The sequence below is a fragment of the Nelusetta ayraudi genome, unplaced genomic scaffold (assembly GCF_046127955.1).
Source record: "Nelusetta ayraudi isolate G7.1 ecotype Tasmania unplaced genomic scaffold, CSIRO-AGI_Nayr_v1 ptg000011l, whole genome shotgun sequence".
Lineage (NCBI taxonomy): Eukaryota > Metazoa > Chordata > Actinopteri > Tetraodontiformes > Monacanthidae > Nelusetta > Nelusetta ayraudi.
This window is the reverse complement of record NW_027466061.1, coordinates 22,975,303-23,119,481: the sequence shown is the minus strand read 5'-3', so window position 1 is coordinate 23,119,481 and position 144,179 is coordinate 22,975,303. Positions and strand designations below refer to the sequence as shown.

At 44.2% G+C, this 144,179-nt stretch overlaps 3 protein-coding genes and 2 long non-coding RNA genes across 10 annotated transcripts in view; 2 read left to right on the top strand and 3 right to left on the bottom strand.

Moving 5' to 3' along the window:
- The window catches only part of cadm3 (cell adhesion molecule 3), a 106,189-nt gene extending 82,868 nt beyond the window's left edge, over positions 1 to 23,321 (top strand). For both annotated transcript variants that reach the window (XM_076019671.1, XM_076019672.1), the window contains exons 6-10: positions 6,474 to 6,647; positions 7,472 to 7,562; positions 16,603 to 16,775; positions 21,315 to 21,440; positions 23,180 to 23,321. In XM_076019671.1, the coding sequence (XP_075875786.1) occupies positions 6,474 to 6,647; positions 7,472 to 7,562; positions 16,603 to 16,775; positions 21,315 to 21,440; positions 23,180 to 23,298 (683 nt within the window). In that variant the 3' untranslated portion in view covers positions 23,299 to 23,321. The remainder of the gene's footprint in view (positions 1 to 6,473; positions 6,648 to 7,471; positions 7,563 to 16,602; positions 16,776 to 21,314; positions 21,441 to 23,179) is intronic.
- Positions 23,322 to 34,346: 11,025 nt separating this feature from the next.
- On the top strand, positions 34,347 to 113,904 carry kirrel1b (kirre like nephrin family adhesion molecule 1b). 2 transcript variants are annotated; one of them, XM_076019643.1, is made up of 15 exons: positions 34,347 to 34,597; positions 82,377 to 82,526; positions 89,359 to 89,508; positions 91,374 to 91,531; positions 94,036 to 94,186; positions 95,005 to 95,110; positions 96,467 to 96,615; positions 98,123 to 98,250; positions 98,732 to 98,858; positions 100,217 to 100,317; positions 103,878 to 104,094; positions 105,322 to 105,429; positions 108,947 to 109,074; positions 109,806 to 109,880; positions 111,477 to 113,904. In XM_076019643.1, the coding sequence occupies exons 1-15, from the start codon at positions 34,552 to 34,554 to the stop codon at positions 112,077 to 112,079; spliced, it is 2,397 nt and encodes a 798-aa protein (XP_075875758.1). In that variant the 5' UTR covers positions 34,347 to 34,551; the 3' UTR covers positions 112,080 to 113,904. The 2 variants fall into 2 exon arrangements, with proteins under 2 accessions (XP_075875758.1, XP_075875757.1); XM_076019642.1 differs by having other exon boundaries at positions 109,770 to 109,880.
- LOC142884178 (uncharacterized) lies at positions 109,081 to 131,484 on the bottom strand. 4 transcript variants are annotated; one of them, XR_012926124.1, is made up of 7 exons: positions 131,280 to 131,484; positions 128,700 to 130,112; positions 126,580 to 126,640; positions 125,426 to 125,716; positions 124,541 to 125,336; positions 124,369 to 124,412; positions 109,081 to 109,099 (listed from the first exon to the last, which is right to left on the bottom strand). It is a non-coding gene; the product is annotated as an uncharacterized LOC142884178 (long non-coding RNA). The 4 variants fall into 4 exon arrangements; XR_012926122.1 differs by lacking the exon at positions 109,081 to 109,099 and adding an exon at positions 123,919 to 124,126; XR_012926123.1 differs by lacking the exon at positions 109,081 to 109,099 and adding an exon at positions 123,919 to 124,126 and having other exon boundaries at positions 128,700 to 130,107.
- Positions 131,485 to 132,584: 1,100 nt separating this feature from the next.
- On the bottom strand, positions 132,585 to 133,612 carry LOC142884184 (uncharacterized). Its single transcript, XR_012926130.1, has 2 exons — positions 133,581 to 133,612; positions 132,585 to 133,229 (listed from the first exon to the last, which is right to left on the bottom strand). It is a non-coding gene; the product is annotated as an uncharacterized LOC142884184 (long non-coding RNA).
- A 4,624-nt stretch (positions 133,613 to 138,236) lies between these two features.
- LOC142885489 (uncharacterized) lies at positions 138,237 to 143,566 on the bottom strand. The gene is made up of 6 exons (XM_076022004.1): positions 143,428 to 143,566; positions 141,132 to 141,422; positions 140,761 to 141,042; positions 140,231 to 140,335; positions 140,070 to 140,113; positions 138,237 to 138,570 (listed from the first exon to the last, which is right to left on the bottom strand). Exons 1-6 carry the CDS (start codon positions 143,486 to 143,488, stop codon positions 138,409 to 138,411), a joined length of 945 nt encoding a protein of 314 aa, XP_075878119.1. The 5' UTR covers positions 143,489 to 143,566; the 3' UTR covers positions 138,237 to 138,408.
- Between the last annotated feature and the right edge of the window lie 613 nt (positions 143,567 to 144,179).

Here is a 144,179-nt window from a genome sequence, read left to right as displayed (position 1 = left end):
AAATGACAACTGCATGGCGCGAGCCGCGCGCCTGTTCGCGTCTAGTGTGAACCACCACATTGATTAACGTGGGCGCCGAATGGAAGCGCTCGTTACAGTAAATGCATATCACTTTTGTCCTCTCAAGACTGCCATCTGGCAGGGTTTTGAAGTGGAACTTTCCATTTACAATTGACGCCTTATCCATGTTAGTCTACGCTCAGTGTCTTTTTTCTTTTTTTGTTGTGTTTACAAGCCGGCTGCAAGCGTGTGACTGTGACGTTCGTCAATTAATTTCCCGTTTCCACAATCTACGGAGCGTTGATAACGCGTTAACTTTGACACCCTTAGTAGAAATATACTTGTACGTGTGCACATCTAAAATATGGAAAAACCGAATGAATAGTATAACTAGCATTTATTTCTAAATATAAATTCTAATTTTGACATGTATTATGTATTTAGACTACAATTATATAATTTATGTGTGTATTCTTCTTATGAAGGACACATTTCTGCTAATCTTATTTAGCAGAAATAACTTAGTCATTAAGAATTATTAGCAGTGTTACATAATAAGCAGTGGCTTCTTATGATGATTTTTAAACCAGCTCAAAACATGTTCAAAACAAAGGAAATATTCATTATTATGCATTGTATGTTTCATTTCTGCCACGTCGTGCAGGAGGTTGAACGACAGGTCAGTGTCTCAGCATCCTGGTTCACCTGCTAATCCAGTAACAGGACTAATTAAAACCCCTTTCCACAATTAGATGACCTCACACGGTTGCTTAAGTCAGACTTTCTCAGGCCGTAATCCGACTTATGCGTTAGAGTGATGACTGTTATTGATGTGATTATTTTAACTCCACCCCAGTCATCCAAGCAGCTGGGGCTTTATCTGAGCGTGCACGGTAGCATCGCGTGACGTGCAGCAACGTCTATCCGCAGTGGATCGTTTTTGAGTCTCTTCATTGTGCTCCTGGCGCCTGAACACCTTCGCTGAAGTAGCTTGGGGTTCCACTGGCGCAGAACAATCATAAAGTGCGACTGAATCATTCATGTTCTTCCTTCTGTCCTGTGGGAGGTCCGTCTTCCCTCTTGTTTAGTGATATTTGATCCAAAAAAAATAACACCCTGACTGATTACTTTTATGACTTTGTAAAATTACGCTGTTTACGGTGTCAAAATGTTGTGAAAAATTGCCCGGTACTTCTTTGCCGAGCGCACAGCAACGACTCTAAATGACTTGTTTTGTCTGGAACGACAGACTTTGGAGACGAGAAGTAAATGCCACACTTTTAAAAGGTCCCCGGTGTGAAACAAAGAGACGCAGAACACAGGTATTGATTTGATGAATGTCTCCAAATGATCAATTAAATTAATGGCTGTGGCAAGTGGTGTGCACTCATTAAAGAGTGCAAAAGGTTTGTGTGACATACTTCTTTTTTCTAACTGCATCAATACTCTGTCCAGGAAGGAACGTTTGAATACTTAACATGCAAATCCATAAAGTTTTTTAAAGCCTATCCTGGACTCCCTGGCCTGGGGAGACTTATCAATTAAAGCCTGAACCTCCATTATCGCGTCTCACGTGACATCTTAAAGGTTAAGTGTGTCATATTTGGAGATTTTTAAGAAGGAACAGTGATATCAAGTGGTCACATTTTAGATTGCAGCACTTTTCCACTTAAGTCCCCTTCGGGACTCCGTACCCTCCCTTTCCCGAGCTTGTTAGTGAAATACGGTGGCCTGCGAGCACAAACCTGGATACCTTGTCCGCTTTCTTCTTCGTTGATTTATTTGAGGACACGAGTGTTTACTCTAAATACAAAATGCACTGTCAGGCAGCTGGATTGTCCACACCAGGCTTCCTTGGAAATATGGTAGAGCAAGATGGTAGCTAACTAGGCTTTATGTTAAGCTTTTACCAATATACAAATCATAAATTAAGCTAAATTTGACACACTAGACTTTTAAACGCCAGTTGCAGAATTTCCGCCAGTTCTTCACATCTCATCGCAGAGCTAAATGACTGGTTGCGGCCTCTTACGAAATCACTGACTGACTGTTTCAGCCAGAATTTAAGATCACAACAAACAACCTCCTGCCACAAAGTCCTGAACATGGAGAAGGTTGTAATTTGGGCTGCATCTAGTTGTCTGAGACATGATTATTTTATCACACATTGTGAGGCACAGGGGTCGGAGCGGCAACCGCCAACTCGTCTGCATCACATCACCACCTGGGGGGAAGTTAGCCACCTTTTCATTTAAGAAATAGGAGGTTTTTAATGAGAACATGCTGAAGTCCTATTAAAGTTTTAGCAGGTGCTGGAGTATACTTGAGCTTAAATATTAAAGAGGCAGACAAACCACGCGTACTTCAGCTAATAGAATATTGATATTTGTGCTGAATGATTTATTTGTCATTAAAAGCCCAACTTGAATGATATGATTTTATTATGACGCAGTATTTTAGGGAACTTCCATAACCTTTCGAACCGCGTTTGACAACAGTGAACCGGTTATGACCGGAATAGATATTTTACCGTATTGTTGATCTTGACCTGATCTGCAATTGTCTTTTCTCTCTGAGGCTAAAGACGAGGGCGTGTCTCTTCCACCTTGTCCTTCTTTCATTCAAAGTGGCCTGTAAACTGATTTAATATCCTTTTGTTAGACTGCTGCCTGCACAACAATTGTATATCATATTTGCACATAAATATGATATAAAATTTCAGAAGGTTCCAGAATACCATTATTCTGTCAGCCAGTTAGTTAGTCTCATTTTAAAGTTCCTCTACACCCATCCTCACATCTTAAAGCCTTTTCTATCCCGAATCTCAGTAGATCTCCAGAAAACAACATTTAGCTCTAACTTTGACTTTCATAAAGCAGCCTTTGGCAGTCAGTCATTGACTGCCAACACCTGCTGCCAGTATTGCTACTAACCTAGGAAGGAGGTATACTCAGGTGCCAGTGCCCTTTGTGATGATCCTAAAGGTGTGAAGCATGCCAAGGATATTACGGACTGAGGTTTTTATTGATTTACAGTTGATGTAAACACTGGCAAAGTGAATTTCACATAACACAGAGATATATTCAGCTAGATGATGTCATTTTCTATCTTAAAATGTATGCCTTACCTGCTTTTTTGTAAGGACGTTGTTGCTGCTGCCTGCTCTCAGCTACTGGAGCTTCTCATATGCCTGGATGAATTCTGCACATCCTTCCTCACTGACTAGCTGGTGAACCAGAATGACAACTCCACTGCACTTATTCACAAGACAGACGTTACGTTGTTCTCCTCACTTGCTTTTTAATCAGAAAGCCCAGTGTGAGTCCCGCCCGTTCTGAGGATTATGGTGCGATCGTAACTATTATTGTTATTGTTGTTGTTGCTATTATAGACTCTTGCAGTTGTGCTGTATCACCACAAGTGAAATTCCATTGTACTTTATCAAAGGAACAAAAGTGACAATGGGGAATTGTTGTTTTTTTTTCATGTCTATTTTTGCTAAAATGGAGTCCATTCAAGAGATAGTATCACTTAGATCATATGCAACACACTTGCTTATTGCTCTCAGCTCCCATTTGGCTTTTTTCCACACTTGGCAGTAGTGGATTTTTTAAATCAAACCTGATTATCTAATCTAATAATAAACAGAGTGAATATGAGTTATGAGGAAATGCACATCACAGTCATCCAGGGATTTGGGGGGGACAAACTCGCATCTTAGTTTTTCCTTAACAAATGTGCTGAGTGACCCCCTGAGCCTGAAAACCCATTAAAACTCTAATGTGCATTCTACCCAGAGGAAAAAAGGGAGGGGGAAACAACACCGTTCGGTGGAGTCCACAAGTAAACAAACTGGAATCCTTTTTTTCCCCTCCCCAGGTCTGCTCATTGAGAGCAGTGGTCTTTAATAAAGTCAGCATATTGTCTGTATTGATGTGTGCTGATGCGGGCGGAGGGAGGCGGGCGACAAAGAAGACTCCTGTGCGCGGCGCCGCGTTATTGAAATGCACCTGGAAAGTAAACTAATTTTCTGGGCAGGTCAGAGGGCTGCTTATGGTAATAAAAGGAGCGATGCCATTAGATTCACTGGTATTTGAAGAGTTCTCGGGGGAGGGAGGCGGTGACAGGTGTGTGTGTGTGGGAGGGGTTGCATTGTCTGTGTGTTTGAGAGAGTGAGAGAGTGAAATGGAGGAAATTGTGAGCGCGCGAGTGTGTGTTACCCAATCTGCTCCCCTGCCGCTATCTGTGTCTGGTCTGTGTATATGTTATTCATGAGCTTGACCTACATGTGCCCACACTTTGGTGCGCGTGCGTGTGTGTGTGCGTGTGTGTGTGTGTGTGTGAGTGTGTGTTGTCAGTACAAGCAGGAGATTGTGATAAGGTTCCGGTCCACTTTCCAAGATTCACCAACCACTTTCACGGTCTGACCGGCCACTTTGATTTCTCTCTCTGTCTCTCTCCCTCCCTCTGTGTGTGTGTCTCTCACTCGTACTCTTTCAATGGGGCGCGAGCTGCAGTCTTACGCACTCTCTCCCGTGTTTATGATTTCATCCTCTGTTTTACCCTTGCTAGCCGCTGCTCTCTCTCTCTCTCTCTCACTCACTGACGTCACCTCGCACATCTTTTCGGGCGCTGCGCACACGTGCGTGCGCGCAGCGCCCTTGCGCACACGTGCGTGCGCGCAGCGCCCTTGCGCACATGCAAAAATACGGTTAAGTGGAGAGAAAGGGGGAAGAAATTGAAAAAGTGTTGTGAAGATAAACTGAGCGCTGCCTCGCAGACTGGGGAAACCTCAAATGATGAAAACAGTTTTGTCACTCGTGAAAGTAGTGGGAGAAACACGGCAGCTTCGGCTCGACTGTTATGACGCCGTCGATCCTCTTTATTTGCCCAAAAATAAAGCAAATTCTCTCCGGTAGATTTGCTTCTCGCTCCTCGCGGCCGGATTACATCATTCGAACTGCGAGCTGTCGTCTCCTAAGCAACGGGCGAGCGAGCGAGTCCAAAGAAAGCAAGACTGAGCGACATTAGATCTTGAGGTTGTCTCTTCTCTTTGGTGTCCTTCAGCCGGGAACATCACAGACAGGCCTGGTTAGTAAACATCGGGGACGCCGGCTGCTGTTCGCTGTGCATTCCGGGGGTTGTATCAAAGTGGGAGTCTGACTCCCAGACACAGTGTCCTAATGAGCAGAGATGCTCTCAGGGGACTCAGAGTAGAATGCAGAGAAGAATCTAGCTGCACTCACTGCTGCTGTAGGGTGGGGTTTAGGACAAAGGGATGCAACTAATGGCATTTAGCTCTTTGATTAATGGTTCAAATCGAGCACAACTACTGTATTTTCTTTAGCGAGATCTTTTGTTATTTGTAATTTATCCCTTCACCTCCAAAAACATTAAATTACATTAAAATTAGAATGAACAAATGTTTGGTAGTTTATGATAAATTACTCATTACTAATAGAAATAATAATAAACCAATTTAATCAATTAATACATATATGTGGTTTATTTTCCTCCTTATCTACACATTTATTGAACATTTCCTTATTTTAAACACTTCTACTTTAAAGGTTCAATTCTCTATTGTTTTAACCCTCTGTTTTGCAGCCCACTGCTACTGGCTCCCTGCTTAAGAAGATGCTTTGTTGAACCCGCTATACGTTTTCAAGGGGAATGAAAAAAAAGGCAGTAATGTGGTCCTAGAGGGAAGAGGGTGGGGAGTGGAGTGTGTGTGTGTGTGTGTGTGTGTGTGTGTGTGTGTGTGTGTGTGGGGGGGGGGGGGGGGGGGGGGGGGGGGTCAGGGGGTCACTCCCGATTCTCTTAATTTTCAGAACTTTTAGAAGAAAAAGGAAAAGGTGGTCTCATTACGGTGCAGTTGGCAGGCAGGAGACACGGAGCCTGACTTGTTGTTAGACTGTTGTCTAACAATAAGTTGTTGAATTGTAAATATGAGTCTGTGAAAGCAAGTGGAAATTCACACCCGTTTACGCTGCTACCTCTTCTTCTCCTCCCTGGACCTTGGAGACGGCCCCCGCAGGATTCACCTCATCCTATTTAACTGGCTGGGGCGTTGAAATATACATCCCCAAATGACTCAGCAAGAAAATTGATGGTCTCGGTGAGAAAATATGTGAAATCACTTAAGAAATGTGTGGAAATGCATTGTTGGGCCCCGCGGTGTATGGTGATAGATAGCAGAACAAAACACCCGGGGACACAAGGTAACTGCACAGGAGAGGCATTTATCATTTAATGGGAACAAATGGGGGTCATTGCTGCGTGGTGCAGTTCAGCAACATGAGACCAGCACATCCTAATTACACCAAGGGAGGGTTAGGGTTTTTTTTTTTTTTAACTCCATTCTGGGTTTTTACATTTTGCCATTTGCTATGTCCCTGAAATACTCCCTGCGACTCACTGTCCCTCCTTCCACTTTCTTCCCTCTTCCTCCTCCCTTTTTCTCCTCCCCCAAGGGAGCTCAAATGTGGTGGAGGCCGTTCCGAACATGCCTTCCACCTCCATGGTGAGGAGCGAGCTCACCTTGGAGGTGAGCCGGAGCGACGACGACGCCTACATCACCTGCGTGGTGGACCACGCCTCCCTGGCCCCGGGAGACAAGAGGACCGAGCAGGCTCTGCGGGTGTTGTGTGAGTGATTTGGGAACAGTCGGGGGAGGGGGTCAGGGGTGGGGGAGTGTTCCATCAATATTGGGAAGGGGGAGCGGGAGTTCCTGAATATTAGCGAATTTTAGAATATATGAATATTGACAAAAGAAAATTGTGAATAATATTTGTCATGATTTAATATTAGAAAAGGGGACATTTTAGTGACCATACGTATAGCTAGCACTCTAGCACTCATGATTGTTCAGGGTTGGGAATGCAAATCGAAACCTTAGAAAGTGATTTGTTTATTTGTTAATCTGTTTTCTGGTCGGGCTTTGCTTTTCTCTCGCATCTCATCCTGCAGAGAACCCCCCCACCCCACCCCACCCCCTCCATTTCCTCTGCAGTCATCTAACATCATTTTTGCACGAGCAAAATATAATGACGACGACGCGGGAATTTAACCTTAATCTGCTGGTGCGCTCGCCCAGAGTCAGTCAGTGGGGATGAAGAAGAAGACAACGGGAAGCGTGGAAAAGGGGGAGGCGGTGTAGCGGCGATAGTCTGTGTCGGTGCTGCCACCCAGTGGTGGGTGAGGCCTCATGAATAAAGCGAGCGGCGAGAGCAGGCGCCCGTTGTGTAAGGGCGTTATGTCACTCCAGGAGGCGGAGACACGGTGACGCCTACAGGATGCAGATGGGAGTAGATAGATGGAGACGAGGTTGAATGAGATTATTGCCGCTGTACTTGTGTCTGCGCTAAGCCTTTTGTTATGTAACCAGAATCCCCCTCTCTCTCGCTCTGTTTGTGTGTGTGTGTGTGTGTGTGTGTGTGTGTGTGTGTGTGTGTGTGTGTGTGACTTACAGACTCCCCAAATGTGCAGATTTCACCCGAGAGCGACCTGCCGAGAGAGGGGGAGAAATTTCATCTTCAGTGCGAGGGAAACGGCAACCCTGAGTAAGACACACACACACGTGCGCACGCACGCACGCACGCACGCACACACACACACACACACACACACACACACACAAACACCAATGTTTAGCAACACTGCACACACAGGTGGCATCCTCACACATTACTGTGCAAAGTTGTTTCCCCTCAATTACAAAAGAATCAAAGTCAAAGAATATTGGTATCATCCATCCATTCATCTCCCATACCCAAGTCCTTCTGCACTCAGGGTTGAGGGTCTCTGCTGGAGCCTCTCCCAACTGACATAGGGCAAAATTTTCACGTTTGCGTCCCCTCTGTGGATCGGAATCACCGTTTTTGGCGCTATTTACACGGATTTTCTGGCGCAAAAGCCGCGCAATCGCTTTGTGGATCTACCCCAATGTTCCTGTTGCGTTTTGTCATTTACTCATCACTGGGTGAGGTGGGCATCCCGAGAAATAGTCTGTTAGTTTGTCATTCAGGCTGCGACATTTCCAAAACTGACCTTGAACTGTAATTGCCACTATTCACTGCTGGAATCCTGCTTGATTAAATACCTGAGCTGCAGCAGCCTGATCAGACACGTCAGTCAGTGTCTCCCAAACTCCTCGACACGATGCTTCTCTATTAAATGGCTTCACCTTTGACTCGATTCAGTGGCAGAGTCATGCTCTGATTTCTTTGTAAAGCCTGCTCTATAATCTCTTCACACATTGAATCTCATGGTGAACATGAAACCATATGTGTGTCCCTCTGTGTATTTAAAAAAAAAATCATTATTATCTTTATCATCATCTCCAACAAATCGGTCTCTGTACTGCAGAGAAAACGGTCCTTTGTCGCAGGCCAATGCTGTATCCTAGGCTGCGACTTTGCTTGTTTTGTGCCTCACTAAGGCTTGAAGGCCAGACTGCCAGGAGGAGGTCTGGGTCCAATCAGCAATGTCTTTCAGGTGATGCCGTCCTTGCTCCAGACGAGGACACCTCCCGCCACAGTCGTGTTATGGCAGGTTTCAAAAGACGCCACAGGCGTTGAAGATCACACTCTAAAAAGCACCCAGACACAAAGACTCACCCACGTGTGTTTGCTCAAAAAGGTTCATTTCAAATGACGCAGATTGAAGCGTTTCAGCTGAGGCTGAGACCCGGAGATGGGGGTGCGTGGGCCTGTAGCTCCAGCAGTCATTGGCGACCCCAGAGGAAACCGTTATAGGTGATTGGCAATTACAAGGTACTACCTATTGAAAATGTACTGGTAGTATAGCTATTCCAATTACTTGTACATTACAAACTCAAAACACAGAGAGACAATTCAACTGGCTGCCCAGTGTTGGGGGCACTGCACTGGGAACCTGGCAGGCGAACCGGTCAGAAGCGTCAGAACAGTATCAAACTTTTGTGTGTGCAGGGAAACAGTCTGCCGACGCAGAGAGTCCATGAGGCAGTTAGCGTCACTCGATCCGAACACGGGCGTGTGATGAGCAGTGTAGCGAGACACCTGCTGGTTGGCGCCGCAGCAGCTCGTAGCAACACAACCATGCTAACGGCGGAACACACAAATGTACCCCCCCCCAACACACACACACAACCCCCACTACCACCAGGCCTTTCTGCATTATAGATGAACCTCCAGCCAAGCAGCCCAATCGATCCCTTCTCCCCCCTCCTTCCCTGCCTCCCTCCTCCCTCCCTCTCTCCTTCCTCCTTCCCTCCCTCCATCATTAAGGCGGCTCTCCATCCGCTGTGTCACTCCTGCCGTTCCGACTCGTCATACGTCCGTCTATAACTCTGCTCTATCTCCCCTCACACCTTTCCTTTCCAGTCCCCCTCACCTCCCCTCCTCTTCCTCCTCCTATTCTCCTCCTCCTCCTTTCCCTCTTCCCCCCCTCACCTACATCTCCACCTCTCCCTCCTCCCCTTCCTCCTCCTCCCCTTCCTCAACCTTCTCCTTCTTCATATATTCCTTCTCTTCTTCTTCCTCTTCATCTTCCTCCTCCTCTTCCACCTCTCTTCTTCTTTTTCTTCTTCTTCTTCTACCTCCTCCTCCTCCTCTTTCACCTCCTTCTCCTCGCCTCTGTTATCAATGCCCATCGCCTCCTCCCATCATCCCTCCCTCTTCCTCCATCAGCCCATTACAAGGGCGTTGAGACGCGGCCGTTTGCTTTGACTGACAAGCGGGAGGTGGACGGAGGCGGTGACTGTCACACCAAGCGGCAATAAGCGGCTGAGCTGAGCTGGTTTCTCCTGGAAACGACGCTCCGGGGGGGTAGGAGAGGCGTGGACTCGGGGCTTCTCCATTCACTCCACTGCGGATGGAAAATTATTTATTTCAGCCACAATTAGAAGACAGTGCAAAAAAAAAAAAGAGGCTCCTCACTGAATGATGAATGTTGTAGCCAAAGTAGGAGCTCTGTTGTTCCTCCGTAATAAATGGGGGTGTGTGTCGTTCAGGATGTGCCTGGCAGTGTGAGGCCTCAGAGTTCAACTCCCACCGGGGTCTAAAAATGTACTCAACTCTTAACACACACACACACACACACACACACGAGGAGGCTTAAGATAAAAGTGTCTGCTGAGTGGTTGATGGTGCGCGGAAGTACTTCAGGCTTTACACTGGAAGAAGAGAGGGAGAGAGATTCTGAAGAAAAATGTCAACAGAGAGAAAAGAGGGAAGGCGGGAGAGAAAACAGGAAGTAAGGAGGGGAAGAAGGTGAGGGGAGTCGGCCGGCGAGAGGAGATGGGAATATTGGGTGGGCGGGGCCGTAAATGAGTAAGACGGAGCAAAATCCTGAATGTGTGTAAGTGCGCTTTCTTCTTCTTCTTCTTCTTGATTTTGAAAAATAACATTTAATTGCCGCTCTTATTCACATTCGTCAATCAAAACAAATGAATAAATGAATGAAACTTTTACATGAGCATGTCACTAAAAGATAATGCCCCCTCAGTCACCGCACACAGCGCCCTGTTAAATGTCCACATTTCACTGAAACAGTCCAAGCCCCCTGCTCTCTTGTTAGAGTCCAGACTGAATCAATTTCTTGCAGATTACAGTGGGATCGACCTCGGCCCCATCATTTACTTTTTTCTTACGGCTCAACCACACCGCCATCTTAGCCTGGCTTAAAACAAAGGGCCGCTGTAGCCGCTCAAGTCTGGGAGCAGGCCGTCATGGGGGAAGCTGTCCTCTAGGTTGGGAGTCAGGGAACCTCTGCCATGCAAACTGAGGAGGAGGTGCCAGACAGTCTTCTCCGCCAGTGGTGCAGAAATTGTTTGACGACCCTCTCGGAATGAATCCCCAACATGGAGGCCAACAGGGCGGGGCCTTCTAGGCCAGGACCTGTCAGCTCCACCACCTTGCCAAGCGTTGTGATCCCTGCAGCTTGTAGGGCCTTGGACAGAGGCACTCCCCCCCAGCTAGAGTAGTCCAATAGGTTTCCCTGAAGGACAGGCTCCCGCAGGAGCCAGGACAATGAGTCGGCCTGCTCCGCCCTCTGCTTCTTCAGGAGGTTCCAAACTTTAAAAACACTCTGATAAAAACAAGGCAGAGAAGCTGTGCCCATGCGAGTCAAGTCCATCAAAAACAAACTAAAATCCAGGCCAAAAATATTAAAACGCTGCAGGATGCACCGGGCTAATGGTCTTCACAGAACATCCCTGGGACCAGTCAGGAGCTTCTGTATAAACTGGAGTCTGAAGGCAGAGCCCCTGCTGGCCAGATGTACCAATACCTCCTTGTACGTTCTCATCACACTGCTGGCTCAAGATGAAGCCTGGCGTCCAATCAAAAGTTGATCCCCCGCCCGGCCACTGACTCACCACCCCACCAGTCAAGCTCGACGGACGTCACACTCCATCACTCCATTCCACGCCACTGTCTTTTCTCTACACGGTCACATCCTGTCAAGTTTAAAAGAACAACTCAGCCTATCAAATTCTACATTAGGTTTCCTTGGTGCCCGGCAGTGGAGGCTCTCTAATAGAAGAGAGGAGGAGAGGAATTTTTTTTGCTCAACATTCCGTTCTGTTTCCCATCTATTCAATCAGAGCGGCCCTGGAGTGCCGGCAATTGCATCGCATTTCCCCGCTTGAAGTCATTTAACCGAGTTAAACTCCCTGAGACCGTTCACTTAACACGGTTTAAAAAGCCTTGCGTCACCTTGACCCATTAAGCTTCCTCTTATGCGTTCAAAGTCACATCAGCAGGTGACGGCTAACGGGATTACAGTAATCTGGGACCTGGTGAAGGTGAAGGCCAGGCTGCGTTGGACAGTATGGATCTCCCGTTGTGGGCAAGTCCAAGTTTTAGCAGCGGTGAGAGTGGTCTGGTCTGATCTGCTGATCTGGAGGCTGGAGGCAAAACCAACTAAAGCTCTTTACAGAGGCACATCATTGCACTCGGTGACCCAGTCCTTTCTGGTTACACGGCTGCCATAAATCCTCCAGCAGTCCACTAAGTGTGCATTAATCTGAGGCTAGAAATAGACCATAACAAACTCCTATTATAGATCAGTGGTTCTAAGGCTTTATGTTCCGGTAAGGTATATCAGATTGCAAGACAAGGTTAAAGGTCGAGAAAAAAAATGGAAATACACCCCCCACACACTTTTTTTTATTAAATGAAAAAGTGCTCACAACTGACAGCTCACAGCAATGACAAAGGTCGTCATGAACTGTGCACTTCATTAGCATAACTAGTTTGAATCAACACAAGAATAGTCATATTTAAGGGGGTAATACACAATTTTCATCATTGTCAGATATAAGGTAATAGAAAATTCTTATCATTATTTTTATTTATTTTTGTTTTTTATTAGTTATTTCTTCTTGGGGAAGAAAATCAAATCCTCTCTGTTGCTATTTGGCCCTTTCTATACTTTTTTTTTATATATATAAAAACGGAATGGCCGTGCACTTATGCACTAACAATGCATACTAGTGCACATATCTAAATCTCTGTCTGATCTGTCCGCCCATCGAACAGTTGCTCTTGTGCCATCATAATCAGAGAAAAGCAACTTCAAAGACATCTGCAAATAGCGTGATGCAATGCTCCAAAATAATCGCTAACGACAGCTAAAACTATGCTGGATAAAATTCAAATCAGATAACTTCAAATCAGTATAGTCGTCATTTGTTCCAACTCTCAGTGACGGACCTGCATCCGACACAGAACTCTGCTAAAATGAGTAATGAGTGGTTTAGTTGTATTTTAATTGGCTTTGGACGACCCCGCGATCATGAGTAGTGCAGGAGTAAGCGGGAATAGAAGATGGATGGATGAATGGATGGATGGATGGATGGATGGATGGATGGATGGATGGATGGATGGATGGATGGATGGATGGATGGATGGATGGCTTTCAATGAAGTAGGTGGCAGAGTTCTGTGTCAGGCAGGTCCGTCAGTGATGGTGGAGGACACCTTGGAAAACAAGAACAAGTCCAGCTCCTTCGCTCGCCATGCTTTCTGTGTTATCTATATTTTAATAATCAATCTCAGCGTTTTCCTCGCTCCAGCCGTTGGTGTTCGCTGCTTCCCATGTGAGGGGGTGTGAGGGGCGGTGGAGGGGGTGAGGCAAGCGAGCGCAAAGTAAACGTTATCCAGGTGCCCTCAGGCACTTAGAATGTGTAGCAGCCCAGAGTTTGAAGTGAGATGCTGCCAGTGAACTGCCTAAACCCGAAAGGTGCTCTCAGGGTGCTCTAACGCTGCTCTCCCCGGGCCAGAGCAACTGTATCCAGAGGAAATTCCATCTGACATCCCAGATTAACATTTCACCCAAGCCCGACTCAAACAGCATCTTTTAGGCCTTAATACCTCAGAGGTCAGACAGTTTGGAGCATCGGAATGACGCGTTAATTTGGGCATGAACTGCACCACATGGCCGATGCAATAATTTGGAGAGTTGGATGTTCGTAGCTCGCCGAATAACATTGCAATGCTATGTTTAAAAGATCGCATGATAAACTGACAGCGGTAAATTTCGGCATTTTTTGCAGTGACTCTGCGGTCGTAATCTCCGCCACCTTCATGTCGTATCCACAAAGGTTTTTGTGCTATTAATAAGTAGGCGCCCAGAAATGCAGCACCCGAGGAATCAGAAGCGCAAATTGGCGTCTAGTAACCTGACCACGCGATAAATTGTCAGATACACAGTACACACACCTTTCTGGGGTCTCTGTCGTCCTCTTAAAGGGGAAGTATAACATGTTCGCCCCTTACTAACAGCAACACGAACATTAATTAACAATGGAAGACATACAAAACTGAACACGTCAGAAATGTTACAATATGAATACGAGTGTGGTTGATTGTACGGCAAGAATGAACCTGAACCTTTGAATAATTTTAATTAGTTTGATTTCACAAAGAGACACTCTGGCGCTCCTGTCCGTTCCTGTGCTCTCTGGGAATTACGTATGATGAGAAGGCAGTCAAGGCTGTCTGTATCTGTAGCTATCTGTATATTTATATGTATTCTTTTATTGTGTGATATATTTTATAGTTACTGCCACCTGAGTGCGATTTGTCGCTGTTTAGTGGCTGATCTGATCGAGTACAGTGCAGGTTTCAAGTGTAAGTGAACTTGTAACTTATCAATGTTTTGCATTTGTGTTGTGTGTGTGTGTGTTTATCTGATGTTCTATACACACCCCTCATCATCAGCTCAGTAAATATGCAGATACGGGCAATCGGGCATTTCTGACAGAACATACAATATATTGTATGGAGAGGGTGCAAATTGATTGTTTAACACTTGTTTTGTAAGGCCTGTTTGAGATTTGTTTGCCCAGACAAACCTTTGTGTATTGATGGTAGCAGACCACCAAGATCGATTTACTAAATCTGCATGTGGCTTTATAGGGACCTTTTTAAAGGGTTTCTTTGTTTGACTCCATGTAGCACCATGTAGTGATTATTGATTGCAGCCACTGAAAACCAGTGTCAGGAGACAACCCCACCCCAATACTGCACCCAATTATTTCTGAACCAAAAGCAGTTGTTGTAGTTTTTAAATATTTTATTATATCGAGACGCAGTTCCTCCCCTCTCCTCCGGAGCTCTTCTTCCCTTCCACTCACCCTCTTTTCCTCCCGGATTATTTCGGACATGCAGTGTGTATGCGATGTGTGTGTGCCCTTTGGGATAAACCACAGAAATATGTATGAAACCCAGTGGCTCAGTCCTGTGTGGTAATTTTGGGGAAACAAACAAACAAACAAACAAGAAAACAAACAGAAATAAACAACAGGAGCTGGAAGATCATTGAGCAGAGCTGAAGATCGATGTCGATATTGGCACAACCAGGCACAACAAGCGGACTGTGTATTATCACTATTGTTATTATTGTTTAACTTAATGATGATTCTAGAGTTAAGGGGGTTCTGTGCCCTTAATTGCCATAGAGAGCGTTGTCTCTGCACCGAAGCTAATTGAGAAGTTGCCACTTGGGGGCAACAGTCCAATGCAGGTTTTTACAAATGTGTAGTGGGAATTCTTAGAGCTCAGCTCTCTGTGCTCAGGCTGGCCACGCTGGAATAGAGATCGACTCTAGAGCTCAGTGTTTAATAGCAACAGCAACGGCTTCCAGCCCTCAAAATTGCAGGTAAATTGTTCAGCGAATTGCAAATCACCTGCATTGGGCAGCAGCGTAATTCCAAGTCTGAATGCATTGTATTGCGAGGGAACCAGACCAGTTTAGTCACCACGATCTGTGGGCACTTTCTTCTTCTTCTTCTTAATACGCCCCGAGGTCAGTTGACTGAAAGCGGCTCTATTTTAGCATTTTTATTCCCCTTAAAAGCCGCTCATGCTAAACTTGGAAACTTCCCAGCAGGTCCCCCATGTGTCGGCGCCGCAGTGGGCGTCCAGGGAGCGAGCAGCAGACAATGTTTCTCATTAGCTTTCACTCCGTTTGAGAAATTTGTGCCCGGCGGCAACAGAAGATAGAGTTGTCGTGGGTTCAGACTCTCACAATCCTGCTGCTTGCATTGTTTTGTTGTATTTTTTGTTTTTGTTTTTTGTTTTTTTCAAATATTAATCTTCAAGGTTTGGTCTAGCGCAGGGGTGGGCAAACTTTATAGCTGGTGGGCCACAATGGGTTCTAAAATTTGACAGAGGGAGCTGGAGCAGGAGCAGATGTATGGAGGGTTTTAGTGACCCACCTCAGGAGAAAAACTGATATCATGGGATATATAGAAAACATGTGACATATGACTCCTGAAACAATGAAAAAAAGGATGAACTTCAGTTATTTTATGACTTACTCACTATTTACCAGACTGAAAAGCTTAACAGGCCGCATTTGGCTCCCCGGGACGCCTGGTCTACGGTAGATGGTCTGTTATTGTTGTTGCCGGTAGCATTCGGCTCACAGGTCAGCACTCAGAACTATCATGTATTTAATGTATCACCCACCCCCCAACCCCCACCCCGTGTCTCTGTGAGAGTGATTAATCAGAGCTGCTCGTTCACTGGTGTCCCTGATTCACGCTGCCCCGTCAGTGTAATTACTGCACAGCGCTCAGGGAATCTTCATCTACATAATTGACTCTTTTTTTCTATCCAGGAACATCTCACTATCTGGTAGACCATCCTGAATGCAGGAGGGATGTTTTTCTTTTTTCCGTTCCTCCCTGCCCCCAAAAATGTCAATGCTGACTGATTGGAAGCCTTTTCCTTGCCTTTGATTTTCTTTCTTCTCTCAGGCCACTCTGTCATCATAACTGTTTGTATATAAAAAAAATATATATATATATATCTCCCCTCACTCCCTTCTTTTTCTCACCCCCCCTCTTTCTTTTCATTACCTTTTCCACTTTTTCCATCCTGCCCCCCACCACCGAAGCCTGACCTCTCCACTATCCACCATGTCTCTTGTTTCATCTCTTTTTCTCCCTCCATCACTTCTTCTTTTCACCTCCCTCTCACCCCCCCCCCATCACCCTCTCTTTGTTTTCTTCTTTCTTGCTCTTATTTGGCCAACCTCCGTTGGCTCAAAGTGTTGCTGTGCGTGTGATCACTCACTCTGACCCCCCCCCCGCCCCCCCTCTCTCGTTCAGGCCCACCATCTACAACTGGAGGAAGAAGGACGGAGAGCTCCCCCCGCTGGCCAAAGTGGACGGCGCCTACCTGCGCTTCGAGATGCTCAACAAGTCAGACAACGGCGTCTACTTCTGCCAGGTGGACAATGGCATCGGACAGAGTGAGGGGGAGTACAAACTGCTGGTGCAAGGTAGGACCCCCGGGGGGCGCTAGTGGGGAGTGGGTAGGGACCAAAGTTGTAGAGCAAAAGTTGTCTTCTTCTTCTCCTTTTTTACGTTTCTTCATCACATTTTCTTTATTTCTCTCGTTTGTTGCTTGTGCTTCCATCTTTTTTCTCTTCTGATTTTTTTCTTTTGCTTCTTTTCTTCCTCCCGTTTTTGTCTCCCGTTGTTGTCGTCGTCGTCGTGCTTGTTTTAATTTTTTGCTCATCCCACCGCGCTTCTTGTCATGCAAAAACCGCTTTGTGCCCCACGTTGGCGTTCCTCCTTCTTCTTCTTCTTCCGCTTCTTCTCTCCCTCCTTCAATTTTCACATGAACCTGTTCATTCACTCCGCTGCCATTTTGTTGGTTTTTCTTTGACGCGCTATGCTTCGTTTCGCTTCGCTTCGCTCATGTCCTCACCCCCCACCCCCTCCCCACCACCACCACCACCACCACCACCACCACCTCATCTTCCCAAGACCCCGCAGACCCCGACTGGGTCGACCCCTCCTCCCCGTCTCCCTCCTACTCCCCCTCCCCCTCTCCCTCCACATCCCCCACTGTCAGCCTGTCAACCTCAGCATCTCCGCCCTCCTCCTCCTCCTCCTCCTCCTCCTCCTCCTCCTCCTCCTCCTACTCCTCCACCTTCTCCTCCTCCTCCACCACTTCCTCCTCCACCCCCCTGCCTGACATCTTCTCCGGCTTCGGCCCCGACCTCACCCCTTCCTCCCCCGACTCCACCCCGCCCCCACCCTCCGAGGCACCGACCGCGCTCCCCACCACCGCCGCTACGGCACCCCCCTCCCTCTCCAACGAGCTCTTCCCCCACCTGCCGCTCTCTCCCGACTCCTCCCCGACTCCCCCCCCGCCCCCTGCGAGCACCGCCACCTCCGCCTCCCCCGACTCCTCCCCCAACGCCAACCTTACTCCCTCAGTTTCCGTCCAGCTGAACGGAGTGTACACGTTCACAGGTAACAAAAAAAGAAAAAAATCATCCGTGCATGTACACATACACGTACACAAACACACACACACACACGCACCTGCCAGCAGACGAGATGCGGGGCCTTAGCCATGAAGCTGAAAAACAAACAGCTCTTGCTACTGTTCCTCTTCTTCTGTACACAAAGTTTGCTTTGCATTGTGGGGCAGCGATGCTCACGGCTCGCGATCAGGACAAACACATCATGGAGAGGAGGGCGGGGGAGGACGAGGAGACGGAGGAGGGGGGGAAATTATGTGGTGTTCTACTGGACTTGAGGCACCTTTTTGATTTTTTTTTGTCTCATCTTTTTTGTTCCCTTCTTTTCTTTCTGTTTAAAATTCCAACAACCCTGAATCCCCCCCAAAAATCCCCAACAACACACACTCCACAACTCACCAAATCAACCCTCCTCTCGTCCATCCATCCATCCATCCATCCATCCATCCATCTATCCATCCATCCATCCATCCGTCATCCACACTGAGAAGATGGTGCAGACAACATTGCAGGTACAACTTTTCCACCAGTCATCTGTCTTTGAATCTGGCTGTTCTGACCTGTCTGTCTGTCTGTCAGTCTGTCAGTCAGTCAGTCTGTCTGTCCGTCTGTCTGTCAGTCTGTCTCTCCTCCCGCCTGTAGGTTTTGCTGTCTGTGGCTCTGTCTGTTCCTGTGCTGTCTGTCACTCCGCTGTAAACTCGTCCGCTTTGGAAGATGATGGATGAATATTTCATTCTCCTACCCCACACGCTGCTTTGTTGTCAATGACACGAGTGGCGCTGGCTGGATCAGAAACACACACATGCACACACGCAGACATACACACACTTTTGCTATTCTTCCATTCTCACCGGACACATATTTATTCCACGGACACACACACAGCCATGACCTCTTAAGTGTTTACAAGTCATTTACACAGTCGTCCGCTTCCGGTATATGTTTCTCTCTCTTCCTCTGTGTGTGTGTGTGTGTGTGTGTGTGTGTGTGTGTGCGCGTGCATGCAGTGGGCTGGTTGATCAGGCCTGGAGGTGTTCTCGGGTCTGGTCTGCTTTGCTTTGATGCTGACAGCAGGATTTATGGGCTCATTCTCAGTCTCGCCTCGTCAGCACAGCCCCTCTGACCTCCACGCCAGCCAGGCCCACTGCGTGTGTGTGTGTGTGTGTACGTGTGTGTGCGTGTGTGTGTGTTCTCTGGCTGGCCCTCCTCTTCTCTCTACCTGTCTACCCCCCCCACCTCTCCCAGTTGCCTGCTGTCATGGTCCTTCACTCCTCGAACTTGCCGAGATGCAATTTCTCCTCTGAAAATCGGACCTTTCACTCATCACTTGGTGCCACGGCTGTTTTCTTGTTGTCGTTGTTATTTATTTTATGGGTTTTTTCCCTCCTCCTCATCCTTCAGTTGCAGTTTTGAGTGTTCTCCCTGTTGGTTGACTGTTGCTGTGCTACTCTGAGTGATCATACTGACCCTTCCTCTCCCTGAACCCACCCCCTGTCGTCTCTCTTTTTTCCCCCCTGCTTTTTCTTTCCATTCCTGTCATCTGTTGCTCTGTGGTGTTTTGGGAGCGTTCTGTCTGTCTGACATGAGCTTTGATCAAGCTCCTGGAGTCCTTCCTATTTTGAGGGAGTTTCAACCCAAGCGTTTCACCTGAATGGGGCAGGAAAAAAAGTCAGGCAAAATAAATGATGTATCGTATTACTTCCACATAGATCGCTCTCCTCTCAGAGGATGGGGCAAAGGAGAAATATCAAGATCACTGCTGTTGGGTGAAAGCCTGGAAACTAAAAAATGAAAAAAAACAAAAACAAAAACAAACATGGCATCTTTTCACGGAAGTGAAACAGATCTTGTTTTCTGCTCGGCTGCTCTTGGTTTAAAATGACACAGAAAGTTGCCGCCTTCCTCAAGTGACTCACTTATGCTACAAAGCACACAAGTTTATTTCCATCCACCCATTCAAAATGCATTCTGGGTTCTTCTCAGAGCTCCTTTAGCTGAGCCCAGGTCACCAATGATTTATTTTTTAAAGTTATGTAAAATCAGTGTTAGTTTACGTAGAGCTCACTTTTAGAAATGAGCAACAATCTACAACATATTTTTGTCACCTGTAAAGGGATAATGGTGTTTTTTGTTTTAGAATGCATTGATCTCTCTCTTTTTTTTTATCATTTATAATGTGCCAGTGAGAAGCAGTAATGATGCAGTGCAAAACAAATTTACCTGAGTGCAGGGATGCCTATGCAAATCTGTCTTAAAAATACCATGACTGATGATTGTGTAGGAGTAAACTGACTTACTTTATAAATTGTTGACACAAGGGGGTGGATTTTTTTTTTTTCTTTTTTTCATCTGCATTTCAGTCTAACAGACAAAAGTCGACATTCAGTCTGGATATTTGGCAAAGGTTCCGTTTATAAAATGTTCTCTCTATACATGTATGTATATGGAATATAAATCTTTATTAATCCCACGATAATCACACTTTGGGGAAGTTTGCATAATTTCAGCAACAATACAGTGCTAAAGAAGGAAAATTATATTAATAAAAAAGACAATAAAGAAATGATTTTTTTTTTTTGAAATATTTATTGACTAAGATTTTTAGTAATTATCATAGAATAGTGGTGAAATAAAAAAATAAAGAAACTTCCTCCAAGAACCTGATGGACTTGCGATGCTGCTCTGCTGCGGCCCTATTAAACTGGAGGCTTCACTTACTATTTGATTTGTTGTTTGGCTTGAATGTGAGTTTTTCTTACTTTCCCTCCTGGCCTCCACAGTCAGGGCTTTAAAATTCAGCCCTGGATTTCTACCAGTCTGAATCTTGTCTAAGTTTCCTGATCCATAATGGAGCATAAAAGCCTTCAGTTCAATGGAAAAAGAGGCAGCCAGGATTTTAGCTGACACCCAACAGCAGGTTGCTCCCTCAGGGGTCGCACAAGTGACTGGGGCCTGCATGGTAAACAGCCATGGTAGGGAAAAAAGAAAAAACTCCCATTGCATCACAAGCAGTTTTTCAGTGGAGGGCTGATGTTTCTGCCCCTCTTTTTTGGATTTCGCCTGGCTTTTATTTCATCTCCTTGTCTTTGTCCTCTGAAGGTTTGCGTTGCTGTGCCAGGGTATTATGTACTGACAAGTCTTCTCTGCTCCCCTCTTCTCTTTCTTTTATTCTTCTCTCTCCTGCTCATCCCATTATTCCCCACCCCTCCCTCTCTGTTTCTGCTGGCTTTCATCATCCGTCTCCCGTTTCCACCAATATTCATCTCCCACCACCACCTCCTCCTCCTCCCCCTTCTTCCACTCTTCTTTTTCCTCCTACTCCTCCTCTTCCCTCCTTCTCCTCATCTTCCTCTTCTTCTTCCTCCTCCTCCTCTTCCTTCTACTCCTCCTATTCCCCCGCCCCCTCATCAATCTGTCTTTCCACGCTGTTTTCCCCTTTTCTTTATTTTCATACCGACTTTCATTTCCATTTATTCATGGTACGGAACGTCCGTCCCCTTCTCCCTCTCTCTATATTCACCCACCCTCACTGCCTCTTTCCCCAAGACCCCACGGCCATGACGACCACCTCGGGTATGGACCACGCCGTGATCGGAGGGGTGGTGGCCGTTATCGTCTTCATCCTCCTCTGCCTGCTCATCGTCCTGGGCAGATACCTCATCAGACACAAAGGTCAGCTGCTCTCCCACCCAGACGCCCGGACACCCCGACGCAGGGATGCTGCGCTCATGCATGCATGCAGGAATCCCCGCTGGAATACATGCCCATAAATATGGATGCGCGAGTTCTGAGACAGGCAAAGCAAGAAAACATCAGAGTTGTGTGCGCACGGACGCAAGGGCACACGGAGATGAACTCACTCCTGGATCCTCCAATGGAGAGGAGCCCTTTCAGAGAAAAAAAAAAACAAAAAATCGGGAGCCGCCTAAAGAGAGCGCGACATTCTATGCACAACAATAAGTGATTTATTTTTATTCATTGCTTTCTAATAAGTTTTGGTCCCCACTAGATCCTCTGAGATGAGATTTCCTGAAGATGAGATTTCATCAGCGCACTTTCGATTTTAATTTACAGAAGTATTAGCTCCAGAGCCCTGGCAGTAACAGGCACCGGGAAGGGTTGGTCGTGATGTTGTGAAAAATAAGGGACATTTGAATCATCTGATTGTTAGTATTTTTCTTCTATAACCGCTGTACAGAGATATGTTAGATGTTATGTGACAGAAGTTGACATCGAAACAAGGAAAGGTACGAAGACAACATCTGAAATATTTGTGTCTGATATAGAAGAGACATACAAACCATCATATATATTTAATGAAGACACAACCTATTCAGTTATGAATCATCTGATGTTTTAGCCTCACGATGGCTACAAAACTATTCAAAAAAACTCTTCATAAATAGCCCCTTGAAGAATAAAGTCTGATGGAGTCTTTTTTTCTTTCATCAGCTCAGGAACTAAACCTGGAGAAACTTTCACTGCGTGCTGCTTCCGCATTTAGAGGGAACGGCACCAAAAGCACCCAAAGCTATAATTTAGAAAAAGGTTCTTCGACATCTTGCCGTTCTGACCCGCTAGCCTCAGGTTCCATTTTACTGTTCCGATGTTCAACTTTTATTGCGTCTGCAATCTTACACCCACACACACCCACACACACACACACACACACACACACACACACACACACACACCATTATTTCCGTTCCTCTTTTTCTTTTCTTTCCTCTAGCAATGCATTGATACTGAGACCACTTGTAGCGAGGTTGAGTACTCGTAAAATATGTGCCGATACCATGACACTGATAGCAGTTGTGTATGTATGCATATGACAATTTTGTTCAATTTGTGTTTGTACTGCAGTGAAATGTGTCGCCCCATGTTCTAGATCAGTGGTTCTCAACTGGTGGAGTCTCCTCTTATTTTTTTCCTTATCATGAAGTTGCGACCCAAATTCAATCCAGAAAAATAAAATCGCTAGCGCACTTTCCATCATGTCTAGTCAATACATTATTATTATTATTGAATTGAATTCCTGCAAAATAAATGGCCAACATTTTCTAGATAATTATGTCTATATTTTTAAATCCTTTTTTTTTGAAAAAAGAAAAAGAAAAAACGGAAAAGTACCCACGAGGCAGGAACCCAATCAAACCAGTCGAGAAACGCTGTTCTGGAAAGACATGCCGAGTAATGTTGTTCAAATAACAAAACATCTGTGGAAAAAAAGTAAAAAAAAAAAAAAAATGGAAGTAATTCTGTCATGGTGGCCTAATCAAGTACTCAGTATCAGTATCGGTAAAAGTGGCATCGCTGCATCCCTGCTTTCCACCTCACCTGACCTGACACTCATTGCCTCTTTGTTTGGGGGGCTCTGCTCCTTCTCCACCCCCCCCACCCCTCCAATACAGGAACGTATCTGACCCACGAGGCCAAGGGCTCGGACGACGCCCCCGACGCCGACACGGCCATCATCAACGCGGAGGGAGGTCACTCCGGAGCAGAGGACAAGAAGGAGTACTTCATCTAGACCAAGGACCATGGAGGACGTGGAGCAGGAGGGAGGGGGGAGGGGCCAGGAGGGAGTGGTGCGGGGGGCTGGGCGGGGGTAAGGGTGCGAGGGAGGTGGCCGGCGGGAGGGTGGGCACGGCCCCACGACGAGGCTCCATTTGTTTTTGTCAGCGCTTCAGTTCTTCAGCCCGTTGGCGAGATGGTGGGGGGGGGGGGAGGGGGAGGGGGAGGACTGTGGGCGGAGCCTCCACTGGGCACCGCCCTCTCAGCAGCCGTGATACAGGGACGTGAGATTTTTTTTTCTTTTTCTAATTTGCACTGACGCACGGACGAACAGAAGTCACACGCGCGCACACACACACACACACACACACACACACACACACACACACACACACACACACACACACACACACACAAGCACACGCAAGTATTGGTCAGTTATGAAATCTCTCCACACTCAGACTTTTAACCCCCACCCGTCCACCTCCCCCCTTCCGAAGGCTCACATTACCCAACTACGGGCCTGCTACTAACAGTAATGACGTCCTACTAATGCAACTTTTAACTCCAGCATCTTCTTCTAACTGTCGGCGCTGCGGATGAACAGCTATAATAACTCTTTTTCCGGCACTCTGCGCTTCACCCGTCTCCTCCTCGGTGATTAAACCAAAACAACACACACACACGCACACGCACTGGCCGCATTCACACCGGTCGCCCCCGCTCACCCTCTAACAAGTAGACTCTCCCTCTGTAAGAACCCCGGTGGCAGAGAAATCCATCCAAAGCAAATTCTGACTGACAAACCCGACCTGCTTCTCTGGCAGTTTGATCTTTTCACTCCATCAGAACCTCCTCCTCCTCCCCTTGCAGCACCGCACCAACACCCCCAGCAGCAAGACAGCGTTCCTGACTTGTGCTACCAAGCTGAGGGTCGCCAGTATATGCATATAGATATGTTCGGGATGCACCGATAGCACTTTTTGACAGTGCGAGTTCTTGCATTTCAGGACTCACCGATACCAACACTGAGTACTTCACAGGGCCATTCAACATCATAGAATTACTTTGATTTTTGTTCTTGATTTAATTTTTCCACAGATGTGTTGTTTGAACAACATTCCTCAGCATGTTTTTCTCGAACATGTGACTGTCTCAAGTTTCACACACACACATATTTAACTAAATTGTCATATACATGCACATACAACTGGTATTGGTGTTGTGGTATCGGTATTGGTATTGGTACTGATACCCGGTACTGATATTGGTGCATCCCTAATATATGTGTATATATATACATATATATATATATACATATCTATATCTATATATATAGATATAGATATGTATATAGATATGTATGAAATGTACATATATATACATTTCATACATATATATATATATATACAGTAGACTGATATAGCTTTCTTTTTACTTTTTACTTACAATTGTTGTTGGAGTGCTGTAAATACACACTGTCTCTTCTTCTACCACTCTCTTCTCTGTCTTCTCTCTCTCTACACCCTCCTCCCTCTCCTCTATCCCATACAGTCTGTTGCTGCGTCACAGTAACTTATCTAGTCGTGAAAAAAAAAGAAGAGAAAAGCCTGCCTGTTTTTATTACATGTGTGGAAATGCAGAGTCTAAATCTATCAGTGTCCGAGGTGGGAGGCGGATTGTGAAAATAACTGACGTCGCAATGAAAACTAACCTTACCTGCAAATATTTGTATGATAATTTCCTTGTTTTTTTCATTTTTTTAATTGAATTTTTTTCAGTTTCTGGTGATTTTTTTTTCTCTCGTCCCCTCAGCGTCTCCGTGTGCTCTCGTCAGTGTTAATAGTTTACAGTATCCATTGGTTTGTCGACGCGTCCTCATTCCGAACACACCCCACTTGAGTTCATTGTTCCAGGTTCGAGGTTTTGATACAGTTCCCTAGTTTTGTTTTGTTTTTTACCGGCACCCCCACCCTCCTTCACCGCCTCGCTGCTCTCACACACCAAACCGTAGCAGAAACCTCGGCCTAACGCAGCTGTCTGTCAGTGTTTGAGTGTCTGACTTTTTCCCGGAATGATGCAGGCTCACGGTTAGCGCCAGTGCCCCCTGCGTGCCCGTGAGGCCTCCCTGCCACTGAATTCATTTTGAGCAGCTGCATCGTGACTTTGCCTGAGAACCTGGCACAGCTGCCCGCCAGGCCGCTTCGGGGACGTGGAAACGCTCACTTTTCTTTCCGCTACAGGGTGGTGTGGGGCTGCCAGAAGGCATTAGGACTGAACCTCTTGGCGAGAAAGAAAAAAAAACAAAAAGACAAGCGGTTATGTCATTGATTCTTTTTCATTGAGAATACAATAAGGGTTTTTTTTTTTATGATTTTATTTCCCCCAGCGGAGGAGAAGAGGCTTCCCGTAACTAAGTGGTGTTTTATTGTGGTTGGGCGCTCGCCCTGACATTTGGCGAGGGCCACTTGGCTCCAATGGCAGGGAATTGATTGTGATCTCACTAAGAGGCTCCAGGTTCCAGACTGCGCCCTCGCCAAGGTTCTGGCTCCGAGAGCCAGTCTCCCCTGCAGCACCGCCGCCGCCACTGAAGAAACCCGCTTAAGACCAAGAAGTGTCCTCCTCCTCCTCCTCCTCCTCCTCTTCCTCTTCCCCGAACCCTCATCCACTCTCCCCATCTCGGGCCATTTCTCTTCATTCTTTAATCAATCTTCCCGTCGGCGTCCTGATCCACCTTCACCCGGTCTCCACTCTCCTCATTACTGCCCCCCACCACCACCACCCCACCCTCCCTCCATCTCCTCCGTCCGTCTCTGATCGATGTCCGAGTCTCCTTGCTCTTCTTATTCAGCAGTCCACACATAGACGTACAGTAGAAGTAGCGCCTCTTGGGTTTGCTGACGTCCACCGATGGCTCCCCTGCAGCACTTTTAATATTGGGAAGTGCTTTTTGCAGAAGAATCCATTTCGCTGTTGTCAGTCCAGCCGTTAGACAGTAATGTCTGTGATAGTTTTTTGTTTTGTTTTGTTTTTTGTAAACCCTCATCGGGAACGTTCAGGGATTGTGATTTCCGTACCTTTTTCCTCCATGCTGTTGTTAACATGTTAACTAGCGAGCTGCTTTAAAAAGCAAGTGGCCCGGCTAGTGTGTCTATAAGCTAGCAACACTTTAAAAGGGTATAACAGGACCTAAAGCAGGGTCAGTTGTTTTATTTTTGTTTTACCGCCCCCCCAATTTTAAGGGAGCACTGTTTTTCTCAGAAGCGGGGTGGCAAAGCTAATGCTAATGCTATGCTAACAGCAAAGCACAGAGTGTTTGATTTGTATTGGAGGCTGTTTGCACCACCCACCATTCAACAAGGACAAAAAAAAAAATCTTCACTTGGCCACATCCCTATTTGATCCCAGCTCTTTAAGAAACGCTCATGTGTGCAGACCAGAGGGGGTGGAGAGCTTGTCCTCTGTCCACCTGGTGGAAGTAACCTTAGATTTGTATTTAGCCCCTGGTCCGATTCTGCTCGACGAACGGACAAGTAAATACCTGCCTCATATTCAACAAAGTGTAGTGTCTTCGCAGAACTAATGGACCTTGTATTTGCCTGTAACTTATTGTCCTGTCCTTCGTCTATAGTCAATGTGCTAGCATGCAGCTTGCATGAGAAATCAGTTTGGAATATGTAGATAGTTCTGGAGCTGACGAGTCCTGACAAGCTTGCTCTCCTGAGGCAGGCGGGGGTGGGGGGGGCGTCGGGGTCAGAGTTCCCGACTCACCCACCCACCCCCCCCAACTCCTCTCTGATCTGCAAACATATTGAAGACGCCTGGGAGACAAAAGGATGAGCACGATGTTCTCCTCACCTGTTTGAATGGGAAGCAGGGGAGCAGCAGCAGTGACAGGGTGGGTGGGAGGGAACGAGCTGATGGTCTAACAGCTGCTTTTCACGTGAGGTCACACGGCTCAGATGGAGGGCAGGTTGCTGAGGATCTGTTAGAGAGAGAAAAAAACGGTTTTAGGTTGCTCCAGTCGCACTAACCGAGAAAAAGAAAAGTGTTTTTTTTTTTCCAAAGGTTGTTGTTGACGAAGGTGAGAAGTATAAAAAGCTCACAGAACAACGCTGTAAAAAGAATCAAAAGGTTTCAACCCTACGTCTGCGGATTCTGCACAATACAGAGTGACCTCAGCGGTTTCCTCCAATAGACTTACTCTCCAGTTCTACTTGCTGCCCTCCATCTGAATTTGCACCGCCTTTGCACTTCAGCATAAACACGTGACTGAAATCCTGGAAGTAACCCTGTTTTATTGCGTCAGTGCAGTAATGACTAACTGTCACCAGATGCCAGCAAACTGGAGCCTTTTCTTCCCCCTCCACAATCAGCCGAGCTGCTGCTGCTGCTGCTGCTGCTCTTGACTCTCAACACCTCCTCTCCAGGCGCTCACTCACACTCGCTGCCAGTCAGTCATCCTCCTCCTTTTCATTTTTGTAGTGTTAAACAAGTTAGTTTTTTAAATTATGGTTTGTAAAAGGTGTGCATATTCTTAAAATCATTCATTGTTTCTCTTAAATTAGATTTTTCCAAAACTTGAAGGTTAGAAGTTCAATTTTGTTTCGGGTTGGGTTTTTTTCCCCCCCGTATTAATTTTTCCTGTCTCGACATCCATGTTTATGTCATTTCATGTATATAATGTTGCCTTTTCTGGAAACTCTTAACACCCATACACACTTTGCACGCGAGGCACACACACATATGCACACATATCTGGATATGCACGGCAGGCATGACGTTTGTGTCTCTGATGTATTTGTACATATGTGTGTTTGTGTATGCGTGTGAGGTGTGTATCAATTGACCCAAACAGACTCCGGAGACACTCTAGTGTTGCATTCACTGAATTTTTTATTTTTCCAGTGATGACAAAAAAAGAAAAACAACAAACAAACAAAAAAAAAATGCGTCCTTGCTTTTAAGAATTATTGTTTGGGATGAAGTCTTCCTTTTTTGAATGAGAGTCCATATCACACGAGAGTAGTGCTGTCATCTATGTTATTCTGTTACTTGGCTGATGATGTCATGGAGGCGGAGCCTTGACCGCATGCTGTGGTGGGTTTCCGTCCGTTGGCTGTTGTGTTCATACAGTATTTGTTTAATTTGTCTTTTTGTTAAAATACCAATTGAGTGGTTGACTTCAATAAACATACATTTGGGTTAATTTCATCTGTCTTTCGTGACTGGTTCTTCCTCTCCTGAAGACTGTGCGCTGTGTCATCTGAGACTAAGAGAAATTGTGGGTTGTTTCCCCCCCCCCCCCCCTAAATTGTTTGTATGTTTGTTTGTTTGTTTGTTTTCTGGGACTGGTCCTCAGAATTAGTTTTCTGTGAAAACACCATTTAAATTTAAAAAGGAAAGTAGATAGAATGAAAAGCACAGCTTAACAAAAATAGACAAGAAGGGACACGATACCCAAATGTAGGTTGCATGGCAGTAAATCAATTGAGATGTGGTGAAATGGGTTAGTTTTAGTTCACATGTGGCCAGTGCACTGATAACCCTTCTATGGAGTTATGAGCTCACACAGTTGATTGTGCATTCTCAATGACTGTGACTGATTTTCACTTAAAAAAAAAAAAAAAAAAGCTTGTCAATCTCTCACATTGTGTTTTTTATTTTATTTTTTTGTCAAAATGTTCATATTCGCATCGCTGACCACCTGTAGGAAATCCAGAGGGTAGCATCATATCAACAGACTATCCAGATTTACATTTAGGCTGTCAAAGTCTGGTAAAGACCTGGGAACCTCCTGGTTGGTCAACATCAGCCGCTTTTTCAAATATACACCTGGATTTTAGTTTACATCCCTTTGCTCACCGTCTCCTTTTAAGGTGCGTGGTAATATCTAGCTGTTGGGATTTTTTTCTGTTACCCAAAGGTTCTTGCTTTTTCAGCTCAACGTCACAAATAAACAATGGCTATGACTCCGAGTAATTGATGTGCAAATCCGCCCCTCACTGAATGCTGTGCTTTTTAATCACCTTTTGTGTTGGGCAGTTCAAGGGAGAGGCCAGCAGAGGGCAGTGCAATGCCATGATTTAAAGTCACTTCTTTCAAAGAACGAAACACTGCTGTTGCAGAACCAGGAGAGGGGGAGGGGGCGGAGGAGATTTTAGGTGTATTTTTTTCTAAATTCAGTAAAATGATTGATTATGGAACGGCTAAAAGATTCCATTAAGTAAGACGTTGTGTTTCCAAAACAAAAAAGAATGACTTTGACTTTGTTCGTGATTTTCTTTATTCCAGCTATGTTTCCTTCAGCGGAAGCTGGTGGTTGAGGGGAATATTGTTACCACATGTGAGTGCTGGCACAGAGGTCAATAATCAACCATTGTATGCCTGATAACTACACAGGATGTGGTCATAGCGCTGACGGTGATCTCGCTCCAGCTGTTCTCAGGCTGAAAGAGAGGATTGTACCTTGATTGTAAAATACATTGCAGATATTATAGAAACCAGTGGCACGAGACATTTTTACTAACAATTCTGCAGCACTCATACTTGGCCCAGCTGATTAGGGACCACAATGACATAGTATTAAATAAATAACTTAGATAAACGTATATCCGTGTATGTAATCCACCAGTTTTGCAATAATGTCGCTAATTGTATTGTGTAGATATAGAATATCTCAATTTTGTTCCTGTGTACGGAAACTGTTTTTACTTCTAAATTAAAGTAGAGTAGTAGATGAAACTCACTGCCACTTTCTCAGTGCACCCTCCTTTCTCTTTGGCCTATAATAAACTTTGACTTGTACTAAACATGTTTCACAGTGTTGGATGTACCACATTCCAAGTTGCAACCATGTGATTGGCTGATTACCTATTTGTGTTGACTAGAGTTGCAGATGGGTGTATGTATGTACATAAGAAGATTCATAATCCTTGTTGAAGCTCCACATTAAAAAAAAAAAAAAAAGTATTAGGTTTGAATTGAGACAAGTAGAGGGTAGCACTTAAAAAAATATGAAATTATGAAAGACTAAACACACAGTTGTCAGTCAACCAATCCACATTTTTAAATTCAAGAACAGGATGCAAAATAAACTCCAAGCAGAAAAACCAGAAAAGTTTCCCTCCAGGACCTGAACCCAGAGCCTTCTCACTGTGACGCAGCAGAGCCAGAAAGTCAGTGAGAAAAGACTGGGCCAAATAGCATCATTATCATTGCCAACGTCGTCATCATCATCATCATCATCATCATCATCATCATCAAACTGTGGCCAAGAATACAGAGCAGTTCCAGTGTTTGCTTGTTGTTGTGTTGTTAAAGGACACCATGATTGTCCTCATGGATCACTGGCCTTCATGTACAGTTCATGCATTCTGTTACATCTGTGTATACAGTATATTCATTGTCAGTTCTGTCCGCAATGTGTCCTCTCGGGCACTAAGTGGCGCAGTCCGCCCTGTGTGCCTCTTCTTCGCTTGTTCCAGGTGCTGAGGAGTGATTGGCCGGTGCCACTATTTAAGGAGGAGGTCCGCAGCGCAACCTTCTCTTTGTTCTTCTCCTCACCCTCAACTGGAGGCCATGTGCAGCAGCGGCAGAACTAGTGTTTGGCACAGTGCACCGTGTGAAGTTCGTTGTTGTTGTCAGTAGCCTGTAGGGGAGGGAAGCCATTTTTGTTGAAACCCTATCCTCCTGTTTTCAGCTGAGGAGGCTGCTTTTGTTGTCATCTACTTCGTTATTTTTCCTTTAATAGGTAAAATCTTTTGTTTCTTATTTTGGCCATGCCCTCCCGTTTATGCTCTGCTATGCATCTTGGGGACTTGCATGGTCTTCCTTGAGAGCTGGGAGAAAGGGAGTCTTTTTGTTTTGCTCGAGTCCCCCCTAGGCTGAGGCATAACAATTCCACCACTCCTTCTCAGGCTAAACTATGATAGGACGGTCATATTGATGAGTTTCGGACTGATTAAAGTTGTGTTTGGGGTTGGGGCTAGGATTATTGTTAGGGCTGGGAATAAGGTTAGATTTTGGCTTGGGGTCTGGAGTAGGGTAACTACAGACTATCCATGAAGAAAGGGCCGTAGTTCTGGCCAATGACATTCCCGTATCCCTCCCATATCCAATATTCTGAGTACGAGCTCCTACCTTCTAGGAAACGGTTCAGAATCAGCAAATGTAAGAGTAATCGTTACAAACTCTCCTTGCTCCCCACTTCCTTAACCATACTAAATAAATGACCTGTCCTCCCTCTAGAGGGCAGTGTCCTAAATAGGACCGGTAAGGGTCATGAGCATATCTGTACTACGATGCTATTGATGAATTGTTTTTGCTGTTGGACTTTGGGTAAATGATGAAATGTGGCTCCGGGATAGAGGCAGTTTGCCTACAATGATGTTTGGTGCTGGCTTAGGAATGTGTAATGTTGTTCACTGCTGCTTGGTTTTTACTAATCCTTACTTACTTTAGTCTTGTGTCTGATGTCTTGCTGTTTGTATGTGTTTTTATACCCTATGCATGTATTTGATGCCCAAATCAAATTCCCCTCGTGGACATGAAAGTGAAACTCAACTTCACTATTTGTGCGGATAAAGAGGCACGCTCTTCTGCACCCTGACTATAGCCAGCATAAACGGGCAACAGGGTCTGTGATCATGAGCCACAAGATGATGACAAACGCATGATGATAAACACAACATAATGTGTTTACAGGGTGAGCGGCTCACCAGGCACGTCCAGCCATTGTATTGGAGAAGCTAAAGGATGCGAGAAAGTTCATCCACTAGATGCATCCGGTTGGCAGTTCTACAACCATCAACAAACAGATATTCTTGGATTGACTGTCTGCATGTTGTTTTGTTACAAGACAATTTATGTGATTTAAATTTTTTTTTTTTTAAGAATTTCCAGAACTACCTTTTGATGTAAGGAGAAAAAAGTTTTGCCTATCGTCCACCAGTATATTACACATGGATCCTGCACGCACGACTGATACCATCGACGCCTCCGACACTCAACAGGGATGGTCACAAGATGTAAGTTTGCAGTACAGTTGTACACTTTAGTATGGAAATCACACTGTTGTTGATCAACAGCAACATTAACAAAGGCTTGGCTCTTTTTCTTTTCTAGGTACAGACAATACAATACAAAACTCAAAATGCTGAAGTGTCTACATGCAGAAGAAGAAGAAGAATTCCCACATCGTAGAGCTTCAGAGAGCCATTGTTGCCAAAATGTTTGGAAGTTGAGCTGGTCTTTCAAGTGGGACGTCCTTCAGATCCCAGGCGCTTAACCACCACCGTCCACTGCAGAGCTGGTCAGGACCCATGTACAGCGGGGGGGGAGGTTCCCCAATGTGATCTGTCAATAGTTATTGAGGTGTATAAATAAAAGCTGGTTCCCTTTTTGAAAATTACTACTTATTTTTGAGCATTCATATATATATGTATATATATATATATATGTACTGTATATATAAAAATCAGTAGTGGGTAAAAAATAAATCAAGTCATATGATTAAACAAACTATGTGCAATAAATAATGAACTATACATAATGTTTATGGGAACTATTCAGCTACAGCAGCTGGTGCTGGTCCTGAATCCTCAACACACAGCAGCTGGGTTTGACCTCTGTGTTGTCCACTCAAAGCACAAGCCGCCAATAAACTGTGTTCCAACACTGTCACAGTTCTGTTCTCAGCTCCATGGTCATCGTCCACAGCCAATATCTGCACGCTCCACCGTCAAATCTCCTTCATCCAGTGCATTATGCAGCATGTGAACTGCGCTGCAAATGCAGTTCTGCGGGGCCTGGTGACAGCCTTCCTATGTCCAGTGTGCATGTCCCTGCATTTTGAGCAGACCATCAGCATCAGGGGCTCTCAACCTGTCAGGGCCAACGCATCAAAAGTAAGTCCAGGCATCGTGACCATGAGACAACACAAAGATGTGGATTCCTCAAATTAATAAAACTGTTTTGGTAGAAGTCCAAATATCATACTGTCTTACTAATACACTGTGTTTTGTGACCTATCACAGAGTAAGATTATTGTGGCTGTAATGGAAAGTAATGAGTAACCTCAATCATCTCAGAAACAATGAAAGTTTTGAGTGATGGATATGTTATGGGCTATGTCTGCTTTGTATTTCATATTTGTTTTTACCCTGATGCAAAACTTTGTTTACATTTCCTCAGATCAATCAAGAAATCTGATAATGATTAAAGTGATCATTATCAAATCTATAAAATAATACATTTCAACACTGCAACATTGTCTGAATGGTCGTTATGGCCATTGTGGCTTATGAACACATTAAGTTTATTTTTTATTTTATATACCTCAAAAATGCTGCTGTCCACACTACCATTCTTTGTGACATTGCCGTTTTCTGTCATACTAAACAGAATAATGTAATTATAATTTGTAAATATTGTGCAACACACTCAACTTTGCCTCGTACGTGGAAGTGTTTTCAAAAGAGGCTTCAGGATTCACCGTCTTGTCGAGTTTCCCCCTTGACAACACTGGAAACAGATACTTTCGCTTCTCCACCAGCTGGGGGTAGTGATGAGTACAAACATTTAACGGAGCAGAAAGCAACTTTATTTTCAGTGAGATATATTTTCCAGTTGTTCAGATAACCGGGCTTTATAATCCTGGCAACATCTTTACTGTTGGGAGGTGGGAGATTGCCTTTTCCAAGGCGCTATTCCGGTTGCAGCCGCTAGAGCGCCCTTGACTCCCTCTCTACAGACTCTGGAACACAGATTTGGAAGGGGGATAATGATTGGAGGAGGTGGGAGGGAGCCGCTGCTGATTGTGTGAAAGGAGGGAGGGGGAGAGAGGGAGAGGGAGAAAGAGAGAGAGGAATTCAGCGTTGTTTAAATAAGAATCCAGAACGCATGAAGGGAAAGAGACTCAGACAAGGCAGGAGAGAGAGCGAGAGCGAGCGCGAGCGAAGGGGCAAAAACACACACGCACGAAAACAATTACAAAAAGTGGAGATTTTTTTTCTTCCTCCTCTGTCTTTTACGCGCACGGCAACCACGGGAAAAGGAGGAAGAAGAGGGAGAAAAGAGTCATCTGGGTTGTTTGTTTGTGTTTTTTTTCCCTTTCTCTCGCCCCACATCAACGCTCAATGTGTCCTCTCACACTCCCATGACTGGACGAGGAGGATTCCGGTTAGTTCCAGCCGCTCAGGAGGATTTGATGGTGTCCCGTCGGGGAGCCGCAGACGAGGGGAGGAATCTGAAGGCGCTCGGCTGAACCATGGCCGTCCTGTGGATCCTAACTTTGGCTGCCACTTTCAACCAAGGTGAGACCTCTGACACAGCTGGAGTGACTGATCTGCTGCCACCGGTGGAAACTTTCTGTCTTCATTTTCAAACACTCGAATCGTTTTCTGCCCTCTTCCCCCTGCTGTGCGCTGTGCGGGGTGTCTCGGTTCTGCGCTTCCAGCGTCTGCGCGCGTCTGCGTTGACCAGTCTACGGAGCTTGTGCGTGTTTGTGTGTGTGTGTGTGTGTGTGTGTGTGTGTGTGTGTGCGCGCGCGCGCGCGCGCGTGCATGCCATGTCGCCGTCTTAAACAGACGGGAAAGGGAAATGGCGTTGCGGCCCCCCCACGTTGGGATTTGTCTTTATTTGTCACAGTGCGCGCGAGGTGGCGCGCCGCATCTGCACGCGGCGCCGCTTTGACGTGACCTTTGAAACGCATGAGCGGATAGAGATGCGAGGGGCGCGACCAAACAAACGCAGCACGGGTCAGCTGGGAAACGGTTTACGGCCGCGTACACACACGTGCTTGTTTCTCTCGAGGGGTGCGCGAGAAACGCGTGCGCGCGGGCGCGCGCGCGCACTGCGCACTGGCTGCCAGCCGGGGATGATTGATGAGGCGAGGATGCAATGTACAGTCTGGTCACCGGGCTTTTTAACATGAGTCACACTCGATCCATTTCGAACACGCACGCACGCACGCGAAAGCCACCGGGCATTCCTTCAGTTTTGTGTTTGTTCTTTGTGTTGGAAGGCCCGTGTGCCTGAGACAAAGTGGCGTCTGTGTGTTTTCCTGTGTGTTACAAGTGCGCCTTGTGGGAAAGGCGCATCCTCCATCCTCCTCCAGCGTGTGTCAGGTGGAGTGTGGCGTGCTCGTGGCGTGCATGCGGACACTGTAAACGTGAGGCTACCAAGAAAGGGGGGAGGAGAGAAAAAAAGCACCCTTTACCTGAAGAGAGAGAGAAAGACGTATTCAGTGGACTGGAGGAGAACCCCATTACTAATATTAATGTCCCCCATTTATCGATCATCTTGATAGATTGCCTTCTCTTTGTCGCTCCCTACACACACACACACACACACACACGCACACACACGCACACACACACGCACAAGCTCACACACGCTGTCAGTGTGAAAGAGGATGTGTGCGCTTGTGTTTGAGGGCAGTCGCAGCTCCGAAGACTAAGGTGATTAATTAAAGTGGCCTGATGTGAGCAGTTCAGCTGTGTGTGTGTGTGTGTGTGTGTGTGTGTCACTTGTTTCCCTCTGTGTGTATGGCAGTGTGTACCTGCCATGGCACCTGGGTCTTCAGTGCTGCAGGCTGCCGGTGTGATGAGGCACAGACAGTGATCTGTCGAGACAGACAGTCAGAGGAGCTCCCTGGACAGAGCAGAAGTGACCGCACAGATTAGACAGGAATAGACTGCTCAGTGCAATCATAGAATAGAATAGAATAGAATAGAATAGAATAGAATAGAATAGAATCGAAAGATAGCCATATGTCCTGCCTCTCAGGACTAAGCAATGCATTCATTGTCTTTTGAAGGAGAATCGTGCATCCTCTGATATTGATAAATGACAAACCAGTTTCTGATCAATCAGGCCTGAGGCTGCCAAGCGTGTCGGCTGTGGACAGGCTGAACCGAAGAGTGGCAAGGGTGGCAAAAAAAAAAAAGATTACTCAAGCATATGAGAGAGAAAGCGGGATAAAAAGAAAAAAGCAACGCAGGAAGGGGGGGGCAGGGACCGAGGGGCAAAGAAAATGGCAAAAACTAAACAAGGATATGAGAAGATAGATCGATACTTTAGATAGACAGACAGACAGACATGCAGATATGAGAGGGGTGTCTGGGATGTGCACTGGAGGGACAGTGGAGACAGCAGACAATCACCAGTGGGAGATCGGGGGGTCTGAGGCTGAGAGGGTGTAAGCCGCAAATGTGATCAGAGTGGATGTGTCTCCTACATGCGGCAGCTGCAGCCTAATGTGTGTTCAGCCTGTTTGCTGTCTTCCAGGTGTCTTCTCACCGCCGACACCTCTGGCTCTGGCCAGTGCCAGTGCAGTGCAGTGCAGTGCAGTGCACAGTGTAGCTCAGTGCAGCTGACCGAAGCCACGGGCCCCTATAATTACCGTCCGGCTCTGGATATATATATGTGTATTTTTTGCTTTTTGTGCTCTCTGACACCAGTAGCGGTGCCGCTCTGGCCTCTTTCAGCACTATTTCATTTTTTTTCTTTTTTTCTTCTTCAAGCAGAACATTTTTGCAGCCCGATCGTGCAAGCAAAGCAAGTGGGGGTAATTCTTGCACTGCAAGCACCTGCCCTGTCTTTCTCCCAACTCTCTTTCACACACACACACACACACACACACAGAGGCTTTATGTTTGTTCCCCCTTTTTCCAGGCCCCTCCCCCTTGTCCTTTTCTACTCATCCTACAATTCCCAGTCTTCCCCCCCCCCTCCAATCTCCAGGAAAGAGCAGAGGGGCAGATGTAAAGAGACAAGGCCAAAAGATGGAGGGATGGAGGCAGGGGGAGACGGAGAAAGGATGAGACAGCGGGGTTCAGCCCTAATCTGGTGACAAGAGGGGATGTTTGAGGATAAACAGGGGCTGGAGCGAGCGTTCAGGAAGCAGGCAGAGGGAGGAGGAGAGCGCGGCGCGGCGCCTCTTCGACGGCAAACCCAGCAGGACCATCAATCTTTGATGGTTTTATATCAGCACAGGTTTACACCAAAGTGGGCTCCAGGGGCACGGAAGCATTCTCGGCAGGTCTCTTAAGATGAACATCAGAGGGAGACTTGAATTTGCTTTTGAATGTCGTCCGGAAATGTTTTTTTAGCGTGTCGGACTTTGGGCTCCGCGGTGGCTTGGAACCTTCTCTCCCTGTTTATGGCTATTGTTTTTTGTTCAAAGAGGATGTCAGATTTTTTATTTTTTTTATCATTAGTTTCAAGTGCTCAACTAGTTGTCCGCCTTCTATAGTTGCGTAAGTCCTTTCTGAATCATATACCAGATGAAAAAAACAAAATACTCAAAAAAGTCAGAGTTGTGTTGGCATGTAAACATTTGCAAAATGCACAACCACACACTAACATTTTTTTTATTCATCCCAATAATGAATCACCGGCTGTTGTTTTTTTTTTCTTTTTAAATTGAGGTCCAGCTCACATAAAGAGGGCTGTTTTGGACTATTGCACATATTAGAGTTTATATAAGCAACGGCTAGAGAATAGTTTGGTTATATAATTTCAACAAATTCAGCTTCACTTCTGCCATTTTTGCAGTGGGCTCACGTCACCGTAGATGGATAAACGTGGCTTATGTGTCCAAGGGAGAAAAAAAAATTAACCCATCATTGAAACCCAATCTCCCCTTGAACCCTGCGCACCCTTCTTAGGACAAGAAAGGGAATGCAAATGCTTTCATGTGTTGCCTTCAGGGGCGGCCACTGTGAATTGATTGCTTGTTTTAAAGACTGAAACAAGCACAACGCTGGTTAGTTCTTCCTTGAAGCTGCGTTTCTCAGAGAGACCTGGTCAGAGATCAAACCCAGGACCCCCTAGTCTCAAGGTCCTATAGTCTCTAACACTGTCACCTCACACCCACCTCTAGGACCAGAAACATGGTCAATCCAGAGCTTTTGATTTGATTCTACAGTTGCTCACTCGGGCTGTGCCTGGTCGTCCGCCTGGCTGAATTCCTCCTGTGATGAGAAGCGCAGTGTCTGTGAGTTGATGGTTTCAACACCAAGTGCCTCTCCCACCTTTGCCATTAATACCACAACCGTGACCATGCCACTTTACTGAATACAAAGGGTTGACTGTGTTTGAAGCTGTAATTGGGTCTAAAAGCAGAAGCATGAAAAGGGGGAAAGCACGCGGTACTCCTTAATAAACATAATTAGAAGTGGCATGACAAACCATGTTTTTTTTTCAAGTGCAGCGTGAAAGTTCAGAGAACACAACAGTGGCTGACTTAAGTGTGGGCGTGAGTGAGTAGGCCCTTCATCTCAAAGCCCTGCAGTACCTGACAGCCCTCATACTCTGATGGCGCGAGAAGCTTTATCTGAGGTGACAAGATGCAGCAATTAAACCAAGTAGAACAAACTACAAAACAACTGAGTCAATTAGCTGATGCCTAATTCGCAGTGATGCCCCAATAATCTGCTGATCTGCTTAGGCGTCTCTGGCAGATTCCCCCCTCTTGCCATGTCTCGCTGGATGGAGCTCCGACTGGTATTAGGACTGACACCCGTCAGTCTGGCTGATATGTCAGCCAGACTGTGGGAGGAGGGCGCTTTGAGGGAAAGGAGGAGGAGGGAGAGACACGCAGAGGTGGTAAAGAATGAACCGGAGTAAGCGAGGGTAAGGAAGGATGGAGGATGGATGGACGCAGGAGGGAAGAATGTTGTCAAGGAAAATGGGCTTAAAAGAAGCAAGGAAAGACATATGGTGGGCGGCGGTGGACAGGGTCAGAAAAAAAGGATGATTGATGAGACGGCATAATGAGAAAAGGGCTGAGATGTTAGGGGTGGACGAGGGGAAAGTTTGTTCGGGAGACAGAGCCAGCAAGGTGTGACAGCAGGGGTTCAAGAGGTGGAGGCAACACAGGATAGAGTAGAAGATAATTGCGGAGAAGTGACGGAGAAGGTGATGGAACAAGAGAGATATGAAATGGAGCCACACGGAGGGGAAGGTCAGAGAGGGACTGAAGACACTGACGAAGGGGGCAGTAGGAGAAGTAAGAGGAGCAGTAGCAGCATTGAGGAGCTTGACAAATTGAGAATATAATGTTTATTGGACAGTGCGATGGTTCTTAGTCAAACAGACAGAGGGTCCTCGCCCAAGAGGTTGGGTGTGTTGGTTGAATGGGTGCAGAGGCCAACAGAGGACGTCTCAGAGTGAAGGACCAAAGGAGCTTAGACCAAACAGGAAACAAGAAAAACTTATGAAAAACAAGCAGAAGATGGACCTCAGGGTAGCGAGAGGAGAGCCGAGGTGACAGAAGCACTGAGAGGAGTGGAGGTGAAGAAAGAGAGAGGGAAGAGAGGTGCTGTGGAGTGAAAGGTGGAGTAGGGGAGGTAGTGGTGAAGGGAAGGAGGGAGAAAAGGAAGAGGGGAATGGAGACTTGGAGTGAAGGAGGAGGACCAGGGCGACTTGGTGCTGCAACAGTTCGCACATCGGCCTGATAGCAAGAAGGTTGTGGGTTCGATCCCGGGCCTGGAGCTTTTCTTCTGAGTGGAGTCTGCAGGTTCTCCGTGTGCGGGGGCTCTCCAAGCTCTCCGTCTTCCTCCCACAGGAGACAAAGTGTGAACTGTTGATTGGTTGTTGGTGTGAGCTTGAGATCAACGGTTGCTTGTCTTTCTAGGTTGCCACCTGTTCCACCTGCCTTTTCTCAAAGACAGCTGGAATAGTCTCCAGAACCCCATGACCCCTTAGTTCAGGAGAAGTGGTTTTAGAAAATGAATGAATGGATGGATGGATGGAATAATAGTTCAGGACTGTGAGGAATACTGATAATGTGTGGAGGAGTAACTGAGGGAAGAAAACCGGAAGACAAAATTATAATCAGAGAGTTTTCTTTTTTTCTCAGTGAGAGGAGGTCTGGAGGTCCAATGGAAGAAACTCTGGAGAGAGAAGTGCAGGAGCGTCAATGGAAAGAACGAGAAAATGAAAATAGTCTGGAAGGTGATGGTTCAAGAGAAATAGATCATAATGAGCAGAGCCAAGGAGAAAGGAGCAATCATGTCTGTAGTGCAGGTGGAAAAAGAGAATTTTGAGCTGTGGAGATGTTGAGGAACATGAGGAGAGAGAAGAGCAGAAATGGGGAATGAAATTACAATTTTCATCATCATTTACACACTTGGCTTCATTTTGGTGCTTTTATAATGTCAAATTATCTCTTTTTTTATCATTTTAATTTGATTGTTGTTGTTCTATTGACTGGAACTTTATTTCATTGGTGTTTGACCTGTTGTCCAGGTCGACCCTTGTGAGAGAGATCCTGACCTCAATTGGATTTTACCTTGTTAAAGAAAGGTTAAATAAAAGTGAGATTTATGGTGGAGGAGAGGTCAGTATTAGACCTTCAGCAGCGACGGAAGTGTGGAGTTGGACTGGGGGAAGAGGAGCGGGGGAGCACAAACGGAGCCACGAGAGGAAGCGAGCAGTCGCGTTAGCAGGAGATCAGACTGCGTTTGGGGGGGAGAGACGAAGAGGACGGAGCTGCTAGAGGAGGGAGTGTCCAGGTGGAGGAGGGCGGAGGGACGGTGCAGTGGAGGAGGAAGAGGAGGATGGGGGGGGGGCAGAGATTTATGTGTGTGTGTGTGTGTGTGTGGCGGGGGATAGGGGGTTGCAGAGGGAAACAGCCGGGCCTATTATAGACGGCGCTCTCCCGAGACAGCGCCATCCGCAGAGCCTCGCCGGCCCTTCGGCCCGGTCCCCCCCTCGCACTCATAAAGTGGCTCCGCTTTGCTTCCCTTTTCTCGGCACGTGCGCGTTTAATTCATTCGCCCAAGGCAACGACAGGCGGGAAGGAACCCTCAGTGGTTGATTTTGGAGTGGGGGTTGGTGGGGTGGTGGTGGGGTGGTGGTGGTGGTGGTGACCAAAGCTGCCGCTCTCTCCGAGGAGACACTTTTCAAAGAGGCGCCGACATCAAGCAGAAAAGCAGCCAGAGACTCTTTCCCTTTTCTTTTCTTTTTTTCAACAGGGAGAGAAAAATGTCAACAAAAAGGACTGCGAGATCAAATAATCTCAGCGTGTGCAGCCACAGCCAGCTCCTACCTCTCTCGCCCACCCCTCCCCTCTCTCTCTTTGTCTGCCGTGTGTTTTCTCTCTCGCTCTCTCTCTCTCTCTCTCTCTCTCTCTCTCTCTCTCTCTCTCGCCTGCTCACTCGCCGTCTGACAGTCTCATGCGTGGAGGTGAGAGAGAACAATTGAATGGGCCTCCCACGTCAAATCCATTCAGAGATGTCTTGAGGATTAAGAATGAGAAATTGTCCGGCGCACTGAATTAAATCAATCTGATCCGTTACACGATCGCTATCACAAGGTCCCCACTCCCTCTCCCCCCATCGTCCCCCATCGCCCCCCATCTCCCCCCATCGCCCCCCATCGCCCCCCGCTTTGTCTCAACCCTGGATTATGCATTGCTCTGGGATAACTGTGTGTGTGTGTGTGGGTTTTTTTGTGCGTGTTCCAAAACAATTGTGCCCTCAGCCGCTATTATTCTCAGTGCTCCAAATCACTGTCCGATGTCATAAAATGAAACAATTACAGGATTACATCTTGTTCTCATGCCCCCCCCGCCGCCTACCCCTCCCATCTCCCACCCCTCCCCCCACCACTTGTCAGATATTGACAATTCATCGCGGAACCTCTTGCATTGTGTTATGACTCACAAAGGTCCAGTAACACACCTGTGGCGTCAGACAGATGATGCTGTGCCACATCAGGGACGGAGGGTCGCACAGCTGGTGGTGGTGTGTGTGTGTGTGTGTGTGTGTATTGGGGGTGTGGGGGTGTTGGGGGGCAGGGAGGGGGGGGGATTCTTCCTTTTCTGCTCAGTCTTTCAAGTTTAATTTCTTTTCATCACTTTACATCAACACATTTTTTTTTCTTCATATTTTACAAATAATCTATGAGAGGTATTTAATAAGAAAACAAGTTGCGTATTCTCATGTGTATCTGACCACCTGCTTCATCGTGCTTGGCATGCAATGGAACTACATACAGCCCAGATTATCTGAATATGGAGTTGAAGAAAAATGCGCATTGAATCTGTGCTGCTGTGATTCCATGAATCCACAACGACGGCGACTGAAGTGCCATCATGCTGCTGAGAGGTTTCAGTGCAGCGACAGGTGCAGTCTCTGAGGAGCTGAGGTGAGACAGGAGGAGAAGTGTCTTAAAGAGTCTCTATGCTGCAAATGCAGACAGATACTGGTAGGTTGTGTCGAAACAAACAAAAGCAACACATCCTCAGCCTCCAGCTCACGCTACAGTTGGCTTATTAATGACCTTTATTGCAGCGCAGGGGGCCAGAGACGACTTTCATTAGAAAGTCAATATCATCATCTTTTCTGTCAACGCCTTCTCCAGTCAATATTTGCGCTCGCCTAATCTTTGATTTAGAACATTTTGACTAACGATCTTCATAAATAACCGTTGATGTTGAAAGTTTCGGATGTTTGTGGCTGTGCCAGTATCAAGCTGAGCCTGTATCATAAAACATTCCTGCCGTCACATTAAATTGTGGGCTTCACAAGACCAACAGAATATTCATGCTGTTACATCAAGTTAAAGTTCTTTCATCCTTATCTGACCCAGCAGCTTCTAATTCGATTATTAAACCAGATCTTATCCAAACTAAAGATTTTTTTTTTTTTGCCAAAGAAAAAGTTTGCAGCGTTTAATACTTGAGATGATCATAATCCCAATTTTCTAACCGCTTACATTATCAACCGTCCCCACTTCAACACTCGCTGCCTTCCAGTCCACAGAGGATTTTTTTCAGCCCCAACTTATTTTCCCTTATCAGAAACTGAACCCGTGTAACCAAATGATTTTATTGCATGGGCACGACCAAGCTTTTATACATCAGCACCCCACCACCCCCACCTCCCACCTCCTTCATTTCTTTTCTTCTTTGGTGGATTTTAAACGGTAATAAGGCAGAAGCAGCGATGTGAAGATGGACAACATGATTACAGATGATGAAAGCCAGCATCCATCACCACCCACTCTGTTTGTGTTTCCATCCCCACCCCACCCCCCAACTCCCACCCAACCCTCCCTTCTGTCTGCCTCTGCGCCTCTTCCTCTCCTCAACCCTCTTATGTTTTAATGTAAGTTGATAACTATCAGGAACTGATAACACCCCGGGGGCTCTGCTCGACAAGGCGAGGAGGAGGAGGAGGAGGAGGAGGAGAAGGAGGAGAGGAGAGGAGAGGCAGGAGCAGGGCTGGCGGTGGCGGTGGCGGTGGCGGTGGCAGCGGTGGCGGAGGGGTGACACTATCTCCCCCGCTGGAGCCTGATATGCCAGGGTGCTGGGAGATAAGCTCTCAGCGCTCAGCGGCGGCGGTGGCGGTGCACGGGGTCGGTGACGTCACGCCGCTTGTCTCCCAGCAGGCTGGCTGGCAAATGAAGCTCGGCGTCGCAGGTGAAGATAATGCCGGCCTGAGATTTGTCTTTGTCCTGGAAAGGAGATTAGGCAGCGGCAGCGCTGCTCGTCAAACTCTAGATTTTTAAGGATTGTTGGACTCGGCTGCTCCTCCTCCCGGTGGTGACCGATTCTGTAGCGTTGAACGAAGGGAAAGGGTCGCGCGAACAGCGGCAGCCGGTGGTCATTCATTAGATGTGACATGTTTTTTTAGCCGTCAAGTTTGAAGGGTCAAGTAAAATCACACAACATCAAGCAGGTAACTCATTACTAGTGGGTCTCAAACAAATGCTTGATATTAGCCAGCAGAAAGTAACTTTGTCTAAACAAAAAGAGGCAAATTATCATTTTATGCCACCGGATACATACAAATGCTACACATTGGAACATAATAAAAAAGGTTTTGATTTAAAAGCAGGTAAACCCCAACAGTGAGCCGACATCCAATGCAATTGACTCGTGTTTGTTTTGTTGTCATCCTAAATGCTTTTTTTTTTCCACACTCAATGTGATGGAAAAGAAAAATTACTGATAATATAAGTCAAGGGCCGTCAGATCAGGCTGCCTTTCGTTTCATCTCGTTCCCATGTCGAGGGACGATGGGACGACAAAGGTCTTTTTGAGCCCAAAGGTGCTAAAAAAAAAAAAAGAAAAACATTTTCAGTTCAGACGGCGAGGAGTGTTGGAAAGTGCAGGTCTTTGTGCAGTCCTCAGTTAAAAGTGGAATAAAAGCGAAAGCATCCTGGTTCTGTTTTTTGCGTTTCAGCGTGCGTATATGCAAATTCATAATATGGTGGCAGAGCCAAAAGGAAAAATAGAGGAACGCGCCTGCGTGCTGGTGATTGAGGCAGAGCGAGACGGGGCGAGCGGGAGAGGGAGCGAGAGAGGGAGCCTGTCGGTGGAGCTGCCGGGAGAGAAGACCATCATTTCTTAGCTCTTCTTTTAAATAAGTCTGTTTCTATAGCAACCATCCAACAGGCCGCTGGAGAGGGAGAGAGAGGGGAGGGCAAGTGGGGGTGAGAGACAGATAGAGAGAGAGAGGGAGAGAGAGCGAGAGAGAGAGAGCGAGAGAGATCGTTACCATAGCAGCAGTGGAAGAGGGAGGAGAAGGGACTGAGAAACATTAACAAAAAAACAGCACAGGGAAAACACGTTGACGACTGGGCGGGAAAAAGAAGAGTTAGCGCTGCTGCCATGAACAACAGGAAAATTATTATTAGCATTTTTTTACAGCACTCCTCACAACTGAAGATTCAGAAAAAAATAGCAACAGCAAAAAAACAGAAAGTAACAGTGAATCTAATGCTAACACAAAAGAGTCGCAGGTTCAGTTTAAAGTGGTCGCAGGCTCCCGTCTCCCTTCTATGGTTCATGTGGTTTAACTAGCCAACCATTGATGCAAACGGCCCAGCATTGGGTCATTCAACACTGTTGAGCCTTGGCATTGAAGGAGTACCGACATGTTGGCCATTGTACCGTATATGATGTGCTGTTTCTTCATGTCAATTATAGTTGGCTGAAGCCGTTGACAAACAATGTCTTGCTCTAAGACCTCAAAAATTGTATTAAATTATACTCACACACGACTTGCGTGCACAACCCAAAATAGAAGTATGTCTGAAAACCTGAACAATGCAAGTAAACAACAGTGTTGTGTGTGCGAATGGAAACGAAGCCATATTAATTGAAGCTACACAGTTTTGCGGAGCACTTCTGGGCGGCGTGAGGATGTTCTTTGCGTCCTAAGGCAGCGGAGGCAGAAGTGAACCCATTACCTCATCGGCAAGCAGAATTATGTCATATAAACACACCATGACTGTGTTTTCTATGGCTGGCAGTGCCAGAGAATGGCCAGTCTGTGTCTGCTGCTTAGACTGCTGGCAGATATTCATATCGTATGTTTTCCACATAAGACGAAGGACTGAATTTGATCTGACAGTGGCCAATGTCAAATGGCATTTATTTCTGAGAGTTTATGTTACAGATCAGGCCTGCAATGTGTCATCTAAGAGGGAAAAACTGGATTCGGTCACTTCAAACAGGTCATTGGTTTGGGAGAAGGTCGGTCGAGTGTTGGTCCATTGATCTGAGGGGTTTCTGAGCCAGAGAAAACCAGTCTGTACGAGATGGTTGTTTATGAGGTGAAATAAACAGCTGAGTGAAATATTCAAACAGCAGATATCAGTTAACAAGCGACAAGACGAGTTCACTTTCAAAGGCTCTTTCTCACCTCTTAGAGTATTTACGGTGATGCAACAATCACTTTTCAGCTATAATCCCTTTAGTTTGGTGGTGGTGGTGGTGGTGGTGGGGGGGGGTTGTTCTGTTGTAGTGTAATGTATACGGGAGACGCGATTTCAGAATGCTATGGTCCTATGACTCTACAGTACATATAGGTGGAGATAAGCTGCAGCGATGATAGCGGACATGGCTGCTGCCTGATTGTCCATTCTCAGCTCTTGACCACACATGACCTCCATCAGTGCGTTGAGAGGGCGGGGGAGTCGGGGGAAGCAGGAGGGGGGAGGAGGAGTAGGAGGAGGATTGATTGGGAGTCTCAGGGTTCAGACAGCTCCGACCACAGAGGCCTCCATCCGTTTCCCCCTGAAAGCACCGATGTTACACACGCTGATCCAAAATCAGAGTCGACACGGGGTCACGTGACATGTCCAAATACTTAATTCCACACGGCTCACAGCGCCACACACACACACACACACACACACACACAGCTTGTGCGTTCCAACCATTTGAGACGCGCGCTGGCGGCACAAAATCACAATCAAGGAAGAGGGTTTGGCGGCCACACGTTCACGTTTTCTGAAGCAAGTGTTTGTCCTCACACTAGAATATGTTTTCAGCGAAGCAGATGATGCCTCGGATGAATCACAGACAGGTCTGTTGCCAAGTGGGATTTCATCACACACACACACACACACACACACACACACACACACACACACAAGTATTGGTCAGTTATGAAATCTCTCCACACTGAGAATTAAAAAAACCCCACCTGTCCAGCTCCCCCCTGCCGAAGGCTCACATTACCCAACTACGGGCCTGCTACTAACAGTTCGTAGCATCTTAATAAATTACGTGAAGTACGTTATACAGAAAACAGTTGCAAAGACAAATGTGAATTTGAAGTGCGAATGCTTTGTGTGGTGCTCACTGCTGTTTGCGCTCAGATACTTTGTGGAAGGGTTTCTGTCCTGCCAGTATGTTGGTGATCTACAGCTGACAGACACTGATATTTTTATTCAAGAGACAGTGTTGAGTGTCGAGGGCTTTTTTTTGGAAACGATGTGAGGCCCCGAAGTTGCCGCTTTTTGTCAGTTTCTCTCTTCGCCACTTGATGTCTTAATAAATAATTGATTTTTGCTTTTTGTGCCAGTTTGGTGGACGAGGAATACATATATTCCAGCTCCTTACATTTCAGCATGTTCATTTTATATAATTGAAGGTGTTTGTTATGCTATATATCAGTTAATCCTCTTGCTATGATACCATTGAGGTCAGCAAACTGGAGTAGGGGTGTCAGTTATTTATGTCAGGTCAGTTATTGGGATTGGCCACCCACATGTGAATCTTCACTGTCAGTTTTAAGTGGACGTGTAAGACGTGTAGTTCAATGCCCAATCTGAGAGTTAGTTCGACAGAGTACTGCGAAGCCTCCCAAAAAGAAGAGGAAATGTGGACAGATCCTCCACAGTAGAAGAATCCGATGACACTCTGCCAACACAAACTCAGCAGGGACGCTAACTTGGTGCATCTGAAGGTGTGAGTAGACTTTGAAACTTTTGCCGTGCCAGTGTTTTAAATTGAGGCAAGAACCTTCATCATTTGTTAAGTGCTTATGGCAACGCAGTGCACTTCTGTCATCATCTCAGCTTGCAATTCGTCGCTATTGGTTGTTGATCAGTAGTAAATCTTTGTCTTCAGGATCTTCTTATTTAGCATACAGCATTCATCCCTTCCTTCCTTCCTTCCTCCCTTCCTTCCTTCCTCCCTCCCTCCCTTCCCCCCTCCCTCCCTGCCTGCCTCCCTCCCTCCCTCCCTCCCTTCCTTCATTCCTCCCTCCCTCCCTCCCTCCCTTCCTTCCTCCCTCCCTTCCTCTCTCCCTCCCTCCCTTCCTTCCTTCCTCCCTCCCTTCCTCCCTCCCTGCCTTCCTCCCTCCCTTCCTTCCTCCCTCCCTTCCTTCCTCCTTCCTTCCTCCCTTCCTTCCTTCCTTCCTTCCTTCCTTCCTTCCTTCAGTCAGGCAGAAAATCAATGTTGATTGAATTCAGTATTGAAGAATGAGCTAAACTAGTGCAGTATCAAGATGAAAAGAGAGAAATAGGACATTTGGCTATTATGCACAGTATTTTGTACAAGAGAAACCTAAATTTAAGTTGTTTTTTGATACATACTGAAAAAATATCAATTTTAGTCATTTGAGTTGAGTAACAATTGTCTCAGTCTATTCAGAAATAAGGCGATTATTATAACTCTGGACCAGGAGGCCTTTTAGTTGAATCGCTTATTTTTTGTCATTTTATTTTCAGATGTCCTTTTTTTCTCTTTATTTTTAGTCTTTCTTTCAGAGGTGGGATTTCTCAAAAGAATAACAGAGGGGAGACTTAGATACCTCTCTATCACACTGTGCTTTATTGGTCCATTTGCCTTTCAAACCAAATGAACATTGTAACGATCATAGTCCAGCCAGAACCAAGAGAATGGTAAAATGATGCGACGCTGCTTGTGTCCATATCCTCCATGCAATTTTACAGGATGAGGCCACTGTGCGTGGCATATTGACACGTCGTTAAGAGTTTGCCTCCCCTGACCTGCATCATTCAGCGCTCCACTTGGGCCACCCAGGCAAAAAATAAGTCTGGACCTGTTACAATTCGAGGGGAAACGATTCATTGCACTTTCATCTGACTTCCCTTGTGATTTTCTTACCCTGCTAATTTGTCAGTCAGCGTGAGACCTTTGGGCCTAATTGGTTGTCAGCGATCATAAATGCAGACGTTCTCAGTTGTCAGAGAGACGCTCCCACGTGCGTCCCTGCGCCGCGTTACACCCACCGATCCCATCCATCCGTGGTGACGCAGGCCATAATGCAAGAAGAGCGCGGAGGGCTTTTATCAAGAGCAATTACACAGGTGCTGCCTTGTAAACGCACACATGAACGCTCGCCTTGGTTGGAAAATGCGAGACAAAGGGGTTTGTTCTCTTTGTCCCCCATTAGTCGTATCTTCTTGTTAATGTGACGCTTTGCCACCTCCATTTGTCAGCATCAAAGCAATGCTGTGTTGTTGTTTTTTCCTTGTACGTCCCAGTTCCACCTGAGCTCTCACTGGGTTCTTAGCACTGGTGCATTTGTTCCTTGCTATTAACACATGAACGTGTCAAGGGACTTTCCTTTTAATAGCCATAGATGCAACAAGTATATTTCTTACGTAAGTCTATGTTGAACACAACAATTATTTTAACCAACAATTGTAGCGTCTGATTCTCAGTAGTCCCTTCGCTCTTCCCCCCTCCGCACACACACACACACACACACACATACACAACCCCCCATGTGCCCCTTGATTGCATATTAACCCTTGAAATGAAGAGCTGCACTTCTGCTGAGCTGAGCCTAAAGAGTTTCTCCACTTTTATTTTCGCCAACTCTGTCCTCCGCCTTCGGTTCTGTGCGATTTGCTTTGAAACACAATTGTTTTTGAAAAAAGGAATCACGTGTTGTTGTTGTTGTTGTTTGTCTTTTTCTTCATTCTTAGTCACATTAGAAAATTGATGCTCTTTACAAGTACAAGCAGCCCCTTGTCGTGAAATCACTGTGCATTCCATGATCTGATCAGACTTCAAAGGAAACTAAGAGGCCGTCCCATAAACCATTAATACCATCTTGTACTTTCGTCGGCTCCCTTTGTCACTTTTACACGTCCTCTTTTAAAGGAGTTTATCCAAAGCACGCCAGCCACCTAAGAATAATTTTGTTTTCAATTATTTAGACGGAAATGTACCTCGAACAATAAGTGCTTCCTCCACAGTTGAAGTGTGGCGTCGTGGCTCCACAACCGCACTGAAGCCTTCCGCGCTTCTGCCTTCATCAAGTTCTCTTTTTTTCTTTCCTTAACTGCAAACAAAAATCCTGCAGTTTTGTCCTTTGAAACAGCTTACACAAAGTCAACCCGTGGACTTGGAGCAGGGTAAAAAAAAATTAATGGGGTTTGGAACAAAAGGTTTCGACAAAGATTCCCTGACTATTCCCCAAGCAATTACTTAATCCCTTGTAATTAGTCTCCTTGTTTGAAAAGGAATATACGTTCTCCGTCTCTCCCTCTTCTCCCTCCTGAGTCTGAAGATAAAAACTGTAGACAAAAACGGCACGAGTGCCTTTTTGTGGAGCAGCGCGCCCATAAACATCTACACCGCTGGCTTTGAACAGCAGTTTTGCTATATAATGATTCACATTTGTTATACTCAACTTCACCGGGGTAATTATTTTTCAGGAGGAATGGCTCTTTATAATTAGAAATAAACAGTGGCCACTTTTTCTGCATAAATGAACATTTTTGAAAGTGAATGCAGCGCACTCAGACATCAAACGGGAAGGAAACGCTCTTTGCTGCCTTCCCTCGCTACAGACTATAATTGTGCGGTGGATTCACCGCATCCTATAATGAGGAGCACAAAGTCATTCCAATCCTGGCTGAGCCCACACAGGACAGCTGTCTATTTTAAGCTATTGCTGCTGGCCAGTGAACCATTAGCCTGTTTTACACCGATAGCAAATAGCCATTAGGCGCATAACTGCGAGCCAGTTAGCCAACAGCCATCTGCCGCACCCTGCAATTATGCTGCTTTAAAGTGCTGTCGGAAATATTGTAATTATGAGTTGAGCATGCATTAATGACCCAACACGGCGGTAAATACGGTGGGGAATGGAGGAATTTTCAATGATACCTGCGGCAGCAATCTGTGTTCTGGAGAGCTTTGAATACTGATGGGCTCACTTGAGATGGATCGCTTTGTAAATAAAGTGAAGTGCGAAAACTCCTCCAAGCTACAAAATAACATCCAACGGCCAATGAGGATTCAAATCCTCAGAGTTCATGTTCCCCTCTGAGTTTAGCTACAGGTCCTGATTAACTTCATCAGACGCAGGGCGCCAACCGGGCCGAGTCTTGCCTGTCGGCTGTTAGCTTCTTACCCCTATTTCACACCAGAGGCGTCTGCAGAGCGTCAGCAGAGCGTCCGCGTTTCAGAAGCGTCCCAGAAGCAGTAAAACCCGACCCGCTGGAAAAGAACGCCACAGTTTATTCTTTTGACGCTTGCCACGTCTCTCCTGCGCCAATCGCAGCAGGTAGGATCGTTCAGACAGGAAGTCCATGGTGTAAAAACACGGTGCATCCGGTTGATTTTCATCATAACACACAACGCTGGATTTTGTATTTATATGTGCTGTACTTTACTGTGAAACATCAACGTGACGCATCGGCTTCAACGCTGTTCAGGTCGGCCGTCAAACAAAAACAGATTTCACTTTGAATCTCAAACTATGATGAACAAAATGCATCTATACTTTAAATACCTGCATTTTGTATGATGCCAGCCGTTCGCTTTATTATTATTTCTTATTTTTTTACACACATCGATACTTGGAGACACTGTTGGGACAGTGTCTCCAAGTATCAATGTTTTGTTTCATTGTTGTTTTCTTTAAATACCTGGGTTGTCGCACGATCTTGCGATCCTCGCGTGAACCGATCGAGCCGCTGCGCGAGACGCTCTGCTCGTAAAACGTGTCCTGTGTGGTTGGGTGCTGGAGCGTGAGCAGAGCGACCGCTCTGCTGACGCTTCTGGTGTGAAATAGGGGTTAGCCTTGCATTTGTCTCTTATGGTGCGCACCATTCTTTTTTATGACAAGCGAGCTCAGTAAAAAAGCCCGCCGCCACTGCTAGCTGTCAGCGCTAGCCCGCTGCCTGGGTTTGGTTCTCCTTTCACAGGCCGAGTCTAGCCTGTTAGCCGTTAGCTTCTTAGCCTTGCATTCGTCTCATATGGTGCGCACCATTCTTTTTTATGACAAGCGAGCTCAGTAAAAACCCCGCCGCCACTGCTAGCTGTCAGCGCTAGCCTGCTGCCTGGGTTTGGTTCTCCTTTCACAGGCCGAGTCTTGCCTGTTAGCCGTTAGCTTCTTAGCCTTGCATTCGTCTCATATGGTGTGCACCATTCTTTTTTATGACAAGCGAGCTCAGTAAAAACCCCGCCGCCACTGCTAGCTGTCAGCGCTAGCCTGCTGCCTGGGTTTGGTTCTCCTTTCACACGCAACAACAATCGCTGTTGTCAGCGGCACACTCGGGGTCAAGCAGCTCGACTCATTTCGTCACATTGTGCCACGAGCGCTTCCTCCCCCAAGACCCACCCACCCACACAATGCTCTGATTAAATGGTACAATAGTTGCAAATCTGCTGGCGTGTTTGCTGAAGAGTAATTACCAGCGTCTGATAAGCGTTCTGGGGAAGTTTCCCAGCTCCACGATTTCCACCGAGGTTTTATCTCAATTGAATGTGATTGTCTTTGGCGAAATTGGCTCAGCCGCGATCCTGGAAACTGGCCTCCTTCGTCTCGCGCACACGCGATAAGACAACAGATTGCCTTGTCCACCGTCCAACCAAGGATAACGCCGCGAGCTGTAAGAATAATTTGCGCCGTCCGTCAGCGTTGCATTTCCAAAAACGCTGTGCCTTTCCTTTCCTTCCCTTGTCACAGACGCACCAAAAAAAAAAAAGTGCTTCTGGCTGGTAAAAAAAAACAACAAAAAAACAAAGTGTGAGGAGCGAGGAAATGGCGAGCGGCAGGATGGAGGGAGGAGGTTTGGGCTCCCCAGGAGCAACACCAGACACGGTGATGATGCGAGTCACGTCGCAGCAGCGAGGTGGGAGATGGATGCTGGAGGTTTCCCACTTCCTTAATGTGCCTTTGTGTTGGGTTTGGTGTGTGTGTGTGTGTGTGTGTATGTGTGTGTCGGCCTCCGTCTGGATCCCTCCGTTTGTGTTACCATGGGGACGGCATGTACCTATATCTCTCTCTTAACCCCTCCAAAAAAAAAAAGAAAAATACCTCAACCATCACAGCCACATATTCTTATTTTTTATTTCATTTTATAATATATATATATATATATATATATATATATATATATATATATATATATATATATGCATATTTACTTTTCCTTGTTCTCTTTACGGTTTGACTCTTTGTGTGTATTTTTGTTTGTTTTACCAGATGTGGATCACGGTCAGTTTTCTTTGCTCACATCGCCGTGTCCGTGTTTGCTCGCCGTCTTACCTCCCCTCCTTTTTTTTCTTTTTTCCCCTCTCTTTCACTGGCTGCTGTCTGGCCACCAGGCGTTTGCACCTTTAATCCCTTCTCTCTCCTCTTTCTGCTCTGCTGCTCCACTCTGTTGTTCCCCTATAACATCACCGCCTCACACTCCTCCTTTTTTTTTTTCCCAGCAAACCCCCCCCCTCGCTCACCTCCAATACCCCCCTCCCCACCACCTCCGCTTGATTGTGTGTTCCCACCACATCAAAACAGTCGCCACTGAATGTCACTGGGAACACATGGTGGAGGAGGAGGAGGAGGAGTGGGGGGGGCGGGGGGATTTAGGTAATTTTCGCAGACGGCAGCTGTTGCTATGGTGACACAACTTTTGGATTTGCCGGGGAGAGCGAGGGATGAATAGAGAGAGAGAAAGAGGGAGAGAAAATGTGTGGGGGGACAGAGAAGAGGAGGGGCGGGTTGGGGGGGGGGGGGGGGGTCTTTGGCTGTGGTGGTGCTCGCCGGCTCTGGTTCGTCCTGGCAGTGAAAATATTCCCACTTTTAAGAGCATCCTTCAAAAACACAGGGGCACAAATGATTTTTTTGTTTTCGAATAATGTTGTTAATATCAACATAACCTCTACCCCCCCCCCCAAAAATAAAAAATAAAAAAAATAAAAATAAATAATATCATCATTTTATGCTATCACTCTATTTTGTTGTTGTTTTTAATCAGACTCATCCCTGTGTCTGCATTTTAATGCAGAGAGGAAACACGTCATTCAGTCCGCAGAGGATTCTCTGTGTGTTTGTGCTCCCCTCTCTTGTATCTTCACAATGAAAATAATGAAAATGAGCAATCTAAAAACAGATCGCTGGGCTGGGCTTTATTTTTTATTTTTTTTTAATAATAAAAATCCAATAAGGCTGGAATGAGGCTGTCATGGCTCATGGAGCGTCCTCTATTAATCCAAACAGTGAAGGTTTGGCTTGAACCCAGCCTACCTTCCTAGGTGCTAATCTGTTTAGGGGGATGAAAAAAGAAACACTTTATTATAAGTTCAATTTGAATATTCATAGTCCATGGCGGGGTTAGGGAGGGTGGGGGGGGGCGGTAGGAGCGTGTCGACGGAGGAGACTGGAGCCTTTGGGTATTGACGTAGAGCAGTGGAATTAGCTGTGAAACTGCTATTGATTCAAGCTGCGAGAGACTGGAATATGAAATACGAGGGGAGGGGGGGGGGGGGGGGCGCTGAGGAAAAGGGCAAAAGACCTTATCAATGAACTTGGGGAGTGAGCGCACGGAATGAGAGAGGAACGAGGGCGCTAGGAAGGGAAAGAAAGAGGAAAAACAGATTATCCGCCAGCGGAGAATTGAATTAAAGGGGGTGCGGGGGGGGGGGGGGGGGGGCAGGAGGAGAGAGTGGTTGAAGAAGGAAAAGGAGATTATCAAGCAACACAGAAGGGAAGCGAAAGAGACAAAGTAGAACAAGAGTAAAGCCAAGAAAAGGGAGAGCACAAAGAGCTGCGTGAATGAGAGGAGGGCAGAAAAAGATGATTAAGAGGCCAAAGGAAATGGAGAGAGGGACGAGGGGCAGGAGCAGGAGGAGGAGAAAAAGAGGCGAAAGTTGAAAAATACAAAGAGTGCGAGAAGAAGACAAGAGGTCAGGGCTCGCCGCGAGTGGCGCTCGGGCCCGCTGAGGCCACGCTACAGTAAACCCACCGCCCCCGGGAGCTGCAAAATTGTTGATGGGAGGACAAATGTCAGAGTTTACATTTCATTAGAGAGAAGGTGGGGGGTGGAGAGAGAGAGAGAGAGACAGAGGGATGGGAGGAGGAGGAGGAGGACGGTGGGAGAAGAAGAAGAGGGGAGGGAGGAAGGGAGCAAGAGAAGAAATGCCATGCATTCCATTAAGTGGTCAGAGAGAAGCACAGAGAGGAGAGAGTGAGGCAGCGGAGGAGAAGAGGGAGGTCTAGAGGTGGTGGTGGGGGGGTAGGGGGTGGGGTGTTGCAATCAGGATGAGATTGGTGGTTCATAAACAAAGGAATCCAGTCAGTCATTCATAAAGGTGGAATAAAACACTTCATATGTCAGCATTATGTAGATAACTGTAAATAATAAAAGGAAAAAAAATCCTGTTTTTCCTTTTTTACTCTATAAATATTATATATCTAGAATTGATGTCTTAATTTATGTCCTATGTCTAGGATTATAATTTTCCTTTTCTTTGCACTATATCGTGACTGTAATTATGTAAACTTCCCCAATGTGGGATTAATAAATGCATTCTATGCTATTCTATTCTATATTCTATTCGATGCTATTCTATTCCATTCTAGTCTATTCTATTCTATTCATCAGGGCTGCTGCTGCCGTTGCGCTGCTGACCTTTGAGAACAGAGTTAATGCTGGACAAGGCTGTGCTTAACATTCCGATGGCCTCCGTGTTTGTTCTTAACTTGTCAAGGCAGAGCCTCACATCGCATCACGGCCCTCGCCGCGCTGATCAGCCAACGGCGCGACTCCACAAGTCTCCTTCAGCGGGACGACAAGAGCGACGCCTTCGTCGTTTGCGTCCCCCACCTTAATCCTCGGGGATTGTTCTCCGTTGTTGTTCCTTTTGGAGCCGCAGTTTGATATACATCCGGCCTGCGTGCTCTTGCACCTCCGCCGTGGCCCAAAATCTATTAAAAGCACATCAGCGAGCGTCACTGTTAAAGTGTGCGATGAACCCGATACACCGTCACGCCGCTGGAAACACCCATTAGAGCTCCAAATGTGTATTGATCCGCTCCTGAAAATAGTCCCCAACAAATTCATTATTTTCCCCCTGATTGAGGTTGGAGGCCTGCTGAAAATGGCTGCGCTCAGCAATTTAGCAATTTGGTGTTTGCTACCTTTCTCTGTATGTTTGCTTCTCTCTTTGTGGCCACACGGGGTGGCGCTATTGCCAACTTTGGAAGGCTAGAGGTCTTTTTTTTAAATTTTTTATTCCATATATTCATTTTCTTTCTTAACTGCTCTGCCTCAGTGGTTTAAATGCAACAAAAAAAAAAAAATCTTGCTGAATAATCGATTTCTTGCATTAAAAATGAGGACATTGCCGTGGAACTTTTGTGGGCAGAGGAAATTACACAGGCTTTTGAGTTTACAACATCTTTCAAGAATGTGACTTCGGAAAAGCCTGCTCAGTAGATTGGAAAACAAGTGTTATTAGCACCAGACAGAGTTCAGCAGATCAAGGCAGCGCGATGTAATGATGCGGAGAGAAGGAACACGTGTGTTTGTGTCTTGGCCTTCTGTGGAATCCCGGGTTTAAAAAAAGACATGTATTTCTTGCAGTCGTGCAGAAACTGAAATAATGGGGCAGTCTGACATTTGACGCATCGTTGTAACAGTGCGGAGGCACTGCCAGTTCAAACACGCTTTGCATTTGTTTGGTAGAGAAGCTTATCTTTAACGTTTAGCGGTAACGTTGTCTTTAACAAAAACTACAAAAGAACAAGTGGTATTTCACTGTCACTAAATCGCAGTTGCAATCTTGTTCACATGCTGGCTATAAATACTAAACTGGCTGTCCCGCCCCCGGTGGTAACTGTTGCTCTGCAGGAAAGCTTTGACTTCCGCTTCATTCATGTTGCAATGTCAACGTGGATTTTACATTCATTTCGGTGAACGGTTTGGAAATATCAGAGGGAACAAAGGAGCGCGATATGCGTTTGAGCAGTTTGGTAATGTGAATGAAGATAAATAAAAGAATAAAAGCCTGTTGGGCGACACGGTGGCGCAGTGGTTAGCGCTGCCGCCTCACAGCAAGAAGGTCGTGGGTTCGATTCCGGGGCCTGGGACCTTTCTGTGTGGAGTTTGCATGTTCTCCCTGTGTCTGCGTGGGTTCTCTCCGGGTTCTCCGGCTTCCTCCCACACCCCAAAAACATGCATGTGAGGTCAATTGAACACTCTAAATTGTCCGTAGGTGTGCATGTGAGTGTGAATGGTTGTTTGTCTCTATGTGGCCCTGCGATGAACTGGCCACTTGTCCAGGGTGTCACCCTGCCTTCGCCCTAAGACAGCTGGGAGAGGCTCCAGCAGACCCCCGTGACCCTGAGCTCGGGACTAAGCGGGGATGAATGAATGAATGATAAAAGAATGTTAAAAGAAGAAGCTGGCGGTAAAATGTAGAAAAGTGAATGTGTGTGGACTGAACGCGGCACAACCGCTCCAAACTGGAACTGTCGAAGTGAACAGGTTTGGATTTATTCCACGAATCGTTTCATCCCAACAGCTAACCTTTACTATGTGCAGATAATGGTTGCAGATTGATAGTAGTCGGTAGTTCAAAGGGATTACTCACTCAACTCTGTGGATTCAGAAACAGCATATTTCCTTTCTTATCTTGTGATACATTTTTTGTAACTGTTGGCAATAAAGTGAGCATTCCTTCTTTGTTCCGTTGGAGGATTTTCAGCCATAAGCAGCCATTGGGTGAAAGCTGACCAGCAGTAACGTGGTTTGAGAAGCAATAGGAGAATATTTTCCAGTTCAGCTTCCTGTCTAACATATGCGACGCACATTGTGTTTAGGAATGCAAGTATCACTTGCTGCCAAGTCTTTTCATGAGGGCCGAGTCAGAAAATGACACGAGAAGCATTAACTGATTTTTTTTTTTTTTTTTTTTTTTTTTACATCTGCCATTATATTGATGGCTCTCTGCGTCTTGATAGATGAAAAGAACTTCTTAAACAACAAAGCAGTAGAATGACATTTCCAGTTGTAGGTGTACACCTGCCTTAAATCAAATGACTTGACTTTGAAAAAAAAAAAAAATAGGATGGACTTCATTACCTTGAAGATTGCCTGGTGCTATTGCTGCTCCTGCCTGGCAGGAAGGGAGAGAGGATGTTTCTCATTGCTGTAGCCCAGTAATGACTTCCTCCTCGTGGGATTCAGACCAAGATGAGTCAGAATGAGACTTGGGCCAGTTTGAACAAATGCCACGGCGAACACGCAGCGATCTTGGTTGTAACTCATACTTCAGGGATATCTGATCCAAGCTGAGCTGGAGCGGAGACAGCCAGGAAAATGTTAACGAGCAAAAACAAAATATCACGTTTCATTTCATTTTCGAAGCTGCAGTCATTTTGTGACTTGGCTCCCCTCCGTCCCGCTGCTTACAGCACTGCTTTATTGGACGCTCTGTTACATAGATATAAACATTCACTATGTTGTTTACTTAGTTTCTTTTTGCCTTTTTTAATTTAGGATTTGAGCTTCCTTTTGGATTTTCGGGTGGATCCGTGTTTACAGACAGAAAACTCATAATTATTTCAGATTCACTTCAAGACGCTAGTGTTTCAGAGGATGCCAAACATGTCAGATTAAATTCTGTAGAAGTGTGCATAAATGATGCAAAAGACAGCTGGGATGATTTGCATATGATGTAACCCTGCAACCATTAAAAAAAAAAACCCTCCAATGGTTTGATTTCCTTCAAGAACTTCAGCTACAGCTAATGCAATGTAACCTTTAATGGTCTTACATCTAGCAGTCCAAAAAAAAAAAAAGAAGAAAAATTCAGATAGAAGCTGGTGTCGCAAGCAAGAAGCAGCCACTGTTGCGGGAGCAATTCACCCTCTAAAGTGCATGCAAGCACTTGACTGTGCAGTCTCGTTTGAAAGAGAAAAGGAACAAATGTTGCTTTTATTCTGTTTTCAGACTGAAGCGTGACGTTCATTCAGGCCAGGAGACACAGACTGAGCCGTTTGTGAATCATCGCAGTGTTTGAAACCACACGTGTGTGTGTGTGTGTGTGTGTGTGTGTGTGTGTGTTTACTGCAGTAGACACTGATAGAGGTTTGTACTGTGATGTCAGATGGCATTTCTTTCCTCTGTATTTTATCATGTTTAAATATTAAGTCAGAAACCTAAATAAATACAGGTCACAGCTGAACAAAAACATGGCGACAGCGATTGTGTGTTTTTTATCTTCGGTGAAGGAAACAAGGAAAAACGCTAGCAAGCCACTGGTTTGGTCAAGCAACGAGATGCAGGTGATTCTGTGCATGGTGGTGGATGAAAACAATCCAGATGGTGCTAGAAAGAGTGACCTTCAAGGGGTAGGTCCTGAAAGGTCCAAGCTGATGCTGCAATCACAATCACTTTCCAGTGAATTTTCTTTTCCAAATGATGATGATGAAGAGGAGGAGGAGGAGGAGGCTAATGATGACAATGATGATAAATTGCTCCCTGGATGGTTTTGAGGAATATATCAAAACGTACCATTTGGCTTGTCAGATTTTAGATTGGTTGGTGGAAAATATACAACAGTTAAGTAGATGGAAATAAACAACTGAATAATGTGAAGCATGTTGAACTTTCATCCAACTGCACAGCCTCTGTTCTGAGAGCATTATTCATTTGTTCCACGGCTGGATTTTTTGTTGAAACAGTATATTGTGATTTTCACTCTCACCAGCTGCTCGTTTTTCATATCGTGCCCGATCACATGAACATTTGCTGTTGGCTCGGTTCTTGTCTGCTCGCTCTCTGCGTTTGTGAAGCTGCTCCAGCAAAACTTCTGCTTTATGAATGTCTCCAAAATTTAAAACAGGTGAAAAAAATGTGATGAATTTGACCGAACTTGTCTGTTTGTTTCTTTGCTGCATCTTCTTTAAAAAACAAAACAAGAAAACAAAACTGTTCCATATGTCCTATGTACTCATCAAGTTTGGTAAGAAAACTGGTGTTACTGCTTTTATTGGTCCAGTCAACCAATCTATTGTATATTACAGTGCATGTCAAGTCAAGCTGGAGCTTGAACTGAGAGAAAAGAACGCCAGAACGCCAGAAAGAACGGCAAAAAACCAAAAGGAAGGAACATTGCACCATCGGTAGCTACCCGGACTTCTAAAAGCAGCTCACATATCACAGCTGGAGATCATGGATGTACTATAAGAACTGGATATCAGACTGGCAGTATGGCGGCGTGGCAATTCTTTTCCAGTGGCCACAAGAGGTACTGCAGCAAAAAAAAAAAAACAACAACTTACGGACCAATAGGCATTTTCCCATTCGACCACAACACAAAAAGAATGGCCTTTAAAACGTTTGACAGGATGACTGCAACCTGAAGCGTGGTTTTACACGGCAAATAATAGATGAGATTGAAGGTTGGACAAACAAAAAAAAACAAACAAATAAAACTTGCAAGGCAGTGGGAACCATTTGTGTGGCGCCATAAAGGTTGTAAAAGGCCAGTTTTTGATTAACACAGGAATGAAAATCCAGTGGGGAGTAAAACATTCTTCTCTCATGAAGAAAGAGAGTGTGTTAATACATAAAAGCCAATGTAAACATTTTAAATTCACTCTTCAGCCGGCAAACATCTCAAACTTTAAACGGCAACAGAAAGCTCACTCTCTACACAGCCAATCCATTTACTTCCATACCCTATAAAACTCCATCTTAACCACATGAAAGTAGGCTGGAAACATTTTAATACATAAGGAGAAAGACAGACTTCTCATTTTGATGTGTCTTTTTATGCCTAGTTTCTGTCACTTACTGCAGCTGTCTGGTCATACTGTTGCCTATGATGATCCATCACCCAAAATTGATTGTGCCCAATTGGCAGTTTGAATAAAAAGAATGGAGGGACTAACTCTTTCACACAGACCAAGTATTATTTGTTCTTTTGACTGTGTCTTAATTAGAGAGATGATTTTGCACTAATCACTTGAATTTACCACCTACCAGTATTTTTTTTAACAGCCCAATGAATCCACTGCCCCTCAGGTTGCTTGACTGTCATTTTTGTGATATGTGTGTTCATTTTTTTTGCAGCAGAGTGTGTTATGTCTTGTGTGTGTGTGTGTGTGTGTGTGTGTGTGTGCGCACGTGTTGAGATGTTGCCCTGCTGATAGTCCTGTGACTGGAATCTCTCCTCCCTCCAGCCTGAGCTGTGTCTTCATCCTGCTTTCCATTTCATACTTGCTCTAAAATAAAATCTTTATCCTCGAACACACACACACACACACACACACACACACACACACACACACCCTGTATTTCACACACAGTCACATTTGCACATGAAGAACAGCGGTCATACACGGACACGCGCGTGGAGACACATTCACTCATAAGGAGGCGCGGTGGAGGAACGAGTGGCTAAAAGCGAGACGGCAAAGCTCGCAAATGCACACAAAGAGGAGAGTTAGCGCACTGCGAGCGCCGGTGTGCATGTGTGAAGTGCACATACACCCACCACTCGTCCCATGGCGCCACGTCTGAGAGCAAAGAGCTGCCTTTAAAAAAATAAAAAAAATAAAAAGTGAGTCCTGCGGTTCAACTCCACAGAGATCGCTTTCATTCCCCTCCTCCCTGCAGCAGTCAGTCACAAAAAACACCATTTTTCTCACTGATGATTTCAAAGACCGAGAAAAAAACAAATGAAAAATTCATCAAATTGGAAGAGAAGTCCGGGGTGTTTAAGAAGTGGTCTTCTGAGTAAGTTTGTGTGTGTGTGTGAGTGTGTGTGTGTGTGTCTGTGTGTGTGTGTGTGTGTGTGTGCGCACGCGCGCGTGTGTGTACAACAAGAAATGGAACTGATGCATCTTTTCTGTGTCACTGCCTATGTCGCATGTCACCAGAACCTCCAGGGGGCTCCTGTGTTTACACACACACACACACACACACACACACACACACACACACACATGCCTGCAGACACATCATACAGGACCGCATGCACTCACATGTCATTATACATATGCCATGCGCGCACACGCGACTCATGGACACACACATCACAACACACACACGCACACAGACACACTTAATGTCATGTTCCTGCTGAGCATCATGGGAGTTCAGACACTTGCACTCTGAACATTAAGGGAGGAATGAGGGCACAGAGTGGAGTGGAGAAAATCAATTCTGCTTGTCATAACACACATACACACACGCACGCGCGCGCACACACACACACACACACACACACGCACACATGCACAGAGTGTACATGTGTGTGTCTTTTGGTTTGCCAGTGTGTGTGTGTGTGTAAGAATGCGTAGGAGCAGAGGTTGACCCCAGGCTACCGGCTAATTAAAACTGTTTCAGAGAAATGAGGGAGAGAGAGAAAACATAGAAAAAGGAAAAGGAGTGGATGGGAGGGAGATTGAACCTCGGCGAGGCAGTGGGAGTGGGGGTGGGGTGCGGGGTGCGGGGGGGGCATTTAGAGAAAGAGAGTAGTCGGCAGAAAGAAGGAAGAAAGGAGCAGGAAGAGTGGGAGATTCTCTCCTCGTCCTCGTGCTAGCCGAGGTCGAAGAACGGAGCCCCGCTGCAGGAATTAGACCCAGCCCAGAAAAACATGACTGCTCATTCCTCACGTAATCATCTGACTGCTGGAACGTGACTCCGTGTCTCCGGGAAGTTGTGGTTGTCGGTGTCCTCTCGAATGCACTCAATATCGCTTTTGCGTTCCATCCTGGAAGGGGGGGAAAGGGAAAAAAAGGGAATAATTTCCACATCAAACATTTGCAACGCTCCGCAGCGAGAGACGCGTCTTCAGAAATCATGACCCAGTTAAGGCAAAAGATAATCCACAGACCTCGTTGGGGAGCAGTGTCACGTAGGAACTGTTTTCGTTTTTTCTTTCTTTTTTTTTTAGCCAACAACACAACATCACTCGGTCGCACCGCAACACGCTGGAAAAAAAAAAGGGGTCGAGGGGGAAAGAAAGAAAAGCTTGAATAGACCAGCGGTTCCCGACTGGTGGAGTGTCAGGAACCACATCTTCTTTCCTTATCATGAAGTCACGACCCAAATTTATTCAGCCAGAATAAAAACGCTAGTCCTCTTTCTAAGATGTCTCGTAAATAACTTATTGAATTGAATTGTGTTCCCTGCAAGATAAATGCCCCCAACATTTTCTCTTGAAAAAATATATACATTTTAAATCGTTTTTTATTTAAAAAAGGGAAATTGCCCAGGAAGCCATGACCCAATAAAAACAGCTCCGCGACCCAAATGTATGTCGCGACCCACCATTTGAGAAACGCTGAAATAGAGGAGGTTGTGAAATGTGAACTGAACTGACCCCAAACATAAACACAAACATTTGCCTCGACTCAAAAAAAAAAAAAACAGTTTGTCACAGCTCCTGACAAGAACGAGGGAAAGTCGGAGCGAGGAGTGTAGCGAGGTGATCAAAGGTGTTAAAGTGTGAACAGACGGAGACACGGTGACCCGCCGTCCTGAGTGTCTCCACTTGATACGAACCTGCGCCTCTGATCGCTCGTGTCTCGTCGCTCTCGGTAGGATGGGTTTTTTTTTTGTGTGTGTGTCGAAGCTGCCGAGGTTTCATCGGGCCGTGTGGAATGTGATTGAGAGACAGTGAGGGAGGGTGCGGGAGGGTGAGGGAGGGTCTGGGAGGGTGAGGGAGAGTGAGTAAGTGAGCGGCTGGGAGGGGAAACGCAGGACGTTCATGTTTAATTCACGCGGCAAATACAAAATCGATGTCTGTTTATATAATTCATGGTTCATTTTTAAATATTTCACTGTCAACGAGCCAATTAAGCATTTTAGGATGAAGCAGAGAGAGTGTGTGTGTGTGTGTGTGTGTGTGTGTGTGTGTGTGTGTGTGTGTGTGTTACTGTGTGTGTTACTGTGTGTATCTCTGTCTCCATCGCTGTATGCGTTTGTTGTTTGTGTATATTTTGAAGTTTAGTTTGATAAAAAGTTGAAGTTTAATAGATAGATAGATAGATAGACAGATAGATAGATAGACAGACAGACAGACAGACAGACAGACAGACAGACAGATAGATAGATAGATAGATAGATAGATAGATAGATAGATAGATAGATAGCTGATGCGGGCAAAGCAGGAAGTGTGCAGTATGTGTGTGTATTGAGGGGGAGAAGGAGGAGGAAGAGGAAGATGGAGGAGGGGTGGAGACGGAGAGAAAGGAAAGGAGTGTGTTCGGGGTTTCGGGGTTCATGGAAGATGGAGTGAAGAGCCTAGATTTAAGTTTGATCTGTTTGCCCCCCACCCCTCCACACACACACACCCCCCCGACCGACCTCCCAGCCCCCCCCATGTCCCACTTACATGTCCCTCAGGAGCCCAGAGTGGGAACGCAGGGCTGGTGCGTGCTCATGTTTATGTGCGTATGTGTGGAGGGGGTGGGTGTGGGGGGGGGGCGATGCCGATAAACAGTCAGACAGACAGATGGAAACAGACAGGCTGACAGCGAGACGGGCTGTGAGAGGGTGCGACGTTGAAATGAAGACAATTTTTGGGACTTTATTTTTTTTTTCAAATTGCACACAAACACACACACAGCGGTGGCGGCAAGGGGGGGGGGGGGGTCGCTCCCGATTGACAGGGAGCGACAGACACGCCTACAGACTGAAAAAAGGATGAGTGGTACGGGAGTGACACTGGGGAGGGTGAGGGAGGGAGACGAGGTGATCCGCTGCCGCAGACAAATCCAAGCAGACAGCAGAGAGACAAACAAAAAGACGGACACGCCGGCAGACGGACGGACAGACGGACGGACGGAGTGACAGCCGCGTCCTCGGGTGCTCCTCTCCAACGCCTCGCCACCGACTGGCTCGCTCCCAAGTATTGATGTTTCTGGCCGATGGTGCTCCTCTCCACCGCTTCACGAGGAGGGAAAGAGGAGTTGGTGAGGGCCGCTCGCGTGGACCACTGGAGGGTCTGCAGCAGGGGTGAAGCTGCACACCACTGGTTCCCAGCTGGTGGAGTCTCAGGAGACACATCTTCTTCCTTATAATCAAGTCTAGACTTACATTTATTCCATCACAAGAAAAGCCCACTTTCTGTCACGCCTAGCAAATAAATTATTGAAATTATTGAATTTAGTTGAATCTATCCTGAAAAAAAATTCTAACATTTTCACTACACATATATATATATATTTATATGTATTTAAAATCCCTAAAAAAGAAAAGGGAAACTGCCTACGAATCATGACCCAATCAGCAGTTTTTTTGGGTCGCAACCCACCAGTTGAGAAACACTGCTGTAGAGTATACAGCAGCTGTCCTGATGGGCTGGTGGAGGCCGAGACTCACAGGCACTGCAGCCTGAACGTGCGGCCGGCCCGGAATTGTAATGAAAAAGGACAGAAAAGGCAGAGAGGGTGTGTGATGTGATGCAGAGTCCACGGTTGTCCTATTATCAGACCTGGATACCAGACTGGCAATATGGCGGCACAGCGATTTCTTTCTGGTGGTCGCTTGAGGTACTGCAGCCAAAAGCCCAATCTTGCCCAAAAAGAATTGCCCATAAACTGGCTGACTGGATGACCTTTGACCTGAATTTGCAGGTTCTCACGTTACTCTTTTTTTACTCTTTTTTAATAAATGTATAAGTCCAGAAAATCAGCAGAAAACAGTTTATATTACCGATGTGACATCACGGCATCGTGCGTGCTGCTGTGTCTCGACTCCTGATTGGCTGATGCGTAATGGTGCATCATGTGTGTTACGGAGGCATGATGGGAAGTGACACTACCTCTACATGCTATAATGGGCTGAATTCTTTTGCCGTATGTGATGAATGGGAACCATGTTGGAGCCCCAGAGGAAATAACACCACTAGAGCTTCATTTAGGTACCAATATTTAACACCTTTTGTCTGACAGTGATGAATTTCGCGTATTGCCCCGTTATGTAATGGTTTTCAGTTTGGACTTGAATGATACAGGGTTGAATCGAGGTCTGCTGCTCTGACAAAAAAAGAGTTTGTTTCTATGTACATTGTCCAATTGGTCTTTTTTTTTATTTTCATGCGTTCAGTTGCCAGTGTCGAAAGGCTGTATTGAGGGGGCTGGATTCAAAACAAATGTACCTTCTTGCTTCTGACCTGTTATATCATGTGTCTTGCAGGGCAAATATTAGAATGCATATATTATAATAGAATTAATTAGAATATATCGGGGAACAGGTCTAAATGAATTATTCTCATTCATCACCATTGATCTTGTCATGTTCTGTGTATTTCCTGTTTTATTTTGAAGTCTGTTCATTCTTTCGTCAGCGTCTTAGTTTTACTTCCTGTGTTCATTTCTTGACGTCTGTCACCTGTGTCTCATTGTCAGCCCTGCCCTTGGTGGTTCTCACCTGTGTTCCCCTGCCCCAGTGAGTAAATAGTCCTCGTCTCTGTTTGTCTGTGTGGAATCATTGTGTTTTTGTACAGGTTCTCGCCATGCTGGCCCTGGTTTTGCCAAGATGTTCAGTTATTTTCAGGTCTGTTGTTTCATGTGTTTAGTTCCTTGCTACGGCTTTCTTTTGTACTCGCCTTGTCTGTTTTTTGTGAAGTCTCCCGGAGTGGTTTTTGTTCATAGTTTACCCCCATGGACACCCTAAGTTTGGTTTTGTTTTTAGTTGAAAATAAACCGTTTTGTCAGAAAATACTGAGTGGTCCGCACTTGGGTCCTGCCTCCACGCTCCCGCCTCGACAGATCTTGAAATAATGTTTAAAACAGTGAAAACATTCATCTTTATTTGTACTCAATCATCTTTAATTTGCGCAGCCCTAAATCACATCCAAATGTGTTTCAAAGTGCTTTGTACAATCAGAGGGAAAAAAAAAAAACCCAGAGCAAGCAAGGTGCGACAGTGGCCAGAAAAACTCCCCTGTGGGAAGAAACCATGAGCAGACCCAGACTCCAGAGGGCGCTCATCTGTTTTGACCAGTTGGGGTGAGAAGGAAATACAAAAAATGTAGAGAGAGAAATTGATTTGCGAAGAAAGCCCAAAATGTAAGTCAGTGTTTCCTCTGATTGAGAACCAAATCAAGTGGCCCTCGACCTGACAGCAGCAGCCTTTGTAAGACACTGTTCCTCTGACTTGCACCAACAGCTGTAACTGCAACTTAACAAAAACTGCGGGTTTTCCCAGCCGGGGCGTTGTTGCTTTTGTGTTCAACTGACATCGGGTCTGACTGCAACACAACTTTGCCGAGTGTCGGGGCCCTTTAAAGCGGCCCGCGCTTGTATGTCACCGAGGCGGAACGAGAGCACATCTTGAAAATCAGAGGCGTGCAGGAGCCTGCTGTGAAAACAGCCGTCATGGGCTGCAGGACTTTAAGGGATGATCTCCTGAGCCGAGCTCCCGGTGTTCCACTGAATAAACGGAGGAAAATCCAACATGTTGTGAGATTCCGGTTTCAGTTTGGTTTTTGTTGTTTGTTTGGCGGTGTTGTAGTATTCAGTGAAAATGCTGAATGATGGCAAGAATGGTTTTCACAAACAGGCATTGGAAAGTGCATGTCCATCTGACGGACCCAATAAGCCAGAGTCTTTCAACCTTTTTTGAGCCATGGTACATTTTCTTTACATTGATAAAAAAAAAAAATCCCATTGTTCACTACCAGTTTTTTTTTTTTTTTAAGCCTAATAATGACAACATAGTCACTTGATTTATTTATACTGACTCAGTGTGACGTGTGGGCTTGTTTAGATGCACGCAGAGCTGATGTTCTGGGAGAGATTGAGGTAGGAAAACAGTTTTACGTTTCATTTAAAGTACAGTCACTCAATAATGGAGTGTTATTTATTTGTGGACCAATTAAGTGAAATTGGATAATTTTTCACGGCACATTATCTCACGGTACACTAGTGTGCTGCGGCACAGTGGTTGAAACATGCACACTGCATTGAGCCACTAGAAAAACTGAGGCACTGTAGCACTTCCATCAGTTCCCAGATGGCTGAACATGTTCTGGTGAAATTTGCCCCTAAAAGTAAAAGCCCACCAGTTTCATCAGACGCAGAGGAAACACACAAACACTGAGTCACTGAGCCTGATGCTTTACCTCCCAGCTCAGCTCAGCTCAACCTGGCCCAGTCAGGGCTTCCATGTGGAGTATAAATGGAGTCTCCAGCCCAGCAGGAAAGGGGGGAGATGGCAGAGTGTTTTCAGAGTTCATCACCAAAACATAAAACTTCATCTCCAAGAAATCAATGTAGGAGCCCAAGCAAGAGTATCGCTCTCTCTCTCTCTCTCTCTCTCTCTCTTTCTCTCTCTCTCTCTCTCTCTCTCTCTCCCTCTCTCTCACTACTAACTGTGTGTTTTTCCTTGCTGCTGCTGTGATGGGGAAAGAGCAATGGCATTTTCATTGAGAGCAGTCATCCACAAGCATTACCTTAAAAACAGCAGAAATGGCACCAGGTTGACTTTTGTAATGTTTTTTTTTTCCCTTCCTTTAAGAAAAAAAAACAACCTAAACTTAATTTAGTCTAACTATCAGGGCAGAGCGAGCCTCAGTTTCCCTGGAGACAAGTACTTGGAGAGCATGAGTCCCTCGATAGACTTGTGATGCAGAGTCATTGTACCGCAACGCTGTTAGATTGACAGATGATCTTGGGGAAAATGCTGCACAGCAGTGGCGCCGCGCCAGGCTGCGAGTGCACCAGATCATGTGAGAGCGGCAGAAAAAGTCATGCATCAATAGGGCTTTTCTTCCCCCTGCGAGAAGCCATTTTTTTCCCCTCCGTAAAATTTAAATATTACAAGAGTCAGTTGTCTCTATTTGTCATGTTGTTTTCAGAAAGCCGGTGTTTTCCGACAACGTGCCTACCAGTGAACTCACCGGTAACGAGGGAGATGTTTCTTGCTTGGTGTTTTTCAAAACACGTAAAATATGCGGCCGTCCCTCTGTGATGTCACAAAGTGAGCCCTTTCCCAGCCGAGCAGCAACACTGCCATTCGCTGGAGTTCTAGTGGAACGCTGTGAACAGAGGGCGAAATATGGCTGTTTTCTGGAGATGTGCTGAGGTCTTTGGATGAATGGATGATGCTAGGGGCCTCCACTGGGGTCCAGCTTGAACAGTGAGGAAAGGAAATGAAAATGCTTGAAAAAAGAAAAGAACATTTTTTTTTTTGAAAATGAGCACAAGGTAGGAAATCTCACAAAATGAATCTTTACTCACGTCGCGATGATGATCTAAAACATACAATGCGTGGCTCAGTCCAAATTGGCTGATAGGGACCTGAACGCGTCTCCCCCCTCCATATTTTACACTCTTTGCAGTGGCAAGATCACATCTTCAAAGTCTCAAAGAGCCGAGGTATCTTGCACTCACATCAGAGAGAGGGGGGGAAGAAAGAATGAATGTTGAATGCTGCTTGGCTGTGAAGTCTTGACAAGAAAGAGGCCTCCAACGCACAGCTTTGGCAAGCTTTCACTGCCTCTCAATGCACCTCCATTATTTCTTTGCATTAAGAAGCACACGGAGGGGGAGGGAGAGGTGGGGGGGAGTCAGGCAGGCACCGTGGGAAGGTGATGGGAATTTAAAGTGAATATTCAGGATGCAGGCAGTTTGGTGGTTGGTTTGGGGGAGGGAGGTGGAGGAGTGAGGAGAGGGAGGGCTTTAAATGAAATGAAAGGGTTTCCGTGCAGCCGCGGTGGAGACAAAAGTCAATGGATATCCGAGCGATGATTGTTACCCGGTTAGTTGTTCCTGCGTTGCGTTCCTGTCAGACACTCTTTGCTTTTCTGAGATGACAATCACCACGAACCGCAGCGTTCCGAGCACCAAGTACGGGAGAGACAACAGGGTTTTTTTGGTTGTTTTTTTTTGTTGCGATTTTGTATTTTCCTCTCACGAGGAGGTCACAGTTTGCGCCTCATTCAAACCTGCACATCTCCGGTTTTCACCTCCAGCGAGCAGAAAAGCCTGACATTTGCATTCAGCTTCCTGACTCTCCTGGAAGGAGGCCCAGCTGCAGCAGGTCCATGAAAATTCACTTATTTCCACAGTAACTCATTAACAATTAGATTGAGCCGTAGGAGCATTTCGCTTGAATGGCGGCGGCTCCTATTTCTTTCTTCTTTTTTTTGCTCTCTGTCATCATTAGGATGAAAGTGTCCTTGTCCCTGTTTGCAGTCAGCCTCTCTCTTTCGCAGGGCCACGGCGAGGTTATTCCTCTCCTCGCCATTTCACTTGGCAGCAAAAAAAAAAAAAAAAAAATCTCATCTCCTCTCGCCTGCCACAGTGAAGCTCACATCACCAATTCTTATTGAAGGGGAAATCTCCGAGCCATTGCTGAGCGAGGTCGTTATTTGGATAATGACTAATCTGCGGCTGACTTAATTCCGTTTCCTCTGATCCGACGTCCAGGTTGGAGGCAAGAGGATGTGGCTAATGATGTGGCTGCTGCGTTGTCGGGGAATGCACAGAAAACACACACACACACGCAGAGTGTGTGTGAGAGAGAGAGAGAGAGGGAGAGAGAGAGAGAGAGAGAGAGAGAGAGAGGAGATACTTGCACGCATTCACTTGCAAGTCACTCACTTGCTCACATACTGTAAGCACTTGTGTGTGAAGAGTCCCTTTAATGTCACGCACTGGTAAACACAAGTTTTGGCCTTTACTCCAAGTTATATCATAGAAAATCAAGATAGATAGATAGATAGATAGATAGGTAAAAATGTTTGGAGTTTTTTGGTCTGACTAGTGGATGTCCTGGAACTGAGGAACTGAGGGACCGTTTTTAACACAGCTTCATAATGGTGAGCATTTTCTTCCCTCTCAGCTGGTTGTTTCGATTTTTCCTGAATACTGGTTGATTGAGTCTCAGCGGCGGCAGCAGGCAGCTGTGTTTACCCACCCAGAGCTGCGTTGCAAAGCCACTGTGTACCGACTGCTCGCCACCAAATGGCTGACACACCAAGTTAGCTGGCGAAGGAGAGTGAAGCAGCCAGCGGCTGAAGACGGTAGCAGGTATTTCCGTCAAGAGTCAGTCCAGCGCCTTTGACCGGACTGGCAGAGCTCCAGGACGGCGGCAAGTCCCTCTCAACCCAGGAAAATCAGGAAAGATGCTGCGTGCGCGCTTGACTTTTGTCTATCTGCACGGGTGTTCTTTTGTTATTGTTGTTGTTGTTTTGTTTTGTTTGTTTGTTTTTTCCCAAGTTGCAGTGCATCAAGCTTACTCAGCCAAAAGAGAGCTCAGAGTGAAGAGAGTGTAAGGACTCCAGCAATAAAGTGTGAAAGGATGATGTGTTGTGCCAGAAAATGGGAAACGTGAACTGTTAAGCATGAAAACAGATCTGAATGTGCAAATTGAGGACGTTTATTTTTGTCTGTCTAACACACACACACACACACACACACACACACAAAACATGATGCTTGCTTGATGAAGTCGCCTAATTTTTACATCAATTATTAAAAACTAAAGTCAAGTCTGAAGTCACTGCGTGGTGAAGTACGGCCTGGTGTTAATGTAATCAGGGCTTGGCGTTGTGTGTCTCCTCACAAGTGTAGGAGCACAAAAGCTCACACACGCACACACACACACACACACATCTGTGCACGTGGTCTAATTTCTGACGAATGCAGCATTCACAGCATTGACCTGCTCACTCATATGTACTCACTATCACATGCACCAAAAAACACACAAACACACACGCGTACACAGTTCTTCACTCTGTGCTCATTTGATGATGCTAATGCCAGCAGACATGTACAGTGTGCTCTGACAGGAGTGGGAGGGGCAGCGTGTGTGGGAGCGGCCGCGCTCCCTCGCTCCTGTGTTTGAGAGCGTCTACGCGCGCGCGCGTGTGTGTGTGTGTGTGTGTGTGTGCCTGCGCGCAGCCGCCGCTCTTAAAAACCAATTAACAGCACACAGCGGCCCGCGCCCCCTCCGCCTCCCCCCTCATCCCCCCCTTCCTCCAAATGAAGAGGTGAATTAAACATCACCAAGACCAGATGGAAAGAAATCAGAGGGAGAAAGAGAGGGCTATGAATAATTGAAGACAGACGGGATCATAAAAAAGGGGGGAAAATAAAACTGAAATAAGAGATGAAATGAAATGTAAGAAAGCAGAAGTCAATTAGAGAGAGAGGGAGAGAGAGAGAGAGAGAGAGAGAGAGAGAGAGAGAGAGAAAGGGAGAGCTGCAGGGAGAAGCAGATTGGAAGAGAGGGGAGGGACTGCTGGAAGTATGTGTGTGTGTGTGTGTGTGTGTGTGTGTGTGTGTGTGTGTGTGTGTGTGTTTGTGTGTGTGTGTGTGTGTGTGTGTGTGTGTGTTTGTGTGTGTGTGTACGTGTGTGTGTGTGTGTGTGTGAGATTGTGTCACTCCTGTCTGCTTCCCTAAAATGAAAGTTGTTGTTTGAAGTGGCTTAATCAGGTTGCTTGCAGTGCAGTGATGATTAGGCCTCGCTCTCTCTAGGAGGCTGAACTTCACCAATTGTCTGCGTGTGTGTGAGATACGGAGACACAAACACACGCACGCACACACACACACACACACACACACACACACACACACAGACTAACAGGTCAGTGAAAGAGTGGACTGAGAGGATTCTGTGCTCCAGATTCGAGTCCAAATGCATGCGGGTGAATCTGGACGGCTGGTTGGTTTATAATTGGAATCAAATCTGGAACTGCAAAAGCATCTGTCAAGTTGAAACGTGTCATCATTGCACGTGACATTGTATCATTAAAAGTGCTGCAACATTGTAATCATTTTTCTGATCATTATCTTGTGAGCAGGGATGAGAAGAGGCGGCGGGGGGGTTTTAGGGGGTTTGGCTTAAATCTTTTATTGTTCAACGGCGCTCGTGTGTGTTTGGTCCAAACGTCAATCAGCCATGGGAACATTGGTCTGCAGGTCTCTGCTGGTTAGCAATTAGCATAAATCGCCGCCAACGTGACTCGAGCTTGGGAGTGAAATATGTACCCTTCCGAGGTATCGGTTTAAGTAATTTTGGGTGAGTTAGAAAATAACTTTTATTTCCCTTATCAGCGGCAGTGTGACGGGGACAGATAGAGCAGAGGAGGCCTGGAGTGAGGGCTCTGGCCTCTTTTCTAGCACTGGAAAAAGTTCTTATTGCTTATATTTAAATGCAGTTTGCATATTCACCCTTTGCCTGTGTGGGTTTTCTACAGGTTCTCTGGCTTCCGACCACAAGCACTTTGGGCTGATTGGGAACTCTAAGGCCCCATTTACACGGAGACGGAATTTTTTGAAACCAACAATTTTCAGAAACGCTCAATAAAAAAAAAATCATGTTTACATGAAGCCGTCTTCAAAAATGTTCCCATTGACATGACGTTGCAAACGACTGAAAAAAAATGCAGTAACTATGCCAGACCTGGTGTGGCGCTACAAGTTTACTCCCCAGAGACAGAAAAAGAATAAGAACAAGCTCACCTGGAGCACGATGTGTTTGCAGAAGCAGCAGCTCCCTCGCATTGCACCTCAGATATGGCAAAGATCACTTGTGAAAAGACTGTGTGGATAAACGACAGAGTTGAACTCCTGCTTCAAGTTATTTTAGAACACAAAGCCTCAAAGCTACATGATGAGGTTGACTGGGAGCCAGTTAAAGTTCACTGACATTTTTTTTTTTTTGCCACTTAGGTTTCCTGCCTCAATATCCCAGCCCGCTGACCCAAAATAAAGTGAATAAAAATTAAAACAGGACATTTGCAAATTGCTTTTGTTGTGTGTATTTTCACTTTGCACATAATCCACAGTGGATCCAAGAGCACCGCATGTTATTGAGCACTGTTGTTTGCGGTTTGTGGTAATGGAAGGTAAAGGCAAGACTGCTGGCTGAAGGTGTGATAGAAAGTGGAAGAATAGATGGAAGGATGGGCAGAAATGTTGATGTATGATGAAACCCTGGTACATTTGCCCTCACGATTCGCCCCACGATTCGCCCCTTTACTCATATAGATTATTACATTATTACATTATTACCTTTAAAGGCCGCGAGCCTTTAAAGAGACAGAATTGAGGTTCGTCTAAACACTTTCTAAGCACTTCTAAGGGCTCTAGTCCCATGGGTGTGAAAAATCTATCCCAAAGACTTGTGAAACATCCCATCTGCTCTAAGCTTAGAAATAGGAGGTGCTTGCGTTGGTGTTTTTGTCACTCAAAAGATTCATCTGTAACTGATGGAAGCATCTCATCTCAAGTTTTGCATGTTCTTTTGTTCTTCTATCGTCAAATGTGAAACTTTCATTCTGTGCATTACAAGTTTGTGCCTGTGTGTTGTCTATCCGTATCGTCCCATTGTGCGCATGTCGCACAATGGCTTTGTATGGATTTGAAAGTGTGTGTTTACTCTGGACCCTCTCCTGTTTGTCTCGCTCTGCATTTGTGCTTCTTCTGAAACATGAATGCAGCCGGATCGCGTGTGAGAGTGTGAGCCCCTGCACCTCCACTTCAGTTATTGCAAGTGTACAAGCACAGTGTGTGTGTGTGTGTGTGTGTGTGTGTGTGTGTGTGCACCCGGCTGTGCGCGTGATTTCCAATAAGTGCTCTGTTTGCTCAGCATCTCCTCGGCAGAGGAGAGGACGTCACGCTGCTCCTCTGTTATGTTTGTGTGGGGAAATAAATGCAGCTTTCTTAAGCTGTTGTGAGGCAGCCACTAAGCAGCTGTTTAAAACAAACTCACAGTCTGCGGGCAACCCTACATGCCTTCTCACTGAACACCTAGCTGCTTTCATGCTAGTCTGGAGGCCACTTCCTGTCCAGCGACAACATACTTGTCCCTCACAGAACACTTGGACTGTTGCTTGGAAGACACTGATAACTAAAAAGGTTCAGTCTTCTTTACTTTATATGCAGCTCTATAACCAAGCCAAGAATGGTGATCATTTAGAAAAACCTCAAGAGTTTGCAGTTCTGTCCTTCAGGGGTTGCTGCAGTGAATACAACGTTGTGTTGGACATTGAAATGTGGTGTGATGGTGGACAAGTGATGGAGTCTCCATCCTAAGACTGCCCCAGCCAGGGGACACTATAAAGGCAACCTCAAAGGGACACTGCTTAAGTGTCCTCCTTTTGCCGGTCCCCATGTCTGAATAAATCCAACAGTTTGTGCCAGGAGGGGCATCTCTGAAGGGAATTGCCCAGAGGATTCTTGACTGAGCAGTAAAATAGAGCTTAAAAAGAGGGTAAGTGAAGTTAAATTGTCAGCCAAAATGAACTGCAATTAATTTAGAACTTTTACCCCAATAAGCTATTTTCTACAAAATGTTTTAACAATGGTGGGAACCTCAAAATCAAAATCAAATCAGCTATGCTCTTATTGTATCCGTCCAATGTTCACAACACCCTTTGTTTGTTTTTGTTACTCATTACAATATGCATAAGTGAATACAATTGAACGTTTGAAACTTAGCAATTCCATTATGGATACTGTTTATCGATTGTTGAAGGAAGTAAAAAGTACAAATGGGTTTGTTAGTAGGTAGTTCCCCTTTTGTTCGTGTAGGAGCAAACGATGCACATTGCAAAGTGGATGGTGTCAACTTTACAGGTGGAGTCAATCAATCAATCAATCAATCAAAGAGAAAACTAATTGATTGCTCCAAAGTGAGCACAAAGTGACAGTGTCCAGTCACAAGAAACCTGGAGCAGACCCAGACTGTGGAGGGCGGCCTTGTGCGTTGACCAAATTGAAGAGACAGAGACACAGAATCCACACTTTGGAGCGCCTCTTTTTCTTCGCTCTGGATCAAACAACAGAGCGCGTGCATGACGTCCTCCTGCAATCAGGGTCAATCAACAGAATCGTTAGATGAGCCAAAACCAAACAAGTGCAGGGAAACAAAGCGCTTGATTCCCATCCCTGTAAGTCGAAAAGCTGAAACCTTAAATCAACACTCCGAACAATAAGAGCTGAAACCGCAAACTGTCGCGGTTAATGTGTTATTAGCTGCAGAAAGTCTAAAGCTCCTGCCGAGCAACGAGACGGAACCCAAGTCGAAAATGTCTTATCGACGGAAACATTTCCCCACTTTGAAAAGTGTCAAAACTTTTTCAACAGTGCTCAGGAATTAAATGAAGGGGAACCCCCTTCCCCCACCCAAGCCTCCAATTCCTATTTGATGCCTCGAGAAACAAAAGTAAGCCAGAAAATGTCAGAGGACTGCCTGAAGTGAAAACTCAACTGCAGAAGAATCTTTTTATTATTATTATTTCATATCTCTTTCTCCCCCTCCTCTTCTTTCCTCTTTTTGACTTTGCTGCTCTGTTCCACTGTTTTTTCTGCTTCCCTTTCACTCATGCAAACACCTTCTCTTTTCTTTTTTTTCCACTTCCCCCATCCACACTTTGCCCTTTAATGCCTTTTCATAAATGGCAAATATGCACACGCCACACACAACACAACAATAACAGATACATGCAGGCAGGCAGGCAGGCAGGCAGGCATGTGTGTAAACACGGACAAAGCACACACACACACTGCTAGTGCGCAGCGTGCTGGCCTGCCTGAGAGTGGTGTGCGGGAGTTGAAATGGGAGCGAGCCGTCGCCCCGAGGCAGAGCTGGGACATGAATACTCTGAGAGGGTCAGCGGGGCACTTTTTAGGGGGGCGGGGGTTAGCGGGATGAAGGCTTGGGGGCGTCCAGGACTGCAGTTTAGGGTTACCAACCTCACAAACTGTTATTTCATGGCTCCTCGGCAGCAGCTCCCCTGCAGGAGATTGAATTAGTGCTGTCATCACCATGCTAGAGGTCCACAGCTGTGACAGTGTCTGATAAGATGACAAGGCAATCCAGCCTTGAAGCTCAAATTTTAAAATATCTGCTGACAAAGGGTTTCATGTCCCCTTTAATCCTAACCGACTCAACAAGAGACACACCAGAGAGGTTTGATGATTGTTTCCTGGAACACTTTGTGAAGACATTGTTTGAATGTAATCCTCGAACTCTCTAAAGCTTCGGAGGAGCTTTTAAATTTTCTGTGTTGTTTTTTTTTTGTTTTGTTTTGTTTTTTAAACTACTTGCATGCTTACATTCACGTCTAGCGCTGACAGTGGAGGCACGTGAGATAATGTGGGGCACGAAGGCCAGTAACACTGCAGAAAAACCCAGGAAGGTCTTGAAGTGAACTTGGCCAAAGTCCAGGCTTTGCATCCACAACCACTACATCTCTGGTTCGCTTTCGGCAACAAATGCACTTTGGTGAAGGTTACAGAAAGTTGGATGTGGATAAATGTTAGTGAGCATAATGTTCCACGCAAGTTGGTGCAGACTCTTTCTGTCTTGAATAAAGACACACAACCATTTTCCATTGTATTCATTGACTGTGTTAACATTATCATTGCTAACAGTGAATTCCATATAAGGAGGACAAAGAGACAATTGTGAAACAGAAGGCGAAGGGATGGGAAAGTTACTGGCCAGAGTTGGAATGTGTGTTAACAGTCTTCCTATAGGGAGTTGAGATGGAACCTTCCAAGGGAAGTAACCTAATGCAGGTGCTGCACTAACAAGGGGTCTGTTCACCTTATCAGGCAAGAGGCCTGCAGGAGCAGGGTCAAGGCTTCAGACACTACATGTTCCTTCTCCGTTGGTTCCCCTGCACTGCTGATGTGAGTAATCAAGTTGATTCACATGTAAATAATGTGTGTTTTGGCTAATGACTTTTGATAAATGTAAGTCAGTGTAAGTATGTGAGTGAAATTATCTCGACAAGTGCTGCAAAGGGAAACGGCAGTTTTCTGGAAATGCATTTGATGAGATGGGAAGCCATAGAAAGTATTTTAAGGGCTGAATTTTGAACTTTCAGAGCTTAAAATAAATCTCACTGCATCCCGGCACCAGTTATGTCCCCTGAAACCGACTGAACATGAACCCAAATAACGCTGCCAATTAGGTCAAGACGTGACATTTGCTTCAGCCAAGTCAGCCCACTATATGGTGAGCGAGTCTTCAGCAGAAGAAAAATGGAGCAGGATTTTAAATGAAAGTGTCCCTGCAAAACAAATAAAAATGTTCTGGTCTTTCATACTTAGGTTGCTTACTATACTGTACTTGCTACTTAGGTCAAATTTATTTCTTCCTATTTGGCTTTTATTTAACTAGGATGGCTTCAGTTGGGACGAAAAACCTATTTTTCAATGGCAAGACAGTGAGCAGCAAAGAGTCCTGGATGAAAATGCTAAATATTACAACAGTATACATACAGACAAACTAAAATTGATTCTTTTAGTTTGTTTAAATAGATTCAAAAGGATCTATTTGTGCCAATTCAAAGACATCCAGTGGGTGAAGATCTACAGAATCACCAGACTAAACAATGGCAGTACTGTTTCTGACTGAGAGGCACAGGGTTGCCCCAGTATGTGGGATTAATTAACAGAGAGTCAACATGTGTTTCCCTCACTGTACAATTTAGGAAACATGTTTAATAATCCAGCCTGATAGCTGGAGCTGTGGTAGCTTAATATTAAGTTGAAGCCTGATGGTTAAAGCAGGACAGTGTCGGATTTGGAGACATTCTGAGCTGGATGAGCAGTTTGGACGCTCGGGCTGTTAACTGCGAGGCAAAATCTATTGTACCACTGGGTCATTATGTAATGAGATGGAGAGACGATATAGCTGTTATCATTCCGCCGGGTAATGAATAAGGGCGGTAGGTACGGAGGAGTAGTGGGAGGAGAGGGCCTGGAGGACGAGTTAGAGTGAGTGACAAACTGCAGGATGCACGTGGAGGGAGGGAGGTGGGGAGAGAAGACGACACAAGGCAGGAGGACGAGGGGGTTTGGCTGCTTGAAAGAGGGGCGCAGTGAAACCTTGGAATGCAAGACCCAGGTGACGGCGGAGAGAGAAAGAGCAGCATGAGCAGGAGAAAGAGAAGCGACGGGAGAGAGAGAGAGAGAGAGAGAGAGAGAGAGAGAGAGAGTGCAGAAAAGGGAGATGTTCAGTAGGAAAAAGATGGAGCGAATTTGAAGGCAGAGGGGGGCAAAGTCATAAAAAAGACATTTTGAGAGTGTGTGTGCGGTTTGCGGGGGTTGGGGTGGGATGGAGGGATGAGGGATGGAAGGAGGGAGGGAGAGGGAGGAGGGGGGGGGTGTTCCCGTAGGGTTAATTACATCTCTGTTCTCTGTCAGTGTGGTTCTCTCCTCCGTGATCTGAGTCCCTGCTGCAGGCTGGCAGGCTGTACACACACACACACACACACACACACACACACACACACACACACAGAAAGAGAGAGAGAGACACACACAGACGCACGCACACACACACCGCACACAAACAATAAAACAGATAAAAGCACACATCCTCCATCAGATCACACTGGCAGAAAATTCCTCTCACTCTCTCCTGTCTCACCATCATTATTTCCTGTCTGTCTCTTTTACTCCCTTCATTACGCACACTCGCGTTTGTGCGCGTGTGCACACGCACGGGCACGCACATCAACACGCGTGCCCGTCCTGTCTCATGAGAACGCGCCTTGTTCTCTGCGCCGTTAGACGTGGAGGAGAGAAGAGGGGGGCCCCCTTCCTCGTAATAGCTGTTAATTTTGTATAAATCATGCATAGCATGACCCACATGTAAATCACTCATGTCAGCAGGATATCACGTCCCGGCAGCTCCTCGTTCCTCCTCTCTGCAGGAAACAACGGCACATTCCATTTTCATGCTTTTTGTCTCAGCTTCAGCTCCAGAAAATTGACCCTGTTTTCTTGGTGGGGTTAAGCGAATGCACACCTTGGCACATTTATCATCGGTATGTCTGAAATTACATTGTGAAAGGTATTCATATTCATGCATATAGCCGAGCCAGCACGACCGGTCCGTCACCAATAAGTTTTTTTTTTTTTTTCACATTGCTTTGGGATACAAACCTTGTGTCAGTCTTTAGTGCATCGAATTCTGGTCTGCTGATGTTTGAGAAGTTCAGAATGTGTTTCATTGTGTCTTTTGTCGTGTATTATTCCCATTTAGCAGTGAGACGGCCGAGGTGAGAACATCCAAATCACTCTGCAACTTGGTCAACGAATATGTTTCAAACCTGATTTGCATAAAAGAGCTGTAAGAGCACATTTTCATCACCGTGACTTCCTTCCATGAATTTCTTTGGCCTCTATTTGAAACCTGGGGTTATTTAGACAGTGTAGTGTGACTGTTCCAGTTGGTCTGTTCAAAGAACCAAGCAAATTATAGACTTTAATAAGGTTTAGTTTTCAATTTGGTTATCTCTCAACAAAAGGATTGTGGCCTATATAGAGAACATTTTGTGAACCTTATTATGAAAGGATTCATGCCAGAAACAATAACGGTGTCAGTTGAAGAGCCGCAACGTCAACATCTCTGAACGCTGACGGATCAAATGCGTGGGACAGCAGAAAATATGGCTCATTCATTGCATGTGCATGGGATATTTTAATGTCACTCCATCACTATGGAGGCCCATGGGCAGAGATTAAAAACCATCCAAACAGTGATGTGTTTTCAAGGCAGATTTGCAAATGTGGAGCCGTCAGCCTCCATCCACGGGAGCTGATCCAGTGCTCGGCAGAAGAGGAAAGTTGGGCCGGAGAGGGGAGAGAGAGAGAGAGAGAGAGAGAGAAAGAGAGAGAGAGAGAGAGAAAGAGAAACATCAAAGGACTTCCTGTGAAGTCCTGAAGATCTCCATTTCCTTTAAAGGAGCCTTCTGCTCAAATAACATGGCAGGTCGTGTAATCCTCCTGACAAATCAGCAAATCTCCCTGTTGTTTGCACCTTTGTGGTCGGATCCCAGTGGGACGTGTCCCTCGGAGCCCCGGCCTGCTGCATTCACCAGTTGTCCCTAATTAGCTAATAGGATTGTTTTAACCATGATCCAAGAACAGAATAGCCCAAGGGAAGACAAACAGTGTGTGTGTGTGTGTGTGTGTGTGTGTGTGTGTGTGTGTGTGTGTGTGTGTGTGTGTGTGTGTGCATGCATGTGTGAATATCCTTAGTGTGTGAGACACAATTTGTACAGTGAGTGTGAGGAGAAAGCTCACTGAAGAGAGAGAGAGTGAGAGAGAGAGAGAGGGAGAGAGAGAGAGAGTGTGTGTGTGTGTGTGTGTGTGTGTGCGCGCGTTTGGGTTCAAGTGCATAAAATTGGGTGTGAAACGGTGTTGCGTGCGTGCAGGGGCCTGTTTGCGTTGGGCTTGTGCACGTGCCGTGCCAGGCTCGGCGGTATTCTTCTGCGCCTTAATTAACGTTGCTTCTTGAAAGACTTTCTGCAGAATGTGAAACACTTTTACCTGATGATGCAAACGGCTGAAAACGGCGCCGGCTCCGAGCGCCTTGCCTCTTCTTCACCTGACACTCTCTCTTTATGCCGGAGCGCTAATGTATGCAGGGGGGTGGGGGGGCGGGGGCGGGCGGCGCTACACTTGCACTCCACATACCCGGTTTTACGCGATTTCAGTGGCACTGCAATGGCCCAAAAGGCTTATTTTGCTGGAGGAAAAATATGTGTGTGTAAGCAAAATCCTTTGAACCGCCTGATGGGGGCGAAAAAAAGGAGCAGGCTGTATCGCAGTTTGGCAATGATGCACAAGAATGCACACACATTCACGCATGCGACACAAACACACACACACACACACACACACACATACACACACACGCACACACACTTGCATACACAGTCAGGCTCGCATAGACACAGATACTGTAAATCTGGTGAAGTCCAGGGAAATACTTAAGTAGAAGACAAGAGTGGCAACACGTGGAGGGAAGAGATCGGAGAATAGCAGAAAAGCAAATCTCTTAAGTCACTGAGAGGCCAGTTCAGTTCAAATATTTTTTTCCTATTTCATGTTAAAGTAAAATGAAATGTATTCTGCTCCTAATGTGTATAGTTAATGTTAACTACGGACGGGATGTATCAAATTCAGGGAAATCATTTCCCCGAGGGAAGCAATAAAGTGAATTTAGCTGAATTTAGCGCATGTAAGTTCAACTGTTCCTATGAATATATCGTGCTCTTTATTTTTCTGTTTATCCCTACAAATATTTTATTTTTTGTCTATATCCTTAGTTAATGTAATTCTTGATCTTTTTGCACTCTAGCTTTTTTTTTTTTGCTGCAGTGTTTGTTTGAATGCTTCAAACAAATGAAGCATTCTTTGACACACACATTTCTTTTTTTACAAAGCAGCATTTTAAAGGTCCAGTGTGTAAAATGTGGCTTGATTTATTGTTTTTTATGTTGCTAAAAACTCAACATACAGCCAATAAATACATTAACAAAAGTGTATACTGGCAGTACAATAGAAATCATTTGGTTTTCCGACCTTCAGAATGGTTCTCATGTATATATAAGGGTATACATGGAGCAGTAAGGGTCTTACTGCTAGTTAGCTGCCATCTTGCACCGCCATTATTAAGAGAGCCCGTCTGCCTGTCAGGCAGGCTTCCTTTAATACATGGCTTCCTCAATAATTTTACACACTGGACCCTTACATAATGGGCAAATGCAGACAAGGCCTCGCTCGCGGCTTGGGACTGCAAGTTAAGTTACACGGGCCTCCCTGTAAAGTCAATCTTTGTCTCTCGTTACAGCGTGGTGCATTCGCTTCTCCCAGGAGCCTGCAGACCAGTCGGTGGTGCTGGGAGAGCGCGTGGTGCTGTCCTGCGTGGTCTTCAACTACAGCGGCATCGTTCAGTGGACCAAAGATGGCCTGGCCCTTGGCGTCGGCGAGGGTCTGCGAGGTGAGCACGGGCGAAGGCAACTCTGCACTAGCAGAGGTGTTTTATGTAAAAAAAAAAGAAAAGAAAAAAGAAAAAAATAGAGAGGAAGAAAAATGTACTTGTGTCTCACCTCGCTGCAGGCGTCAATGTGAAGTCGAGAGGGGTATAAAGTCGGCTACGGTTTTGGGTTCAGTTTTGACTGTGAAAGCCCTGACAAAAGCTTTTCCATGCCTGCAAAAGTGTCGAGGGCGTTTTAACATTAAGGGACTGAGCCGAGAGGCGTGTGAGTGACAATCTGGGCAGAAATGAGTCCTGTATATCATGCTGAATTAGAGGAAATCCCTTGCAGTGCTGACAAAGGCAGGACGTACACTCGCGTTTAAGCCGACACGCGCATCCACAATGACTTAGTGCCACAGTTAGAATGCACTTCAGTCTGAGGCTGAGGGAGGCGGCTTCGCTTTGAAGCCAAAAGTGAGGGGAGTCGAAGGGTCAAAGCCCAGGCAGACGGGGAGCTTTGTCTCATGCTGGAGGCTTGAAGTGGCGCTTGGAAACTTCACCGGTGCCAGGAGACGAGATCAGAGGCCACAGAGGAAGGGAGAGCACAAGTGTCCCTCAACGCTCAACCCCATTTTGTCAAAATATTCTACAAATAAAAAAATTATTAAAAAATAAAAAGCTTTTGGCTGTTGTGTGCTGTGATTGAAATTTCCTGACATCCAGGTGGCCCAATTAATTGTTTGCCAGCATATTTAGCCAAACCAAAACATTACTAAAAGAAAAAGAAATGCATCATTTTATGTTTTTCTCTGTGATAATTGCGTATGAGGCAGAACTGAGCTGAGGCAGAGTTTGGTTAGAAGTGAGTAAAAGTCCCACTGATTGTCACATCCCGAAGCATGCGAAATTTGTCCTGCGCACTTGACCCATCACCCACTGAGGGAAGGTAGACAGAGAAGTGGGGGATGCTTTTGTTCATTTCCAAAAATTAACAGAGGAAACAAATTTCGCTCCGCCAACGCTTACAATTTTTTTTTTTTTATTTCACCGATAACAGTTCAGACATAAATAGCACTTAATTGATTCATAAGGATGTGTGTCACCACTTTAATATGGGCAAGCGAGGAAGGGTTGCCTCGATCTTCATTTTATTATTTATAATACAATATAAATATAATACATATGTTAACATAAATAAATAATTTATATGTTCAAATGTTTTGCTAATGGTTGTATAGCACTTGCGCACCAGATGGATTCTTCCCCCTTTCTGGTTGATTTTGTGGTTTCTTATATGGTTTAATTTTATACACAAATAGAGAAGAGCCTGTAGAAAATATTTGTAGACTGCAGTTCTCAAAAGATTGCCCAGCCGAACTTGGGGGATATTGATATTATCAATTTAGAAGCAGAGGTGGGGGGTGTTAATCAGTTTCAGCTGCTTTGTTGATGAACGGCTGCACCACAGGGGAAAAAATTAAGACAGCCCCCAAAACAGGAAGGTTGAGGCCACTAATATTTGTTTCCCCCCTTATCTCTTCTAGCTGACTTTTTACTGCTGTCGTTTTTCATTTTGGTTTTGATCAACATCTCTATTGATAACATGATGAGGCACCTGGATGCTACAGAGGTTGCACAAGTAGTCCAACTGCTCCAGGATAGCACATCAACGTGGGCACAGTCTGGAGAGCACGCAGGGGATTCCAGGAGACAGGGAGTTACTCCAGCAGAGCTGGGCGGGGCTGTAGAAGGTCCTGACCCCTCAGCAGGATCAGCATGCGCTCCTTCGCGAGGAGCGAGGAGGAAAAGGGTGAGCACTGCCAGAGACCTACACAATGACCTCCAGCAGGCAGAGTGTTTCAGACCAAACAGCCAGAAACAAATTCCTCAAGGGCTTGTAGGAGGCCCTGTGCTCACTGAAACCAGCGCCGCAGAACTTGATTTGTGGCATTTGCGTCATAGACTGCCAGAATTGGCAGGTGAGCCAGTGGTACCTGAGCACCAGCGACAGACGTGAGATGGTCTGGAGATGCTTTGGAGAACATGGTGCTGCTTGCAACATCATTCAGCAGGACCGGTTTGGTGGTGGGTCAGTGAAGGTCTGGGGAAGCACAGTTAGATAATGGCAGCCTGACTGCTATCAGGTATCAGGCTGAAATCCTTGGACTCATTGTCAGAACCTACACTGGTGCAGTGGGACCAAGGTTCCTAATGGAGCACAACCTCATATGACTAGAATATGGAAGCAGTTCCTCGCAGGATGAAAGAATTGATACCATTTAATGGTCCCAACGTTCACCTGACCTAAACCCAATAGAAGACCTCTGGGACATGATGTTTCAGTCCAGGAGCTCATTGATGCCCTGGTCCAGTTCTGTGAGGAGATCCCCCAGGACACTTTCCATCGTCTCATTAGGAGCGCCGGGCACGCATTAAAGCATGCATGAAACCAGTCAGCTGCATAATTTTTCTTTTTTTTTTTTCTTTTAATTTTCATGTCTTTAGATTCCTTTAGATTTAGATTTCACCTCTTCATAGGGTGACCACTTTCATTTCCATCAAATGATGCAGCATCCTTTTGTTTCTAATATATCACCTACTCATCATTATCAGGAAAATGTATCCAAGATTAGTTTTCTAATTGTTCATTTTTAAAAACACTTTATTTATAACTTTTTCACAATAGAAGTACAATAAACACAGTATTTGAACAGTCATGACATGGATGTAAACCCCAAACCACCCCACTGCCATCCAAGTGGCCAACAGCTGGGTTGGCAATCAAGCTTTACAGGTACTTTATAAGACACATATCAAACAGTAAATCCATACATTGAAAACAAAAAAAGAGAATTGTTCCCTTTTTTCATTTTTTTGAGCAGAGCTCAAAAAATGAGCACAGCTTGTTTTCACCCGATCTTAGCATGCAGATGCAGCTACTGCATGCTAAGATCGGGTGAAAACAATCCAGATCAGAGCTTGTCAAGATTGATCAGCCAGCCAGATATCAGATTTGAAATCCCAGCTCTCCTGCGGCAACACAAGGTGGAGACTTCAAAGAGCTTCATCGCCCAACGTCACATACTCTATATGAATATAATAGATATAAACGGAGGTAAACTAGAGTGTCTGAGGGCAATACTTGCTCTAAGCCTAATGATCTGACAGGCACGTTTTAATCCGTCAGTGGATAGAGATGTTATCACACACTGAGGACTCACAGCTTTGATGTTCAGGGGAGAGTCGCCATAGAATTCCTACTCGTCACTGCCTCATAAAAAACCAAACATAAAAGACATCCATCCATCCATCTTTTCACCCATCTGTCCATCCATCATCCATCCATCATTTTCTATTACCGCTTCTCCTGCTATCCGGGTTGCTGGAGCCTATCCCAGCTGTCTTTGAGTCATCAGTTTATAGCAGGGACACAATGAAAAGACTCTGTCATTTAAAATAACCATTTTAAAAACATTACACTCATAAAAATGACAAAAAAAAACGATTTTTAAAAAAGGCTAAAAAAAAAAATGTCCTCATAGTAGATCAAGCCTTTCATCATCATCATCATCATCATCATCATCATCATCATCATCATCATCATCATCGTCATCATCATCATCAACATCGTCATTATCATCATCAACATCATCAACATCATCATCATCAACATCATCATCATATTTCAGCTCCTATATACTGTATATATGGTGCTCAGGCCGTATTCACCATCAGAAGCTGCGGATGTATTGGCCTTAATGTAGCGTCTAATAACGTGCTCAACAACCCAGCACATTTAACGTGCGCTCTGCCCTTTCAGCAACAACACACCCCGGCTTCTCATCACCACAGAATTTAATCAGCGCACAACTACACATGGCGCACATCCACCCACACAGATCACAGTACGCTCACACACACACAGACAGACAGACAGACAGACAGACAGACACACGCACACACACACACACACACACACACACTCACACACCAGTGCGTTCAGACCAGCGAGCGTCCGACATGTGATGTGAATCTTGTGTTCGGCTCAATTTAATTCACAGGTTCAGTAAAGGTCAGCCCGTCTCCGTCTGTCTCTCCTCCACCTCTCCTTTTACTCGCTGGCCCTTCATCTTTAAAAGCTACATCTTCACCATTTCATGCTTTATGCCTTCACCTGCGCACACACACACGCGCACACACACACACACACACACTAGGCTGTTTTCTTCCATTTCTCTTCCTCCTCCCCTCCTTCCTCTCTTTTTGCCGGCAACGTTCTCTTTGTCCTTGCGCGTCTGATAAACACGTTGTCCTCTTTGTCTCTTCCTGCCTTCCTTTCTCACCCATCTATCACCACTGATCCTCCTGTCCACGATGTAGCTCTCTCAAGTTGCACACAGACACGCCGCCGCCTCCTCTCAATCATTATTTTTTTGTCGCTGTTGTTGCATTTCTCTTGTCTTGCTGTGAACGTGAAGCGGCGCCTCGTACCGAGGAGCCCCAGTGATTGTCTCAGCAGTCCGGAGGATAAACAATTATAATTTGCTTCAATCTAACAAAGCCTTGTTGTTGTTTTTTTTCCTCGTGCATGGAGTGAGACATGCAAGAGGTTGAAGAGGTGTGTGTGTGTGTGTGTGTGTGTCTTACATAGCTCTTGATGACAGCGTGGGTGTACACGTTGGTTGTGCAGCACAGTTGTACCTGCAGTTTACACGCCCACGCGCACGCACGCACGCAGACACACGTGCATTGTTTGACACCAGAGAGGGAAAAAAAACAGAAACAACAGAAATCATCATCCAGTTTGTGCATGAACATAAAGCGCATGAAACATGAAGAGGGTGCTTTGATTCGCTGTTCACACATCTTGTGTGGATCATGTTTACATGTATCGACTCCAGAAACGTGCCTCTCGCAGCAGCCGCTCGTGGCACCAGGGGTGGTGACGCTTTATTGTTCATTTCAGCCTCCTCCTCTTCCTCCCCCCTCCTCCTCCTCCCTCCTCTCCCCCGGGTGCCTTCACCTCTACGGTTGCTATGCTGTGAGGTGCTGGAGTGGATGATGTAATCTCCACTAATACTTTTGCACCCACCACCACCACCACCACCGCTGCCCCACATCCTCCCGGTACCCCCCGACCGCCTGGCTGACTGATTGCCTGACTGCCTGCCTGGCTGACTGCTCGACTCCCTGACTGCCTGCCTGACTGCTCGACTGACTGCCTGCTTGACTGCCTGACTGCGTTACTTAGAGCCTGGTTGTTCTCACTGGCTGCCTGACTGGCTGCCTGACTGGCTGCCTGACTGGCTGACTGGTTGGCTGACTGGCTGCCTCTGCCATCTGAGTCCATGATGTCATGTTTGAAGCGGATGCCAAGGATCAATGAGTGCCCCCTAGTGGGACGTCACGTCCAATTATGTCTTTGTTTGAGAGGCGAGGGTTCAAGCGGAGGGGGTGGAGGTGGGGGGAGGAGGGGGTGGTGAGGTGCTGGGTGGCGGGGGGGGGGGGTCGGTTGGGGGCTGTAACTGGTGGCACGGCGCTGCCTGCGGTTTTGCAGTTTGTGCAGCCGCGCTGGATCTGATGTGGCACCGTTGTTTGTGCGTCGCCACTGTTTGCTGAGAGGAAGGCCACCCCGACCCCCCACCCATCCCCCCACACCCCACACACACACACACACACACACACACACACTGCACCTGCCCCCACCCCCCTTCAGCTGTTTATCTCCCACCGCATCGCTGCGTGCCTGCTTTTTTTCCTCTGTGCGCTTGTTCCCCGCATTCATTACATCCCCCCCTCGTGTGTGTTGGTTGCGCGGGGACACGCTATGATCATCCACCATCGATCCGCCCAGGTCGTCCCTCGAGTCGCACAGAAATTCTATTATCGCTAAAAACGTAGTCCGTCTGATAGAATTAAAAGCTTTGGCATTTCAACATAAATACTCGGCCCCTCTTTGGTGCTCTCTGTCGCTGACTGTCGTAATGAAATGCTTTTTTTTTTCTTTTCCTCTTTCCTTCATAAGAGCTTTTATGTTTGTATCTTGTAAACAAGTCAGTGTCACAGCGAGTGTCAGCGCAGGACAGCAACACACAAAAGAAGAGATGCAGATATTATGTATGATGAGTGCAGCTTGTCTGATTACGCATTCACTTCCTCGTGTTCAAATATATCTGCGAGTTTTGCTCACTGTCGCTCCATCTGTTGAATCTGTGACAACCAAATAACATTGCAGACAAGTGGGGTTGTTTGCTTTGAGAAACATTTCGAATCAGGTCTCTCTCCTTAAACGCATGGCTCTGTATTTTCCTGTTCAGTTGTATGGTGTGTCCTTTATCCTTTTTGACTTAGCAAAATTTCTGTTATCTGCTCTTTTCTGGCCGATGAACTTGACTTTTAGAAGTAAGAAGAAAAGTTCACTTTTCTTTAATGAGGGTGAAGCTCAAAAAGAAGTCACAGCCCTGCTTGTGGGTGTTGCTGAAAAAAAACAAAAACAATAATAAGCACTGGAGTCACATTTAAAAAAAAAGGCTGTTTGGAGTCTGGAGTACACACCGGTATCAAGTTTTTAAAACTACTTAAGCTTGATTAACTAACTTGAGGAACTAAAGGCAAATGACAGGTTGAGTCTGTTTACGCTTACAAAACTGCCATATAATCAAATCTATGTGATACACCTTGGACCACGGGCTCTGCTCTGCTCCTCTTCTAACGCCAGCAGGAGGGGGGGGGGGGGGGGGGGGAAGAGGAGGCGGCTGAAACTCAACTATGAATTACAAAGTCAGAGCTGAGTTACAGTTTTTTTTCCCCTCATCATCCATTTTGACTGAAGTCCTGAATGTGTCTCCTGCAGCCTGGCCCAGGTACCGTGTGCTGCGCTCTCTGGACATTGGCCAGTACAACCTTGAGATCTCCAACGCTCAACTATCTGACGACTCCCTGTATGAGTGCCAGGCCACGGAGGCCGCCCTGCGCTCCAGGAGAGCCAAGCTCAACGTGCTCAGTAAGTCAGAATGCAACGCATACTCTCAGTTCAAAAAAAAAAAAAAATCATTTTGAGCTAAGGACCTTGGGAATTTAAAATCAAAGAATTCAAACTTGACTGGTCTGTCCTTGTCAAGACTGGGCCTGTCGAGCTCGAAAAAAAGAAGAAAAACATTTACACAAGGTGGATTCCCACATTTCAAAAAGCAGGTCAGATTATCCATGTTGATTGGTATTTGACCTAACATATATTTATATATATACACATATATATATTGCATAAGGTCAGTAGGTCTCCCTCGATTGCACGCTATTTGAAAGGCTGCCTTTGCCATTCATTTTCAAGACGGAGTCCAGGCGCGGTGCACCTTGAAGCAGCTCACTTTTGCTGCAGACTTGACCAGCATCTGAAGTCGCGGCTGGCTCACCTTTTTACTGTAGTGGCAGCAACAGGCGTCACACTGCGGCTGCCAGTCACCTGTTTTTGCAACCTGATGTCAAAGCAACAGAGTAAAACTAAAGTGTTGGTCGTCTGATGTAAATTGAAGGGATCCTGTTGAATGAAAAACTGACTTCTCAACCCTTTCACATTTCAGTTTGCCTTATTGACATGTATCATAACATACTAAGTACACAAAGAATTACCACTTGCACTTTTCTAGATGGGCTGGCTTTTCCAATGTTACTGTGCTGTTCAGAATTGTTTCTCACACACTTTCTGTAATCACGAACCAACCTGATTATGAAGTAATGACTGTAGTGACTGTCCAAAATTAATTTATTAAAACTGAAAAATGACCATAATACAGCCCCTTTGAAGGTCCAGTGTGTAACATTTGGCTTGACTTAGGATTTTTATATTGGTAAAAAATAATAAGCATTGTGTATAATCACAGTCCAATAAAAGTCTTACCCATAGATAGCTTCTTATTTATATATAAGAATATACAAAGAGCAATAAAGGCCTTGCTACTTGTTAGCTGCCGTCTTGCACCACCATATTTTGTAGGAAGCCTGGTGTGGACAATCCAACTGCCAACTGACAACGCATTGCGTATTAATGGTGAACGTTCGCATCCTCGATAAACCAATGAAGAAGAAGGTGGACAAGGTATCCAGGTTTGGGTGCGCAGGCCAACGTAGTTCACTGGCAAAGTCAGGTCGGGGAGGGAGAGTGAACGACGCTGCAATCTAAAATGTAACCACTTGATGGCGCTGTTTCTTCTTCAGAATCTCCAACTATTACACACTGAACCTTTAAATGAGAGTTTCTCCACACACAGTCTGCCTGCTTTTGTAGCAGTGATGGCACAGAAGTGGTGTCAACTCAGCTTTAACAAACAGAAATGAGTTGCTATAACAGCACCAGCTCTGGCCAGAATCAAAGGGAGCGGCTGTTGTGAGACAGCCATGCCTTTCAACTGCACAGCGGCAGTTACTTGAAACCGTAGTTCTTGGCCACTCTTCACCCAAGTTCATCAGCTGACGTGGGCTGATTTGAACGTGGAGCTCACATCAGCTGACTGCAGTGTCAAACGAGCCGCATCAGCTGACCAAATTCCTTTCACTTTGGTCCCTCACTTAAACCACTTCAGCCACTTTGCTTATAAATGCCCGTTTCTGTAGTTGTTGTTGATGCCTTCTCTGCTCTGCAAGGGCGAGGGGCCGGGACTTTCTTCTCCTCCTGAAGCCACAAGCTTGTCATGTATGTGTATAATAGAGCAGGGACATGAGCAGCATGGAAGAGCAATGAATTTCTGATTGTTTCGCAACAATAATGACGTTCTTAGCCCTTGTATGAAATATGCAAAAATTCTATTTAGAATTTGCATTTCATGTGTTTACAGCTGCTTCTCACACTTGACACTGTTTGTCCCCCCACAGTCCCACCCGAGGACCCGGTGGTGGATGGATCCCCAGAGCTGCTGCTGATGGCTGGGACTCCACACAACCTGACCTGTGTGACTCGGGGGGCCAAGCCTGCGGCTCACATCCAGTGGACCAAGGACGGAGTGGCCGTGGATGGTGCCTACCATTCCACGGTGGGTCTTCCACTTCACTTCCAAATCCCCGTCACTACTACTGCCGCTAATCTGCTTGTTGATGTACTTCTTGCTCTGAGGATGGCCAGGGGGAGATGTGGTTTGCGCTGCTTGGGCTGCACAGCCCCTGCATGGTCTGCATTAGGTAAATACGACGTGCAGGGCAGGCTGCATGAGAGGTGAAGTCAGCACAAGGCTGTCTTGGTTTGTGGCTGAGGAGGGAAATCCAATAAGCACTACAAGGGGTTTTATCTATTTTTATCTTTTTATTCATTTCAACGTATACGCGGAGCATGTCCTGAATTTCCAATACATGGAACCGTTTTCCGACCTCACTTTAATCATCACAGCTTTTGTTTTCCCGCAGACCTTATTACAATGACACTATTAAAGCAGCATGGCGTTGTGGTTCTACGTTTGTTTAGGAAACATTGAAGAAGTAATGATTGTAAATATATTCAACATGTCCATTTGGAAAACTGTAGATAGAGCAAACACTTGGAAAGAGCAGCACCCCTGTAAAAAACAAAAAACAAAAAAACAAATCCAAATTCAAAAAGTACAGGTCATATTCATGTCTCCTACAGGAAGCTTCTTGCTCTCCTGTAAATCAGACCAACACCAACCACCTGCATCTCCATGAACTGTGCTGATTGGTCTGATCATAGTCTGCTCAGAGTCACATTATACAGGAGCTTTCCAAGACAATCAGCAACCCGGTTGAGGATGAGGATTAGGGCAATATCTTATTAGAGATGCAAACATTCTGGTTCACCAAGGACAAAATGACTTTGAAAAAACATTTCAAAGCCCAAGCCTGTTTTCACATGAACAAGACAGAGAAAAGTCTCATCATTTTACTCACAGTTCAGTGCTGTGCAAAAATATGGCAACCAATCAAAGGTTTGTGAGTTTAAAATTGCATCACTGTGTGTTAATGATTCCATGTTCAGCTTCAACTGATTCTTCTTCTGCACTTCTTGTGACTCAGTAAATGTAACATTTAAATATACATATATATATATACAGTACAACCTTATTCTTAATTACAAATGCTTTAAAATAAGATCTTCAGTTCCTGATCTTTGTTTTATTCAAGCTCCAGGACTTGCTTTTCTTTATCTTGAGTGCATATGGTAACGTGGTCCTCCCATTGCAGTAAATTATCCATCCACCACTGCCAATTATGCCTGCATTTTAAACAAGCGAAAGCAAGTATGTGGATGCAGATCACACGCTCACACACACGCTCACACACACACACACACACACACACACACACACACACATCCTCAACATCACTATCCAATATCCTCGACATCACTTTCCACACCACAGTCTTTATGATGCAACTTAAAACGCATTGGAGCCATGTTTAATTAAGCCTTATCTGAAGCCACACGAGCTGGAAGCGTACCAGCGCTCATCGCACTGAGCATTTTGCACGTTATTCTCTCCCAGTCACACTCCTCACACTCCTGTAAACTCTTCTACACGCATAAAAATCTGCCCGCGAGCACAGTCACACTCACACACACACATACACACACACACACACACACACACACACGCACACACACACACACACAGATGCGGGCGAGATTGAGCGAGCATATGCATACTTTTGTATGTTCGTATGCAGGGGGTGCAAACTGACTCACACTCTTAAAACACAGATGTTTGTGCACCACATGCACAAACACACACATGCACACACATACACACACATCTATGCTCAACCGTATTAAATGCTGCTGCTGTTGCAGTTGTCCTGGTCAGCTGTACCACTGACCATTTTGACCTGATGTATTTTGGTGAAGAATGCTACCTGTAGATTACGCCGTGACTTGGGTTCATATTTATATTGGTTCATGTTGGACAGCATGAAAGAGCTCCAATCATACATAAAGTTGCACAGATTTCCCAGCCTGCATTCAAAGGGTTCACATCTTCATTTTCCCTCTTTCTGTCGCTAACAAGCACAAATGCAAGTGCAGATTAATTTGACTGAAAAAAAACCTTTTCGACCATTCACTGTCTTCAATGCTTCACTTTCATTTGTTGTATTTCTCCATTCAGCTTTAACGTTGACAGACAAGTTCAGTGGCATTTTCAAAGCCGAATTGCCAGCGTTAATTGAAAGAAGGTTCTGCAAAGCCGGTTATTTTCTCGCAGCAGTATTTACCGTCTGTGTTATGAAGATAAAACGTGAGAACGTGGTTTTCTATGAACTGCTTCTCTTCAGAATCTTCACACTGTTTCTAAATGCTGCTTTTTCAAACTTCAAATTTTCTCCATCATCCACCGTTTTTCTTCCTGTCTTTTTGCCGTTTCTCACTTTCTTCCGTCGTTTTTTCTTCTTGCCGGTAAACTCCTGCACCCCATCCCTCCTTTTTCCATCTTTCCCGACTTCTCTTCCTCCCCGAAGTTCTAATCCACACTACTACTACTACTCCCCTATACACGTAAATGTGAACCGATCATTTCTAAACCTTTCTAAACAGGAAGTCCTGCCAGACAGGAAGCGGGTGACAACCAGGAGCTACCTGCCCATCTCACCGGTGGACACGGACAGTGGCCGGAACTTCACCTGTGTGGCCAGCAACCCGGCAGTGCCGATGGGCAAACGGGCCACTGTCACCCTCAACATCCACCGTACGTCGTCATTTACCCCCTCCCTTCTTTTTTTTTTTTTTTGTGTGTAAGAATAAGGATAGAAATGCCTTTATTTATCCTACATTGGGGAGCTGTGCATAGTTACAGCAGCATATACAGTGCAAATATAGAATTAAACAGAAATAAAGAATTAAAATATACATCCAAATTACTTACATATCTAAAATTAGTGTTTATAAATACGTGCTTTATTGCACCTGTGGTAAAATGTTGCGGTATAAACATGTTGTGAGATCCTGCGATAATTTTCCAAAGCACCCATCACGTTAGTAATCATTTCTAGTAGCACTTGGGCTGCGTATCTGAATTCAAAGCAGCCATTATTTTCAATGTTCCACACTTGAGCCGATCCTGAGTTTGATTCAGCCATCTGCATTCATTGAGCCTTATCTGTCTCCGCTGAAGCAGCCCAGTTGATTCTGTTTACCATCTGAAAAGAGCAGAAAGCGTTTTGTCTCTTAAAGGTTTTCTGTCTTGTCCTTGAAGAAATGAGGAGTGATTGTTCCCGTAGAGGCTGCGGTCTCAATTCTCCATCAAAAAGAGGCTGATGTGTTTTTGTTTGTTTTTTTCCATGATGGCGGAACAAACCGCAACGACTTGCAAAGAAGCACAAAGCCTCGCCAAATAGCCAAATGAGGTTTTGAGACGTCACATTTTGTGGTTCAGTTTATAGGCTGTGTGGTTGCCTTGACGGGGAAATCAATTGTGCGGCTGCTGCTGCTGCTGCTGCTGCTGCTGCTGCTGCTTCCTTCGAGACTAAACATTCACATTCATCATGTGCTGTTTTCCCTGTGTAGACCCTCCTATGGTGACTCTGTCCATCGAGCCTCGCTCCGTCATGGAGGGCGAGAGGGTCACATTCACCTGCCACGCCACTGCCAACCCTCCCATCATGGGCTACAGGTCTGAAATTATATTTTTTTAAATATTTTTCAAGCTTAAACTGAATTTTAAAAATTTTGGCAAATTAAAAAAAGCAGATTTTCTGCTATTCTTATCCAAATTACATCTCTGATCTACATTGTAGACCAGTGGTTCTCAACTGGTGGAGTCTCAGGACATCATGAAGTCGCAACCCAAATTTATTCCACAAAAATAAAAACTGCTTTCTATTATTTGTCGTAAATAATTATTGAAATTATTCAATTTAATTGTATGCCCTGCAAAATAAATGCCCAACATTTTTTCCATGCATATATGACCCACTTTTGGGTTGCAAGCCACTAGTTGAGAAACGCTGTTTTAGAATACCTGTAGATTAGACGAGGGCAGCATTTCAACTCCTCCCCTAGAATGTTCACGTCGATTCAAGTGACTAATTTTCAAATTAAGGTTTCGTTTTCAAATCAATATGCAGCCCTATTGGCAGAGACTAACGTTTTTGGGGGGGGTTTGGGGGGTTTAAATCAGTTTCCTACTGCAACAAAATGTCTGTGTGAGAGTCAGTGAAGACAAGAGAAACCAACCGGATTCTGCTGCTCCAACACGTGATCGCTGCATCGCGAAATCAATGCTGGCATTTGAAATATTGTGTCTCAATATTTGCTCAGTCGTCCAAAGAGGTCATGCATTATCCATCTCCATTTATGTCAGGGACATGACAGATATTGCGCCTTTATGTTCCGTACGCCACTGTATCGACTTTTTGGTGTCGTCAGAGTCTGTTATTTGCTAGTGGCAGCCTAACATCAGTAGAAAGACTCCAATTTGAGTTTAATGCAAATAGATTTTCTTTAATCTATTCTAACTTGCTTGCAAGTACTATTTGGTGGTGATCCTGAACTGTGTTTGAACTGAGGATTGCATTGAAAGCTTACACAATTAAATACAGACTTTTATCTTAAGTGACAGCGCTGAAAATGTGAAGTGTTGGATTTGAACACAGTGGTCATAATCTGGGGTTTAATACTTCACCAGAGGGTCCCAAAGTGGGAGCGCTGCCAGGCACACAGGCACTAAGCCTATTGAGTGTATATTCGAATGTCATCTAATTGCACAATACTCTTGTATGATTTTAAGCTATAAATCAGTGAATATAAAGTAAAGCAGGTTACAGAGCAGGAGAGAAACTGAATTAGCTCTCCAGGTTTTTGAAATTGAGTAGCTGTTCGTTAGTGTTGGTCCAAAAACTTTGATTGATAATGTAAAAACATTCATTATATTTCACGCTTGGATCCCCCACTGAAACACGACAAAAACAGACTTCTCAGTGCTTTCCACAGCACTTTTAACATCTGTTCAATTTTGCTGACTTGTCAGGTGGGCAAAAGGCGGAATCCTGCTGGATGGAGCCAGGGAGAGTTTGTTTGTCACCACGGCAGATCACTCCTTCTTCACCGAGCCCGTTTCCTGTCAGGTTTTCAACGCTGTGGGAAGCACCAACGTCAGTATCCTGGTGGACGTGCACTGTGAGTACAAAGTGCAAACACTCCTGGTCCTCCGGAGTGGGACTCCACTGAGCGTCTCCTCTTGGCTATATTTGTCTGCATTTGTTTGAAGAGAAATGCTGCGGGTTTTTTTTCCTGCAGAATAAAATGGCCTCATATGGTCTGTACATTATGCTTCTCATTTCTTGGTTTTCAACATTGTGGACTTTGTCTTCAAAGCCTGTTCATGCAACTGTATGCCTATAAGGAAACATCTGCTGCAGTTGTGAGTAGAGAGCAAAATGTGTCACATGCATGAGATGTTGTTTTGGATTTTGAAAAAGTCAGATATACTTGGTGCCTCCCACGTTGGTACTTGGGCATCTCTACTAACGCAGGATCAAACAATGCCGCTTCCATTTTGACCATAATAAACCAGTCTGCTATATCTAATGCTGTCTGGTTGAGAGCAGCGTTTCTCAACTAGTGAGTCGCAACCCCAAAGTGGGTCGCAGAGCTGTTTTGATTGGGTTGCAGCAGCTTCGTGGGGAGTTTCCTTTTTATTGTTGTTGGGTTGTTGTTTTTTTTTAATTAAAGGGATTTTAAAATACATATATTCATGGAGAAGACTTTGGACATTTATTTTGCAAGACGCACAATTCATTTCAATGATTTCCATAATTAATTTACTAGACATGATAGAAAGTGGGCTCGCATTTTTTGTTTTTGTGGAATAATTTTGAGTGCTGTGAAATAAATGTAGTTTACGACTTCATGACAAGGAAAAAAGTGGCTCCTGAGACTCAACCAGTTGACAAAAACAGGTGTGGAGGCACTGAGAGGAAAGTCAGGAGGTGGAACTAAAGGTAGCAGATGTATTAAAATGCTGAGCTTGTCTTTGGCTGTGACCAGGATGTCAGGATCAGGAATGAGTGCATCAGAGGGACAGAGCGTGTTTAGATGTTTTGGAGATGAAGTCAGTGAGGCCAGACTGACTTCTGGATATGTCGACGATGGACAGTGAATATATCAGCAGAAGGATGCTGAGGTTGGAACTGGCAGGAAGGAGGTCTTGAGGAAAGAAGGAAAGAAGAGCATGCAGAGGACAGTGTTAGATGGAAGCACATTATTCACTGTGGCAACTGCTGAAGGAAGTGAAAGACAAAGAAGGAATGTGCCGCCTGACTCGACCGAATGTTCTGAGTAATCAGATTAAGCGTCAACTCAAGTAAAATCCAATCATGTAGTCACTCCATCCCGATTAAATTGGCCTGAACAAAATACAACAAGCTGGATTGGTCTGCTAACAACTCTACTTTAAAATGCTGGCTGTCTTCTGGGTGTAGCTGGGTGTAGGATCATGTGATCAAGTCACAGACAACCAACTTCACAGTGATCAACATTTTTGTAAAAACCACAAATCAGTGCAACCATTTTGTTCAGCGTTCTTGAGAATCTGATCTCTCTTTGTATTCAATCAGATTGACAAAAAAAAATGACCATATAAACACACCTATTGATGGACTGTAAAACAATGTTTGTCTTTCAGTTGGCCCCATACTGGTGGTGGAGCCGAGACCCATCACGGTGGACGTGGACTCTGACGTGGCTCTGAACTGCAAGTGGTCTGGCAACCCCCCGCTCACCCTCACCTGGACCAAGAAGGGCTCCAACATGGTGCAGAAGCAACATTCACAACCTTTACCCGCAAAACCCAAAAACCTACATTTCACAGCCATGTCATGTTTTACTAAGATGTCAGATATTAAGATTTAAACGGGCAGGAAAAGATCAAAGTCGTCTGGCATGAATCCAGTCACTTTCATTACAGTCAAATCCTGCAGAGGTCGCACCTAAGATCCTGGCCTCATAAATGTTTGCTCAGTGATAAAGCAGACGATTAGAAGAGAAAACCCTGTCTTCAGACTGTAAATCTTTAATTCATGCCTAACGATTTAAGAAAAGCTCCAGGAATAATAAAAAACCTAATGGAGCCTACTCAGTAAATCAACATGTTTAATGAATTAAATATAGATGTGCCCTCCTTAGAAAATCCCTCCTCCTCCACCTCACATATTTGCTACCCAGCATATTTTTTTTCTTCTGCATATTTACAGTGCGTGTGTGTGTCTGCGTGTATGTCTGTGTGTGCACGCAGGTCCTTAGCAACAACAACCAGCTGTACCTGAAGTCAGTGAGCCAGGCGGATGCTGGCCAGTATGTGTGCAAGGCCATCGTGCCCCGGATCGGCGTGGGAGAGACCGAGGTCACGCTCACTGTCAACGGTCGGTTGCTCAGAATTTACCTCGGTGCTTTTCCAAGCAGAAAATGTGAACAGCGTTGAACATGATATCATAAGCAGCAGAGCGCCTCGCCTCCTCTTGTTTTCTGCTGAAAGATGAATAGCAAATCCATACGGGCCGCCGTCATCTGTTGACGGACTCATTATGACCATCGTGTCTGTAAAGCGCGCGGCAGAGGCTGAACGCATCATCGTATTCATGTCTGGCCGGCGTGATAAGTCTCGGCCAAAGCCGAGCTCGACTGAGGCCGAGGCGTTTTGCAGCTGTAGGGGCCAGTCGAGACAATTAAACAGGATCACTTGAGATGGAGCGCTGCTATATTGAGTTTCATCATCCCATAGAGCAGCACAGCTGCTGGTGCCATGTTGCCTTTACAGTTTAACAAACTTCACTTGCGCCAAGTTAATTCAAATAAAAATCATTATCGTTATTATTATTATTAATTATTATTATTATTATTATTATTATTATTATTATTATTATTATTATTATTATTATTATTATTATTATTTTCACTTTCAATACTCTCCTGCACTCAAGGCTGCAGCGGCTGCTGGACTGCGGGGTAACACCTTGGACGACACATAGAAAGACAAGCAACCATTCACATTCACACACATCTGCACCCAGATCACAGTTCCCAATTTAGCTCTCACACATGTTTTTGGACTGTGGGAGGAGGCTGGAGAACCTGGTATGATCAAACCCAACACCTCCATAATCGTATTATGAGTATTATTCAATCATTTATTTGCTTCCACTAACACAGATATCATCACAACTGCACCAGACATTCACTGGCAGCAATTGTTGCTCTGGACTTCTCATTTGGAAAGTCTGGGTTTTTAAGTTCTACAAGCGCAAAAGTCTTGCTGGCGTGGCACGAAACTTTTGATCAATTTTTATTTTGAAATAAAGCCGTCCTTTGTTCTCAAGCATAACAAATTAGCAGTTCCTCAAAAAGTGTCTCCTCACTGTGAAATCTCCCCAGAGTTCAGCTGTATCGAAATGACTAATTAGGTGACACATCTTGGCCCAGCTGAAGATTGTAAACCTTTTATTTTTTTCATTATTCATCCTCTTAATGGAAAGTGCATTTTGTTGTTTTTTTTCAGAGTACAGCTCTTATAATTTGATTGCATTTGTTGTGTTGGCACCAAATGTTCCACTTTGCTAATGACTTAATAATGGTTGCCGAGTGTTAATTTGCCACTGCCTTGCTGATTTGTTCATTTTTTGTTTTTTTTGTTTTTTTTAAGAAAATCTCTCATTCAACGTGTATTTTAGGTCTCAGGTCTTGGCATTCATTCCTATAATCCTCCCACGTCCCTGTCTCTTAGGTCCCCCAATCATCTCCAGTGATCCAGTCCAGTACGCTGTCAGAGGAGAGCGGGGAGAGATCAAGTGCTACATCGCCAGCACACCTCCGCCTGATAAGATTGTAAGTCCAACCTTGGAAGATGTCATCTTTTGTCCAACCACTTTAAATTGCTTCCTCCACAGGCAGCGTTTTTAACAACGGCGCCGTTGTCTGCTCTTGAAACATCCTTTCATCTTTTTTCTTTCTTTTTTTTGATTTGAAAACCACCTCCTTTTGTGCATGATGCCAAACAGTTGGCACACATGGCATCGTTTTAGCACTGCATGCTCACCAGGATGCGAGAACGATCTGTTCCCTCCCATTAATAGAGGTCCTGACTCATCATAAAACAGCTGTTTGATTGAAATGGAAAGGAAGAAGCGCATTTTCCGCTGAGATTGTGGCGGCCAGCAAGAAATGGGGAAGACGGGGGCAGGAGTTGGGGGAGGGGAGTCGGGGTTGAAAAACATCAATCATAAAGCAGAGCACTGTACATACTTCATGCTTAATGTCATTTAGAACACGGTAATTGATTGTCTAGACCGAGCACATTACATTATTTCTAATGCAGTGATTAAGAAAAGAAGCACACAATCTAATAATAATGTGAGTCATATTCAACTCATCACAAAAATAAGATTTTCTGTCCACCTCAAGTCTCATCCAGTGTGCAATCACACAACCCGAGCAGAGCCCGAAGCTCACAACCATCATCTGACTGTTTAGCGTCCAGCATCCCACACTTTTTATTGAACGGTGTGTGTCAAAAGACGCAACATACGTCTGATGAGATGGTGAGTGGAAACCATCAGGCCTCCTTTACTGTCAGTATACCAGATTGTTGGGAACAGTATTATCAGGGTGTACATGCCTATTTCTATTTAATTGTGTTTAATTTATTGAACCATTTTTCTTTTGAAGATATTTATTCCTGTTTCCTAATCTTAAAGCATCATCTATCCCAGTCCTACTACAAAGGACCAACAATATGTTTACAAGTGCCAGAAATCATTAATTTTCAGTTCCTAAAGGGATGATGTGCACATTCACTGGTATCTCGCCTGCTCGAAGTCACTTTGTTGGTTAAAAATTGTAATGTCTGAGTTTTTCTCCTTTAGAAGCCAGTTGTTCAAGCAGTCTTACGGACCAATAATCCTCTCCTTATTATTTGCTTTTAATATCAATACAAAACGAAATTTGTTTGCAAAAAATGATGACTGAAATAATAGATTTAAAAAAAGGTTTTTGTTTTGCTGGGCTCATTGGAGCAATGCTTGCACATTTCTACTTTTGCAACATTTAAATCCTGAATAAAGGCATGTTTTGTCTCTCGAAATACTTCATATTGTCGTCCGAGCAGCAATGCCTTTTTCTTTTTTTTTTTTCTTTTCTTTTTTGAAGATAAACATGTTTCTCCATTTTTGGAGCAGCTTCACTGTTCTGGGCTACAGAAGAGGTCATTGCATAGGGTGGCACTTGATTGCATCACCCCCCTGTGGCGCGCTACAATGCACTGTGGTCTTTAACTCAACTCTTGCCAAAGCCAGACGGGAAGGCGGCAAAAACATCTCTCTCACAGAGGAAAAGCCTTCGGTGCTGTTCTTTGTTCTTCTTAGAATGTGTAAATGCCATCAAACTCAGATGGAGCCGCTCCCACGTCACCACTCACAGTCATCTCCTTTAGTGTCACTGACAGTCGTCTATCACTCTGGTTTTTAAGGGCACCCTGCACCCTGGTTTCATTCCAACATCTATTGCAAGATTACACAACTTCTATTAACCATGCTATGAGATAATAATGTAATAATTATGTAACATTGCACAAGACACATGAGACATGTAGCAAATAATCTTCTAGGGGGAAAAAAAGACTGTTGATTAGTTAAAGGGGATGTTTTTAATCTACTCATGTGACTATATGATGGGTGAATTAGCCAAAATGTTTGAACTATCCCTTTAATTAATTCTGAGGCCGAAGTAAAATGGTTTAGAGCAGGTCTTCTCAAAATGGACTAGCAAGGTTTTAAACTAAAATGTCATTGATCCAGCTGCATTGCAAGGTCAGATCTTCAGGACATTTGATTACATCCTGTTCATTGTTCTAATTTTATGCATACAATGTTTAACATTTACAGGGTAGAAAAATGAATACAGATGTTGTGAGCTTGGTTCTCTTCGTGGGGCTGTTTCTACGTGGGTTCTTTCCAGGAACTCCAGCTTCCTCCCATCATCCAAAAGCAAAGGACTAATTTGAATTTGATTTAAAAGGTCTAATTTGTCCATAGGTCTAATTTTTGAGGTGGTAGTACGATTAACTGGTGAAATTGTCCAGAGATTTGTCCACCTTCAGAAGAAAACACATCTCATCCTGAGGCTTCTGCACGGTTTCTGTGGATTTTAAAGTCAGCCTGCTCTGCTTGTGACAACTTAAAAGACAATGTTTGGTTGCATAATGCTTGAAAAAAAAAAAACATTTTAATATTGGGGTTTGACAAGATTGATGGTGGAGTACTGAATTATTAGTATTCTGCACGAGTGTGAAGCTATTCTCTATTCGCTTTCTAAGCCCACAAGAGCTGGAAAAGAGAAAATGAAGAATTTCATAAATCTCCAGTGTGTGGAAGTCGGTCCAGAGGATATTTGAATTGATAGCCGTGAATGTAATGGAAAAAGAGTAAGGGTCAGAGAGAGAAGAATGGCAATGAATTAGAGGGATGGAGGTGAAGGAAGGGGAAACTCCTTTCAGTGTCAATTATCTAATTGTGCAGCGCCGATGTGACAGAAATCAGAGCTTTTAGGAAGGACAGCTCAGCCCCCCTGCTGGGCCGGCGGAGAGCGGCAAGCGTATAATGTGATACGACATTATAGTCTCAGCTTAATGCCCAGACACAGGCACTCATAAATTTTAGAGCGTGGTGCTATGCCTGTGTGTGTGTGTGTGTGTGTGTGTGCGCGCGCGCACGCATGTGCTTGCAGGTCTGTAGGCTCTGCTTCAATGGAAAGAATTTCATACTTCATTCTCAGCCTGAACATTTGCTGCACAAATGAGGTTCACACTGCAGCTGGGGAGAAACAGATTGTTACCAAGGTGTGAGAATAGAATTTGATTTGCTTAGTTAGTATACACTCAGTCTGGCTTCCTCCCACAGTCCAAAAACATGCATGTAAGGCCAATTTGGTACTCTAAATTGTGTGTGTGTGTGTGTGTGAGAGAGAGGGGGGGGAGAGAGACAGAGAGAGAGAGAGACAGTGAGAGAGAGTATCATTGTTTGTCTTTCAATGTTGCACTGCAATAAACTGGCAAAACATTCATTTGATTTCTTTGTCTTCTCCTCGATGGCTTCTCTACATTCCAGCAACACATACTGGTTCACTGGTTCAATCCAGGTTGACCACAGAGCTCCTACTAGTTTTGTGTGATTTGCCTGGAGTAATGAGACCATGTGATCCTGGATCCTGGAGGTTTTCTCCAATCTGATTCTTACTCAGCCCCCTTTGATTGAACTTAGATGTTTCTGCGGTGATGGGAAGTCGGGCTTTTGCTTGTTAGTTTGGTTGAGACCAACGTCCATTGTGCCATTTCGGGTCAGGGTCAGGCTCTGCTCAGTCCAATGAAGCCGTGTTTTGGAAATGTCCTTCAGGTCTGGGCGTGGAAGGAGAATGTGTGGGAAAAGGAGAAGGGGACCCTGATGGAGAGGTACACGGTGGAGCAGAGCAAACCTCCGTCCCAGGGTGGAGCCGTCCTCTCCACCCTCACCATCAACAACGTGATGGAGTCCGACTTCCATTCGCCCTACAACTGCACCGCCTGGAACTCCTTCGGCCCGGGCACCATGATCATCACCCTGGAGGAGAGAGGTATGGACGGAACCCTCGATGCAATATCATGATGATGATGATTCCTATACTGTATTATTATTACTGTCTTCATTATACTACAGTAAACCATACTATAATATATTGTCTATGAGATTATATCATATTTTATATCATCCTACTGTGCTATAATATATTGTACGACATATTATTCTCAGACACCAGACACAGACTTGTTCATTGTTTCCACCTAATATTATTTAACATCTAATTATTTACTCATTTGAGGATTAACTGCACAGTTCCATGTCTTTACTTTATTGCTGTTAATGTGTTTCTCCTGAAACTTGTAACGACTTTTTGTGCCTGGATTTTCAAGGTGTTCACCAGACCCCAGTGTGCTTAATGCAAATATTCAGAGTTGTTGTGTGTGGCCATCTGAGCTTTCCTAAAAAAAAATACATCCAAACACACCAGCTTTTCTTTCTTTTTTTTTCTTTCTTATTTTAACCATCCAAATCAAGAGATCATGCATTTATGACAACCTAAGAAATGTTCACGTTGACATGGCTTTACACAGTCTTCTCTGGAAAAGGCCCCTAATGCCTCATCAGACTCACAGGGAGGCTACAATAGACACATTCAAATCAGGCCAAACTGTAAGACAACACATTTCATTGACACTCAAAGAAGCAGCAGCTGTTTGTTTTCACGAAAGTCCACGTGGCGTCTTAAATCCTCCTCCTCCTCCTCTTCCCCTTCCTCTTCCTCCCGCTCGCTGTCTTTTAAGCTAACATACATTTCAGCAACATGATCACATCGCGGGCACAGCCGCGAGAGATAGACGATCAAGTGCAATGCCGCCTGTCCATTCTGGATGGTTACACAATTTATTTTGAGAAGTTGGCGTGTCACGTTGCATGGAAAATATGATTCCTCCATGCTCTGCCAGCCTTATCTGGCTCTTATTCTTTCAGCTGTCAGATTTCCCAAGCTCGGGAAAATCTACCCAAGCATCATGTTGGATGGAGACAGAGCTCGGATTTGTCCTCACATGTTCACTCAAAGCATTTTCTTTTATGTTTTTTTTTCTTATTCCTTGTCTGACTTGCACGCCTTATCAACACAAGCAGCCCTCGGAGATCCGGTGTGAAGCCACCGTGCAATGCGACAGGATTTGTTCTCTAAGAACACGATATACAAGCAGCCACAATGAGGCAGCAGCTGTCCCTCAACTCTGAGACCTCTCTCTGTTCATATTTGTTTCAGATATTGTCCCGGTGGGAATTATTGCTGTTGGTACAGTGGGCTCCTCCATTCTGCTGCTAATGTTTCTACTGGCACTCGGCTTCTTTCTCTACCGCCAACGCAAAGGCAGTGAGTACATGCAGTCAAGTCTCCACTGAGTGTGTGTGTGCGTGCATGTGTGTGTGTGTGTGTGCGTGCGTGCGTGCATGTGTGTGGTCGTGCACTCTATCATTCTATATTTCATACACTCTCCAGATCTGTCATCCTGCCGCTCCAGTTGTGTACAATTCAATTCAAATGAGATTAATGAATATTCATATAATATGGCAGACTGCCGTGAAAAAAAAAACGCCTTCTGTACGTTTCCCTTTTCACATCGCCTGACATGGCATGTAGGATTATTTGGAAGAATAAAAAAACATATTTATATTCGGCTCATGCCAAGTGCATAAATAACACACAGGAAACAAGAGAACTCAAAGGTGAATTGTCCTTAAATGATAAATTCCAATATGTTGTTTCAACAACCCACAGCAATCCAATTAGCTTCTAACAAGGGAAACGGCACATCCTGCAAAGCAGAGCGCAGAGCCCATGCTGCCTTTAAGTTGTTTGATTTTTGAGCCGCTGTGCAGCAAATAAAGAATTGTGAAAGACAATGAAGGTGACTGGCACAGTCCCCAGAGGGATTTTCTGAGGATACGGGTATATTTTCTGCCTCCAAACTGATAACGCCGCAACAGTGAAGACACCGTTAGGAAATGGATACTCAAACAAACATGGCTGCAGACGCGATGCCTTTCATTTGTTCTGTGATGCGTTCCCAAGACTTCAGGGATTAAAGCCAGAAAAGGTTTCTGCTTTTTCGCACAAGAGTTGTTCATGTGATTCTCGCTTGGGGTGCCACAGGTCCTGGGTTCAAATGCCCAATGATTTATTTACACCAAGCTTGTTCAGGTTTATGGATGAGGGTCGAAACATAAAAACTGAAAGATGGTAATTGATCAGGTGATAAAAATATAAAAATTGCTTAATTAGGGTGAATTTCAAACAAAAAAGATGCCCAGCAAAACCACCATGTAAAATGATCGACAGCTGCTGTGAAATCAAAAAACAAGTAAACCATAAGACCACTTTTTTTTTTTTCAATGCAGAGCTAACTATCTTAAAAACGGAATAGAGAAATATGGCCTCACGTAATTACTCTTACCCCCGCACCTCGAAACCCAGGTGTCTTTAACAATTGTGAAATTCTGACATGAATGGGAAATGATGCAAAAACGAAATAAAAAACTACATCAAAAACCTAATACTATACCATCGGGCCAGATCCACAAAGTGACTGCCGGACTTTTGCGGCAGTAAATGCTTCCTGTCCATAGACGAGACCACAAGGTAAAAAGCGGCAGAAAATGAGACGAGGCGCAGGGAGCGTTTAATTGCATCATTTTGCAGAAAATGACACCCTCTCCTATACAGTAGTTTGACAGATGTAAACACCACCTGTAAAAATCTGGTGGTGTTTCTGGCATCATAGCCCTCACTATTCATTATTGTTGGTATGGTATGTCATTTGTCGTTTTGCAAGTTGAGAGCTTTGAGGGGTTTTTTTTAAGAAAAAACCCACAACAAATAAAGTATACTGACCACACAACTCTAGCAAGGGTGGAAAATGGAAGGCAAAGAAACACAGCAACACAACACCAATAAGAAAGCGGAGATAGCACATATACATTGACATTACAATACACACACACACACACAAGGGAGCAAAGCAGCTTGACAAAATGACCAGTGGCCATGACGTCATTTATTCACTCTTGGCAATTTTCCATTGTTGCCTTAAACATTTATTTAAAGCTTATCTAAATTTGCTTGCAAGTTAATGCGTGTGTTGATTTGGTTCGGCAACAGAAGGAAAATAGTGGAAGTGAACAACATTACACGATCGATCAATGCGTCGATCGAAAAAAACAGGAAATTACTTATTTTAAGGTTGGAAAGAAACAAGTCCATCAGCTTATTAGTCCCATTTATGTATTGATTTGCATGTGTAATTACATTTTCCATCATGACTCGCAGTGGAGAGTTATTGTGGTGCAGATACATTGGCAGATATCTAAATCATTACCAACGGATGTTAATTTGTAGCCAAAATGACCATATCCCTTTTTATGCAGTGCTTTCTTGTTTGCTTGGCCATGTTATTACTCCTAATGCTCCAATTACTTCCTTCCCTTGAATGAAGAAAAAAAAAGAAATTAATCACTTGAACTTAAAAAAAAAAAAAAAGCAAATTGTGCATGTGTTTGCCCCAAATATTTTAATCCTGCCAAATTTACACCCGCTTTTAATGAAATGACATAAACTATCCTTAATCCCTACTTGTGCACGTCCAACCCCCGTTAACACTTCTCACTTCTGCCACATTAGAGGCGTGACAGAAAACATTAGACTTGAATTACATTTATCTGAAATTACCTCTTGTAAATATGAGGCCAACCGCTGCCAGCCTGTTGATCCATAGCACTAATAAATGTGTCTGTTTAAGACGTTTAGAATGCTGTAATTTTTGTACAACCGTGCAGCCGTGTCAGTGCTGAAACTGTCAAGGTCCGCAGCACTGAAAACAAATCTTCCAAGTTTTTTTTTGTTTATTTCCCTCAAACTTTTTTTTTTTTTTACGTCAGGAGGTTTACCTTAAGGACCAGTAAACAACAAGCTATGGTTAGATAGATAGATAGATAGATAGATAGATAGATAGATAGATAGATAGATAGATAGATAGGATCTTATGAATTCTGCATCCAAATTAGGCCTAGCAACCACCTCAGATTTCAGGATATTAAAAAAAAAAGACTTTCAGTGCAGTATTTTTTTTTCTTTTGATTCAGGAAAAACAAATTTTCCATCCAACTAAAACACCAGTGACAACAAATAAAAGAAGATGCTTGTTCTAAAAAAAAAAAAAAAAAAGGAAAGAAAAGAAAAAGGGATGTTTACTGCCTCATTTCTGCATGATAAATACCAGCAAACTAAATTCAAATCCTCTCCTGAGCTTTCGAGGCTGCCTGTCTGCCTGCCTGCCAAATCACTTTGAACGTTGAAGAAAAAAGTAAATCAAAGACACAATGCAAATAACGGACGAGGCAAGCCAAGTGAACAGGCATTCAGCGGAGTGAAGCCTTGTTTTGTTTCTGCGTTATTTTCTTCTCGTTTCCAGGTCCAGTGTGTAAAAATTTTTTTCAGGACGTTTTTCAATTTTAGTTCACTGTGAGGCGGGCATCCTTAAAATAAAATTCTTACCAAAGGTTGTAGCTAAATAGGAGCAAAACCCTTATTGCACTATGTATATTCTTATACATGTGATACCAAAAGTCCAGTAAATGTACAGTTCTAAGAGTAGGAAAACCAAGTGACTTTTGATGTACTGCAAGTATACATTTTTTTTAATGAATCTATGGGCAGAATGTAAAGCTTCATAAAAATCATAAACCAAGCCAAATTTTACAAATAAGATCTTGAACAACCGTTTAAAAAAAAGGAACATTGTGTCGTTTCCCAATTTGGAGTCAATAAAGTACATCTATCTGCCCTATTCTATTCTATCTTCATTCATTTTGACTGTGTGCTTCTCCCCTCTCAGGTCGGCGAGGTGTCACCCTCGGTAAACCAGACATCAAGGTGGAGACGGTCAACAAGGAGACCCACAGCCTGGAGGAGGAGGCGCCCGATGCCTCCACGGCCACCCGGATGGTCAAGGCCATGTACTCCGTGAGTAGACACCCATCTGAGTCACCTGGGGCAGCGGAGAGGAGGCGCACAGGTCACTGGCCTTAACGCTACAGATACTGCAACACAAAGGGCAAAGTGACAGGAGAGACACACACAAACACACGCGCGCACACACACACACACGTCTCATATTTCAATGTGAATGCACAAAAAAACTTCTTTTTTCCTTTTCTTTCCTTTTTTGTTAACGCAGCAAACATAACACACACACACACACACACACACACACACACACACACACACACACACACACACAAACACAGCAGAGCCATAGGCATCGAGGAAAATATCCAAGAGCTGCAATTACGCATGCAGATGCTCGTCTCAAAACTAAACGTACACTCACACGTGATGGGAACGAAATTGACACCACAAACCTCAGAAGCACAACGTTAAAGAGTTTTCCTTCATTCTCCTTTTCCTCTTTAGAGAAGCGTTCCCTCCTGGGAGTCCCAGAGAATCTAATGGACCAGACGGTTAAAAAAAAAAAAAAAAAAACTCGGACCAAAGCCTTCTTTTTTGTTTGTTTGTTTTGGTTCTTCCTCCGACGACTCGTCTTTCACTCTCTTGGGATTAAAGAAAAAGCTGAAACTCTGTTTTCCTCCCCCTCCCTCTCTTCCTTCTCCTTTCCTTTCTCACCCTCCGTGTGTGTGTTTCGTTGTTTGATGGTTTAGTTTCTGCCCTCTGTTTCCCTCTCTCCCTCCACTCAGCCGTTCAAAGACGACATGGACCTGAAGCAGGACGTCCGGAGCGAGAGCGACACCAGGGAGGAGTACGAGCTCAAGGTTGGCCACTGACAAAACCTTACGTTGTGCATGTCACATGTCATCGACACCAACAAACAGCCCGCGGCTGTCGTCGCATCGCCCCATAAAGGGTCCAGCGTGAAAGATTTCTGAAGAAGAAACAGCGACATCAAGTGGTTGCAATTTAGATTGCAGCTCCGTCCCCCTATTGAGCTTGCCAGTGAACTACGGTGGCCTGCACACCCAAACCTGGATACCTCGTCCACCTTCTTCTTCGTTGGTTTATGTGAAGATGCAAGCGTTCACTCTAATTACAAAATGCGCTGTTAGGCAGCTGGATTGTCCATCCCAGCTTTCTTAGAAATATGGCTGTGCAAGACGGCAGCTAACTGGGGGTAAGACCCTTGTTATATCTATATTCTATATGTATATATAGAGAGAATATATGTGTTCTATATATACATGATAACCATTCTAAGGGTGGGAAAACGTTTATTGCTATTATACACTATTAATAATGTAGCTTTTAAAAATCATAACGCAAGGCAAGTTTTACACACTGGACTCTTAAGGCCATCACGGATCACGATAGATTTCCACCTGGTCAAAGAAAAGAAATAATCTCCCTCCAGTCTTAAACACCTGTGTTGCTGTGAGCTCAACATACCAAAGGATCAACACGTCAAGTTTAATTTGAGACACCAGGTGGAATATTCTGTTCATTTTTGGATTTACGTCTCATATTTATCTGGTGAAGAGCCCAACGGGCGTTATTATAAGTGAGTGTAGACATGTGTCTGGGGACTGGCTGAACCTTCTGCCTGTCATGTGTATGTACCCAGGCTAGCCAGGCTGCTAGATTAGCCAGGTTGCTACAACTTACTGGGTGCCATTAAGCAGCCTGGCACTGCCCAGCTGTGTTTACCTCTTTCCGAGGTCAATCGGGAGTAGCTACAACATCGTGGAGCAGCGTACAGCTGGAGTAGCCTTCAGAGACGTCCACCGCTGGGACATTTATATAGAAATCTCCCCACAGTAGCTAAGCAACAGTTGCTTCCTGCTTTTGTCGCATCAGAATGCTTGGCTGCTGGCAACTAATTGGTTAGCAATTAATTATTTTATTTTTTCCAATTTGGGTCCCGGGCAAAATGTATATGTTCAAATCTTAGCATTCCAGCTGCTGTGCAGGGTTTCATTATTTATTCCAGAGTCGGCTACAACCCAGGTGAGCTTCATGTTCATTTGAACTGAAAATGTTATTGTGATCAAAAGAAAGTTGCATTATTGTGTCTTGTTTTGTTTTCATACACATATTGGCTGCATCATATATTTGATTGTTAAAAAGTTCACCCATATCAACATATCTGCATTATGACTGACTATAATACACAAATTTCTTTGTTCTTAGGTTAACTTGTCTAAATCAGAATATTTTGGTTTGCTGAAATTCACCCTTCTGTATTGCGAACCCATTAAATTCAACTCATTACAATTTAAAGAAAACAGAAGAACAGACAGAATGTAATGTTAAAAAAGAGTATAGTTGCCTAACACAAAATGTGAATGCAGCAGCTCCATATTAAGTATCAATATCAATATTCAATTCAATAATCGGACTCTATAATCCGATGGCAGGATCCAACTAATGGCTACTACAACGTGAGAGCCACCACCCACGAGGAGGCTCGTCCGCAGTCCCGGGCCATCCACTACCAGGGGGAGTTCCGCTTGCCCAACCCCAGCTGTGGGCCGGCCGGTGCCGCCGCCACCAGCGGACCGCCCACCGCCGCCAGCGGCGCCGTCCCCCCCAGCACAGTACCGGGCTCCAGGGCGGGCTGCTACGACCCTCGGCCTCCGTCCAGGATGTCCCACGCTACCTACGCTCAGTTCAACACCTTGTCCAGGGTGGCGCAGAGCCAGAAGGCGGCACCCAACCCGGCCCTGACGTCTCCGGGGGAATACCCCGGGGACTGTGGCCTGCTGGACAGCAACACCCAGCTGGCCTACGACAACTACGGCTACCCCTCCCAGTACCCCACCTACCGCATGGGCTTCGCCCCCCCCATAGAGGAGGGGCCCGCCTATGAGATGTACCCAACTGGACAAGGGCCCGTGGCGGGGCAGCAGAGCCCCGAGACGGGCCTGGCGCAGTACGGAAGCTCCACCCGCTTCTCCTACTCGTCCCCTCCCTCTGACTATTCCCAAAGACAGACACAGCGAATGCAGACTCATGTTTGAAGAGGATGCTCAGACACACACACACACACACACACACACACACACACACACACACAGACTCTTGACTCTTGGCTTTGTACCACAGCAGTACTTTGACATAATCTACAAACTCATATAGGTATGAAGAATAGTGTGAAGACATTTGAAGATGTTTGTGTCCAGTGCACCCGGAGCTTCATGGGATGTGGTTCATTTGTTTGAGCCAACAACAAAAAAAACGACAAAAAAAGAAACGGCAACAATTCACAGTAGTAACTTAGTTAGCGGCGTTCCCGTACAAAACAACAGCATACAGCAATACATACGCGACACAAAGAGTCCCATTCACACACATTTGAGCAGACTCTCTGTTGTGTTGCGACGTCCATGTGCCAACAAAAGCCACAGCGAGAGCCACAATCAAGCCAAGAGAGAGAATACAACAAAAAAAGAAGCACTTTGACTACAGAAAAAAGAGAAGAAAGGGGGGCACCAGAAGCTTAAGGAGGAATAAAGGAACCTTTCTTCTTCTCCCTGTGAAATCCTTGTCTTGCTATTGGATCATCTAACAACACAACATTCTTCCTCCCATCCCGTCTCTGTAAATACGTGCAAACACAGATCCTGGGTCATTCTCAAGTTCTTTCCTTCAGCAGACTTACACATTGGAATGCAGTACAGCGAGCCTCGTTGCGACTCACACCTTTTGAACCTCCTGACTTCTTATATATTGCAAAAAAAAAAAAAAAAAAAAAGACACACTCAAAGATTTTGATGAAATGCAGCAATGGGGCAGCTTGGACTTTCTATATATTTGGCACTTTTTGATCCCTTTTCTTCACTTCCACCCTGACAGTGGCCATTCGTTCCTTACAAGATCTACCTTAAGTGAAGCAGGACGGAGCTTCTTGAAGTGGTTGCACTTAGTGACCGGAGTGCCAATGCTTATGTGCCAACACACAATGAAACAATTGAGGACACGTCTGCTTTTAGGAAGAGGCGACAAAGTCATGCTGTGGACAAAGAGATGCATCCAAACGGGGGAAAAGGAGAGAAGTGGTAGCAAGTGTCTCCGTATGCTCATTTTTGTATACCCATGATGCATTTCTATACCTACCATTTCATTCAAGATCAGTTCTGTTTACGGTGTTTGTGGTGATTGAGGTGTGGAGGAAGAAGCTTTTTCATTTGATGAATTTCTGTAATTTGTACAAAAAAAAGATACCTCCCCTACCGTCAGACATCAAAATGATATTTGTTTCTCTCACTTGCACAGTAGGATAGACTTTTTCCATATTTATAGCAAAAATGTATAAAAAATGGCATTCATAAACATTTTATAGTATTTTTATAAGGAGTTATGGACCAAAGGTTCAGCGTTTTGGGGTGAGACTCACTTTTTAAATGTGTACATGACAACTTGATTCGGAAACGTAATGAATTTCCTTGGAAAAGTGACCGAGGACGTATAAGGTGGACGATGTAGACTGGAATTAGGAAATTTGAAGAGCCTTTTTTTCCAAAATGGGACATACCAAGAAATAGACATCTCACCTATTTCCTTGGTATTCCTCTGAGTATATGAAACTCTTTGTGACTTCTGGTCTTCTGACTGGACTGCCTTTTTCAAAAGTCGACGACATTCAAAGTGATGTATGGCGAGCAAGCCAACGGCTTGCTCTGAGCTGCGCTGTCGACTCTGTGAGCGATGAGACGGTTCAAGTGTAGTTTAACATATCAATAACAAAGGTGCAGTTGGTTCAATCTAGCTCATGTGGGACTTTGTACATTTCTATGTAAGTATGCTGGTTTGTTTTTTCTGCAACATAAATGTGGTGAGATTTTAGGTCTGACTTATTATTTTGTTACCATGTCTTTTGCGCCGACTTTTTGTATGTTCTAAATGTACAGATTGATGAGAGGATCATGGCTGGAGATGTTGCCACTCGACTGACTGTCACTGCGATGGAGGCAGCTATTGCACCAGCCTGTTGTTCTGAAGCATCTTCACAGAGCGGGGTTACGGAAATTTGACAGTGATTTACTCTTTGCACTCTTTGTTTGAAACACTAAAACTTTACTTGAGTTTTGAAGCACCCAATTAGAACATGATTTTATTGATGGTACCAATTTAGCCATGTTGCGCTTATCAAGGGCCCACTATTGGTGCCACTGCTTTGAAAGGACATTCATGACATTTTTAGAAAACAAACTGTGGATTTTTTTTAATCTATATTATTTAACTTCTGACTTCTGTTACAAAAATTACACATCTAGAGATAGAAAAAACAACAGGTCACTAGCTGATTTGCTTTGCAGAACCACATTTCTTTTGACGAAGACCTCTTACCAAGTTGCTTGGCACATAGTTCCTACAATGGAGAAAGTGTTTTTCGCTGTAAACACACATATATAGGAGATTACAGTGGCTGTATCGAGGTTTGATTTGGCTACACCTGCAGTGGCTTTTGTTGAAGGTAACTGGTCTAATAATGCAGTACCTTAAATGCTAATCAACAGGCCGTAGGTCATATTCACTGAATGGTGCGGCACTTTCAATGGAAAAAGGATAGAGAACCTCAAAGATTATCACTTCAACATCAACCCATAGATGGCCCTGTGTTAACTGTCTGCCACACTCTGTTTGCACATTGAGGTTGGATTGCGCTCTTCATTGTGCTGTTGCAGCAGCAGCAGCAGCAGCAGCAGCACCATCACCATCAACATCCACCCGCAGAGCACACTGAGCTCCAAACTGCTAGATTCCGTCGTTAAATCAACCCTTTTCCTGAGTTTTTAAGGGGCATTTAATAATGCATGAGTCTTTTTCCACATGTTTGGCAACCGCAAGGATTTACAGCCTCTGCGAGCTGCACATGTCTTGCTGGATAGTTAAAAGGAATGGGGGGGCTTGAACAAGGATCCATCTCTTCCATGCATTTTTAAGCAGGTGAAACAGCAGAGGATGAGATGCTGCTTTACGAGGGGCCGGAGGCTTCAGGTTGAAGCCAGAAATTCCCCCACCTCTGGCCGTAATCATTAACTCTTTATACTAATCAGCCACACAATCAATCCCCCGCCGACTCTGTAAACGATGGTATCTTTCCACTGCCGAGCGGTAAAAATCCTTTTTATTCCCTCCCTTTGAATAACACTCTTAGGAAGGAAGTAACAAGGCCATACATTTCACACCGGAGCGTCGGATGGAATCTTGCCGCTTCAAGGTCACTACAACACTGGAGTTATTGAGAGAAGAATGGCAGATGGAGCCCCCTTTTAAATTTATATGGTTATCACAGCCTTGGTACTGCATACTATTACCTCTTTTACAGCCTTTTTACAGAGTTGTAACAGTGCAGCCTTTGCATCGGACTTGAAATGTCATCATGACCTTGTGCAGAAGGGGTAGATCTGACACAGCAGTGAGGCACGCAGGCCAACAAACACAGAACGCAGAAGCAGACAATGCAGGCCCCTTTTAACTCCTTGCAATTAGCAGGCAGTGGTGGACAACTAATGCGGCACAAGCATTAGACAGATTTGCAGGTGTGGTTTCACAGCAACGATAAATGCAGCTCGGATGAGATCTGATCATGGTTTACCCCACTGGGTCTTATCTAGTTCCTTTTTTCTCTCTTTCTTTTCCATATGTTTCTCCACGGAACTGGCACCGCACTTCAATTCACTCCCCTGTGTCGCATTAGCAGCCACCTACCAGATTCCAAATTTAGAGACTCAACCTGTCTTTTTTCATGAAGGAAAGAGAAATACTATCGCAGATGCAGAGCGAACGCCCTCCTCTACATCTTCAATCCAGTTTATCTTGACGATGTTGCGGCACAGAGTAGCAAAAATCAAGCTTGTGTGCGTCTGCTCAGACAAGTGAACTTTCTTTATGACATCCCCCCTGCGGTCATCGGTTTCTTGCCTTTTAACGTGGAGATTAGTTATTTTGAATCAAATGTCCTTGGTATTACTTTTGTGGTGTGACAAGAGCAGTGGAAGAAATGGCAACAGAAAGAAAAAAAAAAGTGTCAAAGAATTTGAACCACCCTTGTTCTTGTTTTGAACACATCAGATAAGATTTTGTGCTAACTGAATGCAGTGTGTGCGTGTCTTTGTGTCAAAATGACTCCTTAGCCAGGCCTTAAACCCAAATAGGCCAACACAGTCCAGAACCAGGCCAGACCCGACAGCTGGACCGTTCTGATTCATGCTGTGCTGAACTGCACCACCATTGGCCAAGTCTGACTCGTGAGGATCGGTGGCCATTTTTGCCTGTTGCAGTCTGGAGCAAGTGCCAAAAATGACTGTGAGGAAAAAATACATATATGCAGAGAGAAAAAAGACAGGAGAATAATTGCTGAGCAGATGAAAAATGCAGCAGACATTTGTGTTTTTTGCATTGACCTATGCTTATTGGTGACTGTGTGTGTGTGTGTGTACATGCACTTTGTCTGTCAATCTGTGAACTTGCATGTGTATGTGTACATGCGTACGCTGACAGCCTGTGACACCAGTGTGTTTCCATGCTATTTGAAATGTCTTTTCCTCACCAGACTGCAGGAATCAGGGTCTGACTGATCATTTGGAGCAAAATGTGATAGCTTTTTTTCTTTTTTTTTTAGCCTGTAGGTGCAATGAAGAATCTAATTGTAAGACTTGTCCTAACTTGTATTCTGCCCACACTTCTTTGCACACTAATTGTAGAAATGGATTCATTTATAGTTTTTGAGAACATGTCCCTCAGCTGTCAAAATTATCAGTGCCCTTTGTGATGTCATAAAGGACATCAAAACTCCTCCAACACAAGTAATAAGCCAGTTGTTTGTGACATCCACCTTTGTTTTTGTCTCCTTCAGAACACGCTGAAAGTATAACAAAGCATCAGCTTCAGAAAGTGTTTTTTTTTTCTGGATGATGTAAACAGAGGGCTAATATGCCCTTTTTCTGAGTTTTAAATGACACATTCCAGAAAACTGCACTTGAATAATTCTCAATGAAAAACTTCAAAAGGGGGGGCACCATGGGATCTTTGATAAATATAGCAGTGAAGAGGGACATTTTGTTCTGCAGCTCCTCGCTGCCCTTGGTTGTTGTTAATTGGTGTTTTGAGGCATGGATGATAAAAATACTAATACTCTCAATGTGAAATTTAAAAATTTGACAAAAGCTTTCTAGTCATTCCAGTGTTTCAGGACAACATGCTTAAAAAGAATTATGTTTCTTTGGTTTGGAAATGCAAGAGGTAATTTAAAAAAAAAAAAAAAAAAAAAGCACAAATATCAGTCAAACCCTTGTAAGGAAAAAAAAACAGGACAGGTGGTAAAACAGCATGACGGAGACACTCGCGAGGCCTTAGGACTGAGTCGGCTCGTTGCTCATCTTGCCGCCGAGCCGGGCTGCTCCCTGAAACATCTGCACCACAGGGATTAATTGATGTTCAGTTTTGTGTCATTAAGCAGACAAAGACAATGAGCTGTGGTGTGAGAGGGATTTCATATCGCACTTGAAAATGTTTCAAGGGCAGGTGTGCGTGTGGGTGCGAGGGAACAATGTAGGTGTGCTAATAGCCGTATATTCTCTGTACTCAAATTCCTTATTTTCATCCCTGAATATTGTCCACGTGTAATATGTTCATGTTGGCTTTTTTTATGTATTCATCTGTTTTTTTTATTTAAAACATATTTTCAAAACATGCTGAGTATTCTCACAAATTTTCTTTAATTTCATGGTTCTTTGTTCAAGTTGTTTTCACATTATTTTTCCACAGTATTACAGAAAAAATAAAACGAGACATGGCTTTCTTACAACAGCAGGAACAGCTTCCTTTTTGTTGTGTATTTGCACACCGTGGAAAGATTTCATTTCTTAATTGTTATGACCTACATTTTTAGGAAAACCTTGAGGAAAACCTTGCACGGAAGGCTGATCTGAAAGCTTTTCAACGAAAACCAGGAAGCATCTGAGGTCCAGCAGGACCAGAGGGATGTGCGGTGAGGAGAGGAGAGGCCTCCCCTGTCGTTTCTTTACATTTCCAAACATGTTTTCATCCTTTTGCAAGACACTGAATGCTAACTTGTCACTGATGGTAGTAGCAGCACCTTGCATGGTGGCAGGCAGGGTGAATAAAAGGCACTTTGGGAATGTTTGGGTGCAGAAAAAGCTCAGTGCAATTTGTCCCTCAAAAACTACGCTGGGCCTTTTGCTTTCCCATCTTACAACTGTAATATGTATAGAGTTTTAATATGTGTCTTCATTCTCTGTAGATAAGTCAATGTATTTAAAATGGGTATAGAGCATAATTAGTCTCTCTGATCTCCCCCCAAAAAGGTGGAAGAGCGCTGCAGGTAGCACACAGTACATAGCTTGTTTTTGCATGCATTGAATGACTGAATTGTGGAATTCAGACATACGGAAGGGGAAATTCCTAGCTGAGAAGAGAGAAAGAGGAAATTAACTCTTTCTTTAAATAAAACAGAACTTGAGAATGTTTTTGCTTTCAAAATGCTTTGGTTTTTACTATTTTTCCTGTCCTCTTGGCCTCATGTGAAATCACTTGATTTATACTTTAGATGCTACCAACGAATACCCACTTGCTTTTGCTAAGTAATATCATTCTACCATTTCTGAGGCATATCTTTTAAATGTACAATATCTATTAATACCTAGCAATTTGGAAACTACACATGAGCCCAAGTATACAGAGCAAAAATAGCAAAGAAAATCAATAATTACTATGAGAGTTTTTATTGCTGTACTGCAAAGCAATAAGGCATTGGATTGTTCTTCAATGATGACACAGTGACAGTGTGACTGTGAACTTCCTAACGTTGCTGAAAGTTTCCCTCCTTCGTCACCTTCCACGTGTGTCAGGGCTCGGGTGTGGCATGAAAGTCTTCACTCTCCCAAAGTTTTAACACTTTTCACTTCATCCATCATTTATTTGGGTCCGATCTTTTTTTGATTTTAATTCCCCTGAGGGAGTCGTCCCGAGGGGATCAATAAAGTCTGTCTATGTCTATGTCTATCTTGAGTGACGCCACTCACTCAGACAAGCATTCACTTTTTCGCGAGTTTGATTTTTTTCCGCATCACTCTGTCGATAGCTTTTGTGCATGGCAGACAGGCAAAGTGACCACATAGTTCAGGGGCCCAGCTCGTGTGCTCATTTGTGCGAGCTGCTCATGCAGAAATCTTTGGAGGAGGCAGTCTGCTCAACCATCGGCCAGCAGAAACAAGTCCAGGAAGCTTCAAACGAGCAGTTAGTCTTTTTTCCCACTGACTCATCGGCGCCTCCTCCCCTTGCCCTCCTCCACCGTTTCTGTCCGCTCCCCCTCCTCCACTCCCCCGTGTCTTCATGCCTAATGTCCACATCATTACTCCAATGTTCCCTTTTTGCTCTGGTATTTCGCCACTATTTCTGGTCCTCTCGCCTCTCGCGTTGCCGCTCTCCCTTCAAAAGAACTTCTCCCTCCCTCTGCTTGCCCTCCGTCTTCTCCTGCCCTCCCTCCAACACTTCACCTCACAAACTGTGCACTTCTTTACTTGCATTTTATCTTTCCCTTTTTCCTTGCCCTTCCTGGTCCTTTCGTAAACTTTTCTCCACTGTTCACTCTATTGCATTCTTTCCAAGGCCTTCCGTCTTTCCATTCCCATGTCTCTTTCACTGCTTTGTCTTGTCTCTGTTCCCTCTGAAACAGAGGGATTCCTCTTTCCTTTTCCTTTCCATCTCCTCCTCTGTCCTCCCTCCTCCCAGTCTGACGTTGACTTTACTTTTACCTTCTCTTTTTCCTGGCCCACCTGTTTTTTTTTCTTTTTTCCTAGCTCACTCCACATCCTGTATCTCCTCTCTTACACCTCTACCTGCTTTCCTTTCTGTCTGTCTGTCTTTCTTTCTTTCTTTCTTCCTTTCTTTTTTCACTCTGTCTCTTTATTGCGAATTTTTTTCCGGCGCACCTCCTCAGCTTGCACAGTCATCTCACACTCCTCTTTTCTTTTTCCCTCCTCCCCTCTTTCCTCCTTCCCTCACCACTTCTTCCTGCAATGCGAGACGTTCTTCCTCCTTTCCTTCTTGCCTCCCTCTCTCTCTGCTCTTCTCCACAGTGTCTCCAGGAGATGAACAGAAGCAGTGGAACACACTTCTCCCTCTTCCTTCTCAGCTCTCAGTTCTTTGACCACCGTTCTTTCCTTTCTTCTCATATCCTAGATTTTTGGAGGATACAGTAACTCCAGAACTACTGGCTCTCCCTTAGTTCTCCCACTTCACCACCTTTGAAATGTTTCCTGATTGTTCTCTTTCCTACCAATCTTCACCTCCCTCCTCACTGTGCCATGCCATGTCCATCGACTGAGGCTGGGTCAAGAGAGAAAAGAATGACAGAAAGTGATGGGGAGGCATACCAAGGACAGCAGACAGACGAGACATTGCAGCCCCCCCCCCCCCCCCCCCCCCCTCCACGTCTTGGCTCCGTAGCGCCGATGACCGTCTTCTCTCTTCGTTTGCTCTCTGAGGAATAATGTCTGGAATAACCTTCAGCACTGCATCCCCGACTCCAGTGGACAGACCCCCCACCCCCCCTCCTCCCGCCGCTGCCACCGCTTCCATTTCATCCCCTTGTTCACATTTGAAGCAGTCGCTGTATGGATTATAGCCACCCTCTCATGCTTGGCATCGCACTAAGCGGCTGAGATATATGATCATATTAGCGGGGGAATGATGTAATGCATTTTAAGACATTTGTCCTTCGCGCACCCTCTGTCCCTGCGCAGATGATGTCACTGGCGTGGTGAGTGGGGAGGCGGACAAGTTGTCAAGCGGTTCGCAGGCGTTTCTCTCGGCTTGACGCCGTCGCCCCCTTGAGGTGGTCGAGTGGAACTCAGCATTCAGCATCAAAGAGAAGGAGAGAGGTAAGAATTGGGACGTTTATAGCTTGACCAAAGGAGAAATCCTTCTTCGGTAAACGGTGTGGTCAAGGACAGAGCGATGGAGAGCGACACTGTGGACATGACTTTTTGGAAATCACAGGAAGCTCTTGCACCAAAAGAAAGACTCTGTGCAATTCTTTCCGGGTCCTCCTGGTCAACTGATGTCCATTAGCTTTTGTAGTTGCTGATTAACCCGTTCAAAAGTTGAAATAAGGCAAAGTAGGCGAGGATCAGAGGCATTTATTGCAGGCTTACTGACAGATGAAAAATTGTACAGCAACCTGGGGTCATCCAGAATTACAAAAACAAGACAACAGCATCCTATGGTGCACCGCAGATGAACCAACGATGTGCCAGAATCCACGCAGTTTTAAAGAGTCCAGGCATGGCAAAAAAATAGTGTCTCATGTCCTGTGGATATACCAATAAGGTGTTGTACGTTGTACAGACCTATAGCTGATATTCCTATAAGGAGTGGTTCTTGAAACAGATCACTAGCTGGCCTTGCAACCTCTGGCCTGCTCTGGCGTATTCCTTTCCAGTGGTCACTTGCCAGCCGCAGAGTTCCATCAATGGACAGACTTTCTGGCGTTGGTCAGTGTCCTCTCTGCTCACACCATGTATATTCTATTTTAAACTACCACAAAGCAGAAATTAGCTTTGAGAAATGGCCAAAACAAAGCAGATGCAAAGGTGCTATCAAAACCAGGAAAGACCGAGGGATTGGAGACGTTACAGTGAAGGTGTATCCAAAAGTGCATGTTTTAGCTCACACTCTCTGAACAGGAAACAAGGAAAAGAAACAGAGGTAGTGTTTTTCTGGCTGATTTTACTTATTTTTTTGTTTGTTTTTTGTTTTCCTCTATCCATCCATCCATCCATCCATTTTCCATACCCATTTATTCCTGAGCTCAGGTTCACGGGGGTCTGCTGGAGCCTATCCCAGCTGTCATAGGGCGAAGGCAGGGTGACACCCTGGACAAGTCACCAGTCCATCGCAGGGCCACATAGAGACAAACAACCATTTGCATTCACATACACACCAACGGACAATTTAGAGTTTCCAGTTCACTTCACATCCATGTTTTTGGACTGTGGGAGGAAGCCGGAGAACCTGGAGACAACCCATGCAGACACAGGGAGAACATGCAAACTCCACACAGAAAGGGCCCAGGCCCGGAATCGAACCCACAACCTTCTTGTTGTCTTTTTTTGATCTATATTTAACTTTTTTTTTGTCAGGGTTTTTTTTTTCAACCTTTACTTACTAACACACTGTCACTGTCACACCACACACTCATATGTCTTTATGCACAAAAATCAATAAAGTATCTATCTATCTATCTACCTATCTATCTATCTATCTATCTATCTATCTATCTATCTATCTACCTATCTATCTATCTACCTACCTGTCTTCTTATCTTATCTTAAGGTAGATTAAGAAACATTAGACATTAGATTTCGAAACATTAGTTTGAGTACTAATAAGCATAATTCAGATCAGTTATTTAATTAGATATAATGGTGAGGTACATGCAGAAATATCTGCAATAGTCTTAATACAATATTTGTACAGTTCATGTAGGAACCAAGATTAATATGTACAGACAACAAAAACAAAAAACACAACACTACACCGTTAAGAAATAACGTAGTAAAATGACAAATAGTGACTTAAAATTTATGTGTGATAGTAAATCTTTAAAATCTCAAAAGACGAGGAAAGAATCGTGCCAGAGGGCAGTCTGTGGTGTTCCATAAATAATTGATAAAACAGGTAGCCTTCATCACAGAGAAGAACTCTACATTGTCTATATGTAGACAATGTAGATATGTATGTATACATACACACATATATATATATATATATATATATATATATATATATATATATATATATATATATATATATATATATATATATATATATATATATATATATATACACATACATATATATACATATATATATGTATATATATATATATATATACATATATATTTATATATATATATATATGTATATATATATATATGTATATATATATATATATATATATATATATATATATATATAAATATATATATACATATATATATATATATACCATTAAATGGCTCATTCTCAAAATGCAACAATTGGGCAAAGGTTATTAAGCTGAAATCAATGGCATTTATCTTTCTTATGAAGGCTGAGGGTGTTTTCGATGACAAACCTGAACCTCAACCTGAACAAACATTTAACCTGCACTGAAGTTTCCATGTGTGCTGAGAAATAATATATTGTTGTTGTGTGTCCAGGGTGAAACCCCATCTTTGTCCCTACAGGCTCCAGCAGCGCCCATGACCAGGGGTTATAGAAAAGGGATGCAGGGAGTCAAAAAAAAAAAAAATCTTCAGCTGTAGCAGTATTGTAGAAATCTGATTCCTTGCCAGGGGAGATTTTCAGCTCAAGACAGAGGAAGAAGTGGTGCATCTGATGAAGCTTTGAACAGATAATGCATATGAACAGATCCATGTCTTTGTGAATTGTTTGGGTTTAAAGCTGGGCTTTCAGTTTGAGAACAGATAGACACAGAGCGATTGTCATGAAGCAACAACGGCTCGCTGATGCAAATGCTTTACATCCAGCGGGAGAATATGATGTCAGAATGCCAACTCGCAGTAAACTGGGGGAGATTTAGATGAAGAATACATCAGAGCGTCTTGTTTTTCTTTTCCAGTTTTGGTTTCTTCTCTCTCGCTCCGTACTTCAAATCAGACAGAATGGCCCACGCTTGGATTTAAAACTAAATCCTCCTCAGATTGCAAACCCCTTCATATGGTAAAAAGAGACATGTATTCCGCTTTTACCGTGAGCTGTTATCTCAAAGATTCTCATGATTTATCCTGTTGCATCTTAAACGGGAAGCAAATTTTGAAATTGTACTTGCAACATCTGCAAATGTTTAATCTGACAAAAGTTTAATAAAGGTAGTGACTGAGTAAAGGAAAAATGCAGATTAAATACAAAGGAAATATTCACATGTTTGCAGAGAGGACACTATGGCTAAATCAGGTGTGATTCAATCTGGCGCTTAGGCTGTGCAGTAGTCAGACGACAAGGCTGTTGCTCAAAGATGCACTGTTATGTCACCCTGTGGAAGAACAAAATGTTAGTTTGCCACCCCCAAAAAACATATCTGTGCATTGGGGAAATTGCTTCATCAATTAAAAAACAAAAACGAATACACAGTACGTATTTCTCAGATGTTTTTGAAATGACAATCCAGCTGCCTGACAGCGCATCTCCTAATTAGGGTGAACGCTCTCATCCTCAAATAAACCAACGAAGAAGAGAGTGGAGGGTTCTTCTTGGAAATCTCGAAGGTAGACTTACCTTTGCAACGTCGTACTTTACATTTTCTCTGCTTTTTGTCTGATCTGTGGAGTCGTAAGAAATGCACAAAAGTTTGAATCACTTTGTTGTGAGCCTGCTTTCACACTGGCCTACAAGCAGGAGTGGGTTTGTTTGCATGTCTTCTCAAAAAAAACATCTGCATTTGACTTACATTTCCTTTTCTGTATTAGACACAAAATAGCTGGCACGATGACGAGAACTGTGGCAACACCAATTCGTACAAAAGTGATGAATGAAAGGTGAATGACTTGGTGATATGCAAAGGAAAGGAGAAGCTAGATTATTTTGCAGTAAATGATTCTGAGGTAAAGCAATAACAGGATATATATGGGGCACTGAGGTTTTGACAACACAACAAAAGTGATTGTCTGACCTCATTTGAAATGATTTTCAGTGAAATCAGTCATCATAGAGTCACAGCAAACAGTTACAGAAGGCTGCAAATTGAGCTTTTTGAAATTCCGGACTAACCTGAATTATGTGACTGACATTATTTCTGTCACTAGAGTCAATACTGCCCACAGTTAAATCTGAGTATCATCTCAAATGAAGTCTCCATTGCACCTTTACCGTCATAGCAGAGACAGGAATCCTTGATCATTCTCGTGTCTTCTATTTATGATTATTTATTATATTGAGAAAATTGTTTCATCTTTCCAACTCACCACTATGGATGACACATAAATCCTCTATCGTTCTCTTGTCTTTGGTCCAGCTGACCTGGTTGCTATGGTTACAGATGATTGAGTCCTGCTCCAGGTAGACATGAAGTGAAGCTCCAGAGGCTGTGACTACTCTCGCCTCTCCTCCCTCCAGGCTGCAAATTCCATTGTTACACTTGACAGTGGAGTTAGTGGTAGCAGTCTGTGTTGTGCAGGTCACAATGTAGTTACAGGAGTCTGAGCTGCTGGTGGACTTCACTGTCAAGTTAACTGGGGTCACTGGGTCTGAGGAAGAGGTGTAAAGGAACCAGGTGAGACAGTCTGTAGAACAGCATATTGCTGTGTATCACACTTTGAAATGATCAGAGACTCACCCAGCACCGTCACCTGGTATTCATCTACAATTATGTCTGACGGACCACTGACCACAGCAGTGTAGGTTCCACTGGCCCTTGCATTTACATTATTTAGGTGTAGGGAAAAATTATGTTCACTGAATTTGACTGTTTCATAAAATATGGTTTGTTGACCATTATATTTTAGAATATTACGATTATTGCATTTCCATAAAAAAACATCGCCTCTCTTTAGACTAATGCTTTCATTGACATCCAGAGTTAAATCCCGTCCTGTCTGGACAAACACAGAAGACCCCGAGCAGCGACCTGGGAAAAACATGGAAAAAAATAAGTAAAGCTGATGGAATCAATACCATTTTACCAACCTTATCAATGTCTCTTTTGTATTTTGTTTACAGGAAAGGTGTTGTGGTTTTTTAGTCCATCGGCACAAAACTCTTCAGCTCCTTCAGCTCATTTAATAGTGTTTGTTTGATTTCAGTTTGAGTTTTCAATGTTTTTATAAATGGTGAAGGTTGATCATCTTCCTTCTGTGTTGGAACGAGGCCTCAACGGGTTTAACACATTGTCAAAGTTTTTTGTTTTGATTTTTTTTTTTTGTGATTTACACTTTTACTTTGTTACCTGAGTTCTCCTCCGCCCTTGAAATGGCTGGTGTGCCTTCACCAGGAAAAGCCATTCAGAGTTTACAGATGAAATGAACGGTCTAACTGAGACAACTGAGTCCTGCGTAACCTTTTTGTGGACTGTGTTTGTATTGTACCCAAATAACAACACTGGAGCACCCAAGAACTTTAAGCTGTCAAAAATAACACATAAATAAGAATAAGGCAGAAATAAGACTGATGAACAACACCACTTGCGTCTTTGCACTATTTTAAATGCACTATACCTACCTCATGTAGACCTGCACACATTCTATGCTTCACGTTTACACTTATTCTTTTTTTTAAGTATTCAGATGTTCTTACTTGCTGTTAATCGAGTGCTGAAATGCACCAGAGTCAAAGTCCTTGTTTGCATGTTGAAATTTGTCAGTTCTGATTGTTAATATCAGACCTGCCACTTCAACAAAATACATTATAAACAAGAACACAGGGTGTCTAAAAAACACCCAGGGGGAAAAAAAAGTGAGTTCAACTCACTCTTGGAAGAAATGCAGTTCTTACCTTGTTTTATATGATGCAGAGAAACAACCAAGAGAAGTGCAAGCCACATTCTGCAAATGCTCTGTTTGAGCAAGAGAGCAAAGTTTTGTTATGCCAAGATTAAACTGTGATGGGTTTTTTTTGTTTGTTTTGTCGTTCATGACGCTCAGAATGTCAGACTACATAATTTCATCAATTTGTTTTGTGTGGAAAGGAGTGGCCACACAACAAGTGTGACATTGACCACACACACCCCATCCCATTCACCATGTGTTCAACGTGCCAGTTTGTTTTGTTTTGGTCTTCTTCTCTCCAAGATGACTGAAGCCGACTGTTGCAAGTTTCTTTTAATTCCCTTCATTTTGAAACGCTCGCTGTCAAGTATTTCCTGCAGTGCCTGTTATATACAGACGTCTCTGGTGCAGTGTGCTGCTCCTAAGCTACAGGTGAACATGTTGCAGGTGCTGACACCTGGGGGCAGCACCAATCCAAGAAATGATTGCAGCGGATCAAATGAGACTGAAAGAAGTGCCATTAAACTGACACGACGTTAAGTTGACATTAAAGCAATAGGCTAAATTCGAAAATGAAAACTGTGTTATTACATGAAAAGAAGGGACATAGACTGCATGTGATTATTGTTACAATTCCCGCATGCTTGTGTAATTAAAATAAATAAATAAATAAATACTGTGTTGGAAACAGTTGGAAACAGATATACGAAGATTACAGCACCGTATTTCATAGTGAGGAAATTGCACATCAAGGTAGACTGTGCTTTTGCAGTAAACATTTTTCATAGACTGTAAATATATATATTAAATATAAATATAGGCACTTTTTACCCAGAGGCCTTTTTTATTATTATTATTTGATGGACAAACGATTCACCCACTGCTTCTAAGTTGTTGGGGGTTTTTCTTGTAATCCTTTCAAAGGTTAACAAGTGCACACTTTTAGCTGCTATTAATGTTTTTTGTGACTTGACTTTGATCCATAGTTTATTTAGTATGAATACATTATCAATCAAAACATAACAGATGTGCTCAGTGGCACCATTCGAACATATACATATAAACAAAACTCCACTCTAAAAAATGTTTTCATAATATTGGTTTATGTCAAAATTACAAAAAATCTTCATAACACGTAATTTTGCTTATTTAGATTTCCTTTGTTCTTACTTGATTGTGACGAGACAACATTGTTATTGCTGCTGAGCAAGAGACACGTCAAACCAGGTCATTTATCCAACTAAACGTATTTATTTTGGACCAACATGTCTGTTGATTTTTTTATTTGTATTAATTTACTGTTTGCACTAACTTGTGTATAAACAGGGTGGTCATGACAAATTTGTAATGTTTTTGGAAGACAACTGATAATATTCTCATCCAAATGTTTGCCAGTTAGTTATTAAAACCAAGATGGAAATGACTTAGCGAAACACTGTTGACGCTGAACACAGAAACAGAAGGAAACAAAAAAGAAAGAGATCAGATGCAGAGTTTCCTGTTTCCTGTGGGTAGCAAGCAACTTGCAAATGCAGTTTTGTTTTTTGTTTTTCTGACGGATGACATGCTGTTAGTTTCACAGCCTGGGGTGAGTATTGGCCCTCCAGCCTGTGTGTCTGAGGAGGCATACGTTATATGAAGTGACTGCTTGAGAGGATGCACCACAGCGAACATTTAAAGTAAATTTTGTCTCACAGCAAACGTTGTTACAATGAGAATTCGGGTGAAGGGAGGGAACCATGGCACAAAATCTTAACAAAGTCATGTTTAGAATCACAATGGGACCAAAGGCGAATAATTTCAACAGTATATTATTGTAAAACATTAAAATGTAAGTATGTGTAGATGTGAGATGGACAAAAATCAAAAACACCCTAACGTTGACCAATGTTTGGACCAACGGAATACACACACACACACACACACAGTGCAAACAATATAATAACAGAGAACATTTCACAATTTGGGCCACATGTATAAACTGAATTTAGACAAAGCAACAGCCCAAAATGTCTCTTCTGTGCATTTTACATGCATATAAGAGAAAGCACTAATACAGAGAAGCATTACTACAACTCGTCGTGTGTTGTAATATACTGCTTCTCTTAGAAAATGAAATTACCTTACCGTCAGACAAAGTTCCACTCAGACCGTCTGCAGAAACATTTCAATCATCGGCACTGAGTAACAGCAGATCAACTGCACCTTCCTTCTCTTGTAAGTGTGACTTTCAATGTGCAGCCACCAGGAACCACAAGAGTTTATCTACGAGTCTTCTGTACCAAAAGCAGCTGCTCTCCATAGGTGAGTGTCCTGCGATGCTCTCTACTAACTTACAGTTTGTTTGTTTTTTTACAATCGTCGGAACACAATCACCAATCCCTCTCACACATTTACAAAACTGCTAACACACCAACATACCTACAACACACAACTGACAAAACAGCTAACTTCATGCTCAAAACTCACATTGCAAACCAAACATTAATACTAGTTTTCAAAATGCAAGAATACACATAACACTATACACCAGTTCACCAAAAAACACAAACACCTTCTTTCTTCCATCAGAAACCTTCGATCAGTCACGTAACACTGTCATAAAAAACAGTAACACCAGTTTGATTTACAGAAGCTGCATTTTGTTTCAGGTATAGAATATTGTTTTGTGATTATTTTTTTTGTACTGTCGTCTATCTTTCTCTCACAGGTATGTTAGGTTCTTTTTTAACTCCAATAATGCTAAATATTAAGATCAAACTAAATGTGTTATTTATCAAATCCTGTTATTGTTCAAAATCCCTCCTATATTCCTGACATTTGTCCCTATTTGGGTCACAAATCACGTGAAAATGTACTCGATCATCAATGCAGACTTTAAAGCAGTATAGTCTTTTATTATAGGTTTAAGAATTTACACTGGAAGGCATATTATGTTCATGTACAGCGGCACTGCTTGAATGTTCAGTTCACAAGAAGTCATGAGGAAAATAAAAGGAGTTTCTTGACAAATTGAAGTCATGATGATACATAGATTTTCTTCTGTTCTTTTAGGGTTGGGCTGACTTTTGAACCGTTGCATACAGGCTCTCTGCCTGAGGGATGTGTTGTCGCTCAGTGGAAGCCGCAAGGTCACTGTGAGGTCCGACCATGCAGTATTCAGATGGTGATGGATCATTTGTTGCACGGGGATCAGGAGCTGGTTGACTCTCCTGAGAAAGACATGCGTTTCTATGAGTGGTTGCTTGCTTGTTGTTTTCACCTCATTGTCTAGTTCAAACATGCACCACACACAGCATTCTGCAAAAAGAAAATAGGGATTCCTTTACAACTGCATGATTGGATGACGTTACTAAAGTTGCACAACTGATTTCAACCCTGCAATGTTGCACATCTATCATTAGGCCTCCTGCAGTAGACAGTATCTTCAGCCCTAATTGTCTATCACTTCTATAACCAATCAGCTTCCTGTCCATACTGTATCAGTTCTGTTTGCAGCAAAGAAGCAGAAGATGCAAGCAGTGGCTGCTCAAAGCTGCTCTCAGAAAAACACAGAGTGAGATCAGGAAGCAGAAGCTGCTACATCAGGGGTGTCGCAAATTCTGAAACTGTAATTGAATACGGCCCGCACAAGAAGCTCGAGCTCAACTCTGTTGCACTTCTCAGTTTCAACACTAGATGGAGCAAGCCACGGAAACGGCGCTTCTTCACGAAACAAAATTAAGCAAAGAGCACCTTTTACCACTGTCACACGAAATGGTAGCACCGAAGAAACGCAAGCCATGAAGTCACTAAATTTATTGCCCAGCACGACAAACCGTTCTCAGGCGGTGATTTCATAAAGCAGTGCCTCATCAAAGTTACAGAAATAATGTTCAGAATCAGCAACTTATCGCAGGTAACTGACACTGACTGACACCACTTCCTTCTCATTCATCCGCGCAGCGTCAAAGTGCTTGGACTGCTTCCTTATTGAATTCATTGGTGTCATTAGCGTATTAGCATATATGTGTGTGTGTGTGTGTGTTTCTCTGACACAATTCAGATGTTCTCATGTGGCCCCTTGCAAAAATGAATGAATTGCCCACCCCTGTGCTACATGTTGTAAGCAACAGCTGCTGGTGCTAAAACAAAAGCATAAGTCAGTGTGCATAGCTGCAGTGTTGTCAGAGGTGGATTGTGGTTTGCCTTCCTTCCACCTGGCTGTGACAAGAAGTTAGTTAAACATTGCAGAGCAAAGCAACGATAGATAACAAGTAACAAACCTGGTTGGTTCACTTGACCGTGAACCTACTGCCTGTCCTTTGCAAATTCCTTCTGGCTTTGGCAGAAACTAGCTCCTGCACTGTGTCGCAGATGAGCACACGTTTCAGCTCTTATGAAAGAGGAAGCCTCACACTCTTTGTCCCAACAGCAAAGCACGAGGGAGGCTTTCAAAAGTTAAAACTGGGTAACTTAACCAACTGCATTTTTACATCTGATTTGATGTTGGTCTATTGCAGCATAATTTAGCACAAGCAAGCAGCCAGAGACAGGATATGTAAATGCATTAGAGTGGCAGGTGAAGGAAGACGTTGCTAAACCTTGTTGTGTTTAGTGCTCATGCAGGACGACACACAAGAAGACAGTTTAAGCTTTACAATCCAGTTGGACGTTTTATTGACTAACTCTGGAAAAGTGTTGATTTAAAAATGAACATTTACTTACCCCAACTACACCATATGTTGTGTTTTCAGCGCTCTGAGTATTATCTGTGTGGGAGCCATAACAAATACACAACAGCTTGAATCACATAATGTATTTGTCTACATCAGCACCTGTGCACAAGTCTAAAATTCTGACTGTGTCCTTCACATTTTTTCACTCACATGTTCTTCTCCTTCGGAAATATATAGACACCCCCAGCAGAATCAGCACAACAGTGATAACATCAATGTTACTTGTACCAGGACAATGATGTTTGCATTTGAAACAATGTTTGCATTACCTGCAAGGAAAGTCAGAGACAAGATTATTCTTCTGGTGTGATTCATAGTATTTACAGCACTCTGTGACTTTTATTTTTTACTGAAAATGAAACTGCTCACATTCCTAAAGAAAACAAATTAATACAATAAGAATTATGTATCTGTTTTTCAAGCCTTCAACTTGCAAGAGAGTAGATAAAGAGACACTGTGCAGCATCAAGAATATCCAAGATACTATTTAAGATGTTGGTTTTCATTTTGCATAAAAGGCAAACTAACTTGTGTCGTGCATCGGACTTCATTATCCTATAAACAAAAATACAATCATACCTATTTTTAGCATTATTCAGAGATATCATGGTTTATTTCTGTCTTTATATCATTCAGTTAAAATCAAATTAAATCTGTGTCATCTTTACAAATTGTTTTATCTTTCCAACTCACCACTATGGATGACACATAAATCCTCTATCGTTCTCTTGTCTTTGGTCCAGCTGACCTGGTTGCTATGGTTACAGATGATTGAGTCCTGCTCCAGGTAGACATGAAGTGAAGCTCCAGAGGCTGTGACTACTCTCGCCTCTCCTCCCTCCAGGCTGCAACTTCCATTGTTACACTTGACAGTGGAGTTAGTGGTAGCAGTCTGTGTTGTGCAGGTCACAATGTAGTTACAGGAGTCTGAGCTGCTGGTGGACTTCACTGTCAAGTTAACTGGGGTCACTGGGTCTGAGGAAGAGGTGTAAAGGAACCAGGTGAGACAGTCTGTAGAACAGCATATTGCTGTGTATCACACTTTGAAATGATCAGAGACTCACCCAGCACCGTCACCTGGTATTCATCTACAATTATGTCTGACGGACCACTGACCACAGCAGTGTAGGTTCCACTGGCACTTGCATTTACATTATTTAGGTGTAGGGAAAAATTATGTTCACTGAATTTGACTGTTTCATAAAATCTGGTTTGTTGACCATCATATTTTAGAATATTACGATTATTGCATTTCCATAAAAAATCATCGCCTCTCTTTAGACTAATGCTTTCATTGACATCCAGAGTTAAATCCCGTCCTGTCTGGACAAACACAGAAGACCCCGAGCAGCAACCTGGGAAAAAAAACATGAGAAAAAACAAATAAGTAAAGCTGATGGAATCAATAACATTTTTACATGTCTTGATGTGTCTTTTTTTATTATTTTGTTTATAGTAAAGGTGTTTTTGGGGGGTCCAGAGGTTAAAAAAGAAAAAAAGAAGAAAACTTCAGTTCCTTCAGCTCATTTATTTGAGTTCAGGTTGAGTTTTTAGTGTTTTTATAAATGATGTAGGAGGATGACCATCTTTCTTTCTTCTGACAGAAGGTTGCTGTCAGAGCAATGAGGCCTCAACATGTTTAACATGTTCTCTCAGCTTTCATTTTGTTTCATTTTATTTTTTACACTTTCAGGTTGCTACATGAATTCTCTTCACAGCTGAGAGTTTTTCCTCTTCATGCAGACTTTGACTGCTACTGTGGTACAGACCAGTAGCCTGGAGAAACTTCCCTTTTCGTGTAAGTCAGTTCATCATTTCTTTTATCACACACCGAGACCTGTGTTAGCAGCAATGGTTCAGCCATCGGTTAACCACTCAAGAATCGAGTGTGTGAACTGTTTAACCCTACAGAGGGAGTGGCAGGAAATCTTCTACCTACCTAAATCTACAGGTACTACCTGAAAAATTTGAATATCAAGTGAAAGTTGTTTTATTTTGGCAATTTAACATAAAAGATGAAACCAACAAATGTTATTGCACCATTACACGCAAATTGACATATCTCAAGCAGTTCCTTGTTGTAACTTTGTGTCATGGTTGGCTGTCATGTTGGTGCTTAATTTTCGTTTCTTCTTGATCAGCGAAATCCTAAGAAATAAAAACTTGAAATATATTGCTTTGCATATTGTTCGTTTATATAATATGTCAAAATCATTTTTAAGATGAATTGCAGAATTACAGCAACCTTTTCAGGAGATTCTAATTTTCTGGGTAGTACCTGTAAATCTACCTAAAATGGTTTGCAATAGATCAGCGTGCGTGCACAAACTACTATGGTCTAAAACTTTATTATTATTGAAATTATCTCAAATTTCAAAACCATAATTTCCTATTTCTTTAATTCTGGTCCATCTCCACTTGGAGAATAAATATTAACTATACATCGTTATATGTTAACATAATAAATAATGAATTTTATTTATATAGTACCGAAGCGCATTGCTGCCACCAAAAAAAAAACAAACAGGGCTCAGTATCACGTTATAACGTGATACTTTCACGTTTGTACGATAATGGGGGGGGGGGGGGTTAGGGGGGGGTTACATGATCCATTAACGCCAATAAGGTGTATGAGCGCGTTTTGTTGTTCTGTTGTGTTATGGGATGTTTCGATACCGTGAAAGAAGAGCTCTGTCCACGAAAGTTTATGTGATATATACATAATAAAGAAATGCTATTAAAAAAAAAGAAAGAAAGAAACGGTATCAAGTATTTCCCTCCAACTATGGACGAGCTGCGAGTTCCAACACATACATCTCAAAATCCTCCTCAAAGTACGCAAACTTATGTTGATTTCATTGATGGTGCTTAATAAATTGAAGATCTCACAATGCCTCAAGCCAAGTTTACAATACAGTTTAATCAACACATGCAGATGAGACATGGTGCCTCCGTTTGCCTCACTCCATTTAGTTTAGATTCATTATGAAACTATGTGAACATTATCACGTAAAACGCAAAAATTACCACGGAAAACCATGAAACTATCACGTTATAACGTGTTACTGAGCCCTGTCCCCCCCCCCCCAGGGTGGCAGCAACGCGCTTCCGTAATATTGCACTTTACATCAAGAAATGTCAGAGTGCTACAAGAAGCATGAAACCTAATATAGACAAAGAGACATAAAACCTACCCACAGGTTTCATGTGGCTAGGTTGAGATTATTAATAACCTCAGACGCATTTCTGTCAAAATTGTAAGCCCTACCTTCTGTAGCCGTAGATAACTTAATGCATTTCAGCTGCAATTTTTTTTTTTGCTTGCTTCTTGTTTGAGCCAGCCTCACAGTGCAAAGCACTTGGCCAACCCACTCGTCACAAAATTTCTCTGACTCCAATAATGATAAATGTGCCTCCTGCGTCAATGTAAATATTCAAATTTTAAGTTATAAAAGTTCTCATCGGTTTACACTGATGGATGAATCTTGTAACGTTCAGTTCAACAACAAGGCAACAAGAGTGGAGAGAATATGGACTTCTTACCGTGTTTGATCTCCTCCAGAACAGCAGCTACCAGCAGGAGCAATGCTGCAGGTTGCCACATTGCAACAACAGGAAATAAGAACAGCGAGCACTGTCAATATGACACGACAGCTTCCGTCATGACACGTGGGGGGGGGGGGGGGGGGGGCGAGGGGAGCTGTGCTTGGGTCTTTCTCCTGCGTTCAGAAAGAACTGGGTTCACAAGGGCGACAAACCCGATTGTTTTTGCTTCGTTTTTGGTTCTCCATTATTATTGTTCTATTGCGACACGCACACGCACGCGCGCATCTCGCGGCTCGATTCCGCGCATTTACTGCGTCCCGTCAAAACGCTCTGTTTCACTTCACTCCACCCCCAGCCTTACCGGTGTACGCCCACACCCGGGGTCACACTCTTCGTCGCTGCTGAGCCTCACTTCCTCAGTTTGCCGGTGCGGGAGTGAAGAGTAAACGGCAAACTTTACGAAACCGTCACAATTTAAATAACTTACCGCGGTGAAGGTGTCGCGGCACGCAGGTGGTTTCACCCCAGTTCAAACAGAATCTGTTCAAAAGATTTTATTTCAACAACCACAATAAAAAGGCTAAAACGATACAGGCCCCTAGAATTGTTACAGCACTGGATCAAGGGGGAATCTAAACAAAACTAACCACATGCAGAAACGGGCATACGCCGTCCAATGTTACTCAAACCCCCCTTACTCGCCCTTTAGCAGAACATCCAGTACCTGTTATAATTTAGCACAAGATTAAAATACTTATAAAAAACTACTAAACAATCGACCAGTTAAAAAGATAAAACTGGAAGGCCTGAATAAAACTAGAATGGGATTAAAAGGAGAAAGATAAGGGGGGGGTCACTTGAGTTTGGAGGACGGGTGGCCCCAATAGTCCGCAGCGTCTCGCACTCCGTGGGACGCCTTCACAGAGCCCGCACCGTCTGGCGCACAGTCCGTCGACGTTCCCCCGTCAGGACGCAGTGACGATCGAGCCCAGCCGATGACAGCTCAAGGGGTCGGCCGGTTTCCGTTGATTACGGCTCCCTCCAGAAGGAAGTAGCCGTTCGTCGTCAGTATAGCGTCCCTTGCTGCGGGATGCCGCGAACGTCGTGCGTCAGGTGCGGCGTCCGTGACCGCCAATCATCCGGGCTGGAGTATAGAAAGACAAAAAAAAAAAAAATCAGTCCACGGAATAATTGCGGCGCTGACTCACTCGTCTGGTGAACTCGGGCAGACCGTCGTCCCTTTCAGCGGGATATAGCGAGCGTTGTTCGTGTTGTCGCAGCCGGACCGCTTGCTTTGCAGTTCTGCCAGCGTCCTGTCCTGTCCTGTCTTCTCCCCGTTGTACTCCTTTTAAGCTCCCTCCGCCAATCGCGCGCGCCTGTGAACCACACCTGGCAGGGAGAACACAGCTGTCCCCACTTGTCTGTTATTTCTCCCCTCCTAGTGTCCAATCAGGTGCTCAAAGCACCACCCGCGACAAAGGCGTCACTCTTCAGCGGCTGATCCAGCTTCGTACGGACCCAGCGAGGGCTGAGTTACGGCCGCAAGGCGGACCGACTGTCAAACGTAGCTTTGACAGAGAGACTGCTGCTTGGCCTCTGTTTTTTTTGTTTTTGCTTTTGTTTTGCTTTGCCTTGCTCTGCTGTCTATGCCTCACCACAGATCTATCCCCAACGTCAGTTCCTGCGATAACTGACCACAGAACTGCTCCACCTGAGTCGCTGTGGGTTTGCGCGATTCGTGGGGATGGCATGATGATTTTAATGTGTATCCCTGCCTTTTAAAGCTGAAAATCTTTTATCTATGTAGATGTGTAGATGTTTGGTTTAATGTTTTATTTGGTTCTTTATTGCCTTTTTTTTTTTTTTTTTTTTTTTGCGTTTGTTTGGGTCAATCAATTACCTTATTTTTGTTTGATTTGTTTCTTTCCTATTGATTGAATACACTTTTCTTTCTAATTTATTATTGTTTCTTTTAGTAAGTGGATATTGCTGTTCGTTTTTTGTTTTTTTTTCTTTTGTTGTGGAGATTCGCCCTTCCCTAATTTTCCTTTTTCTTTGTGTCAGCAGCTACAGGCTGAAGGTGATGGAACTGGTGGCATCGGTGGTGGGAACCCCTTCCTGTGTGCTGTACTGCAGAAAGAACGGAGCGATTTGACAAAACGGCTTTTGTTTGTTTTCCAAAATCATGTTCATACTGCTGTCTTGGAGGTAAACTTGAAGAATTATTGTTTTGTCAATGTGCAGACAGTCGGACACTGCACCTCCTGCTGTCTTGCAGGTAATCTGCTAGCCTTTGTGTAAGGTGGTCAGCCACTGTTTGCCATTGCAGAGGCTCAGAGAGCTTTGTAGATGTGGCCTGGTGGGTATGTGAGGCCCATGTTACCCTACCTCTCCCGTCAGCATTCATACTTTTAATATTATAGTGGCCATTTGTCATCTTCATTGGTCAAAACCTAAATATCAAAACTAAACAAACAAAATGACATGAGTCAAAATCCAATCAAGCGGCCACAAAGGAACCTCGGGAATGAATTTACGCAGGAATGGAACCATTGTCCATGCAAAGCAGTAAAGGGCTTTTTGTCATTTATTCTTCCATTGACAATCGGACAACCACTCACTGGTGCTGCCTCCTATGCTTGGTAGACCCAGAGATATGTAGTTCACCTTAAAAATAAAATAATTATTCACATTAACTCCAATAATGCTAAATATTAGGATCAAACGAAATGTGTTATTTATCAAACTAGACAAAGCTAAATCATTTTCTTTTTAAAACTATTTCATTAAATATTACAAAAATAACAACTAGCTTCCACAAATATTCATTTGGTCCATGTTTTATTTTTATAGAGGTAGGACACTGCCTGGGAAGACCTGCTGCTGCTGCTGCATGCTTTGCTTCAGTTACCTACCTGGCTTGTGCTACTCACATCACCCCTGTGTGGCTTTTATTCTGCTGGGCTTTGCTTGTGCTCACCATAGGCCTGTTCGGCCTCGTTGAACAGGATGTGCTGTGTAGACAACACAACTTCAAGACACGAGGCCCCCTGTTTCGTTTGCCTCAGCACTGGTGCTGCATGTGTTGGGTTTATTAATTAATAAATTTTTATTTTTGGCTAATTTTGGTGTTTTTGGTTTTGTTAGTCAGATCTTTTCAAATTAGTGGTCAGTCTAATTTGATCAATTCTAGTTTATTTTATTTTGTTCGGTCAAAGTGTTTACCTATATGAACAGCTTATTTTAATTTCACCTTGAGTAAAAACAAACTTGGGTGCCTTTGTGTTAGTGCCAATAAGATAAAATAAAACTATGCATTAACTAATTGTTCAAAAACCCTCTTACATTACTCACATTTGGGTCACAAATCATGTGAAGATATAGTGGATCATCAATGCAGACTTTCAAGCAATGTAGTCTTTTATTGTTTGAGAATTTACACTGGAAGGCATATTATGTTCATGTACAGCGGCACTGCTTGAATGTTCAGTTCACAAGAAGTCATGAGGAAAATAAAAGGAGTTTCTTGACAAATTGAAGTCATGATGATACATAGATTTTCTTCTGTTCTTTTAGGGTTGGGCTGACTTTTGAACCGTTGCATACAGGCTCTCTGCCTGAGGGATGTGTTGTCGCTCAGTGGAAGCCGCGAGGTCACTGTGAGGTCCGACCATGCAGTATTCAGATGGTGATGGATCATTTGTTGCACGGGGATCAGGAGCTGGTTGACTCTCCTGAGAAAGACATGCGTTTCTATGAGTGGTTGCTTGCTTGTTGTTTTCACCTCATTGTCTAGTTCAAACATGCACCACACACAGCATTCTGCAAAAAGAAAATGGGGATTCCTTTACAACTGCATGATTGGATGACGTTACTAAAGTTGCACAACTGATTTCAACCCTGCAATGTTGCACATCTATCATTAGGCCTCCTGCAGTAGACAGTATCTTCAGCCCTAATTGTCTATCACTTCTATAACCAATCAGCTTCCTGTCCATACTGTATCAGTTCTGTTTGCAGCAAAGAAGCAGAAGATGCAAGCGGTGGCTGCTCAAAGCTGCTCTCAGAAAAACACAGAGTGAGATCAGGAAGCAGAAGCTGCTACATCAGGGGTGTCGCAAATTCTGAAACTGTAATTGAATATGGCCCGCACAAGAAGCTCGAGCTCAACTCTGTTGCACTTCTCAGTTTCAACACTAGATGGAGCAAGCCACGGAAACGGCGCTTCTTCACGAAACAAAATTAAGCAAAGAGCACCTTTTACCACTGTCACACGAAATGGTAGCACCGAAGAAACGCAAGCCATGAAGTCACTAAATTTATTGCCCAGCACGACAAACCGTTCTCAGGCGGTGATTTCATAAAGCAGTGCCTCATCAAAGTTACAGAAATAATGTTCAGAATCAGCAACTTATCGCAGGTAACTGACACTGACTGACACCACTTCCTTCTCATTCATCCGCGCAGCGTCAAAGTGCTTGGACTGCTTCCTTATTGAATTCATTGGTGTCATTAGTGTATTAGCATATGTGTGTGTGTGTGTGTGTGTGTGTTTCTCTGACACAATTCAGATGTTCTCATGTGGCCCCTTGCAAAAATTAATGAATTGCCCACCCCTGTGCTACATGTTGTAAGCAACAGCTGCTGGTGCTAAAACAAAAGCATAAGTCAGTGTGCATAGCTGCAGTGTTGTCAGAGGTGGATTGTGGTTTGCCTTCCTTCTACCTGGCTGTGACAAGAAGTTAGTTAAACATTGCAGAGCAAAGCAACGATAGATAACAAGTAACAAACCTGGTTGGTTCACTTGACCGTGAACCTACTGCCTGTCCTTTGCAAATTCCTTCTGGCTTTGGCAGAAACTAGCTCCTGCACTGTGTCGCAGATGAGCACACGTTTCAGCTCTTATGAAAGAGGAAGCCTCACACTCTTTGTCCCAACAGCAAAGCCCGAGGGAGGCTTTCAAAAGTTAAAACTGGGTAACTTAACCAACTGCATTTTTACATCTGATTTGATGTTGGTCTATTGCAGCATAATTTAGCACAAGCAAGCAGCCAGAGACAGGATATGTAAATGCATTAGAGTGGCAGGTGAAGGAAGACGTTGCTAAACCTTGTTGTGTTTAGTGCTCATGCAGGACGACACACAAGAAGACAGTTTAAGCTTTACAATCCAGTTGGACGTTTTATTGACTAACTCTGGAAAAGTGTTGATTTAAAAATGAACATTTACTTACCCCAACTACACCATATGTTGTGTTTTCAGCGCTCTGAGTATTATCTGTGTGGGAGCCATAACAAATACACAACAGCTTGAATCACATAATGTATTTGTCTACATCAGCACCTGTGCACAAGTCTAAAATTCTGACTGTGTCCTTCACATTTTTTCACTCACATGTTCTTCTCCTTCGGAAATATATAGACACCCGCAGCAGAATCAGCACAACAATGGTAATACCAATGGTACTTGTCGCAATAATGGCAACGTTCGTTGCATTACCTGGAACGAAAGTCAGAGACAAGATTATTCTTCTGGTGTGATTCATAGTATTTACAGCACTCTGTGACTTTTATTTATTTACTGAAAATGAAACTGCTCACATTCCTAAAGAAAACAAATTAATACAATAAGAATTATGTATCTGTTTTTCAAGCCTTCAACTTGCAAGAGAGTAGATAAAGAGACACTGTGCAGCATCAAGAATATCCAAGATACTGTTTAAGATGTTGGTTTTCATTTTGCATAAAAGGCAAACTAACTTGTGTCGTGCATCGGACTTCATTATCCTATAAACAAAAATACAATCATACCTATTTTTAGCATTATTCAGAGATATCATGGTTTATTTCTGTCTTTATATCATTCAGTTAAAATCAAATTAAATCTGTGTCATCTTTACAAATTGTTTCATCTTTCCAACTCACCACTATGGATGACACATAAATCCTCTATCGTTCTCTTGTCTTTGGTCCAGCTGACCTGGTTGCTATGCTTACAGATGATTGAGTCCTGCTCCAGGTAGACATGAAGTGAAGCTCCAGAGGCTGTGACTGCTCTCGCCTCTCCTCCCTCCAGGCTGCAACTTCCATTGTTACACTTGACAGTGGAGTTAGTGGTAGCAGTCTGTGTTGTGCAGGTCACAATGTAGTTACAGGAGTCTGAGCTGCTGGTGGACTTCACTGTCAAGTTAACTGGGGTCACTGGGTCTGAGGAAGAGGTGTAAAGGAACCAGGTGAGACAGTCTGTAGAACAGCATATTGCTGTGTATCACACTTTGAAATGATCAGAGACTCACCCAGCACCGTCACCTGGTATTCATCTACAATTATGTCTGACGGACCACTGACCACAGCAGTGTAGGTTCCACTGGCACTTGCATTTACATTATTTAGGTGTAGGGAAAAATTATGTTCATTGAATTTGACTGTTTCAAAAAATATGGTTTGTTGACCATTATATTTTAGAATATTACGATTATTGCATTTCCATAAAAAATCATCGCCTTTCTTTAGACTAATGCTTTCATTGACATCCAGAGTTAAATCCCGTCCTGTCTGGACAAACACAGAAGACCCCGAGCAGCGACCTGGGAAAAAAAACATGAGAAAAAACAAATAAGTAAAGCTGATGGAATCAATACCATTTTAAATATCTCATCAATGTGTCTTTTTTATTATTTTGTTTATAGTAAAGGTGTTTTTGGGGGGTCCAGAGGTTAAAAAAAAAAAAACCAAAAAACTCTTCAGTTCCGTCAGCTCATTTATTTGAGTTCAGTTTGAGTTTTTAGTGTTTTTATAAATGATGTAGGAGGATGACCATCTTTCTTTCTTCTGACAGAAGGTTGCTGTCAGAGCAATGAGGCCTCAACATGTTTAACATGTTCTCTCAGCTTTCATTTTATTTTATTTTATTTTTTACACTTTCAGGTTGCTACCTGAATTCTCTTCACAGCTGAGAGTTTCTCCTCTTCATGCAGACTTTGACTGCTACTGTGGTACAGACCAGTAGCCTGGAGAAACGGTCTAAGTTCATCAGGTCTTCTTTGCTTACACAACATCTAAAAAGAGGGACCAGGTGGACGTCACCACAACCTTCTGCCACAAGCTCCTTCACCTACTGACTTTGCTGCTGCCAAACACACAGTCTCTCGAGAATAAGGTGACCTGAAGCCAAACTCTCACTGCTAAAAAACTGGCATTAAACTGAAGAGCGCACTCAAGGAGACCTGCCTCCGTTCTTTAGCAATGTACTGACAAAAAGCTGCTTCTTGAAGGTCCAGTTTGTAAAATTTGGCTTGATTCATGATTTTTATGTAAGAAAAAGCTTAACATGATGCCCATAAACACATTAATAAAAGTGTATACTTGCAGTACAATGAAATTAATTTAGTTTTTCTATCCACAGAATGGGTCTTATATAGACATAATAATATATGTAGAGCAATAAGGGTCTTTCTCTTAATTAGCTGCCATCTTGTGCCACCATTTTTAAGGAAGCCCACCTGACAGTGGCCTAAATACCAAGCGTGCTGTCAGGCAGGCTTCCTTAAAATTCATACTGGACCTTTAAGAACAAAATAAAGGAAAGCAACAGTGAAGAAAATTGAGGAGCACTAAACTTGTTGCCACTTCAGAACAGCCTATTGTGAGAAGTAACAATCAGGAAGAATAGATCAGCAAAGGGGAACTTACAGTTTCAACCTGTGTTCCTACAAGGACCACATTCCCCCTGCACACCTGATGGGCACATCGATGATTCACTTCAGTGGTTGAACAGTTTCAATATTTTTTTTTTCTGACTTTGGAATCATTTGTTGTTACCATTTTTCAGCCGTTAAATAGCAGAAGTGGAATTGGTCAGACTATGCAAATGTGCCTGCGCATCAGACCTCCACAGCGCTTTAGAGCATGAAAGTAGGACCCTTTGTCTGACAGTTTTATGCTTTGCTGCCTTTCCTCCTTTTGATCTTTGTTCATTTTATAAAGAAACTAATTCTTGAACTAATAAACATTTATTTACTTCCATCTGAGAATACGTGCCTTCCCTTTTCATGAAAGTCAATTCATCATTTCTTTAGCGTCTAGACATGTGTTAGCAGCGACGGTTAAGGCCAGCCATGGTTAACCTCTCCCGAATTGAGTGTGTGAACTGTTTAACTCTACAGAGGGAGTAGCAAGAAGTCTTCTACCTACCGAAAATTGTTTGAAATAGAAGAGCGTGTGTGTGTGTGTGTGTGTGTGTGTGTGTGTGTGTGTGTGTGTGTGTACAAACTACTATGGTCCAAAACTTAATCCATTGTTAAATTAAAATCTCAAATTTTAATAGCATAATTTCATATTTCTTGAATTCTGATTCATCTCCACTTGGAGAATAAATGTTAGCTATATATAGTTATATGTTAACATAATAAATAATGAATTTTATTTATATTGCACTTTACATTAAGAAATGTCAGAGTGCTACAAGAAGCATGAAACCTAAATATTCAAATTTTAAGTTATAAAAGTTCTCAGTTTACACTGATGGATGAATCTTGTAACGTTCAGTTCAACAACAAGGCAACAAAAGTGGAGAGAATATGGACTTCTTACCGTGTTTGATCTCCTCCAGAACAGCAGCTACCAGCAGGAGCAATGCTGCAGGTTGCCACATTGCAACAACAGGAAATAAGAACAGCGAGCACTGTCAATATGAAACACGACGACAGCTTCCGTCGTGACATGGGGGGAGCTGCGCTTGGGTCTTTCCCCTGCGTTCAGAAAGAACTGGGTTCACAAGGCGAAAAACCCGATTGTTTTTGCTTCGTTTTTGGTTCTCTATTATTGTTGTTCTTCTGCTGCGTATAGAAACTGTATCAAGGGGAGGAGGAGGGCTCACACACACACACACACCCTGTGTCCCTGGCTCACTTGAACTTAAATACACAAACAAGAAAAAATACATTGATTCATTGCCATTCGGAAGGTGGTACAGCTATCATTCAAAATCCCATGTGTTTGTCTCCTCAAGGCCTATAATTTACACTTGATAGCTTTGACCAAAAACAATCAGACCAGAATCAGTAAAACCTCTTCCAGTTCTCGCTTCACCCTCTAAACATGCTTCAAAAGTCATCGGGGTGTGTCGACTGGGGATGGCAAGGGTCGGCAGAGGTCGGCAAGGATCAGCAGGCGTTGTCAAGGCTTGGCGGGGGTCATCGGCAGGCGTCGGCAGGTGGCAGACGAAATAAAGGAATCCTGGGATAGATCGGACCGCTGATTGATTGATGTTTTGACCAATCTGCGCATGGGGCTATAAAAATTCCTTTCTGAACAAATGTAGTGACACACATGTGACACGTCAT

Bases quoted from the DNA above. Each gene is read 5' to 3' on its own strand.
- kirrel1b (XM_076019642.1), top strand. From the start codon at position 34,552: ATGGCCGTCCTGTGGATCCTAACTTTGGCTGCCACTTTCAACCAAG. The intron at 89,509-91,373 runs GTAAGTCAGAAT...GTCCCCCCACAG, and splicing joins AGCCAAGCTCAACGTGCTCA to TCCCACCCGAGGACCCGGTG. The intron at 94,187-95,004 runs GTACGTCGTCAT...TTCCCTGTGTAG, and splicing joins TGTCACCCTCAACATCCACC to ACCCTCCTATGGTGACTCTG.
- LOC142885489 (XM_076022004.1), bottom strand. From the start codon at position 143,488: ATGTGGCAACCTGCAGCATTGCTCCTGCTGGTAGCTGCTGTTCTGGAG. The intron at 140,114-140,230 runs GTGAGTGAAAAA...GCTCCCACACAG, and splicing joins TTTCCGAAGGAGAAGAACAT to ATAATACTCAGAGCGCTGAA. The intron at 138,571-140,069 runs GTAAGTAAATGT...TGTCTTTCTCAG, and splicing joins CAACATATGGTGTAGTTGGG to GAGAGTCAACCAGCTCCTGA.